Genomic DNA, 121,896 nt, shown 5'->3' on the forward strand with positions numbered 1-121,896 from the left:
CTCAAAATGACCCAGACAGTGGAATTATCACACAAAGACATTAAAGCAGCTGCTATAATTATAGTCCATAAAGTAAGAAAGGCTGATCTTGATAGGAATGGAAAGACACAAACTCTCAGGAAAGAAAGAAAAGTTTTTTTTAAAAAAATGAAAGGATAAAAAAAAATGAAAGGATAATTTTATAACTGAAAATTCAGTAACCAAAATTTAAAAATTCTTTCATAGGCTCATTAGCAAAATGGAAACAACAGAGGAAAGTAAGTGAACTTGAAAATGAATCAAAAGAAATGAATGATCTAATCTCAACAACAGAAAATATATTTTAAAAAGAATAGAGTTTCAGGGACTTATAAGACAATGCCAAAAATTCTAACATTTATGTCAGAGAGGAGAAGATTTGGGTGCATAGAAAATATTTAAAGAAATCATAGCTGAGACCATCCAATTTTGGTGAAAAGACACACACATACAGTGTGTCCGTAAAGTCATGGTGCACTTTTGACTGGTCACAGGAAAGCAACAAAAGATGATAGAAATGTGAAATCCACACCAAATGAAGGGAAAACCCTCCCAGTTTCTGTAGGATGATGTGGCAGCATGTGCACATGCGCAGATGATGACGTAACAACGTGTATACAGCAGAGCAGCCCATGGCCATGCTAGTCGAGATGTGGATGGTACAGAGGAAAGTTCAGTATGTTCTGTGGCTTGCTAAATTCAAATCCATGACGAAAGTGCAATGTGAATATCGGCATGTTTATAACGAAGCGCCACTACATAGGAATAACATTACTCAGTGGGATAAGCAGTTGAAGGAAACTGGCAGTTTGGTGGAGAAACCCCGTTCTGGTAGGCCATTAGTCAGTGATGAGTCTGTAGAGACTACACGGGGTAGCTACCTAAGGAGCCCTAAAAAATCTATGCATGAGCCCACATCGAACTGCACTGAATAGGTATGAAACTGGAAGAGTTTTCCTTTTATTTGGTGCAGATTTCACATTTCTATTGTATTTTGTTGCTTTCCTGTGATTGGTCAGAAGTGCACCATGACTTTACGGACACACTGTATGTGTATAAGCCAAGAAGCTCAGTAACCCCCCCCCTTAAAAAAAGATAAATTCAAAGAAAACTTGACTGAAATATAGCTTAATCAAAATCTTGCTGAACACCAAAGATAAAGAAGAATTTTTGTTTCAAAAACAGCCAGAGAAAAACAATACATTACATATAAGGGAAAAACAACTAAATGACTGCAGATTTCTCACCAGAAACCATGGAGGACAGGAGACAGTGGAACAGCATATCTGACATTCTGAAATAAAAGATTGCCAACTCAAAATTCTCTGTTTTGTGAAAAAAAATATTTTGGAGCCAAAGAAAAGCACATTTAGATAGAGGAAAACTCTAAACATAACCTATGGCCAGTATGCCCACTCCAAAAGAAATGCGAGAGGAAGTTCTTGAAAAAGAGAAGCAATACCAGGAGGAAACTTGGACTTGAGGAACAAAAGAAGAGAAACAAAAATGATAAATAGAAGACTATTTTCAGACTTTTGAGTACTTTAAGATGTATGTGACTATTGAAAGTAAAAATGATAACATTTCCTGATGGAGATTTCAATGCATGTAGCATACAATCTATAAGAAGCACAACATGAAGGGAGGAGGGGAAAGAGACCTATATGATTGTAGTGTTTCTACATTTCACTGGAAGTGGTAAATTTCAACTCCAAGTAGTCCATGAAGAGTTAGGTATGTGTGTCGTAATCTCCAGACCAACCATTTAAAAACTATATAAAAAAGATATAGTCAAAAAGTCAACAAATAAAAATGGAATACTAAAACAATATTCAAATAACCCTAAAGATGGCTGAAAATGAGGAAAAGAATAAAAAAAAGAGGGAACAAACTGAAACCAAAAAATAAAATGGTAGACCTAAATCCAACCACATCAATAAAGATATTAAATGTAAATGATTTAAACATACCAATGAAAAGACTTGTCAGACTAGATTTTAAAAGGCAAGACCCAAATACATGCTGTCTATAAAAATTTTATTTTAACTATAATGATATAGATAAGTTAAAAGAATGTAAGAAATATTCCATAAAATTTTAAAAATAAAAAAGAAAGGCCTTGACTGGTTTGCTCAGTGGTAGAGCATTGGCCTGGCGTGCAGGAGTCCCAGGTTCAATTCCTGGCCAGGGCACACAGGAGAAGTGCCCATCTGCTTCTCTACCCCTCCCTCTCTCCTTCCTCTCTGTCTCTCTCTTCCCCTCCCGCAGCCAAGGCTCCATTGGAACAAAGTTGGCCTGGGCACTGAGGGTGGCTCCATGGCCTCTGCCTCAGGTGCTAGAATGGCCCTGGTTGCAACAGAGCAACGCCCCAGATGGGCAGAGAATCGCCCCATGGTGAGCATGCCGGTGGATCTCGGTTGGGCACATGCGGGAGTCTGTCTGACTGCCTCCCTGTTTCCAACTTCAGAAAAAAAAAAGCCTGATAGGAGTGCTGGCTGGTTTTCTCAGTGGGTAGAGCACCAGCGCTTTGTATAGATATTCCCAGGTTTGATTCCCAGTCAGAGCACACAGAAGAAACAACCATTTGCTTCTCTCTCCCTCACTCTGCCCCCTCTCTTCCTCTTCCCCTCTTGCAGCCAGTGGCTTGATTGGTTTGAGTATCACCCCAGGTGCTGAGGATAGCTTGGTTGGTCTGAGCATCAGCCTCAGGCACTAAAAATAGTTCAGTTGATTCAAGAATCATCCCCAGACAAGAGTTGCCGGTGGATACCAGTCAGGTCAAATGCGGAGTCTGTCTCACTATCTCCCCTCCTCTTGCTAAAAAAAAAAAAAAAAAAAGCTGGATAGCCTATATTAATATCAATCAAAGTAGACTACTGAGGACAAAAACTTATCAGGCATAGAGAGGAATATTCTAGAATCAGAAATACATCAATTCACCTAGAAGATATAACAATACTAAATGTGTATGCACCAAAAATTAGTACTTCAAAATGCATGAAGCAAACCCCCCCCAAAGACAAAAAACAAAACCCTCATAGAACTAAAAAGTGAATAAACAAATCCAGTTATACCTGTATACTTTAATGCTCATATCCCATTACTTGATAGAACAGTAGAGAGAAGAATCAGCAAGGATATAGAGGACCTGAAAGACACTTTCAATCCACTTAATCTGACATTTTCAGAACATTCCATCATCAGGAGCAGAATGCACATTCTTTCCAAGTTGTGCATGAATCATTAATTACAGACCATGTTCTGGGTCATAAACCAAGCCTTAACACATGGAAAATAATTGAAACAATGTAAAGTCTCAAGAAGAGAAAATGGCGACAGACATAACAACTCCCACCTCCCTGAAGCAAAGTGGATTACAACTTAACTTAGGAACAATCATCTTGAAAAACCAACTTTGGACTAAACTAAGAGGAATCTATGACCAAGCAAGACTGAAGAAACCAGACTGAGACTGGTAGGAAGGGCGGAGATACAAAAAGGGCTGCCCCACACCCAGGAGAGAAAGGCAACCCAGAGCATCTCTCATGGTGGAGTGGGTTGCCCAGAGAGTTGTGGGTCCTCAGTCCCAGGACTGGAACTCCAGCCTGGAGCCCCAGAGACTAGAGGAAGCATATGGACAGTATTTAGCTGAAAGGAGAGCCAGGTTACTGTTTGCGAGAGGGAGACAGAGCTCTCAGACCCAGGCTCCATATTAAAGGGACCATTCAGAAAACCTCACTCACAGCTACTTACCCTGGGCTCCGGGAGTGGGGAACACCGAGAGGACTGCAGTTGTGAGAAGAGAGTGTAGTCTCGGGGACAAAAGGAGAGACTGTGGGGGACAGCCACCCTGACCCCTGTACTGGGTCACTCCCCAAACCTAAAGGGCCATTTTTCCTGGGAGAACCAATGCCAGTAAAAGGAAGCAATTACCCCACCCACCAGAGGCTCTCCTGCTTCAGTCAGTGCAAAGAATCGCTTAGAAGCAGGGGATGCATCAGGGACACAGGTTTTGAGTGCTGAGGTCTGGGCTACATCGCTCCCACAAAATGCCAAAGGGCAGGAGAGCCTGTTTGTGGTGGTGGCCATGGCGCATGGCACCTGCAGCTGTGGTGGCCAGAGTCTGGTGTGGTGGCAGCAGGGGGGCAAAGTTCAGCAGCCTGCACAGTGATGGCAGGGGGGTGGAGCCCAGTGGGGTGAGGAGTCCCCTGTGCTCACAGGGGGCAGGGCCCAGTGAGGCCCCCCATGCACCCACTGGGGGCAGAGCCTAGTGAGGCAGCCCACGTGCTCATGGGGCAGCCTGAGCTGCAGCCCACAAGTCCATGCACCTGGCAGTGCTGGTGCCCAAGTACTTAGGAGGTGGCGGCGGTGGTGCTAGGCTGGCAGAAAGACCACGCCTTGGGAATAGAGAGGCCATACACACTGGCCAAGAGTAGATAAAAGTCAGCCTAGGAGTGCAACGGATATTTACAATGGCATCAGGACCCAGAAGAGGCAGCCACAAATTCTGGATCACCTATAGCTCCAAAAAGGTTGCTAAGGGTCAGTCATAAGCAGTGACCTCCACTGGTCTGAGCCAGATTCTGGCCAGGGTGGTCCAGGGCTGGTACATCCAGTGGCCAGATATGGATAACATCAGCTCAGGACCTAATAACCTTAGTTAGAGTGGTATCTTAAGGAAGGGCTCCTCACACCTGACCCAGCTAAGTCATAGAAAACACTGACACAAATAGCAAAAAGAGCAGTAGCAGCAGACAAGTAGCCCACAGTGGATTACAAACAACAGCTGAGGCCAACCCAAGAAGATCTAGAAACAACACAATTGAAAGCTGGAGGCAGAAAACATCAACCCTATTATCAGCTAGCTACACAAACAATACATCCAAAAGAGCAGTCTACAGAGACAAAATGGGAAGACAGAGAAATGCAATTCAAATGAATCAACAAGAGAAATCCCCAGAAAAAGAACTGAATGAGATGGAAATAACCAAGATACCAGATGCAGAGTTTAGAATAATGATTGTTAGGATGCTTAAGGATCTTAGAGCAACAATAGATAGACATAATGAGCACCTAAACAAAGAGATAACAAGCATCAAAAAGAACATTGAAATCATAAAAAAAGAATCAGATAGAAATGACAAACACAATATCAGAAATGAAGACTACACTAGAAGGAATTAAAAGCAGGTTGGATGAAGCAGAGGATCGAATCAGCGATTTAGAGGACAAGATAAGCAAAAGCATAGAAGCAGAACAGCAAAAAGAAAAGAGGATCAAAACATCTGAGGAAAGTCTAAGAGAACTCTGTGACAACATAAAGAGAAACAACATTCACATAATAGGGGTTCCTGAAGGATAAGAGAAAGAACAAGGGGTAGAGAACCTGATTGAAGAAATCATAGCTGAAAACTTCCCTAAATTAATGAAAGAAAAAGTCACACAAATTCAAGAAGCACAGAGAATCCCATTAAAGAGGAACTCAAAAAACCTACACCAAGACACATCATAATTAAAATACCAAAGTTAAGAGATAAAGAATACTAAAAGCTGCAAGAGAAAAGCAGTCAATCACCTACAAAGGAGTCCCCATAAGGATGACATCCGACTTTTCAACAGAAACACTTGAGGCCAGAAAGGAATGGCAAGAAATATTCAAAGTAATGCAAAACAAGAGCCTACAACCAAAACTTCTTTATCCAGCAAGGATATCATTTAAAATTGAAGGAGAAATAAAAAGCTTCTCAGACAAAAACAAACAAACAAACAAAAACCCAAAACAAACACCCAAGGAATTCATTACAACCAAACCAATGCTGCAAGAAATGTCAAGGGGCCAGTTGTAAACAGAACAAAGGAGGAAAAAAGCTAATAAAAGAGGAATGTAGATTTAAAGAATAAAATGGCAATAAACAACTACATATCAATACTAACCTTAAATGTAAATGGATTAAATGCTCTAATCAAAAGACATAAAGGTAGCTATGTGGATAAGAAAACAGGACCCATACATATGCTGTCTACAAGAGACACACCTTAAAACAAAAGATGCACATAGACTGAAAGTAAAGGGATGAAAAAAATATTTCATACAAATGGAAATAAATAAAAGCTGGGGTAGCAATACTTATATCTGACAAAACAGACTTTAAAACAAAGGTTATGGTAAGTGATAAAGAAGGTCACTACATAATAATAAAGGGAGCAATCCAACAGGAAGATATAACCATTATAAATATCTATATGCCTAATATATGAGCAACTAAATATATAAAGCAGATATTGATGGACATAAAAGGCAAGATCAACAGCAATACTATAATAATAGGGGATTTCAATATCCCACTAACATAACTGGATAGATCTCAAGAAAAAAAATTAACAAAGAAACAGCAGTCTTTTTTTAAAAATAATTTTATTTTTAATGGAGCGACATCAATAAATCAGGATACATATATTCAAAGATAACAACTCCAGGTTATCTTGTCATTCACTTATGTTGCATACCCATCACCCAAAGTCAGATTGTCCTCTGTCACCTTCTATCTAGTTTTCTTTGTGCCCCTCCCCCTCCCCCTTTCTCTCTCCCTCTCCCCCCTCCCCCCGTAACCACCACACTCTTATCAATGTCTCTTAGTTTCACTTTTATGTCCCACCTGCGTATGGAATAATGCAGTTCCTGTTTTTTTCTAATTTACTTATTTCACTTCGTATAATGTTATCAAGATCCCACCATTTTGCTGTAAATGATCTGATGTCATCATTTCTTATGGCTGAGTAGTATTCTATAGTGTATATGTGCCACATCTTCTTTATCCAGTTGTCTATTGAAGGGCGTTTTGGTTGTTTCCATGTCCTGGCCACTGTGAACAATGCTGCAATGAACATGGGGCTGCATGTGTCTTTACATATCAATGTTTCTGAGTTTTGGGGTATATACCCAGTAGAGGGATTGCTGGGTCATAAGGTAGTTCTATTTTCAGTTTTTTGAGGAACCACCATACTTTCTTCCATAATGGTTGTACTACTTTACATTCCCACCTAGTGTATGAGGGTTCCTTTTTCTCCACAGCCTCTCCAACATTTGTTATTACCTGTCTTGTTAATAATAGCTAATCTAACAGGTGTGAGGTGGTATCTCATTGCAGTTTTGATTTGCATTTCTCTAATAACTAAAGAAGATGAGCATCTTTTCATATATCTGTTGGCCATTTGTACTTCCTCCTGGGAGAAGTGTCTGTTCATGTCCTCTTCCCATTTTTTTATTGGATTGTTTGTTTGTTTGTTGTTGAGTTTTATGAGTTCTTTGTATATTTTGGATATTAGGCCCTTATCTGAGCTGTTGTTTGAAAATATCATTTCCCATTTAGTTGGCTTTCTGTTTATTTTGTTATCAGTTTCCCTTGCTGAGCAAAAACTTCTTAGTCTGATGTAGTCCCATTCATTAATTTTTGCCTTCACTTCTCTTGCCATTGGAGTCAAATTCATAAAATGCTCTTTAAAACCCAGGTCCATGAGTTGAGTACCTATGTCTTCTTCTATGTACTTAATTGTTTCAGGTCTTATGTTTAGATCTTTGATCCATTTTGAGTTAATTCTTGTACAGGGGGAGAGACTGTAGTCGAGTTTCATTCTTTTGCATGTGGCTTTCCAGTTTTCCCAGCACCATTTATTGAAGAGGCTTTCTTTTCTCCATTGTGTGTTGTTGGCCCCTTTATCAAAAATTATTTAACTATATATATGTGGTTTTATTTCTGGGTTTTCTATTCTGTTCCATTGGTCTGAGTGTCTATTTTTCTGCCAATACCATGCTGTTTTGATTATCGTGGCCCTATAATATAGTTTGAAGTTAGGTATTGTAATGCCCCCAGCTTCATTCTTTTTCTTTAGGATTGCTTTGGCTATTCGGGGTTTTTTATAGTTCCATATAAATCTGATGATTTTTTGCTCTATTTCTTTAAAAAATGTCATTGGAATTTTGATGGGAATTGCATTAAATTTGTATATTGCTTTGGGTGATATGGCCATCTTGATTATATTTATTCTTCCTAACCAAGAACAAGGTATATTCTTCCAATCTCATTATATCTTTTTCAGTTTCCCTTAACAACGGTTTATAGTTTTCATTATATAAGTCCTTTACATTTTTTGTTATGTTTATTCCTAAGTATTTTATTTTTTTTGTTGCAATCGTGAAGGGGATTATTCTTTTGAGTTCGTTCTCAATTGTTTCATTGTTGGCATATAGAAAGGCTATTGACTTCTGTATGTTAATTTTGTATCCTGCGACCTTACTGTATTGGCTTATTGTTTCTAGTAGTCTTTTTGTGGATTCTTTGGGGTTTTTGATGTATAGGATCATATCATCTGCAAAAAGTGATACCTTTACTTCTTCTTTTCTGATATGGATGCCTTTTATTTCTTTGTCTTGTCTGATTGCTCTGGCTAGAACCTCTAGTACCACATTAAATAAGAGTGGAGAGAGTGGACAACCCTGTCTTGTTCCTGATTTAAGGGGGAAAGCCTTCAGTTTAGTGCCATTTAATATGATGTTAGCTGATCGTTTATTATATATGGCCTTTATCATGTTGAAATATTTTTCTTCTATACCCATTTTGTTGAGAGTCTTAAACATAAAATTGTGTTTATATTATCGAAAGCCTTTTCTGCATCTATTGATAAGATCATGTGATTTTTGTTCTTTTTTTTTGTTGATATGGTGTATTACGTTAACTGTTTTACGTATGTTGAACCATCCTTGAGATTCTGGGATGAATCCCACTTGATCATGATGTATTATTTTTTTAATATGTTGTTGTATTCGATTTGCTAGTATTTTGTTTAGTATTTTAGCATCTATATTCATTAGAGATATTGGTCTGTAGTTTTCTTTTTTTGTGCCATCCTTGCCTAGTTTTGGTATGAGGGTTATGTTGGCCTCATAAAGTGTGTTTGGAAGTATTTCTTCTTCTTCAATTTTTTGGAAGACTTTCAGTAGAATGAGAACCAAGTCTTCTTTGAATGTTTGATAAAATTCGCTGGTATAGCCGTCTGAGCCTGGACTTTTATTTTGGGGGAGGTTTTTAATGGTTTTTTCTATTTCTTCTCTACTAATAGGCCTGTTTAGGCTTTCTGCTTCTTCTTAACTCAGTCTAGGAAGGTTGTATTGTTCTAGGAATTTATCCATTTCTTCTAGGTTGTTGAATTTAGTGGCATAAAGTTTTTCATAGTATTCTACAATAATTCTTTGTATATCTACGGTGTCCGTGGTGATTTCTCCTCTTTCATTTTGGATTTTGTTTATATGAGTTCTTTCTCTTTTTTCCTTGGTAAGTCTTGCCAAGGGTTTGTCAATTTTGTTGATCTTTTCAAAGAACCAGCTCTTTGTTCTATTAATTTTTTCTATAGTTTTTCTGTTCTCTATTTCATTTATTTCTGCTCTGATTTTTATTATCTCCTTTCTTCTGCTGGTTTTGGGTTATCTTTGTTCTTCTTTTTCTAGTTCCTTAAGGTGTGAAGTTAAGTGGTTCACTTGGGCTCTCTCTTGTTTGTTCATATATGCCTGAAGTGATATGAACTTCCCTCTTATCACTGCTTTTGCTGCATCCCATAGATTCTGATATGTCGTATTGTCATTTTCATTTGAAACAGCAGTCTTAAAGGACACATTAGATCAACTGGATTTAATAGATATCTTCAGAACCTTTCACCCTAAAGCAGCAGAATATACATTCTTTTCAAGTGCTCATGGTACATTCTCTAGGATAGAACACATGTTAGGACACAAAACGAGTCTCAATAAATTTAAGAAGACTGAAATCATATCAAGCATCTTCTCTGATCACAATGGCATGAAACTAGAAATCAACTACAATAGAAAAACTGAAAAACATTCAAACACTTGGAAACTAAATAGCATGTTATTAAATAAGGAATAGGTTAACAATGAGATCAAGAAAGAAATGAAAAATGTTCTTGAAACAAATAAAAATGAACATACAACAACTCAAAATTTATGGGACACAGCAAAAGCAGTCCTGACAGAGAAGTTCATAGCATTACAGGAATACCTTAAGAAGCAAGATAAAGCTCAAATAAACAACTTAACCTTGCATCTAAAAGAACTAAAAAAAGAACAGCAAGTAAAGCCCAGAGGAAGTAGAAGGAAGGAAATAATAAAGATCAGAGCAGAAACAAATGACACAGAGGCTAAAAAACAATACAGAGGATCAATGAAACCAAGAGCTGGTTCTTTGAAAAAGTAAACCAGATTGTTGAACCTTTAACCAGACTCACCAAGAAAAAAAGAGAACTCAAATAAATAAAATTAGAAATGAGAGTGGATAAGTAACAACTGACACAGCAGAAATACAAAGGATTGTAAGAAAATACTATGAAGAACTGTATGCCAAAAAATTAGACAACCTAGGTGAAATGGACAAATTCCTTGAAAAATATAATCTTTCAAAAATCAATCTGGAAGAATCAGAAAACCTAAATAGACCAATTTCAACAAATGAGATTGAAGCAGTTATCAAAAAACTCCCAACAAACAAAAGCCCTGGGCCAGATGGCTTCACAGGCAAATTCTACCAAATATTCAAAGAAGAACTAACTCCTATTCTTCTCAAGCTATTTCAAAAAATTCAAGAGGAGGGAAGACTTCCAAGTTCCTTTTATGAGGTAAGCATAATTCTGATTCCAAAACCAGGATAGGACAACACAAAGAAAGAAAACTGTAGGCCAATATCCCTGATGAATTTAGATGCTAAAATTCTCAACAAAATATTAGCAAACTGAATCTAGCAATACATAAAAAAAAATCATACATCATGATCAAGTGAGATTTATTCTGGGGAGGCAAGGGTTGTACAATATTTGGAAATCAATCAATGTGATTCATCACATAAACAAAAGGAAGGAGAAAAATCACATGATAATATCAATAGATGCAGAAAAAGCATATGATATAATCCAGCACCCATTTATGATCAAAACGCTCAGCAAAATGGGAATACAGGGAACATACCTCAACATGATAAAGGCCAGGTCATCTATAACAAACCCACAGCCAACATCATAATCAATGGGCAAAAATTAAAAGCAATCCCCTTAAGATCAGGAACAAGGCAGGGGTGCCTCCTTTCACCACTCTTATTCAACATAGTTCTGGAAGTCCTAGCCACAGCAATCAGACAAAAAGAAGAAATAAGAGGCATCCAAATTGGAAAAGAAGAAGTAAAACTATCATTATTTGCTGATATGATACTGTACATAGAAAACGCTAAAGTTGCAGTCAAAAAATGACTGGACCTGATAAATGAATTCAGCAAGGTGGCAGGATATAAAATTAATATTCAGAAATCAGAGGCATTTTTATACACCAACAATGAACTGTCTGAAAGAGAAATTTTAAAAAAATCCCCTTCACTACTGCAACTAAAAAAATAAAGTACCTAGGAGTAAATTTAACCAAGGAGATTAAAGACTTGTACTTGGAAAATTATAAAACATTGATAAAAGAAATGAAGGAAGATACAAACAAGTGGAAGCATATACCATGTTCATGGATAGGAAGAATAAACATCATTAAAATGTCTCTATTACCTAAAGCAATTTATAAATTCAATGCAATTTCTATTAAAATACCAATGGCATAGTTTAAAGAGATAGAACAAATATTCCAGAAATTTATATGGAACCAAAAAAGAACGAAAATAGCCTCAGCAATCTTGAAAAAGATAAATCAAGTGGGTGGTATCACACTTCCAGACATCAGGTTATACTACAAGGCCATTGTACTAAAAACAGGTTGGTACTGGCATAAGAACAGGCACATAGATCAATGGAACAGAACAGAGAACCCAGAAATAAACCCACACCTTTATGGACAATTGATATTTGACAAAGGATGTAAGAGCATACAATGGAGTAAAGACAGTCTCTTTAACAAATGATGTTGGGAAAATTGAACAGTTACCTGCAAAAAAATGAAACTAGACCACCAACTTACACTATTCACAAAAATAAACTCAAAATGGATAAAAGACTTAAATGTAAGTCATGAAACCATAATCATCTTGGAAGAAAACATAGGCAGTAAGCTCTCTGACATCTCTCACAGCAATATATGTACCGATTTATCTCCATGGGCAAATGAAATGGACAGGATGAACAAATGGGACTATATCAAACTAAAATGCTTTAGCACAGCTAAAGACAATATGAACAGAATAAAAAGACAAACTACACAATGGGGGAACATATTCAACAATACGTCTGATAAGGGGTTAATAACCAAAATCTACAAAGAACTTGTAAAACTCAACATCAGGAAGATAAGCAATCCAATCAAAAAATGGGCAAAAGAAATGAACAGATACTTCTCCAAAGGGGACATACAGATGTCCAATAGGAAGATGAAAAAATGTTCAACATCACTAATCATTAGAGAAATGCAAATTAAAACCACAATGAGATATCGCCTCACACCTGTCAAAATGGCATTCATTAACAAAACAACACATAATAAGTGCTGGTGAAGATGTGGAGAAAAGGGAACCCTCCTGCACTGCTGGTGGGAATGCAGACTGGTGCAGCCACCATGGAAAACAGTATGGAGATTCCTCAAAAAATTAAAAATAGAACTGCCTTTTGACCCAGCCATCCCACTTTTAGGAATATATCCTAAGAATACCAAACCACTGATTCAAAAGAAGAAATGCACCCCCATGTTTATCGCAGCATTGTTTACAATAGCCAAGATCTGGAAACAGTCCAAGCGTCCATCAGTAGATAAGTGGATTAAAAAGCTGTGATACATATATACAATGGAATACTATGTGGCCATGAAAAAGAAAGAAATCTTACCTTTTGCGACAACATGGATGGACCTTGAAACTATTATGCTAAGTGAAATAAGCCAGACAGAAAAAGAAAAATATCATATGACCTCACTCATTTGAAGAATCTCATAAACAGTGTGAACTGAGGAGTGGAAAAGAGACAGAGGCGGGATCAAAGGGATCAGAGAGAAAGCGGACAGAGGGAAAGGGGATGAGAGGATGGGATCAGAGAAGGGAAAGAGATTGGTGAAATTATATCTACATAACACAACATTATAGAGAGCAGAAAAGCAAATTCTGGAGGGAAGGGGGAAGGCATTGGGGGGATGTGGCAAGGGGGATGTTGAGGGGGAACATGGGGGTGGGGGGAGATATATTCTGCGGGACACTTGAATCTATGTAAACACAATAAATAAAAATTGATAAAAATTAAAAATAAAAAGAAACAATGCAAAGTCTCATCTCTGATCATCATGTAAGTGAACTAGAAATGAATAACAAAGACATACCCAGAAAACTTGCCACTTACTGGAAACTAAGCAACCTACTTCTAAATGACCCATGTGTCAAAGAGCTAGGAGGTTGAGGGGCTGACAGGCTAGCCCAGAAAGTTTGGGCCAGGAGCCCACACTCCTAACCACAGGCCACGGGGCCTCTATGGTTTCTCAGGGCCTTGAATCCCAGGCTGAGAAACTTGGATTTGCATCGTGTTTAGTGACTAAGCATTTAAGGATTGTCAGACATGAGGCACATATTTGCAGATAAATGGAATTGGGTGTGGTTTGGGCGTTTCACCACCACCTCTGTGGAGAAATGAAAAATTTTGGGATGCCCCAGATGTCTGAATTGAGATGCTTCAGAAGCAAGGCTCATCTCTCCATTTTTGTAGAGGTTATTGTCAGTCTTTCAGGGGTCTGCACACACTAGGTGAACTAGCAGCTGCAGAGGGAGGCTCATCCTCCAGCCTGTCATAACGGACAAGGCCGTGTACGCCCATAAGAATGGGTCTTCCCTGGGGGTTAACTAACCTGTGGCTCTGGACAGTTTCTCATCTGTAGCATGGGGATATAGTAGCTATTAGTCCCCACAGACCAGGGCATGACCTTGGACTGAGCTGCCCAGAAAAAAGGCTGGTGGGGAATTGGAAGTGCTGGCTCCTGTTAGTTGCCGTGGGACCCTGCTGCTGGTGGGGGTCAGGGGGTGGGCAATGTTCTCTAATATACAGTGAGTCTTGGAGGAAGGCCTCTGCATGACAAGTGGGGGTACTCCTGTCTTCCTGGGGCCGGGAGAAGGGGCAACGTAGGGCACATAAAACATCCTCCGCAGAGACTTTGATCAACAGCCATGACAGGACGGCTTCTGTTCCCCTTTGAAGCAGCAGAGATCAACCCTCCTTCTTATCGCAGCCCTCTATGCCATGGGGTCATGTGCTGCTGCTGCTCTGAGAAGACCTGCCTGCTCCCCCCTCTTCCTGTTCCCCCCAGGATGAGGGTGATGAGCAGAGCTTCCCCCCCACACACACACACTTTCTGCCCTTCACCTGGCCAGACCCCAGAAGAGGGGAGAAGGGAAAAAGAATACCTATGCCCCAGAGAGAATGAACTTCCATGACTCACTTCTGTCAGGGCTCCCCCTCCCTGGGCATATCCCCTCTTCTTTTCAAAGCCTGGCTTTGAAACAATGCCCTATGCTGAGATTTAATGCTCCTGGGCCCAGAGGCAGGAGACTGGATTCTAGCTCCAGGTCTGCCTGATGTGCTGTGTGACCTGGAGCAAGTCCCTGCCCCTCTCTTGAGTTTAATTCCTCTATCAAGGAAGTACCGTTGCTGTGCATGTTTTTTAGGGCTCAATTCAAAACTCTGCAACCAAGGCCAGCCTGTGGCCAGGGTCAGGGTTCAGTGGAGGTTCAGGTAGTAGAACGGTTTTTTTCTCAGGCAGGTCCTGTCACAGAAGAAATGCCCTGTAACCCCCAATGGCTTCGCGTTCTTGGTCAGGTGGGTTTCTGCACAATCCCGTTAGAGGCAAGAGCTGCTCTGTCAATGAGGCAGTGTCATGAGTTTGTGAGCAGTGCATGTGAGGGACAGGAAGGGTCCTGTGACAGAGCTGTCTCCAGTTTGCTCAAGGGTGGCAGAAAGCAGAGGAGCTTGCAGGATTGCTCTGCTCCCAGAAGGCTGGAGGAAGTGGAGGACAGGGTATAGGCAGGTTGGGGAGGGTCAGTGGCTGGAGTAGGGGTCAGGGAGGAGTGTCCTGGACCTTCTTTCAGGGTGTTGTGTGCTGATGCCAACAGCAGGGTGGAAGGTTCAGGTAGGTGAGGGTCAGCAAGCCTCTTCTGCCCTTAATGCAGGGGCAGCCTCTTCCCAGTTGGCCAAGGGAAAGAGTTGCAGACACAGAGGTAAGGTCCTGCTCTCATGCCCTGTTCCCCGAACAGGTCCCAAAGATGTGGGTGGAGGCTGCCAAAGTCCTGTTCCTCCAAGCAGACCCATGAGCTAACGCTGATTCCAGGCATTGGCCTGCTGCCTCTTTTCGAGAATCCCAGTGATAAGCTTCTGGAACAATCATGGACTGCAGTCAGCACTCCCAAGGTCTCCTGGGGTCTGGAGGATAGAGTAGTTCCAGAAAAGAAAAAAAACAGGAAGTGAGGTGAGAGAGAAATATTTCTGGTCTCCCTGCTTCTATGTGTCAGGCCGGATCTGGAACCTTCTCTCTGCTCCCCAAACTACAGAGTATCAGTGCTGATCTTCAGCCTCCTCCTTCAGCCCCCAAGCTCTGGCTCAGTGTGTCCCCTTCTGTCCCTCCAGGCACATGAGGTCCTTCGGCTCTGCCCTGGCCTCGGGAAGTCCCTGAGGTCAGCCTCCTACCCCTTGGAGTCAAGATCCAAGACTCCTGTGAGGAAGTGGGGGTGAGGAGGTGGGCAGAGGAAAATGATGGTGTCCTCCCAGGGGACACCCTGGAGTTCTTGAGGCTGAGGTGTGTAAGGTCCCATGACTTGCTCTGTGGCTCCATGGGAGGCCTGCTTTGTGGGCACCCTAGAGAAAAGGATGCAGGACAGCGACTCAGGTGACATGGGCAGAGGTGGCCCTGGACATATGGCTGCGCCCGCTATGCCGAGAGACTGCCCGGTCCGTCCTTCCTCAATGTAAGCAGCAGGAAAAACGTGTTATTTTTTCATTAGAAATTCCTTTTGCGGCCCTGGCTGGTTGGCTCAGTGGTAGAGCGTCGGCCTGGCGTGCAGTAGTCCTGGGTTCAATTCCCGGCCAGGGCACACCGGAGAAGCGCCTATCTGCTTCTCTACTCCTCCCCCTTTCCTTCCTCTCTGTCTCTCTCTTCCCCTCCCGCAGCCAAGGCTTCATTGGAGCAAAGTTGGCCCGGGCGCTGAGGATGGCTCTGTGGCCTCTGCCTCAGGCACTAGAATGGCTCTGGTTGCAACAGAGCAACACCCCAGATGGGCAGAACATCACCCCCTGGTGGGCATGCCGGGTGGATCCCAGTCGGGCGCATGCGGGAGTCTGTCTGACTGCCTCCCCATTTCCAACTTCAGAAAAATAAAAAAAAAAAAAAAAAAAAAAAAAAAAGAAATTCCTTTTGCAACAGCCAGCCTTCAGAGAGGTAATTACCACATTATTTCTCTCCATTAATGTCCCTGGAGTTTGCTGAAATTTCTTGTTCCTTTCCCCTCTCCATTTCACTCTTTCAGTCCTCGTCATCAGATTGGTTGTAACACTTCCCCTGTCCCTTGCCCAGCCATCACTATCACCGTGTTCTGTTCGGGAACCAAAAACTATTTTAAAATCTGGAGAAAGCATGACAGCAAACTTCCTCCTCCCTGCTGAGCTGTGGGATCACAGTCCCCTGAGCCAGCAAGGGGTTTGAAGATGCCCATTTCTGCCAGGACTCCAGAGGCTTCACGTGACAGAGACAGCCTGGCTAGTAGCAAAGCTTGACAGAGCGGGGGTGGGGGGACGGTTCCTGGCTCCTGCATTTAATGGCTGAGTGGTCTCAAAGGAATGTAATCTCTGTGACCTTCTGTACCCCTTCCAGGGAGCTCAAGGTTTGCCTTTATGTATGTCGAGCACTTCATATGAGCAATACAGCAAGTGCCCCATAAAAAGGTAGCTGTGGCTGAGATGTCCCGGGACAAGAGGGTGCTCCTGTGGGCCAAAAGGGCAGCAGTGAAGACAAACCTGGATGTGGTGACAGCCAGAGCTATGCACCTGGTGGCTCCCCAAGAGCCTGGACTGAGGGGCAGGGGCTGGAGAACCATGATGAGAGCCCTGGGGAGTGAGATCCTTTCAGGGCAGGAGAGCCTCAGCTGTCCTGTGAGAGGGCTGGGTGCCACCCTTTGGCCGACTACGGTGGCTTCTGCTCCAAGTTGTGCCTCTGGGTTATCTTTGGTGTCCATGACAGCTGGATGGTGGGAGGTGACAGAGGTGTCATCTTCAATCGACTGAGCAGAACAGTGTGGTGCAAGTGAGAGCTCCCCAAGATAAAGAGGGTCCTAAATGCAGCCACTAACCCAGTGGCACTCCAACTCGCTCAGGGAGGGGGTTTCTGGGTGGCCTGGCTGGCAATTCCTCTGGGGAAGCCCAACGACCTCATGCTCAGAAGAAAGCTGTCTCCAGCCTGGGTCTCTGCGCCTCTCACTCCAGTGACACACGATGGGATGCTGTTTCCAGCATCGTAGGAAACACCATGCTCCATGGGGGCAAGGGCAGAATACTAGCCACCACATCTGAACAGATCCCAGCTCTCCACCACAGAGCCTAAGACGAAAGAAAGCACAGCATTAGCACAAAAGCTCACTGGCACTCTGAAATGAAATAAAAATCAGAATGTGTGGCATTCAGACCTAGAACCAGAGTGCCTCAGACTTGGCCAGTCCTGGGGTAGGTGTCCTTTGAAGGGGCTCACTGATGACTGTCACAGGGACACAGAATCATGTCATATTGTGTTGACATGAAGGGGATGGAAGTGAACTCGGTTTCTAATAGTGGCCTCATCCTGCTTCTGCAGGGATGCCGGCCCTAGGCTCCTGGGGACAAGAGAGAAACGAAGCTTATTGGTCCATGGAGCTTTGAACTGCTTAACTGAGGTTGCAACGAGCCTCATAGAGGCAGGCAGAATCCTGCCTCAGGTCTAGTTCATGGGAGATGTTATGGATGAGTCCTGAGCGTTAGTGATGCTAATGGTGATATTGAGGTTAATAGTTTCTCCCACACATTGGGTGCGCCCAGCGTCCAGGTCCCTGCCAGGCTCTTCACGCACGCTACCTCCCTCACTGTTCAATTCCATGAGCTGTTATTGATGGCCCCCCAGGGCACATATGAAGGTGCTGAGACTCAGAAAGATAAGAGATGGTGTCAAGTAAATGACACCTGCTGCCACTCCTCGAGAGAGCAGCCCCACTGCATGGTGAAAGCAAACAGCACAGCAATGCCTGCTACCAGGCAGCATCCCAGAGTGTCAACCCACTGCATGGCTGCAGGTGTCATAGTCACCATGAAAGACAGGACTCACCCAGACACTTGTGGAAGCAACATTTCACCACAGAGAAGAGACAGAGCAGGATCAGATTCAATAGTGGGGATCGGTCCCCCACAGCTAGTGGTCTCATCTTGCAGTTGACACACACTCCACATGTGCGCATGGGATGGGAGGGGAAGGACCCCATTTTCTCCTGCCAGGAGCAGACACAGCAGCGGGATTGGCCAGGCACCTGTGACACACACACACGCACGCACGCACGCACGCACACACACACACGCGCGCGCGCGTGCGGAACAAGGAGCACACGTTGAATCTGAAACAAGAGGGACCTTCTTCCCACAAGAGGCGATACATCCAGAACTGCTGTGGAGGCTCCTGTCTCTCAGTAAGAACGTGTTCCTGGCCCAAGGCTTACTCTTCAGCAGCTGAGCAGGGCTGAAAAGACTGCATGCCCTTCCCAATGGGGGAGACCAAGGTCACATGGTTGGTAGATGACCAGATCAGGATATTAACCTTTCTCACTGCATGAAAACTGCATTTCTGAGGATGAGAGAGTCCCTCCACACCAAGCGCCTTCCAAGTCAGTCCTCCGGCCTCGCCACCACCGCCATCAGTCAATGCACAGCCAGGCTGGGTGGACTTCTTTAATGGAGATTCTAGATCTCTCCAACCTGGGCCCACACTCTAAACCAGGACTTCAGTTTTGAAACCTGTGATTCTTGTGCCCTGAAAAAACCCCTGCATATAGAAATTTAAAGCAGAAAACTGAGCTCCAATCAGGGAGGGGGAAATGCATACAAGGAAAGCAATACCGGGGTGTTAAAAAATTAGGGCAATTTTGTCAGTACAGGGACCTGTTAAAAACTATTCAGCCCTGAGGAAAATGAGAAGGACATGTGCAAACCCCTCATAAGAATCAGAAACAGGGCCCTGGCTGGTTGGCTTAGTGGTAGAGTGTCATCCCAGCATGTGGATGTCCCAGATATGATTCCCAGTCAAGGCACACAGAAGAAGCACCCATCTACTTCTCCACCCCTCTCCCCTCTCCCCTCTCACTTTTCTCTCTCTCTCTCTCTCTCTTCCCCTCCTGCAGCTATGGCTCAATTGGAGTGAGTTGGCCCTAGTTGCTGAGGATGGTTCCATGGCCTCTTCCTCAGGCACTAAGAAGAGCTTGGTTGCTGATCAATGGAGCAACTCCTCAGAGGGACAGAGCATCAAAACCTAGTGGGCTTGCTGGATAAATCTCAGTCAGGGTGCATGTGGGAGTCTGTCTCTGTCTCCCCTCCTCTCACTGGATAAAAAAAATCAGAAATGGGATTGGAGACCCTCTTTCTTCAGCACAGTGTCTGCTGTCCTATTTGACTATTAAGTCCCCATGTGATTCTATGAGGTTTTTGTAACATGACCAACCTGTACCAACCTGTACCTGGGGCAGAGTTTTTACCTAAAATTTGCAAAGGAAGGTCCAAAGGCAAAGGGGAACCTTGGAATAAAGGTGTCCTATATGGGAGGTGGTCCTGTCCTTACCTCACTTCTTGCCTACTCAAAGCTACCCCACCTCCTGCTCCATGAAGACCCAGGGGCAGCAGATTAAGGAGAAAAAGCTATCATGCCTTTCTGGGTTGGGGTAGAGTTTTGGAGGGAGGCCCGGAACACGGCCTTTTGATTTAAAAGGCCTCCTGCAGTGCCACAAACCTGAAGACAGTAAACAGGACAATGAGTTGTGTCCACCAAAGACTTCCACATGGATGCTGATTCCGTTTGTTGGTAAGAATGGGGAAGCCAGAGGTGGACTGCACTCTGATTCCATGGCTGGCGGGCCCGTGGCTCAGGAATGGGGAAACATCCACATTTGAGGTCAGAGTCCAGATTCCAACTCTGACCTCCAGATTCCAATTTGGCTGGTCTAATCACTATCATCTCTTAATGACTAAGGAGGCTTTCGAGCCAGATGGCTTTCACGGCTGGAACCTGAGAAGAAACACAAGTGATGCTTAAGATGGGAAACAGGTGATGTTGGAACCAAGAGGATCTCTGGGGTAATGCAATAAATACAGCACCTCGCAAGTGCCAGGCATCAGGGAAAGTATGAAAGACTCAGACACTGACCCTGGTCTGAAGGTAACTCAGGGTAGGAGGGGCGGTGGGGCAGGTGTAGAAATCTGTAATACACACAGAAAGGAAAATGAGGTGAGACTGAAATCTTCATTTATTTTTTCCATCCAGTCATTCAGGTACTCTCGTAAGTAAGTGCTCTGGACAGAAAGAGAAATGAAACTGGTCTCTACTCCTTGAAGCCACCATTAAAATACTGAATTGGCATCACCCAGGAAGCTTTTCAAAATACAGGTCTCCAGCCCAGACATACTGATTCTGAAGGTCTGGAAGTGGCACCAAAAAACCCTGAAGCTCCAGTTCTAGGTGTTTGTTCTCCAGATTCAGGTCCTGGCCTTGTGGGATAACAAGGGAAGGGAGCCCAGAGGAAGAAGAGCCAAAGATAGGGAGAAAGGCTTCCTGGCCCACTTCTGCCAGGAAGCCCTCCCTGACCACCCCAGCCCACTGGTCTGCATGTCCTGACCTCAACCTCCTGTATGTACTGCAGTTCTCCTAAATGACTGCTAGTGTAGTCCTCTTGGCTCCTGGGTGTGTTTTACCTTGGAAGCTGAGTACGTCCATGTTCTGAGGTCATTGTGACCAGGGTTCCAGGGGCCTTGTGACACACAACGGGCTGGCTCTGTTCAAGTATGGGAGGTCAGGAGAGGCCCAGTTCCCCCTGGGAATGCAACTCATCCCCCACTAGGAAGATTATTTTCCTGCCGATTAAGCATCCTTTAGGAAGCTCCAAGTATGCTCTAGCCAGAGGCTGCTTGGAAGGCAACCAGCAGGAATCATGACCACCCTCTCTCCTGAAAATAGCCTGTCTGCCAGGCTGTCGGCCTCCTTCATTCTGGTGCGTGCTCTCCATCAGCTCCAAGCCCCTCCCTTCCTACCACTTCTCTGGTTTGTATTAGCCCATTTTCCCCTGCTGGGTGGGAAAGACTGGAACAGTGAGCTAGCCTAGGTTGTCCCTTGGTCTCAACATCAGCGCCAACAACAGGACTGAGAAACACAGATCCCCTTTCACCCTTCTCTCTAAGCCAGTGTTACCTTTTCCCCTACATGTGACATTCTCACTCATGAGTTTTAGATTTGCAAGTTCATTGGCGAAGATGCTGGTTAACTTTCCCTGGGGCTTTTGCCAACAATTTTGATATGCTGCCGCTAGGTGGCAGTCATGCTTTGGTGAGGGGTGTCTCCCAAGCCTAGCTGGTAAGATTTATCCATGAGAAGTCAGCCTCAGCCATAAAAATTTTCCACACAGCATATATTTTCCAAAATTATAGGAACTAATCATAATTTCAGGTCTTGTTAATAGTAGTGGTTAAGACAGCTAGACATAAAGCAGAAATCCAAAATGGATACCTATCTCCCTAAATTTTTAGATGTTGTCACTTTTTTGCAGATTTTGACCAGTGCTAGGTTTGAATTTTCTTTCTTTCATTTCTATGCACTTAGAGAAAGATAATAACAAAGCCACAAACTTTCACATGTAATTTATGATGTACAAGGATGACCCTAAATACTTTAAGTGTAGCTACTTACCCTCATCATAACCTTATGGATGGATGAAAAAAGTTGAGGCAGAGATTAAATAACTTGCCTGTAGTCACACAGTTACTAAGCAGCAAGGCTGGTGTTTAGACCCAGACAGGTGGGCCACGGAGTTCGTCTTCCCTTTTTTTTTTTTTTTTTTGAGACTGAGAGGCAGGGAGAGAGAGACAGTAACATCAAGCTGCTCCTGTATGTGCCCTAACTAAGGAATCAAACTGGCAACCTTTCCACTCCATAATGATGCTCCATCCAACAGAGCTATCTAGCCAGGGCTTAATTTTTATTGATAAAACAAAACAAAACAAAACAAAAAAACAACAACACAGAGAGAGGATGAGAGAGAAAGGGGAAGGAGAAAGGAAGCATTCATTTGCTGTTCCACTCAGTCATGCATTCATTGGTTGCTTCCCCATATGTGCCCTGATAGGGGATCAAACCTTCAACCTTGTCATTTTGGGATGACACTCTTAACTGACTGAGCTAACCAGCCAGGGCCGAGTCTGTCTTCCAATATAGTGACTCTCAACGTGTGGGGCCCAAACCTGCAGCATCAACATCCATTGGGAACTTATGAGAAATGCGGGTTCTTGGGCCCTGGATCTTTGGAACCAGAAACTCTGGGGGCAGAGCCTGGGGATCTGTTTTAACAAATGCATGGTACATCCTATGGATGATTCTGACGTGCAGCCAACCTTGAGAAGCATGGCTTTAGACCCTATTTCCATCCACATGCTACACTGATGGTACACTCATAGTGCATTAGGGTCCTCCCTCCTAAGCCATAGTTTCATTAAGGGTCCTCCCTCCTAAGCCATAGTTGCTGTTGGACTTGTGTCTTGTCCCTCAGGTGAACTGGAATGAAAAAGAGGTTGAGAACCTTAAGCAGAATCAGAGGCCTCCCCCAGGCTTTCTTGGGAGCTCTATCACTGTGAGCATTCAGGGAAACATGGCATCAAAGCTTTCATAGAAAGTTTTTCTTATCCTCCAGTGAATTCTCTACTTTACTAAATATATGACTGGAAATCCTGAACTTAGTGGTGCAGAAGGTGGGGAGATGTGTACTGCAGCCAAGGCCTCTGGCAGACGAAGCGATTAGAAGGACAGACCCACTGAGGATTCCCACTGTAGGCCTCTTTCTGCAGGTTTGCTGGTGGAGAGCTTAACCTGTTCATGCACGCGGTGAGGGTAGGAGATGCCACAGTGGCTCTGCCCAGCAGAGCTTGTCCCAGGAGATGAGAAAAGCAGCTCCTGCATTGCTGAAGGATATCCAACATCCTGTGTGCTACACATTTTCATCCCTGGTTACCAGGCCATTGCAATCATGTGGTGGTGCAGGGCAGCATAATAAGGAAGGGGAATGTGGGAGACTGGAGGTGGATTTGAGAGGATATGCAGCAGACAGTCCCCATCACTTAGAAGGACCCCAGATACAGGTTCTGTGATTCCTGGCACAGACAGGTGCTATGGATGTATAAGGAGAAGGGAGGGAGGAGGATTTCATGAGGAAATTCTCACCGTTAGCCCTCTGCAAGTCAGCAAGCCTCTGGTGTTTGTCCTTGGCTTGCTAGCAGATGTCTAGATGCTTGTGGGTAGCCTATTGCTAGCTTAGGTTTGGGGAGATACAGGGAAGTAGAGGAAGTAGAGGGTATACGGAAAAGAGTTTCCTAGAAAGATAAGGCAATGACTTTTTTTCTTTAGTGAGAAAGAGACAGACAGACAGACAGACAGGAAGGGAGAGAGATGAGAAGCATCAACTCATAGTTGTGGCTCCTTAGTTGTTCATTGATTGTTTTCTCATATGTGCCTTGACGGGGGGGGGGGGGGCTACAGCAGCGTGAGTGACCCCTTGCTGAAGCCTGAGACTGGGTCATGTCTGTGATCTCACACTCAAGCCAGTGACAGAGCACTCAAGCTGGTGAGCCCACGCTCAAGCTGGAGACCTTGGGATTTTGAACCTAAGTTTTCAGAGTCCCAGGTTGACGCTCTATCCACTGTGCCACCACCTGGTCAGGTTGGGCAATTACTTTTTATAAAGAAATGCAGGCCCTGGATGGTTGGCTCAGTGGTAGAGCTTTGGCCTGGCGTGCAGGAGCCCCAGGTTCAATTCCTGGCCAGGGCACACAGGAGAAGCACCCATCTGCTTCTCCACCCCTCCCCCTCTCCTTCCTCTCTGTCTCTCTCTTCCCCTCTCGCAGCCAAGGCTCCATTGAAGCAAAGTTGGCCCAGGTGCTGAAGATGGCTCTGTGGCCTCTGCCTCAGGCGCTAGAATGGCTCTGGTTGCAACAGAGCGACGCCCCAGATGGGCAGAGCATCACCCCCTGGTTGGCGTGCTGGGTGTGCTACACATTTTCATCCCTGGTTACCAGGCCATTGCAATCACGTGGTGGTGCAGGGCAGCATAACAACTTCAGAAAAAATACAAAAAAAAAATACAAAAAAAAGAAATGCAGCCCTGGCAAAGTAGGCAGAGGGTGCATTACTGCAGGTAGAGGTTCAGTGTGCAAATTCTTGGAGCTTTGCAGCAGATGGCTCATTTTGACATTTCTGATGATCTCTCCTTATTGGGTTGACACCTTACTCTTATTGTGGCATGCTACGCATATCACTTTGATAACTTGACCACTCTGTTATTGTGTTTGACTCCTTTTTCATATATTTGTTCCTCTTTTTTATTCATCTTTCTAAGGCATTTCACTTTATCATATACCTTTTGCTAACAATTTGTGTGGATGTGTATGTTTTATTCAAACTGAAAATCCTTGCCTTTTGTCCTTCCCAATGGCATGACTTTGGGGTTTACCTCCTGGACTTTTGTACCATAGAGGTCTGGGTTTGAGTCTCAGCTCTGATACTTGCTATGTGACTTCCGATACACTAGTTAACTCCCCTATAGTCTCCTAACTATAAAACAGTGTGATCACTATGCCTACCTCATAGATGGCTATGAAGATGAGATGAGATGAGCTGACATATTTAAAGTGCCTAGAACAGTGCCTGCCACATCAGCGATGCTTTTAAGGTTTACAAGTAAGAAGAGAATTTCATGGATTTATTTTCAAAATTGATTTCTTTGGATCTCTATTACTGTTGTGCTTTGGGGTTTTTATCAATTTCTTGGGTTGTTTTTTTTTTGTTTTCTTCTTATTTTTTAAAGATTTTTAAAAATTTATTGATTTTACAGAGAGAGGAGAGAGAGTAGGAATAGAAGTACTAACTCATAGTTGCTTCACTTTAGTTGTTCATTGATTGTTGTATGTGCCTTGACCAGGCAAGCCCAAGGTTTTGAAACAGCACCTTCAGCATTCCAGGTCAACACTCTATCCACTGTACACCACAGGTCAGGCTATTGTTTCCTTTTTTGTTTGTTTGTTTGTTTGTTTCTTTTTTCTGAAGCTGGAAACAGGGAGAGACAGTCAAACAGACTCCCGCATGCGCCCGACCGGGATTCACCCGGCACGCCCACCATGGGGCGACGCTCTGCCCACCAGGGGGCGATGCTCTGCCCATCCTGGGCGTCGCCATGTTGCGACCAGAGCCACTCTTGTGCCTGGGGCAGAGGCCACAGAGCCATCCCAAGCGCCCGGGCCATCTTTGCTCCAATGGAGCCTTGGCTGTGGGAGGGGAAGAGAGAGACAGAGAGGAAAGCGCGGTGGAGGGGTGGAGAAGCAAATAGGCGCTTCTCCTGTGTGCCCTGGCCGGGATTCAAACCCGGGTCCTCCGCACGCTAGGCTGACGCTCTACCGCTGAGCCAACCAGCCAGGGCTTCCTTTTATTTTTAAAGTGAGTTAAAAGAAAAATGTCTGGTTCCTATAAATCTCTAATTTTTTAAAGTCAAAAGTAAAATAATTTCTCATGACTCCATCTTCAAATCTAATAAAGAAGTTGAATTTGTAGTTAAAAGAAAATCTTCCCACAAAGAAAACTCCAGGACTAGATGGCTTCATTGGTGAGTTGTATCAAACACCAAGGAACGCAACATTATTATGTCTACAAAAACTCCAAACAATTGAAAAGCATAATGCATTCCTACTCATTCTATGAGGTCAACATTATACCCTAACACTAAAATCAAAGGCATTACAAGAAAATTATAGACTGATACCTTTCATAAACACAGATGCAAAATTTTTAAGTAAAAATTCAGCAAATAGTACCCAATGATCTATAAGAAAGATGATATATGATCACCAAATTAAATTTATCCCATTTCTATAGAGGCAGAACATTATTTCAAAATAATAAACATTCATTCCTGATTAAAAAAACAAAAAACTCTCAGCAAACTAGAAACAGAAGGGAACTTTCTCAATCCAGGAAGGAGTAGCTACTGAGAGTCTGCAGTTGACATCATGCCATATCATGAAGCCGAATGCTTTTTTGTTCCACTGGGAACAAAGCACAGACACCTGCTCTCACCACTTATATTCAGGGTTGCACTGAAGTTTCTAACTGGTGCTTAAGACAAGGATAGAAAATAAAAGACATCCAACCTAGAAAGGAAAAAATGAAACTGTCTTTATTCACAGACACATGATCATCGATGTCAGGACTGGCAAACGTCTACAAAGTCGAGTAGTAAGTGGCTTAGTTTTTGTGTGTTGTTTCTGTTGCAACTACATAACATTGCTATTGTAGTGTGGAAGCAGCCACAGATAATGCATGAATTAGTGGACATGGCTGTGTGCCAATAAAACTTTATCTAAAAAACAAGTTGGAGGCAGAGCTGACTCACAGATCATAGTTGCTGATCCTTGGCCTGAATAATAAGCCCCATAGAATCCACCAAAACAAAACAAAACAACAAAAACCTAGTAGAATTAATAAGTGAGGTTAGTGAGGTTTCAGGATACAAGATCAATATACAAAAATCTATTGTGGGCCCTGGCCGGTTGGCTCAGCGGTAGAGCGTCGGCCTGGCGTGTGGGGGGACCCGGGTTCGATTCCCGGCCAGGGCACATAGGAGAAGCGCCCATTTGCTTCTCCACCCCCCCTTCCTCTCTGTCTCTCTCTTCCCCTCCCGCAGCCAAGGCTCCATTGGAGCAAAGATGGCCCGGGCACTGGGGATGGCTCCTTGGCCTCTGCCCCAGGCACTAGAGTGGCTTTGGTGGCGGCAGAGCGACGCTCCGGAGGGGCAGAGCGTCGCCCCTGGTGGGCATGCCGGGTGGATCCCGGTCGGGCGCATGCGGGAGTCTGTCTGACTGTCTCTCCCTGTTTCCAGCTTCAGAAAAATACAAAAAAAAAAATCTATTGTGGCTGGCCAACTGGCTCAGTGGGTAGAGCATCAGCCCAGCATATGAATGTGCTGGGTTCAATTTCCAGTCAGGGCACACATGAGAAGTGCCCATCTGCTTCTCCACCCCTCTCTCTCTGCCTTCTTTACCTCTTCTCTTGTAGCCAATGGCTTGATTGGTTCAAGCATTGGTCCCAGGCACTGTGAATAGCTTGTTTTTTCTGAGCGGGTCAGCCTCAGGCATTAAAAATAGCTTGGTTGATTCAAGCATTGGCTCCAGGTGGTTCTTGCTAGGTGGATTGTGGTCAGAGTTCATGGAGGAGTTTGTCTCACTCTCTCTTCTCCTCTCACTTAAAAAAACAAAACAAAACAAAAAAACTACTGTATCTCTATATAGTAGCAATGAACAATTGTTAAGTTGAAATTTAAAAAAGAACATCTTTTACAATAACACCCCCAAAAAGGAATATTTAAGGATAACTCTGGCAGAATATATGAATAACCTATACATTTAAAACTGTAAAACATTGCTGAGAGAAGAAATTAAAGAAGACCTTTATAAGAATTATACAATGTTCATGGGTCAGAAGACTCAACAATAGTGTTATCAATTCTCCCTGAATTGATCTGTAGATTTGATATAATCCCCATCAAAATTTCAGCTGTCTTTATTACAGAAATTGATCAACTGACTAAAATTTGTCTGGAAATGTCTTCCTAAAGTTCATGCATTTCCTTTTATGACAAGGAATCCAGGACACAGCCCAGCTTTGTCTATCGCCTCCTATGCCTAGTCTTGCCACTGTGCAGGCTGAGTTGCAGCCTGTGACTAAGTAAAGGTTATGAGAGCATAACAGCTGTCAGAGGGACAGACACCTGGCTGAGATGACAGTGTCTTTGCAAGAGAGGCGTGGCATCTGGGCAGACCTGGCTTCCCAAGGTTAAGCCAACACTGAGATTTTTTTGTAACTTCTTGGGCATGTATGTCCTATTTTGGTTTAGAAGATAAAGAATGCATTGAGAAGCTAGAGTGGGTCCCCAGGGGATCTGATCTCCAAAGGGAAAGTTTCCAAAGAATGGGAAATACAGCAAATAGACCATGGCCATGGTGGTCCCTGGTCTGGCTCTAAAGGGCACAGGGCACCAGAGCTGGGTGCTGCAGGCACAAGGGCTGAGAACTGCTTTGTGGCCAAGCATGCTTGGTAGCGGAAACAAGTTTCAGACCGACCTCTCAGTGCACCATCTTCCGAGCACTGCCAACCCTCAAAGCAGATGGCAGACTGAAGGGAAGGCTTGGGGCGCAGGGCCAGGTGACAACAGGAGGGAGGTATCCATCAGTGGAGCACTCAGGAAGAGCCAATTCAGGAAACTTGGGAGAATGTCTTGCTTGGTGAGTTTTCTTTCCTTCCTTTCTTTCTTTTCTCCCTCCCTCTCTTTACCTTCCTTCCTTCCTTCCTTCCTTCCTTCCTTCCTTCCTTCCTTCCTTCCTTCCTTCCCTTTTTTTTTTTGTTACTACTCTGAAGGGTCCCTGAGTCTGTAGTTTACCCCCAGTGTTGCTTTGAGATGATGGCATTAGGAACGTAAAAGGAAAGCTGGCCCGGTGTTGCAAAATGAAAGGTGAAACTGTTTTCTTAAACGATGAAAGGGTTTAGAAAATACATTATTATTTAAAATATACTGCTCAATCCATCCCTACCAAGCAAGATCTTGGTGGAAATTATCCCAGAGCTGAGCCTGCGGGCTTCTGTTTCTCCAGTTCTGCGTTACCGTCAATACCTTGCTCCTCACATGGTCCACAGATGCAGTGTCAGCAACCCAACCCCTAGGGGAGTTTGTTGGAAAATGCATGAGTCTGGCCCACTCCAGACATTCTGACTCATAATCTGCATTTTAAGCAGATCATCAGGTGACACATTTGGAATTTTAAGTTTGAGTCACCTGTGTGCATATTCAGGAACATATTAATGGGAGGTCATTTCAATAAGAACTCTAACTCCTTGTTATTGTTTTATGAGCACTTTTAATTGCTTGGTATGCAGTGGTACTCCCCCCCAAACACACACACACACACACACACACGCACACACGCACACGCACACACGCACACACGCACACACGCACACACGCACACACGCACACACGCACACACCCCTTATGTAAACCAGAAACCATCCCAGGCAAGGGAAATGAAGCGCAGGAATGTGTGTAATTAGTACTTATTTTATATATATTTTTATGATCAAAGCAACATATATCACTATAGAAAAGTTTTAAAATATAATAAAAAAGGGGAAAATTACTTATAATCCTATCCAAAAATAATCACTGTTGTTTTTAGGTAGGATTTTTGTTTATTTGTTTTTTGGTATTTTTTTAGTATTCTTTCTAACTGAATTTTTATAGTGGTTTATTCACTATGTAGTTGAGTATATAAGGTGCAGTTTAATAACACATAACAGACATTTATGGCTGTTAATACACAGAGAGGATAGATACTAAATGTGCAATTTTGCATCCTGCTTTTTCCTGTTACTTTTCCAGCTTATTATTCATTCCTTGTAAGCACTGTTTTATATGCCTCATAATATTCTGCTGAGCATGTAAACCAGTTTACTATTCTCTGTTGCTTAACATTTAGAACACTTGTATTTTTCATTTCGGTAAGTGTTGTACCATAAAAATTATTGTGCATATGGCATTTTTTTCTATATATGTGCTCATTTTCTCAGGATAAATTTCCAGAAGTGAGTCAGCATACACTGAGCTTAGATGCACATTGCAAAACCCAGAATGTGTCATTTAAAAACCCACACTTAAATGAAGAGTCAAAGGCCCCTGACCAAGGGCTGAGTGGTTGTCCTTACCAGGTGAAGAGAAAGCCACCCATTGACAAGACAGAATGGGATGGCTTCTTTGACGAGAACGGTCAGTTGGCCAAATCACGGGACTTCATTTGTGTTAACATCTTGGAAAGGGTACGGTCCTCAAGCTACCATTGGCCTTCCCCTGGAACTAGGGGCATGGGTGGGCAAGGGGGGAGGTGGCATTGGTAGGGGCCCTTTTGATAGGCATCAGAGAACCTATGACCTCTCAACCCCCACCCCAGGGCCTACACCCCATCGTGAGGACAGAAGCCTGGAAGTTCCTCACGGGCTACTACTTGTGGCAGAGTTCCCAAGACGAGCGGCTCGCGGTAGACAGCACAAGGAGGTAGCACATTCCAGACCCTGACTGTGGAGGATGGGTAGCTGGGCAGGGGGGAGAGGGTGCCCACCCCAACCTGGCAGTTTCAGTCAGACTTCAGACAGGCTTCTCATTCTGAGTGGCAAAGTCACCAGGGCACTCCTGACTCAGGGCCCACACACAGGAGGGGTCTTTACCACCAACCCCCACCCTGACTGCTGACACGGGCTCTTACTCCTCCCTCAGCCTTTCACACTCTTCCCCACAGCCTGTGCACCTACTGGAGGTGCAGAAGGTGGACCCACTGGGCGAACCAGAGACAAGTCCAGGGCAGTAGGGCATCCAAGGGCTAGCTGGGGCTTCCAGAGAGTCCAACAAGAGCCCACTGTGTCAGTGTCCCAAGGCTGCAGCAACAGAACCACAGACCAGGTGTCTTCCCACAAGAGGGACCCTCTCAGTCCTGGAGGCCAGGGCCCAAAAGCAAGGCGCTGGCAGGGCTGACTCCCCACTCCCCACACACATACACACAAGTGCTCCGTGCGAGAGTACCGAACGCGCCTCCCGGAGTTCTGGTAGCTCTGGGCATCCCCTGGCGTGTGGCTGCACCACTGCAGTCTCTGCCTCCTGGTCATATGACCATCTCCGCTCTCTGCAGGTCCTTCTGTGTAACTCTCAGAAGGACGCTTGTCATTGGATTTAGGGCCCAACTAGTTAATCAAGAAGGATCTCATCTTGAGACCCTTAACTTGATTATATCTGCAAAGACCCTTTTTCCCCAGTAAGGTCACACTCCCAGATTCTAGGGGTTAGAGCATAGACATCTCTTTTTTGGGGGTCATCATTCAGCCTTCTATACCACCAGCTCACTGTAATGATGGGCACAAAGCACCCTCTCATCCAATCCTTATCATTCTGATGCATACATGTTTGTGTTATCTCACTGTATAGATGAGGAAACTGAGGCTTAGAGAGGAACAGCGAGGTCGCCACGGCTCAACCTTCTCTGTAGACACCTGGTTATTAAGTTGTGAAGACAGGATTCAGGTGCGGTCATCAGACTGCAGAACCAGGAGGTCAATCTCATTCCTGCCTGCACTCTGGGCAGGTGGTGCACGGTGGAGGATGGTTGGGGGCCAGCACAGACAAAGGGATGCGGAGCATCCCAGACTGTGGGCACAGCTCAGGGTCCCTAGATGGGCTGGGAGGAGAGGCTGCCTCACCTAGCTCCCACCCTGTCCTCACAGGAAGAACTACGAAGCCTTATGCCAGATGTATGAGAGGATCCAGCCCCTCCTGGAAAACTTGCACCAGAACTTCATCGAGACTCGGAACAGCATCAGTGAGCAGGCGAGGGCGGGCAGGGCCACGCCACCCCTGGGAACCATCCCTGACCTCTCCGCAGTCTTGTGGGGTTGGTTCCTTGGTTCCCGAGAGCTGCCCTGACACATGCCTGGAATGGTCTGGCCACACCATTATTCGTCCATCCACCTGTCTCTGCTGGCTGCCCCTAGATGCCAGCATGGTGTTTGCAGAGGTGCACGCTGTTCCTGCTGTTTGGTTTTCATCTCTTCCTCCCTTGGTCTTGGACTAGGCTGGGTTAGAATTGAACAAAGGGGGAGCATTCCTGGCAGTGGGTATAGTCTGGTCCAAGACTTGGCAGTGGGCCGGAACCTGGGCAGCTCAGGGTGTGGTGAGAGACGGAGCCTGGGGCCCAATGCTCCTTTCATAGCCCCCTCCCTCGGTATGTTGAGAAAAATAAACTCATGGACCTTCTGCACGAGGTGATCTGGTGCTACCCACCTGTCCCTTGCTCCCAACCTAGCTTGTGACATACAGAAACTCTATGACAAAGACCCCCTGGGAAACGTCCTTATTGACAAGAAGAGTCTAGAGAAGATACTGCTCCTGAGTTATGTCTGCAACACACAGGCAGGTGTGTGAAGCCCCCACGGCCCCTTGCCTCAGCTCCTTCTTGGAATGCCTTCCCTGCCCTGGCCTAGGCCTCCCACCGCCCCCCCCCCAGCACCTCCTCACAGGGCACTCTCCACCCAGAGTACCAGAAGGGCTTCCACGAGATGGTGATGCTGTTCCAGTTGATGGTGGAACATGACCATGAGACCTTCTGGCTTTTCCAGTTCTTCCTGCAGAAAATGGTGAGGACTGGGTCTGAGCTCAGCACCCCCCCCCCCCCGAATTCTCTGAAGAACCTCTCAAGGTGAAGAAGGCATTGGCCCTCCAGACACTTACTATAGCTGCAGAACAGCTCTTGGGTCCCAGAGAAGCCAGGAAGAGCAAGGCCAACCCCAGTGCAGTGTGTTCTGGGTGGGTGGGGTAGCATGGGAGTTGAGGAGTGGGCTGGAGCGATGCTCTGAGTCCAGCTCTCTCCAAACCTAGAAAGAGGGAGACTGACCAGACCCAGAGATGGCATCCACTTCTGGCATTCCTCTCCCAGCATGCTCTGCTCCCACAAACACTCCATGGCTCAGGATAAAATCCAGTAACATTAGGCAGGCACACACATCCTGCATTGTTGGTCCACAGTCCCACTGCTCCTTTCACATGAGATGCACCTCAGGCACCCTAGGAACTTGGTGTTCAGATTGCTGTTCAGATTGCTGCTCCCTGGAACACTGTCCCTGGACAGATATTCCTAATGCTCTGGGAGAGGCTTCCCAGAACCCACCTCCCTTCCCTCCACCCAGGTGGCAGCGAACTCACTGCTTACATTATCCTGGTTCTGACCCACGGTGTGGGTAAGAAGGAAGCCCTGGGCTCACTGCTTTGTAAGCCACACATGGAATATCTCTGCATCACACACACACACATACACGACACACACACGGGAACACATACATACAAATGGATACCCTTGTGCACACAGATTGCACAGACACAGACATGATGTGCGCACACACACGTCCACAGAACCCAGACTCGTACAGACACACGCACCTAACCTGGGTCTCCAGAACTGGGGAGGTGGTGGAGCGGGGTGGGCTGATGGACACTCTCAAGCCCAGCACACTGTTTCCCTCCCGCCCACTATCTTTGCAGGAGCACAGCTGTGTCATCAACATCGGGGTAGGCAAGAACCTGGACATGCTCAACAACCTGATCACCTTTCTGGACCCTGTGTTTGCCGAGCACCTCAGTGAGTAAGCCCTTGGGCCACTGCACAGGGTCATGTAGCCATCTCCCCAGGCCCTCGGAGGAGGGTTCATCATGATGGGGTTGGAATCTGGACCATTAAAAATCACCCACAAGGCTCTGGCCGGTTGGCTCAGCGGTAGAGCGTCAGCTTGGCGTGTGGGGGACCAGGGTTCGATTCCCAGCCAGGGCACATAGGAGAAGCGCCCATTTGCTTCTCCCCCCCCCTCTTTCCTCTCTGTCTCTCTCTTCCCCTCCTGCAGCCAAGGCTCCATTGGAGCAAGGATGGTCCGGGCGCTGGGGATGGCTCCTTGGCCTCTGCCCCAGGCGCTAGAGTGGCTCTGGTCACGGCAGAGCAATGCCCCGGAGGGGCAGAGCATCGCCCCCTGGTGGGCAGAGCATCGCCCCTGGTGGGCGTGCCGGGTGGATCCCGGTTGGGCGCATGCGGGAGTCTGTCTGACTGTCTCTCCCCGTTTCCAGCTTCAGAAAAATACAACAACAAAAAAATCACCCACAAATACTCCCCAAAGGCGGTGAGAAGGGTGGTGGCCAAGGGTCTGTATTTCCAGAATGCGTTGTGTGCTCTGTTGCTGGCCAGTCGTGTCTGCTCTGATCCCAGTCTCCTGACCGGTGCCTCTCCCCATGTTTCCCCCACAGAAGGAACGGGTGCGGGGGCCGTGCAGTCTCTCTTCCCTTGGTTCTGCCTCTGTTTCCAGCGCGCTTTCAAGTCCTTTGATGATGTCTGGAGGCTCTGGGAGGTGAGGTGCTCTGCTGGGGTCAGGCCCGCCCTCGAATGACAGTAGGACAGCCCTTTGGCTTGCCCCCCCCATTGCTGGCTTTGGATGGATGCCAGGCATTCAGGGTTTACTGGCCAGTGACCCTGCGCCTGCCTTGTTGGAGGAGACTGGACGTCAGTTCACCCATCTGCTTGTGCACTACCTCCGTCCTCACCTTCTCAGGGCAGGAGAGGGGGCCTGGGCCCATGCTGTGAACCCCAGCCTGTAGCTCAGCTTCCTTGACTCCTGCGTGGGTGGTGTAAGGCCAGAGGCCACCACCGTGGCTAGGCAGGTTCCCACTGGATTCAGGCAGATGGTAAGAAACTGTGGAGCCGGAAAATGATGGCCACTCCATTTATTAAAGTCTAGTAATGGCAGATGAGCAAAAAGGCAGGGAAGACCGCTTCCCTTTTCATTGCTGGACTCTCCCAGACTCACAGCGCAAAACAGGCCCCCACCAGCCTCAGCACTCCCCAGCCAAACAGACCTGCCAAAATCTCAGGCCTCCCAAGCCCCTCAGCTCTCTCCTCCTTTCTCTCTCCCTGCACCCCCCAGCAAAACAGGCTGGGGAAAAAATCCTTCTCCAGCAAACAATAGCAAACAATCCCCATGGAGGCAGGCAATCTGCAATTTGCAATCTGCCACCCTGAGGGCAAGAACCCACAACCTTCCACAGACTATACACACTGGCACTGCCCCAATACAAGCAAGCAAACCTAGAAAACAATTGTTCACCCAACAGGCGGCCTCACCCTGTTCCCAACCCGTCAGCTCCCCCTCCTCAGCCTTCCCTTCCACCTGGGTATTAGCTCCCTGTTGAGCCCTCACTCCAGGAGAGGATGGGGCCCCCACAGACAGGTCACACCTGCAGTCCTTTGGTCCTAGTCCCCCATAACCATCAGCAGATTACCCTCCCCAGGACATACCCACCACTCATCACTGCTCTGTCCAGTGGCCTCCACTGCCCACAGGACCCAAGCCAACATTCAGCCTGGACTGGTCAACCTTATGAGTCCCCCATGCCTCACTCTTTCCCCCGACTTCCTGGTCTCCATGCCCAAATCCATGACCACTGGCAGGACTTTGGCGACACCCCTGGATTGTTGACATCAGCCACTGCTTTGCTGAAACTCCCCTCAGATTATCACAGAGAGTTACCCAGTTATTCTCTACCCTCTTCCATCCCTCCCTCCCTTCCTCTCCCCACAGTCTTTCTTCCTTCTTCCCTCCCCTCTCTCATTCTCACTCTTCCTCCTCTTTCCATCTAATGAATTCTCTGAAGGCTTTTTCTCTGGTTCCCCCAGTAGCCAGCACAATGCCTAGAACTCCAGAGGGTAGCTGTGAACGCTGGCCTGCGTGAGTGTGTGTGTGTGAGTGTGTGAGCATGTAAGTCAATGGATAAGTGAATGAGTGATTCAGCAAGTCAGCACCAAGACCCAGGAATGTCTGACCCTGGACATGTGGCTGGTGGGCACCTCACCATCTTAAGTGCAATGCAGACTCAGGCCGCAGGCCAAGACTCGCCCGTCCATGCAGGTTCTGCTCACCGGGAAGCCCTGCAGAAACTTCCAGGTACCGGTGGCCTACAGCCTGCTGCACATGGTGCGTGAGCAAGTACTGCAGGAGAAAATGGCTGGTGATGACATCCTCCTGGTGAGAGCACCCTCCAGCGAAGCCAAGCCCCATGGCTGCTGGGGACTCTGACACCCCATGCCATCCTGGCTGAAGGCCCCAGTCTCGTGGGGTGCTGGGCCTCGGTGGCCTCTTTGCCCTTGGACAGGAATCACAGGAGAGCTAACATGTGCTGAGCTCATCCTGAGTGCTTTATAGAGGAGTTCATTCAAGCTTCACAAGAAATCTGACCCAGAGGGTCAAAGACCATCATCATCTTCACCCCTCCAGAGCATATGAAGAAACTGAGGCCTTGAATGGCACTTAACCACTAGGTTTGACTGCTTCACAGTCAGTCCCTTGGTCCTAGTGTCATCCTCTGGCAAAAGACCTAAAGTCTTCCTAAATTTCTAAACAGCAGCTGAAGTCCCTATTCACAAACCTCTTAGGTGGCTCCCTAATTATAAAACAAGTCATCCTTGGGAGCCCATAAGACCCTCAGTGGAACCCCCGAAACTGCCTAGAGCTTAGTAGGAAAACTGCATTTACCACCTCCCCAAAATATACGATTCCAGCATTGAAATCCCAGGCACTGTGCCAGGCAGACTGGGAAGAGATCAGGTGGCCCCGGGGACAGCCGTGAGCAGCGGTCTGTCCCCTCAGCCTGTGCCCTGCTTCCCCGCCACGTCTCGGCACAGGCCTGCAACAACCTGATTGACCTCGACGCCGATGAGCTGATCTCTGCCGCCTGCTTGGTCTACGCAGAGCTCATCCAGAAGGATGTAAGTGGTCCCAACTGTTTGTCCTTCTCCTCCTCCTCTTTCAGGAAGCCTTCCCTGAACTCCCAGGCCCAGCCTGCAGAAGGCATATGCAGCTGCAAAGACAGTGTGTGCCACGTGCTCTGCCACCAGCACACTGGGGTTCTCTGCGAGCTCTCCTCACTGCCTGCATGTGTCACTCATGCCTCTGTGAGCAGAGTGCAAGTCCCAAAAACAGGGCCCCCAACTGTGGTTCCCTGTGTCTTCCCAGGGGACCCGGGCACAGGGCTGAGTACCCAGGGACCCAGGAGAATATCACTGGTTGGGTAAACAGAGGAATGAGAGAAAGGGGCCAATGTCTGTTCCCTTCAACCTGCTGGACCTTCTTCTCCCCAGGTTCCTCAGCCATTGAAGGATTTCTTTCTCTGAGGACACATGCAATGAACAGATGCCCTCAGTGGACAAGACAGAGATGGTGCTTCAGCTGTGAGGCTAGGATCAAGTCCACTGGGGTATTAGGGTAAAGGCATAGTTAATACAGCTGCAGGACAAACCGCCTTCTGGAGTCACCATGTGTGCTGAGTGGGCCAATGTGTCCCAGGGCACAGAGGGCAGAGACAGGATTGTCCCATGAAAAGAGGCCCTGGCCGGGGAGAAGAGCGATTGCGAGGGCTAGAGGTGTACGTGTTGGGGAGAGATTATGCAGGTTGGGTGGCAGCTCTTCTGTGGCCAAAGGGTGTCCCAACACTGTGGTGGTTTGGCACCAGGAAGGAAACGGTGAAGGGTGTGACCAACTGTGAGCACCTTCCCATCTCCCGTGGGAGACAGGGCTGAATGGTCTAATAGGCTCACTCAACCCACTGGACTCCGTCTGGAGAGAGGGTCTGACCCCAGGAGTTGGCACCCCTTTCCTCCCCTTTCTCCCAACATGCCACTCACTAAGTGGTTTCTCCAGAGCCCCCTGCCCCCCCCCCCCCAGCAATCTATGGAAGGACACAGCTCAAATCTTCTGGCAGCCCTTCTCCAACACAGTCTTTCCCGGAAGCCCAGTGGTCGGCATTGGGGTGGGAGCCCAGAGCCCTCCTCTCAGGGACCCCCATCAAACCCCATCTCAAACCTCTAGTCACTCCCTATGGGAGCTCTGAGGAACCTCTACTTTATAGGGAGCACATCTGCAAACTTTTATTGGTCTTAAAATTGAACTGGATTAAGGCTTGACACCGAGTTGATCCAGGTGCAGGTAAATTCTTGGTGATGCAGCCCCTCTCAGACCTTCTGCAGCACTCCCGGCCATGGGAAGGAGACGCCTTCTTCTCACACATGGCAGAGCACCAGCCTCTCCTCACCTGCTCATCACTTATGTCACCCATAAGTGCTATTTTCCTAGGTCCAGTCAGGAGCTAGAACTTTGGGAAGCGGTGAAATTCTAGAGCCAAAGTTTCCTTTCATGTAGAGGCTGGTCTAATGTTATTTATGTAGTCCTTACATCTATTGAGTCCTTCCTGTGAGCTTCCCACTGTCTAGGTTCTCAGCATTCAATAGTGGAGAAAAGAGAGACACACAGTGTTAGTTCTGGGGAAGCTCCTATGTTCACCTCTGCTGCCCACAGCCTGGCTCAGGGTCGGTCACCAGCCCCATCACACACAGCCCAATCACCTGTCCAGTCCTCTTAGGGACAAGCCATCTCAAGATCCCTGTCCTTGGCAACTGAGCTCCCATGGGTGAACCGAGATGTTGCAGGGCTGGTCTCCTGGGAGGTGAGGCTTCGTCCACTTCCCTTGTCCTGCCTCTGTGCCTGTTATGACCTTAGTGCGCCTTATAGCCGAGTTAACTACATCTTGTTTTGCAACAATCTTTAGGCTGCTCTGGACATTCCTCCTCCAGGATGGGGGCTAGGCTGGCACTCTGGGGTTACAAGGAAGTCAGGGTGTGGAGCTAAGAGTAAGGAGTCAAGGTAGGGGGCTGCCCAGGCCTCCCTGCCAGGCATGGGAAGGGCAGCAGCAAAGCCAGGAGGCTGGAAACAGTGAAGAGGGGGGAAGATGGCTGTGTAGGAGCAGACCCCTCCCACCCCTGCCCCATAGACCCTCTTTGGGCTAGCCCCAGACAGGGAGATGCAGCAGGGCAGACCAAGGCAGATACAGGAAAGCTCCCTATCTGTGCCCAGTGCTGTCCTGCTACACGTGGGCCATCAGCACATGGCCCAGAAGGGGAAGGACTTGCTTCTGAGCCTTCACCAGAAGCACTAGCCCCCACACCATTCTGCTAGCCCCTGAATCTGGGGAAAGCCCCAGGGCTATAGCTGTGAAGATGGCACAGGGTGGGAGGGTGGAGCCACTGCAGTAGCTTCCTCATCTCAGCTACACATTAGACTTACCAGGAGATTTTTAAAGCCAACCCAGGCCCAGGCCCATCAGTGAAATCAGAATCTCTGAGAGGGGTGTGCAGGGCACTGGTGCTTTCAGAGGCTTCCCCAGGGGATTCTAATGTGCAGTCAGGGCTGGAGACCCCTGCACTCGGAGCAGGCAGGCATCCGGTGGGGGGGGGGGGGTCAGCGCTCTAATACCCTCCACCTGCATGCGGAAAAGGGGCCATGGCCTGGAGAGGACAGAAGTGACCATGCAGGGCACTGTTCTGAACTGATCCTGAGGACAAGAGCTCACTACTGCAGCCAACCCCCCACCATTGGTTGCACCCTGGACCACCCCAAAGCTTTGGGTTGCACTCTCCCCACTGGCTCCTAACTGGCTCCCCATCTCCCCGACTGAGCCTTCACCTGAATGGCTCTAGAATTAAGCATCTTTTCTGAGCCTGCACATAAAAAGAATCTCTTTAGGGAATTAATAAGTGCCCAAGTCTCAAAGGTCTCACCTGCAAATATCACCTGAATACCCACAGTGCAGCAGTCAGAAGCTGGGAGCAAATAGGATGAAAATGTATGCAATCATTTTGCAAACAAGGGCAGCCCTGGATTGTATTCATGGCCTCCATCTTCCTCAGATAGCAGCTATCTCTCTGTGGCTGGCGGGGTGGGCTGAGCTGCTTCCTGTCAAAAGCATGCTGAGGAAGAGTCAAGAGGGCTGTTCTGATGCCTGGGGGCTGATGGTCTCCTCTGAGCAGCCCAGGAGGGGTGTCTTTCAGGCCAGAGAGTGTTCTCTGACCAGGGTCCTTGCCCAAGTCCCAGGTGCGATGCCAGGCACTGAGCTCTGGGGAATAGGAGGTGGTGGCCAGGGATGGTGGAGGTGATAGAAGACATGACGTGGAAGTGACAGGGTTGGAAATGGCTGAGGAGATGGCAGAGGTGGAGGTGAGAATGTCCCTGGTAACTGTGGTGATGACAAGACTGAAAATGGGCTAGAAGGAGACACTGGCATGGCAGAGAAGAAGGTAAGTACAACGGCAGTGATGGTCAGGGAGGCAGTGGTGGCGGTCATGGCAGAGGCGACATCAGATATGATGCTAGGGGTGAAGCGGAGATGACAGAGGTGATGCCAATGATAGTCATGGTGGGAAGGGTGGCAATGAGGAGGTAAGGGTGGCGGGAGTGAGAGGGAGGGGAGGGCGTAGGGAGTGAGGGGGAAGGGGGAGGGGAGGGCGTAGGGAGAGAGGGGGAAGGGGGAGGGGAGGGCGTAGGGAGAGAGGGGGAAGGGGGAGGGGAGGGCGTAGGGAGTGAGGGGGAAGGGGAGGGGAGGGCGTAGGGAGTGAGGGGGAAGGGGAGGGGAGGGCGGCGGGAGTGAGGGGGAAGGGGAGGGGAGGGCAGCGGGAGTGAGGGGGAAGGGGAGGGGAGGGCGTAGGGAGTGAGGGGGAAGGGGAGGGGAGGGCGGCGGGAGTGAGGGGGAAGGGAAGGTTGTGGGAATTGGGGAGGTGAGCACCAGGTGGAGCAGGCGGGGAGTGAACTGGCTGTAAGGATGGTGATTCAGGAGAAGGAAGAGAAGAGGCAATGACAGAGAGGAGGTATGTAGGTCACTGCGGTGACCAATAAAAGGGTGATGGATAAGTGACAAGGTAAAGATGATGAGGGGAGTTGGTAAGGATGGGTTCTAAAATCCCTTCAGCTCATTAGGAGAGGGTGCTAGAGGACCATCACAACAAAAGCAGGGAGATAGGGGGAAGGGCTCTGCAGAGGAGATAGGAGTTCTGCTGTGATGAGGAGAAGGAGGGTGCTGAGACTACTACTGGCTTTTCTTCAGCAATGTCTCAGTGAGGGTGGCAGACTTGAGGTCTGCAAGTGACCACTGGGTGACTTGAGTTTGGAGAAGTCATAGCCACTGGGCCTGTTTCCCCCTCTGTGAAATGGGAAGAAGCATGAAAACAAAGTGAGCTTGTTCTCTCCTTCTGGAGCAGCAGAGCCCTTACCCACAGAGGCCCCTGCGGCTGACCAGCTGCCCATATGCAGTGTCATGAAGCGGCCGGTGGGTGGCAGAAAAGAAAGGGGTGAGTATCAGAAACCAGAGAGTACATGATAACCAGAGGCACGGAAGACATTGACAAATGTCTTCTCAAGAGAACTTGGCAACAGCCTGCTGTCACTCCTCCATGGCCAAGATCCTCTCCACTTTACTGTTACTGTCACCTCATCTTTGTCACTACAGTGAAGGTCACCAGAACGGTCTTCCTGTCACTCTCCTCACAACTAAAATTCCTTCCTGGGAGGCCACACCTTAAGCAGGCTACAGAGCAAATTGGTTTAGTCCAAAGTCGCTGGAGTCAGACTCTAGATAACAGCTGTATGACCCTGGACAATATGCTTAACCTCCTTGAGGCTCTTTCTTCTCCCTATAAATGAGGAATAAAAATATCTCCCCTACACGTTGTAGTGTGGATATCTATAATGTATTTAGCGCAGCAAACTTCAACTGAAAGAACTGATAGCTGTAGGCAGATATTGCAGGGAGTCAGGTGCACCAACCTCATTTATCCTTTTAACCTAAGAAGCAGTAGCCACAGGAGAGAGGGCCTCTCCAACACCTGTGCTTTCCCTGGGTGGCTGCAAGGCACAACCTCTGGAACCAGCCACTTACTTCTTTCTGTAGGACCTGCACTTCCACATCATGTCCTGCAGAGGGCGCAACTCCTCCACAAGCCTGGACTCCAGGAAGGCCAGGCTGCCCCAGGGAGGTGGCACCCTGCCCAGGTTGTGAGAGCCACTCTGCAATCTCTTTGCTCTGGCCAGGATGGAGAAGGGAGAGGGGAGAAAGCCTAGACTCCTGACCAGAGCCGCTTTGGGGGGCTGGAAGAGGGGCAGGGAGACAGAATCTGCTGTTTATGTCTCCCAGGGGTCCTAAGCCTTCTGCAAAGCCAACGTAGTCCCAGCCCACTGCAGAACTATGTGGGTCTTTTGAGAATATTTTAAAAGGCTGTTTGTCCTTCTGCAAAGACACAGCCCCTTGGCCGATGGTGCCTTGTGCCAAAAAATGCCTGGCATGGGCAGGAGTTCATCCCTTCCTCTCCCATGGGTGAGACCCAGCACATACACCGGGTGACTAGATACAGCAGTCCAGCTCGAGTTCCAGCAACAAGGGAAGCTGTGCTAAGGGGGCAAGTCACACTTGAAAAGCACAATGAGACCTTCCCCCAACCCCCAACCCCAGATCAGGGGCTCAGACCTAGGAGGGAACTAGGTGGTGGGGAGGCACAGGTGGGGCATACATGCTGGGCCCCAGGAATCAGCAGCAGTGTGGCAGGCCCGGATATGGGGACTGCAACTACTTGTCTCCTTGGAGCCAAGTGAACTCAACTCTGGGAGAGAAGCAGGACAGAGAGTAGAGTCCCAGTAAAAAGAAGAAGAAAACAGTTCAAGTGACCTCAAGATGGCACAGCGAATAAAACAGTGGGTGAGGAGAAGCTGAGTCACAGTGCAGTGGAGAGGCACCAGGCAGACTGAGGGAGCATGACCTGGGTGCTTGTCTTACCTTTCTGAGTATCCGTTTGCTTGTCTGTGAAATGCAGAGAACTAGGGCTCTTCCTAGGATTAACTGTTACATCCCAAGAGACAGACCACAGCAAACCCAAAGGGAATTTTATAAGTTTTATTGCAAACCTGCGCAGGGACTGCAAGCAACCCACGCAAGGGAACACTGCAGTCCCGAGCCTCTAAAATGGCTCCTTTTTATAGGGTGGCTATCTAGGCTGAGCAAGCAAGCAGCGTTTACAAGGGTGGGAGAGGTGCGATTAGCTGACCTTATTCTTGGCCAAGTCTCTAGGGTAGGGCTTCCTTGCTGTTGGGTACACAGAGTTCAGTGGAAAATATTGCTACATCTCTAATGGTTGTTTATCTTTTGCCTCCAGTCATGTACTGGATGTACTCAGTTTTCATGGCTGGTGGCCTGCACCACTTGTCCTAAGATGTCACATTCCCCCCTTTTCTTCTTACTAGTTCAAACCATTGAACTTCGGTATTGCTCATCCGAACTGGGTATAATCTGGTAGGGCTGAGCTAAAACCATAAGTCTTACAGTATCTATTCTTTCTCCAACAAATGCTACTAAACGATTGACAATGATTGGTCCACAGGTGAGGATGAGTAGCAGTATTAAAACTGGCCCAGCTAATGCAGTAAGTAAGGTTGTTAACCAAGGGGACCAATTAAAAAGATTTTGATACCAGTTATTGTCTTGTTATAATTCCTTTTCCCTATCTTGGAGCCTTTTTCTTAAAACTTGGATACTTTCTCTAATTATTCCTGAATGGTTAGCATAAAAGCAACAAGCTTCTCCTAGAGCAGCACACAATCCTCCTTGTGTTAAGAAGAGTAAATTTAGCCCTCTCCTGTTTTGAAGAGCTACCTCTGCTAAAGAATCTACAGCATGTTCAAGGAATGACATCTGAGTTTGTAAAATAGATATATCCTTTGAAAAGGTTGAAGATAATTGTTTAATTCTAGTTTCTAGGGTGATGTGAACAGATGCTCCTGTAGCTATGGCTCCAGTGATCCCTAAGGTTGCTATGATAGGTAAAAGTAGGAGTACAGCTCTTTTAGCTCTGTACCTGATGTTGGGTTGGAGAAGAAATTCAGAGTTTCCCCCGTATAGGTAAACCTGAGATACAATATAGGTAGATATACAAAAATCATCAGAGGTGCTAGGTAAGATACATTTGCTGACTCGAGATAAACAAGAAACCTAAGTTCCTTCTGGTGCTTTTAGTACCCACGGTCTTCCAGCTGCTGGTGGACTGATGTGAGTCATGGAGAGACAAGAGTTCTGATATCCAATGGTGGTGGGGTCCGTCAGTTCTCCTAAGGTGAAGCAATGTTCTTTTCCTTGGAATCCGGCCAGAGAGATGTGTCCTTCCTGTTTGCACTCAACAAGGGAGTCTGAATCATTTACAGTGACATTCTGAAAAGAAACATTAGCTCCTAATCCAATATAGTAGGGAGGTTGAGAATCCAGGCAGAGCCAACAACTCTTAGTAGCTTCGGGTTGGAAGCTATTTACAACTGGAAAAACAGAGTCTAGAAGTGTGAAGATTGAAGAACTCTGTTCTAATGTGGGGTCAGGAGGTGGTAAAGTGTTAGCTATAGGGGTAGCTTTAGTGGGTGATACAGTTTCCGGACTATGCGAAGCAGTAAAATCGGGATTTAATTCTACTTTAGGTGAGTCGGCCTTAGGGGGCTTAAAGGCTTTAGGTAAGGTATGAATTAATCCCCTCAAGAGAGCTTGCAAGCCTGGGGGGGGGGGTAACTTCTTGATGGTGAAGAAGGTTCCTGGATCTAAGCCCGTGACATATAATCTTAGGCCCCACGTTTTCCCTGTATTCCAACTTGGGTCTTGGGGTTTCTTAATAGTAATGATGGTGGGGTTACAGTTATCTTTAGCACAATTATTATCCCATCTATCACTTGATCTTTTTCCCCCTGGTCTCGTTCCTAGTCTGAGAAGGTTTATGTCTGGGTCTTGTTTAGGAGGACTCCACTAGAATTCACTAACAAGAGTCTCACAACCCTACTTTTTATAATAATAATCAGTGATAGGCCCACAAATACAGCGCTGCCCAGAAGGGGGTTCAGGACAAGCATAATGAGGAGTATACTGCAAGGCTCTATTTTTAACGTGGGGAGAGCATTTGCTACCTATGGTATATGAACTAGGCCAGTCATCTAGGAGGGGGCTCCTTGCTGAATCAGAGTGCCTCCAAGCCACCGGTGAGTCACAAAATTTCTCATCAAAGAGTTTAGAAAAATCTACTGACAAGGTGACAGCTGAAGTAACCCAAGTTTGATTCCTGGCAGTTACAGACCCATCTTGAGTTCTAATGAGGACCCATTCACTGCGGCTAGGGGTTCCTGCTTGAATGAAAGTCAGTGTAGATAGGATTACCCCGGTGATGATGTAAACCGGAGCTTTAAGGGGTCTATAGGGTCCTTTTGTACCTTCCATTGTTTGTCCTTAGTGGGTATGTGGTCAGGATGTGCTCACTTTACTTGGCTGTGATGAATCCAATGTTTGTGGTTCGCTATCTTAACTGCTGTTGGAGTAGCCAGGATAACAAGGTGAGGTCCCTCCTAAGTGGACTGAAGGTTCTCACGATGGAGCCACTTGACCCAAACCCACTGTCCAGGCTCGATGGGAGGCTCGCTGGAATGCGGGTGCTGGTTAGGTATTCTTTGGGTGTGGGAGTTGGCTTCTGCTCTCACTGCCTCGATGGCCTGTAAGGACTTAAGGAACTGTGAGTTATCAAAGGGGGCTAACATGCTTGAACTTAACTTGGGCAGGATAGGAGGAGGTCTTCCGAAAAGAATTTCAAAAGGAGTTAAGCCTTTATAGTAAGAACACCTAGTACAGAGAAGGGCAAAGGGCAGGAGGCCTACCTAATCATCACTTATTTCCTCTCTTAATTTAGTTAAAGTTTCTTTTAGGGTTCTATTTATTCTCTCTACTTGTCCTGAACTCTGTGGCCTGTATATGCAATGAAGTTTCCAGTTAATACCTAGAGCTTTGGCTAAATTTTGAGAAATTGAGGCTATGAAAGCCGGACCATTGTCTGACCCCAGAGCCAAATCGAGGGATAATCTCAGAGGTGAGGTACTTGAGCACAGTGGTAGCAGTTTCATGCTTTGTAGGGAAGGCTTCAACCCATCCTGAATAAGTATCAATAAAGACTTAGTATGTACTTGTATCTATATCTTCCTTTCTTTATTTCAGTAAAGTCTACTTCCCAAATTTCACCTGGAGAGTGTTCCCATTGTCTTTCCTTAGGTATATATTCTTCCATTGGTGTGGGTTTACTTTTGCACATGCAAGGCATCTGGATACTTCTGATTCTACAAGACTACTTAAGTCAGGTATGTAATAGTGCCTTCGTAGCAAGGAAGTGAGCTTGTTAATACCCAGGTGGGTTCCTTGATGTATTTCCTGAATTAAAGTTGTTCCTATAGCCTTAGGTATAAACAGTCTCTGATCGGGTAGCTGCTTCCATCCACTAGGTAAGTCTCTGCAGTGTAATTTATTTCCTAATTGAATTTCTTTTTCTAAATAGGCTTCTCAGGTAAAAGTCTTTCTGGAAGTAAGGGAAGGATAGTAACTGGTTCCCCGGGTTTTAAAGCAACTGCTTTTGCTGTATCATCCACTAGGTTATTTCCTTTTGCTATTGGATCTGACCCCTTTTGATGTCCTTTACAATGTATAATAGCTACTTTAGCCGGTAGCCAAATGGCTTCTAGGAGTGCTAAAATTTCTTCTTTATTTTTAATTTCTTTCCCTCCAGAAGTAAGAAGGCCTCTCTCCTTATATAAAGCCCCATGTATATGTGCAGTAGCAAAAGCATACCTGCTGTCTGTGTAGATGTTGACAGTTTTCCCTTTTGTCCATCTTAAGGCTTGAGTGAGAGCAGTAAGTTCAGCCCTCTGGGCAGAAGTTCCTTGTAGAAGAAACTAGGCCCATATTACCTTGTCCTCTGTTATAGCTGCTCCAGCTCTTCGGACCCCCTGGTCGAGGAAGCTACTCCCATCGGTGAAGAGAGTAGTTTCTGCATTCAACAATGGGAAGTCCTGAAGATCTGGGCGGAGACATCGGAACATTTACAGCAAAATGGTGGGATCTTGATAACATGATACGAAGCGAAATAAGTAAATCAGAAAAAAACAGGAACTGTATTATTCCATACGTAGGTGGGACATAATAGTGAAACTAAGAGACATTGATAAGAGTGTGGTGGTTACGGGGGGGGGGGGGGGAGGGGGGAATGGGAGAGGGATAGGGGGTGGGAGGGGCACAAAGAAAACAAGATAGAAGGTGACAGAGGACAATCTGACTTTGGGTGGTGGGTATGCAACATAATTGAACGACAAGATAACCTGGACTTGTTATCTTTGAATATATGTATCCTGATTTATTGATGTCACCCCATTAAAAAAATAAAATTATAAAATTTAAAAAAAAAAAAAAAAAAAAGAAGTTCAAGGCAATCATGATCAGGGTCGGGCTGTTCCTCTGTCTTGGGCAGCAGGGTTGCTGGGTTGAGGGCTACTAACTTGGAGAACGTTACATGAAGAGGGTTCAAAAGGAGTACTTGGTATTGAGTTAACCTAGTGTTAGAAATCCATCAATCCGGGCCCTGGCCGGTTGGCTCAGCGTTAGAGCGTCGGCCTGGCGTGCGGGGGACCCGGGTTCGATTCCCAGCCAGGGCACACAGGAGAGGCGCCCATTTGCTTCTCCACCTCCCCCCCCCTTCCTCTCTGTCTCTCTCTTCCCCTCCTGCAGCCAAGGCTCCATTGGAGCAAGGATGGCCCGGGCGCTGGGGATGGCTCCTTGGCCTCTGCCCCAGGCACTAGAGTGGCTCTGGTCGCAACAGAGCGACGCCCCGGAGGGGCAGAGCATCGCCCCCTGGTGGGCAGAGCGTAGCCCCTGGTGGTCGTGCTGGGTGGATCCTGGTCGGGCGCATGCAGCAGTCTGTCTGGCTGTCTCTCCCCGTTTCCAGCTTCAGAAAAAAAAAAAAAAAAGAAATCCATCGATCCAGTGGGGACCTTAGAAGGGCTTCAGTGGTATGACCTTCATGTATTTGGAGGTCCTGCCAGAGAGTCAACTTCTGAGTTTCTTTGACTAGCGCCGCCATGGCAGCTATGGCTCTCATGCATGTGGGCCATCCTGTGGCTACAAGGTCTAGGCACTTGGATAGGTAAGCAACGGGCCGCTTCCAAGGTCTAAGAGTCTGTGTGAGTACTCCTTTTGCTACCCCATGTTTTTCAGCTACAAATAACTGGAATGGCTTATTCAAATCAGGAAGTGCCAGAGCAGGGGCTGAGACCAAAGCTTCCTTCAGGGCTTGGAAAGCAGCTTCCTCAGTTGTTGTCCATATAAGGTCTGCACTTTTACCCCCAGTTGCTGTATATAGGGGTTTTGCTAATTCAGCAAACCCTAATATCCACAGTCTGCAATATCTGATAGCCCCTAGAAATTCTCGAACTTGTCTTTTCGTGGACGGGGTTGGGATATCAAGAATTGCCTGGCCCTAGCCAGTTGGCTCAGCGGTAGAGCGTCGGCCTGGCGTGCAGGAGTCCCGGGTTCGATTCCCGGCCAGGGCACACAGGAGAGGCGCCCATTTGCTTCTCCACCCCTCCCCCTCTCCTTCCTCTCTGTCTTCCTCTTCCCCTCCTGCAGCGAGGCTCCATTGGAGCAAAGATGGCCCGGGCGCTGGGGATGGCTCTGTGGCCTCTGCCTCAGGTGCTAGAATGGCTCTGGATGCAACAGAGCGACGCCCCAGAGGGGCAAAGCATCACCCCCTGGTTGGCATGCCGGGTAGATCCCAGTTGGGTGCATGCGGGAGTCTGTCTGACTGCCTCCTCATTTCCAGCTTTGGAAAAATGAAAAAAAAAAAAAGAATTGCCTGAATTCTTTTAGATGATAAAGTCCTCTTACCTTCTCTGAGGTCATACCCGAGATACGTGGCTGTCCAAACGTTTACTTGGGCCTTCTTGCAGGAGACATGATACCTGAGCTGGTCGAGGGTGTGGAGCAAGTCTCTGGTGGCTTCTTTGCAGGTTTCCTCAGAGTCTGCTGCAGGAGAAGGTCATCTACATATTGGAGTAGTGTGACCTGTGGATGTGATTCTCGAAAAGGTTGTAAATCCTTGCTTAAGCCTCATCAAATAATGTTGGGGAGTTTTTAAACCCCTGAGGCAATCTTGTCTATGTTAGCTGTCCAGAAAATCCCCCTTCTGGATCAATCCACTCAAAAGCAAAAATAGGCTGACTCCTTTCAGCTAAAGGGATGGAGAAAAAAGCATCTTTTAAGTCAAGGACCGTATAGTAAGTGCGGCCTGGAGGTAGAAGACTCAGAAGAATGTAGGGGTTCGGAACCGTCGGGTGAATTGTTTCAACCCGGAGATTGACTTCTCGGAGGTCCTGGACCGGTATATAGGCTTCTGTCCCTGGCTTTTTGACAGGGAGTAATGAAGTATTCCAAGGAAAGTGACACGGCCTTAGAATGTCTGCTTTTAAGAGTCTATTTATATGCTTTGAAATCCCTTTTTTAGCTTTCTGCAGGATTGGGTATTGCCAGACTCGTATGGGCAGTGCCTTGCTTGCTAGCTGAACGTGGACAGGGGGCTGATGACTAGCTAGTCCAGGTGAATTTGTTTCTGCCCAAACGCCCGGTACTTCGAGTAATTCCTGTAAAAAGCTGGAGGGAACTGCTTGGGCGGTTCCTCTATTAACAAGTATTCCTCTGACAAGGGTACTGTTACTAATATGGATGGGGTTGAAGCTGGATCTAAAGTTAATGTAGTTGCCTCCCCATGGAAGGAGATGGTAGCATGTAGTTTGTGTAGGAGGTCTCTTCCAAGGAGAGGATAAGGACACTCTGGCATTACTAGGAACGAATGAGAGATAGTTCCCTTCCCAAGGTCAGTGATCCTTACCTTCGTCCATGGGTATGACTTAGCTTTTCCCGTTGCTCCGACAATGGCGGTCTTCTTTGAAGAGAGTGGTCCTGTAGCTTCTTGTAGTACCGAATAAGTGGCCACCATGTCCACAAGGAATTTGGAGGGCTTCCCATCAATGGACAGTGTTTCCATGGGTTCCTGGGGGCCTAACGGTATGGAATCCCGGCCCCCTCAGTCTTGATCCTTGAAGAGGACCTCAGCTTTCTGTCCCTTCTTCTCCTTTAGCTTAGGACACTTATTTTTCTAATGCCCGGTCTCCTGGCAATAAGCACATTGATTCTTGTCTAGAGGCGGTCTACTATTCTGCCCTTTCCTTTGTGACTTTCCTTTAGCGGGTTTCTTTTGTTGGGCTGCGATTAGTATTTTTGCCACCTTTTCCGCACCTAGTATCTCTGGATCCTCCCTGTTCATATAAACTTTCTGACTAACTTCTAAAAGCTTGCTTCTATTTTCTCCTTCAAACCCTTCTAACTTTTGTAACTTCTTTCTAATGTCTGGGGCTGCTTGGGAGACAAAGGCTATGTTTATGAGCCTCCTATTCTCTGGGGCATCCGGGTCTAATGGAGTATATGTTCTATAGCAGGGGTCCCCAAACTACGGCCCCGCAGGCCGCATGCGGCCCCCTGAGGCCATTTATTCAGCCCCCGCCGCACTTCTGGAAGGGACACCTCTTTCATTGGTGGTCAGTGAGAGGAGCATAGTTCCCATTGAAATACTGGTCAGTTTGTTGATTTAAATTTACTTGTTCTTTATTTTAAATATTGTATTTGTTCCCGTTTTATTTTTTTACTTTAAAATAAGATATGTGCAGTGTGCATAAGGATTTGTTCATAGTTTTTTTATAGTTGGGCCCTCCAACGGTCTGAGGGACAGTGAACTGGCCCCCTGTGTAAAAAGTTTGGGGACCCCTGTTCTATAGGCTTCTAAAAGCCTTTCAAGGAAAGTGGAAGGAGATTCATCCTTTCCCTGGATGATTTCACTGACTTTACTAAAATTAGTTGGCTTTCTTGCTGCTGCCCGGAGACCCCTGAGCAGGAAATCATGATACTTGCGTAAAGCCTCCTGTTCCCTAGAAGTGTTGGGGTCCCAGTCAGGGGGGGGGGGTCGAAGGGAGAACTTCCTCTAATTCTTGCCTTCGACTAAGGCTATGTAGATCTCCATCCCCTAATGCTGCTTTAGCAGCCTCTTGGTAGATTCTTTCCCTTTCCTCAGAAGTGAAGAGAGTATAAAGAACCTGTTGACAACCATCCCAAGTAGGACGATGGGCATGGAAAATGGTTTCAAGGAGAGAAATTAGACTCTGGGGTTTCTCTGAAAATGGGGGGTTCTGATGTTTCCAGTTATATAAATCACTAGTAGAGAAGGGGACATAAATTAATCTAGCCAGGCCCCTAGGATCCCCCCCTGCAGCTTCTCGGAGGGGAAGCAAAGGTGCCGGCTTTGGAGCTAGTAGCATACTAGGATGACTATAATTGGCCCCTGTACAGGTATGGGGTGGGCTTTTTCCCAAGAGGGGGCCAGTCCCGGTTGTGGGTTTGCTGCGGGGGGTAGCCCCGTGGCTTTAGGCAGGTCCTCAGCTTGCTCTGGATACGGAGGAGGAATGGGATCTAGTAAGGACTCAGCGGCCCCTGGATTTTCTTGTATTATTGGATAAAGTCTGTGGGCAGGCTGTGGCTGTTCTCTCAAAGTTTCTTGTTTTGGGGAGGGAAGCCTCCCTTTGCCTTCGTTTGGGGTTGGCAATAGGACAGCTTTTCCTCCTGCCCGGACTTTATCTCCCTTAATATAGTTCTTAAAAAATTTCTTAACATAACCTGGTCTTCCCGTGATTGCTATGTCAATCCACACATCTATATATGGCATCTGGTCAGGGTGCGGGACCCGATAGACATTTGCCCTGACAGCAAAGAGTGTGGGTAGATTGAAAGTGCCCTCCGAGGGCCACCCTACACCAAAGGTTGGCCATTCTAGTTCACAAAGAGTCCGCAATGTGGCGGAATCAACAGGAGTCCCATAGTCTCGTGCCCTGCAAGAGAAATCAGAAAAGTTATCAAGCAAGCACTGAAGAGGTGTTAGGGCAGTAGATTGCCCCTGACCCATGGCCCTTGACTCTCAAAGGAATCCTGTGAGGAAGCAATGGGCGAAGCAGACAAATAAACCAAATATGCACACGAAACAAACAAAACTTCTAAACTGAAACCAAAAGGGGGAAGGCAGCATTCTGCATTCCCTGACCGGGTGGGGAGAAATCAGGTGGCATCCCACCTGCTCCACTACACCCTTTTCTCTAGCCAGAGCTCTGTTTCTAGATATTCAAAGAGGAAGCTGCCTTACCAGACAGTCTTGAGACCCCCGACCCAAATTCAGTTTCCAAACGGCAACTGCCGGAGGCTGGCCAGCTACCAACATCTGCTGCAGCCCACTCCGTGAGGAGGGGTCTTAAACAGCCTGTCTTGCTGGGGCCTCCATATGTTACATCCCAGGAGACAGACCACAGCAAACCCAAAGGGAATTTTATAAGTTTTATTGCAAACCTGTGCAGGGACTGCAGGCAACTCATGCAAGGGAACACTGCAGCCCCGAGCCTCTAAAATGGCTCCTTTTTATAGGGTGGCTATCTAGGTTGAGCAAGCAAGCAGCGTTTACAAGGGTGGGAGAGGTGCGATTAGCTGACCTTATTCTTGGCCAAGGGTCTAGGGTAGGTACACAGAGTTCAGTGGAAAATATTGCTACATCTCTAATGGTTGTTTATCTTTTGCCTCCCGCCATGTACTGGATGTACTCAGTTTTCATGGCTGGTGGCCTGCACCGCTTGTCCTAAGATGTCACATTAACAACAGGGTTGCACATAAAGCACTCCATGATGTCATAGGAACTGGAACTAAGACCCCAATTTCTCTCTCTGGGGAGAGGGGTGGATACATCATAAATGTCCATGACAGACGAGGAAGTAGAGGATGTTAGAGAGTCGTTCAAAGGCCAGGCCTGCAGACCAGAATAGGAAGGCTCAGAAGGTGCCCCCTCCACAGCTGAGGGAGAGGCTGCACTGTGCCCCAGCCCCTTCAGGACTGGGGTGAGCATGGCCTTCAAGTCCACAGCCCTAGCCTAGGGTAGCCCCATCTAATGACTCAGTGTGGGCTATGGGCCCAGTTCTGCTACCTCGCTTGGGGCAGCTCAGCAGGGCCACACGGAATCACGTGGGCCTCCTCCGCCATGCAGCTGCCCTCTGCCTGCCTCTGCTTCCTTCACTGCCCGGAGGTGAGGGGCAGTGCCCACGCAAATCCCTGTGTGTGGACCTTCATCGCCAAACTCTTCCCAGATATATTTGTTTCCCAGGCCACTCTGAAAGATCAGCAGACTTCCTGGCTTAAAACCACACTCCAGTTCTGCCTCATCTTCCAAGCACCCTCTTTGTGACACTCCCCATCTAGGGCCGTCTGAGTCCAACAAAGGACAGCAGGTGGGTCAGGCTGGGAAGGACTACCTCCGGAGGCAGTGAGTCCTGGGCTGTATGCCATCCAGTTACCAGGAAGGCTTGGGCAGGCCAGGAAGTTGTTGAAATCTGGGAATGCCTGCCCCTCTTCTTTCTACCCCTAAATGTCCCTCATGTTTGAAGGTTTGCCTGCCCCCACTTATCCAGAATGGATGCTGGCTCTCTGGCCTCCGTGCCCCCTGGTGCCTATGCTGATGCCCATCTGGCACTGCCCGCCTCTGTTTGCAACTTCCTTAGACGATGAGGACATGGTTTCCTTATCCTCTTTCCATGTCCATATGGGGTCTGGGCCCCTGGAGAGCAGAGGCCTTATCTGCTTCCAGTCAATCAAATCAATGCTTGCAGGACTGGGTCACGCTGAGCCTGGACTCCTGTGGTGCCAGCCCAGCGCTCTGGCGATTCAGTCTGAACAGGCGTCTGCTGGGATGCCCCAGGGGCTTTACCTACACTCCCATCCATGGGTGTCTGGCAGCTGGGGGAGGCCATGCTGCTGCTCTGGCGGGCCCCCCAATGGCCCTCCCTGACTCTGAGCAGCTCCCGCCGCTGTGGCCCGAGGCACCTGCCAGCAGCTGTCCCAGGCTGCATACCTCTCAGAGAAGCCGGCACTCTCTGTATGATCGCTGGTTCTCCCATCAGTCAGTCCTCCTTGGCTGCTGCTCCTTTCTCCCACAACACTGTTCTCCCCACAGTCACCCACGACCTCGGTGCTGCTCGAGGCAAAGGCTTCGACCACAGCCCTTTCTGCTGGTCCCCATTCTCCCCAAACCCTCAGCCTCTTGGTCTCCCTTCAGAAGGCCATTCTGGGACTCTGGACTGAACTTGGCCCCACGTAGGTCAGACTGCAATGCTAGGGGCATAGACTTCCTGGGAGCCACTCACAGCCAACCAGGGATGAAAAATGGTGGATAAGTACTCCTGCTCCCTCACTGATTCATGGGACGGTTTTGAGGTATGTTTGTACATCGGGGGGTCCCCACGGGACTGGGCCTGCCCATGAACACACCTTCTATCAACTTGTTTTTCCAATCCACTTCACTTCCCTGATCCCTCACCTGCTGCCTGGACTCATCTCTCAAACTAGTGACTTCACCCCAATCCTTGTCAAAACTAAACTGGGGCAACAGATCATGTTGTTCTCGTCACTGCTGACCAGAAGGGGCCAGGCTCCTGCGCTCAGTCTTTGAGGCCCTCAGTGGCTATGACCCTCTCCAGCCAAGTGGTCACCAGCGCCACCCACAGCAGTTGTGTCCCCCACACACCCTGGCTTCTGCCCTGTGCCTGGAACGTCCTACCACCCCCTGTACCTGGGCCTTTCTGCTTCATGCTCAAAAAGGCACCCTGTCCTGTAACCCTCCTGTGGCCACCAGGGAGGGCCATCCTTGGGCCTCCTGCCCCACCTGGAGTGAGCACACTGTGAAGTCAGCGACGAGAAACAGTAGCCAGGATGGAGTGGGCTGTTGGCCCAAAGTCAAGCCCCGTTAAGCTTGTGAGACCTTGCCCCAGGGCAGCTGCTGTGGCCGCTCTGTGGCAGCCCTGCTGGCATCCCCTAGCCCTGCAAGGCCCTGTGCATGGGAGGGAAGCCCCTCCCCTTGCTCTGCGATCAGCTTGTAGTTTGTTAACCTAAAACATAAAAATGGCCTTTCAGAGTGAGAGGCAAACAAGTGTTTATTTGAGATCAATAAAAATAGCTATTCCAGCCCTGGCTGGTTGGTTCTGTGGGCCTGGCGTGCGGACATCTCAGGTTCGATATCTGGTCCAGGTACACAGGAGGAGAAGCCATCATCTGCGTCTCTCCCTCTCCCTCTCCCCTTTCTCTCTCTCTCTTCCCCTCTTGCAGCCAGTGGCTAGGTTGGTCTGAGCGTCGGCCCTGGGCACTGAAGATAGCTCAGTTGGTCTGCGAGTTGGCCCCAGATTGGGGTTGCCAGGTAGATCCTGGTCAGGGTGCATGTAGAAGTCTGTCTCTTTATCTCCCCTCTTCTCACTTAAAAAAGAAAAAAGAGAAGAAAAGGCTATTCTGAGATGCATTGAGTTGGTGGAATCCGAGACAGTGCTCTGATTGGGAGATGGGCGTTTGTGAGAGAGGAAGGGTAACAATTGCATCAGTAGAAGGAAGACATTTCTTTTGGTGCAGATAACACAGAGTGATGTCAATATTAAACAATAGCGTTAATATTTAGTCCAGTGATCGTCAGTCAGATAGTCATAATACCTGTTTGTGGGGTTTTTGCCAAGGTTTTTTTTTTTTTTTTTGGACATAATACTGCCCTAGGCCCAGCTGAAAGGTTATTTTTCCCCATTTTCATGTTCCAAATTTTGCGGTATCCAGTTCCATTTTAAAGTGGCTCCATTTACATTGTTCACAGCTGGCTGGAAAGAATGAAACTTGGCATCTCTTCCGAATTCTGCATTCACTGACTTCACAGTTGGTAGCTTGAAATCAGCCCTGGTGAGATTATTTACACCATGGAAATTGGCAAGTGCTACAAATCAAGAATTTGGTTTTTTTCAGAGAGCCACTGCTGCCTCTGTCCCCACACCTCTCTCCTCCCCACAGTCTGTGGCTCTGGGTGTGATGAAGTCCACTCTGTGTTTGTGGATTTATAGCACAGGTCCCAGCTCTAAGCTTCCCCCGCACACACACACACACCAAAATCAGGGCAGAATCAGCATGGGGGAGGGTATCAGTAGGGAAGCATGGTGCCAAGATGATGTGGACAGGACACAGGGAGTGGATATGGAAGACCAGGGCTGTGAGTATGAGGGTGTGTGTGTGTGTGCGTGTGTGTGTGTGTGTGTGTGTGTGTGTGTGTGTAGAAAAGAGAAACAGCAAGGGAGAAACAAGGAGAGGAGAAAAAAAACATGAAGAAATAAAGCAAACAGACAAAACAAAAATACAGAGGGAGGAAGAAGACAGAATGAGACAAGGCAGAGAAACAGAGGCAGAAACCAAGGGCAAAGCCAAGTGTAAAAAGAGGAGAAACTTCAGTGACAAAAGTGAAAATTGAAAATTAGGGAGGGCCAGACCTGTGGTGGCGCAGTGGATAAAGCATCGACCTGTAAATGCTGAGGTCGCCGGTTCGAAACCCTGGGCTTGCCTGGTCAAGGCACATATGGACATATGGGAGTTGATGCTTCCAGTTCCTCCCCCCTGTCTCTCTCTCCTCTCTCTCTCTCTCTCTCTCTCTCTCTGTCTGCCTCTCTCTCTCCTCTCTAAAATGAATAAATAAAATAAAAATTAAAGAAAAGAAAAAAGGAACAAAAGCAGATATATTGGCTATTAACTTTTAGGGAAAAAAAAAAAGAAAATTAGGGAGGGACGATCAAAGACAATTAGCTGCATAAGTGAGCTTGGGAGGGGCCCGCACCCAGACCTAGCTGACAGTGACACCTGCTTCTACAGCGTTTGGGCTCCTGCACATGGGCAGCTTGCAAGAGAGGCCTGAGAACCAGGTCTCTCTGACCACCCCAGCCGCCAGCCACGGTGTGAGTACCTCCTTAGGTATCAATCGTGCACCAGATTCAAAGATGCAGATGTTTGATTGCTTCTTCAACATAGGCAGTAAATTCCTTAGTTATTCAATAATGCTTTGCTCAATTACTCACATGATCAGTGACTTTAAATTAGGTTAAAAAATATATTTAGGTAATTAAATTGCTAAGTGATTTGATTGTTTCAAATGAAAGAAATTCCCTCCTAAGGCTTCCTGGAGTCTTATTGTCCCTTCTTAATGAAGGGTGGAAGGGACTAGAGTTAGTCCACTGGGGGATCACCTGGCTGAATTCAGCACTTGGAGGTTAGGCTCCGGGGTTCGTGCCCTTCCCTGCACCTGGGGAGCTACTGAAGTCAGCTGGTATGGGTGCAGAAAAAACAAACAAAGAAACTTGTGTGCCTTTTCCCAATTCTGCATTCATTGACATCATGTTGGTAGCTTGAAATTGGTTACAGGAGTAGAATTTACATCCTGGAGATTGGCAACTGCTATAAATCTGGACTTTTTTCCCTTTAGGTGAATGAAGGCACTTACCTCCTTCACCCCCACCCATCTGTGGCTCCCTGGGCATGTTTGTGGGTTTACAGCATTTGCTCCAGGTCCCGGATGTGAGCTTCCCTCAGGGGTCAGAGCAGAATCCATCTGGGGGGTAGTCGAGTGGGCAGCATGGTGCCTGAATGAATGTGTTACAGCCTGTCCTTGGCCTTTGTCCCAAGAGTCCTTATGCCTTTCCTCTAGGCAGTGTGGTCCAGAGGGGAGGGAAGGGCACTGGCCTGAACATCAACAAGGAAACCCAGGCGCAGCAAGGGAAGTGGGTGGATGGGCTAGGCCAGGCAGGTGTCCAGCTTAGTGGCCTGTCTGCTAGCCTTGGCTGCTCAGTCAGACTCAAGACCCTGAGAAGTCTGTGGTGCCATGTTCATATATAGGAAGGCTTTGTTGTTATTTCTAACTTTCCACTGCCCTATCCAGAGTCTGACTCCTCGTGCCTGGTGAACCCCTTGTGCTGCTTGCTGTGAAGGGTTGGGTAGGCAAAATGGGGGACAGGGAGGTAAAAGATCTAAGTGTGGAGAAGGCAGAGACAGGCTGGAGAGAAATGTGGAAAAAGCATCTGAAGGATTGCTGTGGACAGGCAGGGGTGAAACCCTGAGGGGAAGGCAGGCGCTCACTCCTCTGACCCTCCAGAGAAGGGTTACTGGGGCAGACCAAGCCCCAGGTAATCCAGAGTAAATGTTTCGACTTCCCCTTACAAGGACAAGGAGGGGTGTCCTGCCCCACAAAGACCGGCGGGTGACAGAGGTCAAGTAAATCAAAGGGACAGAGTCTCTGACCCATTCCAGGATATGTCTGCTGAGAGATGACCCTTTGGATCTGAGCTGTGCCAATTGCTGGTCTGTAAATCCCTAGCACCCCCTAAGCTGCAGTGGCTTAGGAACCAATATCATGCGTGTGGAAGGGATGCCCTCAGGCTTGGATGATTCTACTCTGCAAGTCTGTTCTCTGTCCCACCAGCCTGGCAATATGGTCAGACCATCCCTTATATCCCATCCAGCCATGGTTCCATGCAAAGCAGGTGACAGAGACCCAGCTCTGAGGGCAGGGACCCTGGCAGCCAGCTGGGCACCCCATTTGCTCTCTTCCCAAAATTGAGGCCCTCACTCCCTATCAACCAACTAGCCCACAGTGAACAGCTAAACATAATCCCTTACTCCTCGGCACCCACCAACCAGCCAGACTGTCGCTCCACTCCACTCTCAGCGTGTCGGTTCAGCTGTGAGCCTGCTGCTGCTCCTGGAACCTCCCTGCAGCGTATTTCTGTTGGGGCTTGCCCTGAGAGAAAGCACAGTTTGAGAGGACCAATTTAGAAGATATAAAACCTGCGTGAACATTGGAATCAGAGAGACTAGGGTTCAAATCCTAGCTTCACCCCTTCATAGCTGTGTGACCTCAGGCAAGTTACTTAATCTCCCTGAGCCTTCTCACAGTGCATGACTCACAGAAGGCTGGGTTGGCCAACCAGGATCATAGGTGTGAGCTTCCAGCCAAGACCCAGCATAGAGGGAGAGCTGAGTACCATTCATGCCCTCCTGTCGTGCGGTTGTTCTTTGCTTGTCTTACAGTAGAGCAGACGTTATAATGCCGGCCCAGAAAACAGTTTTACGGAGATCTGTAAAATCAGTGGTTTCTTGGTGGACAGAGTATCTGTCCCTATGCCCCCGACCCTGACCTTCCTCCATGACACTGTGGGGCTGTCAGATGTGCTTTGTGGGAAACCACACACACACACACACTCTCTCTCTCTCTTTCTCTCTCTCTCTCTCTCTGTCTCTCTCAGTGCAGGCGCACAGGCCACAGGCTGACTGGGGCAGGAGGAATGTGCAAGGAGCACGCAGTCCCCACTCCCACTCCGGCCCCAGTCCCCAACCCCCAGCCGGTCTCTCTGCTCTGCCCTACAGTGGCCTGGGCTATGGGCATGTGAAGAGGCTCTGGCTCCCTCTGCTGACAACAGCTGCCACTGACGGCCCAAGTTCCCGGCCCAAGTTCCCCTCGCATGAGCCTGTGCAGCAGGCCCTGGAGGCCTGGGGGGGCTCCCCCTTCCTTCTAGTGTGGGAAGAAAGAAAACCAGAGGAAGAATAGAAGGGAGATGGGGTGGTTAAAGAGCCCCTTCTGAGTTCCAAACCACAAGGATGGAAGACCCAGCTGTGCATCCACTCCGAGCACAGCACTTGCCAACAGTGGAGCTCCCTCCTCAGATGCTCATAATGACCCTCATGGTGACGCAGCCAGGCCCCAGGGGGTCCCAGGCTTTGGCTGTGGTGCCCATGAGTCCACACAACAGAACTATACTTTGGGCCAGAAAAATGTTTCTACCTTCTCTGGAAATGCCAAGGCCCAAAGGTGGCAGCCGGAGAATTTTGATGGTAAAACCCGTGCACTTGGGAAGCAGACAGACCTGAGCAAAGTGCCAGTACTGCCCCTCAGAAACCATGTGACCTTGGGATCCTAACCTCTCAAAACCCCTGTACCCTCATTCTCAGTATGGATGGAAATAATACAATTGCTGTCAGGATTAAATAAAAATGTGCACAGAGCACACAGCCCAGGGCCTGGCCCACAGCAGTTGCACAATCAGTGCAGCTTATTGTTAGTAGTGCTATCGTCTCCCTTGCTTTGTGCTTCAGGGATGAAGGGCACAGTGTGATCAGAACCATGCAGCAAGCCTGGCACTGTAGGAGGTGGAAGAATGGTGGGGTCATCAGAGCCCCATCTTTGCAGAAGGCCACCGGCTCAGTCAGTCAGATTCCTGCCTGCCAGAAAAGAGAGTCGAGACTGCCTGACAGCCAATGACCCTATTCTCCTAGGGCCATGGTCGGCACCCCACGGCTTGTGAGTCGCATGCAGCTCATTGGCCCCTGAATGTGGCTCTTCCACAAAATACCACGTGTGGGCGCTACCTCGATAAGGAACATACCTACCTATATAGTTTAAGTTTAAAAAATTTGGCTCTCAAAAGAAATTTCAATCGTTGTACTGTTGATATTTGGCTCTGTTGACTAATGAGTTTGCCGACCACTGTCCTAGGGTGATTCTTCCCTGCTCCCCAATGGAGCCACCCTCTCCTCATCCAAGGACCAGGCTGCTGTACAGAGTGCATATCTGCCCTGACGTGGCCCGTGAGACTCTTCTCTACAGTGCTGAGGCTGAGAGCCACTGGAAACTAGTTCTGTCTCATGGCAAGGACTCCATGTTACAACACCTGGAAGCTATCAGTGGCCATATTTTCTGTCTTGTGGACCAAACGAGTCTGTGGTGAGAGGAAGGAGTGAAACTGACCTACAGCAAGGAATGGAAAATGAGGGCTTGAAGAAGTGTTCATGGTTCACAGACCCCAGTTCCAGTTGTCACTCATGCCCACCTGCATCACCGCCCCTGCTGACCTACTGAACTCCCACTTAGATTCTGTGAGTTGCTCCAGGACCCTTCGGTAAGTAAAGATCACTTCTGCTGATGGTCATGTGAGCTGGGCTTCTGTACTTGCAAGCAAAAGAACAAAGACATGCTCCTCAACTCCTTGGTCCCCTATCTCCTCTCCTGGTCTTAACTCACAGGCTTTCCCATCCCACACTTTCGTACATTCTCTACACCTAAAAAGTTCCAAAGCTGTTTCTTTTTTCCTTTTGCTTTTAAAAAATGTTTTCTCAACCGTAACGTTTATTGTGTGGTCTCATTGTGTTGGGGTACGAAGGTGAAATAGTTTTCTACCAATTACCCCTCTTGCCCAACTGGATGGCAGGACTCTTCATGACATCATGGCCATGCTGTCCCGGGTCCTGTCCCCTGGTCCCCTGCCATTCCCATCTGTTAGAATAGCTCCCATCAGTAATCCAGTCAGCCTCACCTCTGCTCAGAGCTGGGGCTGGCCTTCCCCTCTCATTTCAATGGTTCTCTGGGACTGGGGGCCAGGAGAGGGACAGGAGTCTCTCAAGACTGTCCTCTCCTGGGTAGATCCTCATTGCTCTCTGGCTACTCTGACTGTCCTTTGTTCAAAAGCTGAGTCCCACTGGAGGGCCTGTGCCTTCTCTGAAGCTCCGGAGTGAGTGCCTCTCCCTCCGGCAGGCAGCACTGCAGCTGACCCGGGCTCTCTCCTGCAGTGTTCTCTCTTCCTGCAGCTGTCTCCTATTCCCCCTCCGCTATGCAGGCAGCTCAAGGCATACCCCAAAGTCCACAGGGGAAGCACACACTCACCACACTTGTCTTGCCTTATAAGAAATTCTCCGTGACTTCAGGGAGGAAAAGCACCCCCTTCTCACCACAAAGAGAAGAGAAAGCAGCTTCTGCCACAAACAGTGCACCCCTTCCCATATCCCTACTGCTCTTACACTCACTATGGGGTATGGTGGCTGAGGGCAGAGAGCCAGGGCAGCTCCCCTTCAAGCCCTACAGAAGGGACATTTACGACTCTCTGAATGTAGGGACATGTGCTTAGGTTTGGACCTCAGCCACACAGCAGAACAGGAGGGAAAGGCTGTGCTTGGGGCAGGGCTCGCCTCCCTCCCAGATCCCTGAGCTATCAAACAGCAGGGGAGGCTCATTCCCATGCTGGGGTACTGGGGTCTGTGGGAAATGCGCCAGGTCCAGACCCAGGGCTGACTCACAGCTCCAGTTTCTAAGAAAGAAAGCCCAATACCAGGAGAGCAAGCAGATGAGACGCTGGCAGTCCTTGCCTACGGCCTCCCTGGCTTTGGAGGGCAAAGGGTTGGACATGAGCTTGCAGAGAATGCTGCCCAGCCCTGGCAATGCTGTGGACCAACAGCATATGGGAAGGAGCTGATGGGCAGCACATGGTCAGTAGGCCAAGCAGATAACTGGGGGAGCGCTCCCCAAGTTAGCTTCTCCCTGCTTCCTCATTTCTCCTGTCCTGATAGGATGGGTGCAATTCTTGCCATGGTGACATCAGTTACCAAGAGAATCAGCCTGGCATAGAGCTGGTCCAGTGCAGCGGCAAGGGTCCCCACTGGTCCTAGCTAGATCCCCCAACTAGATCCTTGAGAAAGAAGAGCAGCACACACACATGCACAAACATTACCACACGTGCACGCACATGTATGCACACATTCACATGCATGCACATGTGCACAGATATTACATGTTCGCACACATGCACGCACACCCTGCAGCCAGCTAGACCCATGAGTCAGCTCTGTAGATGGTGGGGGGGGGGATACATGTCACAGGAAATTTGTGTCCACCACCAACAGGTGATGTGAATTTGCATTAACCAGTCCTTCAGCCTAATATATGACAAGACAACTGGGGAAACATCCAGATGGAGGGTGAGCTAAAGAGAATCCACTTGGGGGGCAAGAATAAGAGTTTACACACCGCACCCACCCACATGCACACATGTACAACATACTTGCAAACACATGAAAGGGGGTGTCACTGAAAAGACTGCATCATGGAGGGAGAAGGACGTGCCTCCAAAAGGGCAGAGAAAAAGAATCCCTTTGAAAAAGATTGATCTCAGTCACACAACTCCCAGGCCACATCTGCTTTGTCCTTGCTTCATTTCATTAAAACGGGGACTCTGAAAAAGGAGAGTTGAGGAAATCAGATGGAAAGAGTGCAATGAGAAGGCTGCTGGCTACAGGGCCGGCAGACATGGCCAGCAAGCCATGCAAGAGAAAGTCTGGAGGAAACTAGAAATCCCGCCACACCTTCCACACAGCCTTTGACAGTGAAGCCCAGGAAACCACCGGAAACTGACCTGGGAATGTGAAGGGCAGCTGGGGGCTCTCTGAGGACACCCAGGGGAAGCCCAAAGAAGAAAACTCTGGGGAGAGAGCGTCATAGACCACAGGGCCCAGTGAGGAAACCAAACAAATGAAGCAAAGCAATAATCAGGAAGAAGGGAGGAGACAACACTTCCAAGCTGATGAAAACACTGAGCCTGTCAAGTTCCAAGGTTCCTTGGTGTCTACATCAAATTAATACAAAGCAACAAATATTGAGAAATAGCAGGCAGGCCTTTTGTCCGTTTTTAGGGTAAAGAAATAATTCTATAAGCACCCATACATAAGGAAAAAATCTACATTTCTGAAAAGGTATAATTGGAAGAGACATTCCAGGGAATGTTGGGAAGTGCTTATGATAGAAGGAGGAAAGTTTCTGTCATAAAATGAACTTGGGAAATGTTGAATGAAGAAAAAAAGACAAAATCTTATCCTGAGGCTTTTCTGGGGCTTTTAAAGTGTTCGTGTATATTGTTAAATCAGTGATATCGGCAAGCATAGGTTTCCATCTTTATTTGACAATGAACCCCTTTCCCATCTGTGCACTCTGCTCAAAGCTCTCCATGGAATGCACTGGGGACCACTTTTCCACAGAAGTTTCAGAGGTCACAGTGTCACCTAAAATGTCAACAATCTGCAGGGGCATCTGGGCATGAAGATAACAGAAAGACTTCCCTAAAGCCAGAACATGGGGCACATGCCATGTGTGGCTCCACCTTTCATGGGGGACATGCTTAGGAACGTACTCTTCAGCAAGCAGGAGAGCGTCAAATAAGCAAAATCATAATCAACAGAAAACCAGTCCAGGAGGAGGAGGTTGTAATAAAAGACCTGAGAGTGACTGGTAAAACCCTGTTAGACATGACACCACACATGGCACCCTTCCCTGCCTAGCCCCGGCCCCAGGAGCGGGTCCAACAGACCACACTCATCCCTCAGGTTCCCTGGTGGAGTTCTGGGCTAGAGATTGGAGGCTGGGCAGAAAGAAAAGCTAGGTTCCCCTCCTGCTCCCTCCCTGCCATCATGCCCTCTTTCTGGCTCTCACCTGTACCTACTCTCCAAGTTCCAGCTCTCTCTGGTTCCCGTCACAGCTCCTGTCCGTACAGCTTGGGGGGGATGGGAACGGTTTCTCATTATTGCCCATCCCATGCCTTACCATCACCCCTCACATTAGCCACAATTCTGTGAGAAGACATTAATGTCTCGTCTCTTTATCTAAACCATCTCAGGTGAAGTTTCCTTCCAGGAGCCTGACTCACACACATCTCAACTCATTTTGTAAAGTTAGAATAACCCTGAAAAGTGGCACAAAGACAGACAGAAAGAATGGGTGATTCATACGTTGGTTTCATTTGTACAGATGTAAAGCCCTAACACAAATTTAATCAGATCAAGTCCAGAGTGAGTCTGACAGTATACTAAAGGAACGCTCCGGAGCAAGCATTCCTGGAAGGCATGGATGACACTACTTCACAACTGTAGTAAACTGATTCACCACAGCAACAGGTCAAATGAGAAAAAGAGCATTTTACAGGCTGAATCAGTGTTTGGGAAATGCCAACAACCATGTGTGGTTTTCTTTTAAAGAGCTCTAGTGACCTTTAAATGGAAGTATACTTATTTCACATGATAAAAAAAAAAAAAAATTAACTCTCAAAGCCATATCCAACACCAAAAGCACCCCACTGACTATGGGAACAAGACAAAGATTTCTTCTGTCTTCTTAGTCAACATTGTCCTAAAGATCCTAGCTAATAAAATTAGACAGAAAAAATATATATAAAAGGAGAACAAACTATAATTATTTGGGATATAATTATCTTCTTACAAAAACTAGGAAAAGATCCTTTTCAGCAGGAACCACCATTTTCCATTAATTTGCCAAAGTGACTAACACAAGTAGAAGGAGGAAAGGCGCCCACTATCTGTTCTCTGAGCCTTTTAGAAAACATGGAGTTGTCCTTTTGGCCACACACATGCAAATCTACAAGAAAGATGATGGTGCCTGACCAGATGGTGGTGCAGTGGATAGAGCATTGGCCTAGGACACTGAAGACCCAGGCTCAAAACCCTGAGGTCACTGGCTTAAGTGCAGGCTCATCTGGCTTGAGCATGGGCTCACCGGCTTGAGTATAGGGTCATTGGCTTGAGTGTGGGATCATAGACAATTCTCTGGCTCGAGCCCAAAGTTGGTAGCTTGAGCAAGGGGTTGCTGGCTTGGCTAGAGCCCCCCAACCCCCAGTCAAGGCACATAGGAGAAGCAATCAATTAACAACTAAAAGTGCCACAACTACAAGTTGATGCTTCTCATCTCTCTCCCTGTCTGTCTCTCTCATACACACACACACACACACACACACACACACACACACACACACACATACACACGCACAGAGTCAAAGAATATAAACAGGAAGTTTATCATTCCTTTACTTATTTATTTACCGAATGCCTCTTGGTACTTGGGACATAGTGGTGAACAAGACAAGAGAGTGCCTTGGAGCTTACACTCTAGCGAGGAGAGACAGACGTTAACGAATAAGTAAACTATGGCATATTTCAGAAGGTGATACATGCTACTGGTAAAAAGAAAAAGAAGAGTAAGATCAGGAATGGAGGGGGAATCTCATTGAAAAGGTGACATTTGAGCAAAGCCTTGAACAAGTTCAAGGAGCTGTCCACAGCAGGTTGTGGTGGTGGTGGTGGAGGTGCAGGTGGTGGAGGTGCAGGTGGTGGTGGTAGAGGTGCAGGTGGTGGAGGTACAGGTGGTGGTGGTGGTGGAGGTGTTAGTGGTGGTGGTGGTGGTGCAGGTGGTAGAGGTGCAGGTGGTGGTGGTAGAGGTGCAGGTGGTGGTGGTGGTAGAGGTGTTAGTGGTGGTGGTGGTGGTGCAGGTGGTGGTGGTGGAGGTGGTGGTGGTGGTGGTGGTAGAGGTGCAGGTGGAGGTGGTGGTGGTGCAGGTGGTGGTGGTGGAGGTGGTGGTAGAGGTGCAGGTGGAGGTGGTGGTGGTGGTGGTAGAGGTGCAGGTGGTGGTGGTGGTGGTGGTGGAGGTGTTAGTGGTGGAGGTGGTGGTAGTGGAGGTGATGGTGCAGGTGGTGGTGGAGGTGTTAGTGGTGGAGGTGGTGGTGGTGGTAGAGGTGCAGGTGGTGGTGGTGGTGCAGGTGGTAGTGGTGGTGGTGGTGGTAGAGGTGCAGGTGAAGGTGGTGGTAGAGGTGCAGGTGGAGGTGGTGGTGGTGGTGGTGGTGGTGGTAGAGGTGCAGGTGGAGGTGGTGGTGGTGGTGGTGGTGGTGGTAGAGGTGCAGGTGGAGGTGGTGGTGGTGCAGGTGGTGGTGGTGGAGGTGGTGGTAGAGGTGCAGGTGGAGGTGATGATAGAGGTGTAGGTGGAGGTGGTGGTGGTGGTGGTAGAGGTGCAGGTGGTGGTGGTGGTGCAGGTGGTAGTGGTGGTGGTGGTGGTGCAGGTGGTGGTGGTGGTGTAGGTAGTAAAGGTGTAGGTAGTGGTGGTGGTAGAGGTGCAGGTGGTGGTGGTGGAGGTGCAGGTGGTGGTGGTGGTGGTAGAGGTGCAGGTGGTGGAGGTGCAGGTAGTGGTGGTGGGGGTGCAGGTGGTGGAGGTGCAGGTAGTGGTGGTGGAGGTGCAGGTGCAGGTGGTGGAGGTCCAGGTAGTGGTGGTGGTGGAGGTGCAGGTGGTAGAGGTGCAGGTGGTAGTGGTGGAGGTACAGGTGGTGGTGGTGGAGGTGCAGGTGCAGGTGGTGGTGTTAGAGGTGCAGGTGCAGGTGGTGGCGGAGGTGCATGTGGTGGTGGTGGAGGTGCAGGTAGTGGTGGTGGAGGTGCAGGTGGTGAAGGTGCAGGTGGTGGAGGTGCAGGTGGTGGAGGTGCAGGTGGTGAAGGTGCCGGTGGTGGAGGTGCAGGTAGTGGTGGTGGAGGTGCAGGTAGTGGTGGTGGAGGTGCAGGTGGTGGAGGTGCAGGTAGTAGTGGTGGAGGTGCAGGTGGTGGAGGTGCAGGTAGTGGTGGTGGAGGTGCAGGTAGTGGTGGTGGAGGTGCAGGTGGTGGAGGTGCAGGTAGTGGTGGTGGAGGTGCAGGTAGTGGTGGTGGAGGTGCAGGTGGTGGAGGTGCAGGTGGTGAAGGTGCAGGTGGTGGAGGTGCAGGTAGTGGTGGTGGAGGTGCAGGTGGTGGAGGTGCAGGTGGTGAAGGTGCAGGTGGTGGAGGTGCAGGTAGTGGTGGTGGAGGTGCAGGTGGTGGTGGAGGTGCAGGTGGTGGAGGTGCAGGTAGTAGTGGTGGAGGTGCAGGTGGTAGAGGTGCAGGTGGTAGTGGTGGAGGTACAGGTGGTGGTGCTGGAGGTGCAGGTAGTGGTGGTGGAGGTGCAGGTGGTAGAGGTGCAGGTGGTGGAGGTGCAGGTAGTGATGGTGGAGGTGCAGGTGGTAGAGGTACAGGTGGTGGAGGTGCAGGTGGTGGTGGTGGTGGTGGAGGTGCAGGTGGTGGTGGTGGAGGTGCAGGTAGTGGTGGTGGAGGTGCAGGTGGTAGAGGTGCAGGTGGTGGAGGTGCAGGTAGTGATGGTGGAGGTGCAGGTGGTGGAGGTGCAGGTAGTGGTGGTGGAGGTGCAGGTGGTAGAGGTGCAGGTGGTGGAGGTGCAAGTAGTGGTGGTGGAGGTGCAGGTGGTGGAGGTGCAGGTAGTGGTGGTGGAGGTGCAGGTAGTGGTGGTGGAGGTGCAGGTGGTGGAGGTGCAGGTGGTGAAGGTGCAGGTGGTGGAGGTGCAGGTAGTAGTGGTGGAGGTGCAGGTGGTAGAGGTGCAGGTGGTAGTGGTGGAGGTACAGGTGGTGGTGCTGGAGGTGCAGGTAGTGGTGGTGGAGGTGCAGGTGGTAGAGGTGCAGGTGGTGGAGGTGCAGGTAGTGATGGTGGAGGTGCAGGTGGTAGAGGTACAGGTGGTGGAGGTGCAGGTGGTGGTGGTGGTGGTGGAGGTGCAGGTGGTGGTGGTGGAGGTGCAGGTAGTGGTGGTGGAGGTGCAGGTGGTAGAGGTGCAGGTGGTGGAGGTGCAGGTAGTGATGGTGGAGGTGCAGGTGGTAGAGGTACAGGTGGTGGAGGTGCAGGTGGTGGTGGTGGTGGTGGAGGTGCAGGTGGTGGTGGTGGAGGTGCAGGTGCAGGTGGTGGTGGTAGTGGTGGTGGTGCAGGTGGTAGAGGTGTAGGTGGTGGTGGTGGTGGAAGTACAGGTACAGGTGGTGGTGGTGGTAGAGGTGCAGATGATAGAGGTGCAGGTGGTGGTGGTGGAGGTGTAGGTGGTGGTGGTGGTAGAGGTGCAGATGATAGAGGTGCAGGTGGTGGTAGAGGTGCAGGTGATAGAGGTGCAGGTGGTGGTAGAGGTGCAGGTGGTAGAGGTGCAGGTGGTGGTAGAGGTGCAGATGATAGAGGTGCAGGTGGTGGTGGTAGAGGTGCAGGTGGTGGTAGAGGTGCAGATGATAGAGGTGCAGGTGGTGGTAGAGGTGCAGGTGGTGGTAGAGGTGCAGATGATAGAGGTGCAGGTGGTGGTGGTAGAGGTGCAGATGATAGAGGTGCAGGTGGTGGTAGAGGTGCAGGTGGTGGTAGAGGTGCAGATGATAGAGGTGCAGGTGGTGGTGGTAGAGGTGCAGATGATAGAGGTGCAGGTGGTGGTAGAGGTGCAGATGATAGAGGTGCAGGTGGTGGTAGAGGTGCAGGTGATAGAGGTGCAGGTGGTGGTGGTAGAGGTGCAGGTGGTGGTAGAGGTGCAGATGATAGAGGTGCAGGTGGTGGTGGTAGAGGTGCAGATGATAGAGGTGCAGGTGGTGGTAGAGGCGCAGGTGGTGGTAGAGGCGCAGGTGGTGGTAGAGGTGCAGGTGATAGAGGTGCAGGTGGTGGTAGAGGTGCAGGTGGTGGTAGAGGTGCAGGTGGTGGTGGTGGTGGAGGTGCAGGTGGTGGTGGTGGAGGTGCAGGTGCAGGTGGTTGTGGTGGTAGAGGTGCAGATGATAGAGGTGCAGGTGGTGGTGGTAGTAGAGGTGCAGGTGATAGAGGTGCAGGTGGTGGTGGTGATAGAGGTGCAGGTGGTGGTGGTGATAGCGGTGCAGGTGGTGGTAGAGGTGCAGGTGGTGGTGGTGGTGGAGGTGCAGGTGGTGGTGGTGGTAGAGGTGCAGATGATAGAGGTGCAGGTGGTGGTAGAGGTGCAGGTGGTGGTGGTGGTAGAGGTGCAGATGATAGAGGTGCAGGTGGTGGTGGTAGTAGAGGTGCAGGTGATAGAGGTGCAGGTGGTGGTGGTAGAGGTGCAGGTGATAGAGGTGCAGGTGGTGGTAGAGGTGCAGGTGATAGAGGTGCAGGTGGTTGTGGTGATAGAGGTGGAGGTGGTGGTAGAGGTGCAGGTGGTGGTAGAGGTGCAGGTGGTGGTGGCGGAGGTGCAGGTGGTGTTGGTGGAGGTGCAGGTGCAGGTGGTTGTGGTGGTAGAGGTGCAGGTGATAGAGGTGCAAGTGGTGGTGGTGGTGGTGGAGGTGCAGGTGGAAGTAGAGGTGGTGGTGGTGATGCAGGTGCAGGTGTTGGAAGTGGAGATGGGAGGTGGGAGGTGTTGCAACAGCTCTGGTGTGCTGAAGTGATAGAGGGAAGCCAGTGTGGCTGGAGCAGAGAGAGTAAGAGGTGAGTTGGTAAGGACCCTGCAGGCCACTAGAAGGGCTTGGGCTTTTATTCCCAGCAAAATGGGGAACCACTGCTGTGTTTTGAGCAGAAGAATGAAATTGCAACTTGTGTCTTAAAAGGATCGTTGTGGCCTGACCTGTGGTGGCGCAGTGGATAAAGTGTCGACCTGGAAATGCTGAGGTCGCCAGTTCAAAACCCTGGGCTTGCCTGGTCAAGGCACATATGGGAGTTGATGCTTCCTGCTCCTCCCCCCTTCTCTCTCTCTCTCTCTCTCTCTCTCTCTCTTCTCTCTCTCTCTCCTTTCTAAAAATGAATAAATAAAATTAAAAAAATTTAAAAAAAACCCAATACATTAAAATAAAAAAAGTTAAAAAAAAAAAAAGGATCATTGTGGCCACTTTCTTAAAAATAGACTTCATATGTACAAACCTAGAAGCAGGAAAACATTTGGGAGGTCAATGGACACAAGATGAAGTGATACTTAAACCTGACATACTAAAGGGTTCTGGTCAAGATGGCAGCATAGATAAACATGGTACACAAACCCTCCCATACCACTCAAATTACAACTCAACTAATGAACAGGCATCATCCAGAACTGCCTAAAATCAAGCTAAAGGGAAATCCTACAACTACGGATTTAAAGAAGCCAGCCACATCGAGATTGGTACGAGGGGCAGAGACACAGAATGGGGTGGCCTCGCACACACCTGTGGTAGGTAAATATCATGAGGGATATCTCAGCTGCAGAGGACCCACACAGGACCCCCATAAGAAGCAAGGAGTCCCAGTCCCACTCCAGAATCCCGAGCCCAGGGTTCCAGTGCCAGGAAGAGAAGCCAGTGGGAATTGTGACTGAGTGAGACAGAAAGCTGCTGGAGTCCCAGGCAGTTGCTCTTAAAGGGCCCACACATGAATTTACTTGGATGCACTACCTCTGAACTCCAGAGTGGGGGCAAAAGTTTGAAAGGAACCATGGATATACAAGGAGGAACTGAATTTTCTGGCATCAATTGAGAGCTGGGGGGGGGGCAGCTTTCTGCCAGGCAGAAGTGCTGGCAGAGGCTACTGTTCCTTTTCTGAGCCCTCCCCCCAACAAATGAGTCTCCATCAACCTGACTCACACTGTTCACCCCACCCTGGTGATTCCCTGAGACCTTGCTCCACACAACTGTGGGCATATCGAATCCATTTCCAGTGGCTTTTCCATACAACTGGCCTCTCTTGACTCATGCTTTGGACTTTCCTAAAATCTCTCAAACAGCAGCATCTGGCATTTGTGCACCCCATACCTCTTGCTAAGTGGGCTCAGGCCCAGCACTAGTGGCGGCTGGACTTGGTTCACAGCTTGGACTCTCCTGTGCACCTTCAAGCCCAGTATAGGTAGCAGTCATCTGCACATAGCTCTGTGTCTCATGCTGGGTGGCCCCAGGCATGGTGCAGGCAGTGGCTGACCTTGAACCTTCTGGGAAGCCCCAACGCCAGTGCATTCAATAGACAGCTTCAGACCACACCAGAATACAACCAGCTCTACCAGTGACACACTCAAGGGGCAGACTCAGTAAGCACCAAAGCCTCAATGACACAAGTCCTGCTCCGTAGGGTCAATTGCTTCACGGCAGCTCCTCTGCTGTAGTAGCAGTTGGTCCTTACAGCTGATTGGCTTGGGGGTTAATCCCTCCCAGAGATGACAAGAGCAATCAAGACTCAACTACAACAGGACAGTGCACACAGTCTACATAGGGCCACACTTGGAGTGCCAGCTTGAGTGACTGGGGAGGCTGTGCCACTGGGCCCTCCAGGATGCCTACTACACAAGGCCACTGTGTCAAGTCAGGGAGGCATAGCAGCTCTACCTTATACATAGAAACAAACATAGAGAAGCAGCCAAAATGCAAAGATAAAGAAACATGTCACAAATGAAAGAAAAGGAGAAATCTCCAGAAAGAGAACTAAATGAAATGGAGACAAGCAAACTACCAGATACAGAGTTCAAAATGACAGTTATAAGGATGCCCAAGGAACTTAGAACTTCAACAGCATGAAAAAGGATATAGAAACCATAAAAAAGAACTATTCAGAAATGAAGGATACACTAACTGAAATGAGGAATAATTTCCAGGGAATCAACAGTAGAGTAGATGATGCCAAGAATCAAATCAGCAATTTGGAATATATGGAAACAAAAAAATCATCCAATCAGAATAGCAAAACAATATGACAAGGTTTCAGGTTTGATCCCTGGTTAGGGCACCCATTAAAAAAGAAAGAAAAATAAAAAGTGAACCCAAAGAGGCCCACACCAAGACACATCCTAATTATTTTTTTTTTCTTTTTTTCTGAAGCTGGAAATGGGGAGAGACAGTCAGACAGACTCCCGCATGCGCCCGACCGGGATCCACCCGGCACGCCCACCAGGGGCGACGCTCTGCCCACCAGGGGGCGATAATCTGCCCATCCTGGGCATCGCCATGTTGCGACCAGAGCCACTCTAGCGCCTGGGGCAGAGGCCACAGAGCCATCCCCAGCGCCCGGGCCATCTTTGCTCCAATGGAGCCTTGGCTGCGGGAGGGGAAGAGAGAGACAGAGAGGAAAGCGCGGCGGAGGGGTGGAGAAGCAAATGGGCGCTTCTCCTGTGTGCCCTGGCCGGGAATCGAACCCGGGTCCTCCGCACGCTAGGCCGACGCTCTACCGCTGAGCCAACCGGCCAGGGCCAAGACACATCCTAATTAAAATGCAAAAGGTTAAAGACAAAGAGAGAATCTTAAAAGCACTAAGAGAAAAGCAGTTAGTTACCTACGAGGAAGCTCCCATAAGACTGTCAGCTGATTTCTCAACAGAAACTTTGGAGGCCAGAAAGAAGTGGCAGGAAATATTCAAAGTGACAAAAAAAGCAAAGACCTACAACCAAGATTAATCTACCCAGCAAAGCTATCATTTAGAATCAAAGGACAGATAAAGAGCTTCCCAGACAAGAAAAAGATAAAGAGTTCATCACCACCAAACCAGTATTACATGAAATGTTAAAGGGTCTCCTTTACAAAGGAAAAAAAAAAGATTAAAAATATGAACTATAAAACAGCAATAAATATATCTCTATCAACAATTGAGTCTAAAAATCAAAATAAGCAGAACAGAAACAGACTCGTAGACACAGAGAACATTTTGACAGTTTCTAGAGAATTAAAAGTACAAATTGGTTGTTACACAATAGTCGCAGTTATGTCAAGTACAACACAGGGAACATAGTCAATAATATTCCAATAACTATGTTTGGTGTCAGATGGGAGTGGGATTTATTGGGATGATCACTTAGTAGGTTAGGTGATGTCTGATCACTGGGGTGTACACCTGAAACTCATATGTCAATTGAAAAATAAAAAATTACTTAAAACAAAACTTAACATGCTGAGAATATCACACTTTCTGTGACTGCTTTGCTGGAGCAACTTGGAATCTATGGTTTTAGTAAATGACATATCTATGTAAAATAAAACCATTAGATTTTCAGAAAAACTAAGTGCTCCTTCTCACAGGTAATCAAAGATATGCAACTAAGAAAAGTATTAACTTATTTTTAACTATTCAATGTTTAGTTTCCTTTTAAGAAGAGAGCACCCAGTGTTGACAAGGGCAAGGGCACTTCAGGTGGATAAATAGAGACCATTTTTTTTGGCAACCGATACCAAAAACTCAGAAATATTCAAACCCTTTCACCAGAAATCCAGCTTACAACAAATTAACATAAGGGACTAATGATGACTGGTGTTTATTGAGTGTTTGTATGCACCAGACTCTGTACTAAATACACCCCTAATGTCACTTCATTTATTTATTTATTTTTAATTAAGTGAGAGGCAGGGAGGCAAAGAGACAGACTCCCACATGCACCCTGACCAGGATCCACCTGGCAACCCCTGTCTGGGGTTGATGCTCTACTCGTCTGGGGCCGCTGCTCAATTGCTTGGCAACCAAGCTATTTTAGCACCTGAGGCGAGGCCATAGAGCCATCTTCAGTGCCCAGGGACACTTGCTAGAACCATTCAAGCCATGGCTGCAGGAGGGGAAGAGAGAGAGAGTAAGAGAGAGAGAAGGGGAAAGGGTGGAGAAGCAGATGGTTGCTTCTCCTGTGTGCCCTGACCAGGAATTGAACCTGGGACTTCCACACGCTGGGCTGATGCTCTACTGCTGAGCCAAACGGCCAGGGCTCACCCATTTAAATCCTTGTCATTGTTCCCATTCTACAGAAAGAAAATTGGCACAATTTGCAGAGCTCACAGATAAGGGCCAGAACCATACCCAGGCCCTCTGGGGCAGCCACATAACAGAGGTAGACACGAAGACCTGTATCCAGGAGGATTTATTCCAGTACCATTTATAAGAGCAAAGAAAGTAAAACCAAAGGGAGGTTTTGATTAAATTATGACTATCCACATAACTCAGTCATTTAAAGTCTTGTTGAAGAAAAAACAGTTTTCAATACAGAACAGCGAGGAACTCCCGTTAGAAGGTGCAAGCGGCTGGGAAGTTGCACTTTGTCCTTCAGGCCGCCATTCCACAGGTTGTGTTCACTGTGAAATCACTCACGGAGCGTACACATTGTGTACATTTCTGCGTGTGTGTCACTATATGTTTTGTAAGTTGCCAGATTCTTTTCCTCCCAGGGGGACACAAAGAAATTCTGTACAGCAGATTTTTCTCTTCTCGGGTCAGAGAAGCTCCCAGAGTCCCTCTTGGTCCTGTAGACAGAGGCCGCAGCCAGCGACTGCTCCATGGCGGGCGTGGGGGTTGGGGGTTGGGTGTGCTACCAAGCTTTTGTGGTCAGAGAAAGTGTGGTCCTTCCAACACCACAGGAAGGAAGTGGCTGGCCTCCTGGACAGATGGAAATATGCAGCCCCATTCCGGTACCTTCCCCTCTCAACCACTAGGGGGAGAGGCCTTGACTTAGATCTGGGTTCTCCCCATCAGGGTGAAACTGAAGATCTGACTGTTGGCTCAGGACCCAGGTCCAGATCTGGAGAACCTGGAGAATGGGAGGTCTCACTGGGGAAGGGGCTGAGGCAGGAACCCTGTCTGTGCTGGCACCCACTGCCCAGACAGAGGGCATGGAGCGGAACAAAGCCTGGGCATCTCCGTACCTGGGGAGGCAGCTCCTGGGATCAAGATGAGTAACAGAAAGAGAAGTAGGTCATAACAGTTACACTTCCTATCCCATATTCTACATTTCTTATCATTCACATATTTCATTTGTCATCTGAAATGAAAAGTTATAAAAAAAATTATATGGAAGAGATAGCTAATATCTTGCCTCCACTCCTCTTTCATCATTCCGTGGTCCCTTCTCCTGCCAGCCCCCAGGTGGGCAAAACTGAGCTCCCGGACGATTCCTGGGGGTGGGCGTCACTTACACTAAAGCAGAGGAAGGGACCTTACTTTGTTTAGTACTGTGGCACACAGTAGGAACTTAATCCACACCCGTGACCCTCATCTCGTCTCACCTAGAACTGCCTTCAAAGAAACACCCTTCAACCTGACCAGGCAGTGGCGCAGTGGATAGAGCGTCAGACTGGGATGCAGAGGACCCGGGTTCAAGACGCCGAGATCGCCAGCTTGAGTGAGGGCTCATCTGGTTTGAGGAAAAAGCCCACCAGCTTGAACCCAAGGTTGCTGGCTCCAGCAAGGGGTTACTCGGTCTGCTGAAAGCCCGTGGTCAAGGCACGTATGAGAAAGCAATCAATGAACAACTAAGGTTTTGCAACGTGCAATGAAAAACTAATGATTGATGCTTCTCATCTCTCTCCGTTCCTGTCTGTCTGTCCCTGTCTATCCCTCTCTCTGACTCACTCTCTGTCTCTATAAAAAATAAATAAAAATTAAAAAAAACAAACTTTTTTTTTTTAAAAAAAGAAACACCCTTCAAATAGAACATCAGTGTCAGATGCAGGGCCTCAGAGGTTCACTGGAGCACAGGGTCCTGGGGCAGAGCTGTGTGCTGGTGGAGACAGCCTGGGCCCCAGCCCTTGGCAGGCTCAGCTGTCAACACTGGCCCTGAGGGCCACACTCCTTCCACTGCCCATTTCTACCCTCACTCAGACCACTCACCGCCCCCCACCAGAGGGACAGAAGCAAAACTGAATGTGTCCCACAGAAAGGGGAGAAAGCAAGCCACATCACAAAGGTGACACCAGCAAAGTCACAGATGGTCAGGGACAGGTGGACTGACAGACACAGAAGAATACAGAAATACCTCTCAAAGGTCACAGAGAGGCAGTACCAGGTCTCTGCTTCCACTCAGGACTCACCCGTCAACTCCTTCTGTTCCCCTGTGTCCCCCTCACCAGCCTGCGAGCTCTCTGGGAACCAGACAGGTCTGCTTCTCCTTGTGAATCCTGCCGCCAACCAGGTGCCCTGGGGACTCATTGACAGAGGAGGTGAGTGGACAGGTAAAGGGATAACTGGGAGAAACACCAACAAAAAGATGGGATGAGAAAGATGTGGAAGAACAGAAATTGTGATACCCGGAAAGGGAGACAGACGGAGAAAATGAATGGATGAATGGAAAGATGCAGGAGTGTCCTGAAAACAAAATTAGAGAGACCCAAAAAGAAAGTTAAATACAGGCCCTGGCCAGTTGGCTCAGTGGTAGAGCGTCAGCCTGGGGTGCAGAAGTCCCGGGTTCGATTCCTGGCCAGGGCACACAGGAGAAGTGCCCATCTGCTTCTCCACCCTACCCCCCTTCCTTCCTCTCTGTCTTTCTCTTCCCCTCCCGCAGCCGAGGCTCCATTGGAGCAAAGATGGCCCGGGCGCTGGGGATGGCTCCTTGGCCTCTGCCCCAGGTGCTAGAGTGGCTCTGGTTGCAACAGAGCGAGCAACGCAACGCCCGGAGGGGCAGAGCATCGCCCCCTGGTGGGCAGAGCGTCGCCCCTGGTGGGTGTGCCGGGTGGATCCCAGTCGGGCACATGCGGGAGTCTGTCTGACTGTCTCTCCCCGTTTCCAGCTTCAGAAAAATACAGAAGAAAAAAAAAAGAAAGAAAGTTAAATACAGAAGCAGAGGGAGGGGGGAGCATGGAGAGAACAGCCTTTCCTTAGAGTCAGAGGGCTCCTGCCTCGGTTTCCCTGCTAGCTCTCCAGGGTTAGCCCGGCTATACCCTCAGGGACTGAGCATCCTGCTCGGTCTTGCCAGCGCTCTCCTTTGGGCAGAGGACTGCTACCTCCTCCTCCCCCCTGAACATCGGCAGAGGTCCACTCCACTTCTTGGACATAAAGGGCTCTCCCACTCAGAAGGCCCAGCCAACACCTTTAGCCAAATGCCTCTCACAAGGAGGGGCCCAGAATGAGATGCCCTCCTCTCCATCCTGCAATGATGACCCTCTCCTGCCTCTGCCAGCCCCCAGGGGCTGGAAGGGGTAGGGATGGGAAAAAGGAATGTACCACTCAGCAGGCCCCAATGCCATGGCTGCCTCTTGGGAGGGGAAGAAACTCAGGAAGGGAAGAAGCTGGCTGCACCGGGTTTGAGGGGCAGAAGGGGCTTCCTGGAGGCAGGAAGCCCTGCCTTGGCGCCAAGACTGTTTTGTCAGCACTGGTATTTCCAAAGCACCAAAAACCATGGGGAAGGGCCCAGAGAGGCCCCTGCTGGGAGGAAAAACTGAGTAGGAGGTGGTCAGAGCCACCAAACTCCCCTGGGTCCTAGAGAGGGGTGGGTTCCTTCACTTCCCCCCTCACCCCATCTGTCTCTGACCTAACCTCCCCCACCTCTGGCTTCTCTGAAGTTCCAACCCTGAGGAGGGACACTTCCAAGCCAAAGGGCCCCAGCCCCCACCATGGGCCCCTCCAGGCTGCCTGGGATTGGGGGACTGAAGTCCCCCTGCCTCCCCCACCATTGTACCAGATGTGGCTGCAGGGGAGGGGTGGGCACAGGGCCCAGCTGGCAGTGGTCACTTGGTGGTCCTCTCCCTGCCGAGTCAGTGGATTCTGTGCCAGTTGCCAGGCCTCCTCACTCAGCACTTCCTCCAGCTGGCTTTCCAGAGCGGCTGGGGCTTCCATCCCAGTTCAGCACAAACACTGTCCATGGCCTTTCCTGCACCTCCTACCCAGGTGCCAGGGCCTGGGCTCAACAGTCAGGGATTACAGGAGAAATGGAATGCCCAGCCACACCCAGTGTGACAAACAGTAGGGCAGGGGTCCCTTCCCAACCACAGAAACATTCCAACCCACAGAGAATCTCCTGTTCCTTTCCTCTGAGGAGCAGTGGCTCCCACCCCTTCTCAGCCCCCCACATGCTCTGCTGCTCAGGCCTAATGCCTCCCTGCTCCTCCACAGATTTTCCAGAGCCTGGACGTACTTCTATCACAGGGCAAGAGACACAGACCACTCCATCGGAGCCACAGCATCAGAACAGCACAGCCCAGAGCTGTGCGCACAGCCTAGCAGAGTCATGCGCAATCAACAAGCTCTTAAAGCACTGTGTCACTGGCCCTCCTAGGTCCCTTGAGACTGGTTCCTAGTGCCAAAGACTGGCAGCAAGCCTCAACCACATGGCTGGGTCTTAAAAATGCTGGTGTGAACCCTGGACTACAGGGACAAGGCCTCCAGAGGAGCTGCCTGTCCGCTTCACCCCCAGACAGCTCAGGCCCTGCCCAGCCTAGGGACTTAAAGCCCTCATTTGACCCAGGGTCTATGCCCTCTGCAGCTTGCCTGGGTCTCTCTCAGTCCCCCACTCTGCAGGCCCCTATAGAATGGTGCCAGGATGACTCCAGCTACTGACCCCCCCCCCTCCACACACACACACACCCAGCTCACAGAGCTGCTGGGCCCAGTCAGCCACTGCTTGAGACCCAAACTGAAGGAAGAAGGAAGTCAGAGGGAGGGAATGGAGAGAAAGAAAGAGGACAGGCCCCTGGGGAGGTGCTGGCCTTGCATGAAGACAGGTAAGAACAGAAAAGGGACAAAGAAAATAGGAGGGGGGGGCACAACCTGGGGAGATAAACCCCTCTCTTCTCTTATAATCCAGAGAAAAGAAACAAGACAGTGGCCCCAGCCCGGCACCATACTGGGTACTTGTCACAATCCTCTCATTTATTCTCCTCAATATGCCATGAGAAAGGTATTATGTCCAGGTTGTAAATGAAGACTCTGAAACTCTGACATCTGCACTGGTTTCCCAGGGCAGAGGCCTGGCCAGGCCAGGACCCTAGCTCAGTTATCCTGGGGACCCCAGGTCTCCAGTCTCAGCAGGGGGGCTGGCAAAGCCATAGCCCTGGCCCTAGGAGCCTGTGCAGAGGCCCAAGCTATGTTCAGAGCAGTTTATTCAAACAGAGCCTAACAGGAAACTTGGCTTCTCTGACTCACTCGGATTCGACCTTACTAAGAAAAAAGAAAGAGGAGCAGGAGCCAGCATAGAGTAGGGTTTCATGCCAAGAGCTGGCTCAGAGTTAGAAGCCTTCTGAGCACAATGGCCCATGTCCTGGTCTCCCCATGGCTGGAAAGCCCTGAGGCAGTCCCTGCCTCCTGCCTGGCTTGAGAAGAGGGGTTCTGCCTTCTCCACTCTAAGCCAGGGAGGCTCTCCTACCTCTGTATTCCCTCCATTTCTCCCCTTCCCTTCCCCTCCTGCCTGGGAGTACCCTGAGGCCTGTTTCCACTTCACCTCCTTCTTTCCTGGCGCTGCTGCCCATCTGGCTGTCGGGAGGGCCCTACAGGACCCTGGGGATTCCAAGCAGCTGAGGACAACACTGCAGGGGGCAGGCAGGAGGAAGGAAGCTTAACCCTCCAGGTCCTGGTGGTCCTATGTAAGCTGGCTCTGCATCTGGCTCTTGATGTCCTGAGCCAGACCAGTTGCTCCTTGCATGAGTCCTATATGGAGTCTGAAACCAAACCCCATACCAGGGAGCTGAGAGACCAGTGTTTAATGGTTGCTGGCTAGGTTATGATAGAGGATAGGTTATGATATGATAGGTCTGTTTAAAGGATAGACAGGTGCCCTGAGTCACCTGAACCAGACCTCGTCCTAAAGCACAGTATGTCGGGTGAACAAATGCTGGCCACAGGGGCAAGGGTTCAGAGTGTCTGAAGAATGTCCATTCTGACAGACTCCTCCCAAGGCAGATGGACTCCAGGAGTTCCCAAAGCAGAAGGGCAATCTTCAGGAACCAGGTTAAAGGCAGGGTCTTCCTACCTAGTCTATAAGCACTGGAGGGGATTTCTGCTCTCCTGTTCCCGGAAGCAAGGGGAGGCATTCTGAGTGTGAGTTCTTAGATAACCAAGTGTTCAAACAGGACTAGGCCTACTCTCCTGAATCCCCCATTCTGCTGTTCTAAGTTATAGCACCCAACACTCTGAATGACCCCCATCCCATAGCAAACAGTTTCATGGTACCCACTCAGGATATTTCTAGGCTATGTTGACTCAAGAGATATGGAAGAGAAACCACACGTTATGAGTAGGAAGTTGGTCTCTCTTAGGATTTCACAAGTTCTACTCAGAAAAGGAGCGCATACCCATTATACAGTCCAGAAGGGTAAGGCCCAGAGGTATGCTAGCAGAGAAAAAGCTGAAGCTCCAGCCCCTTTGTATTCAGGCCCAAGGAACTAAGTGGTCGATGGGGTCCAGAATTAGAGGGTGGTTCAGCTGGGGCACATCTCCCCAAAAAGGTCCATCAGCAAGGAAGGTGTCTCTCAGCACTGGCTTTGGGGAATGGGAGCCCAGGGATCCTGGTGAGAGACTGGAGTGGACAGGATCACTCAAGCCCACACAAGAAGCAGCAAATAAGGTGGAGACCAGGGAGCCTGGGTCCAAAGCAGAGAGAAATGGCCAAAGGGCCTGCAGACCCTCCAGCCCAGTTCTGCCTGCCTGAGTTCCCAGAGGCCCCAATCTACTCCAGGTTTCATTTCCTTCCTCAGAGGCAAGTCTGCGGCTTGGCCGCTTGGCCAGGAGCTCCAGGGACTGAGGGAGCAGGGCAGCTGTGGGACAGGCCACATAGCTAAAACCCGGCGGGCCATAGGGCCCTGCGGAGGAGACCCCAGCAGGCGGACCAGGCTGCCCAAAACCTCCTAACACTCGGAGCCTGTTGCTTATTCATTCAGAGTTGGGAAGCGCCAGCCAGCCAGCCCTCGAAGCCAGCCAGTGCAAGGCTGCCCGTGTAAGGTCCCCAGGCGGTCCTGCCCGGTGCCCTGCAGAGAGCCTAGCGCAGCCCTGGGTACCGCCTCTGCTCTGCCCTGACCCCTTGGCCTCGAAATGCTGTCATCCGAGGAGCCCTCCCGCTTGGACCTAGGCCAGGATGGACAAAGCTAGAGCTGAGGCAGGCAAGGAGCCATCCTGTCCTCGAGGCCGTGGGAAGAGAAGCACGCACACGGGGTCACTCCTGAGAGCCTCTCGGTCCACCAGGCCTCTGCAGAGGGGCCACCATGGCTCTGGCCCCAGTCGGCTGGCAGGTGGGGACCCTGGTGTGGGGCGCTTGCTTCTGCGTCCTGGTGCGCGGGCAACAGGCCCAGCCAGGGCAGGGCCCGGACCCGGCACGCTGGCAGCAGCTGATCCAATGGGAGAACAACGGGCAGGTGTACAGCCTGCTCAACTCGGGCTCCGAGTACCTGCCCGCCGGGGCTCCGCACGCCGAGAGTAGCTCCCGGGTGCTACTGGCGGGCGCCCCCCAGACCCCGCAGCGGCGCAGCCAAGGGGGACCCCGGCGGAGGCAGGCCCCGTCCCTACCCGGGCGCGTGGGCTCGGACACGGTGCGCGGCCAAGCGCGGCACCCGTTCGGCTTCGGCCAGGTGCCGGAGAACTGGCGCGAGGTGGCCGTTGGGGACAGCAGCGGCATGGCTCGGGCCCGCACCTCGGTCACCCAGCACGGGGGCTCGTCCTCTTCAGTCTCGGCCTCGGCCTTCGCCACCACCTACCGTCAGCCGCCCTCTTACCCGCAGCAGTTCCCCTACCCGCAGGCGCCTTTCGTCAGCCAGTATGAGCACTACGAGCCGGCGGCGCGGACCTACGACCAGGGATACGTGTACTACCGCAGCGGGGGCGCTGGGGCGGCGGCCGTGGCCGCGGCCGGGGTCGTGTACCCGTTCCAGCCGCGCGCGCGCTACGAGGAGTACGGCGGCGGCGAGGAGCAGCCCGAGTACCCGGCGCAGGGCTTCTATCCGGCCCCGGAGAGGCCCTACGCGCCGCCCCCGCCGCCGCCGCCGCCGCCGCCCGCCGACGGCCTGGACCGCCGCTACTCGCACAGCCTGTACCACGAGGGCGCCGCGGGCGCCGAGCAGGCGCAGGCCCAGCCCGATCTCGGCCCCGGCCCCGACGCGGTGCCGGCCGCCGGCACTGCCTACGGGGGCGACGCCCGCCTTGGCTGGTACCCGCCCTATGCCAACGTTCCTCCCGAGGCCTACGTCCCGCCCAGGGCTGTGGAGCCACAGCCCCCGTTCCGCGTGCTGGAGCCGCCCTACCTGCCTGTCCGCAGCTCCGACGCGCCCCCGCCGGTGGCCGAGCGCGGCGGCACGCAGCACGGCCGCCTCAGCGTGGGCAGCGTGTACCGGCCCACCCAGAACGGCCGCGGTGAGTTCGGCTCCCATTCCCCCACGTCCCGCGCTTTGTCCTCCGGGTCCCTGGCGAACCGCTCCGTATGCCCAGACCCTCCGTCCTTTACCAAAGGCCTTCCCGGAGCAGCTCTGGAAGCCCCCCTCCCCCAGGTCAACAACCCGGGTGCATACCACTTTCCAGCTACGAATGCATACATCATCAGTGCCAGGCCTGGGCTCTGGCCCTGGCTTGAGAGGCACGAGGTGGAGGGACTGGCCAGGCTTGGGGAGGAGGCACCTCCCAGACCAGGTTAGGGTCATTTGGGGACAAAGGGAAGGAAGCCCTTCTCCCTGGTTCTTCCTCATTCCGATCGGTGCATGTCCTCCACCCTTGGAGATGCCCCTGGGCCAGCCTCACGGGGTGAAGCAGGGAACGAAAGGGTCAGAAATGCCTTAAGGGATGCTTCCAGTGGTGTGGCATGTTCCCAGTCACTGGGCAATGTGTGAGCCTGGCCTCAGTGAGCAGGCAGGAATCCAGACTAGACGACCCGAGTTCCCTCCGGATGTGAGAGGGATGCAGAATTTAAGGGCCCACCAAAACCCGAGTCATTGAGATAAATAATAATTTAATGCGTTTTTAGATCAAAATAATGCAAAATAAATAAATAAATAAAAGTCCGTGCTGAACAAGATGTCCCAGGTTTTTTGTTGTTGTTGTTGTTGTTTTTGTTCCTTTTTTTTTTTTGTATTTTTCTGAAGCTGTAAACGGGGAGAGACAGTCAGACAGACTCCCGCATGCGCCCGACCGGGATCCACCGGGCACGCCCACCAGGGGGCGATGCTCTGCCCCTCCGGGCGTTGCGTTGCTCGCTCTGTCGCGACCAGAGCAGAGAGCCACTCTAGCACCTGGGGCAGAGGCCAAGGAGCCATCCCCAGCGCCCGGGCCATCTTTGCTCCAATGGAGCCTCTGCTGCAGGAGGGGAAGAGAAAGACAGAGAGGAAGGAGAGGGGGAGGGGTGGAGGAGCAGATGGGCACTTCACCTGTGTGCCCTGGCCGGGAATCGAACCCGGGACTTCTGCACGCCAGGCCGATGCTCTACCATTGAGCCAACCGGCCAGGGCAAGATGTCCCAGTTTTAAGTAGACTCAGTAGCAGTGCCGTGCAAAGACATGTTGGAGCCAAACCAAACGGAAAATTAATCCTGGTGCTGTCTTTGTTTGAAATGCTGATATTTTGTTCATCGCAGATTTTTTTGCATTGATTTTAATTTAAAAAAAATATTGTATCGAATATTAATTATCTTGGTTACTGGGTTTTTTGGTGCCCTATTAAATTTTGCACTTCAGGCTGGTGCCCCCCTCACTTCACTAGCCAGCGCACCCTATTCCTGGCTATGGTGGGGGAGTCTCAGGAGGCTGCTGTGCATGGGTCTCCCTCTTGCGTTTTTGGGGTTGGTGGTAGTGGAGATATAACCTGGGAAGGCTCAAGCCATCTGCACACAAGGACGTAGTGCAGTGGGCAGCCTTCCTTCCTCAGGTGGGCAACTCCACACGTGCTATGAGTAGGTGGGCTACTGCGTCAGGTTCTGCTAGTGGTCTGGCCAAGGCTGGCTGGCTGTTGGCCCATCCTCTACTGTCTTAGCATGCCTCTTCCTGCTTCTGTTTCTGTAAGTTTAAAATTGGCTTTGGTCAAGGTTTTCCGTTCAGTCCTCAAGGCATATGTGGTACACTCCTGCCCTTCCTCCTCCAGGTCGCAATCAGCGCCCTGATTCTCTGCTCCACACTGAGGCTGGTGTGCCAGGCCCACCAGGTGAAAGCTATGGCCTTCAGGGCCCAGGCACTCAGTGGCTGCAACCTCATCCTTTGCTCTGTGGCGTCTGTCAGCTTGGGCACTGCTACCTTGTCTTCAGCCACACTGACTGGTGAAAAGCCGCTGCTGAGGCAGGGGTGAGAGGAGGGTGAGTCTCCGGTCTCCCTAGGGACTACTGAACCGAAGGCTAAAGGAGAGGAGTGTTTCCACAGGTAGCACTCACTCCCTAACATCCAAGGCATAGCGCTCAAGTTGGGTGCCAATTCCCAGTTGAGAACCTGCAGGAGCTAAGACAGGACCAAGGTGGGGGATTCCCTGTGATGCGAAGAAGGACGGGACCTGTTGGTCCTCACTAGGATTTGTAGCACCTGGGCGTCAGTCAGCTGCTGCTAGAGCTCCTTGGAGGAGATGACGTTTCTGCCTAGAAGATGCTAAGCTTTTGTGGTGGCTTTTCATAGAATGCAAGACCACAGAGGAGGGCTCAGCCAAAAGCACCCCACCTCTGGGCAGAGGAGAAAACCGAGACCTCAAATTCCTTAAGCATTTCTGGCAGAGCCAGGCCAGGGACTGGACGTCTGTGCTCCAAGCCAGTGGATTTCCTAGGGCCCCTTTTTGGCCTGTCAGTTCTTAAGGTTCAGAAGGGGACCTTTCAGGGCAAGGCCATGACTGCAGTGGAGGTCCTCTATGCTTACCAGGGCCCTGGCCATTGTCCATCAGTCCCACAGATCATTTGGATTAAAGACACTTCTCCCCAGAAGGTAGTATGCTAGGGGCCAGGCAGAGTGCTCTGGAGTGTACCAAATTTAGGCTCTGCCCTGGGAAGCACAACAAAGAGGCACCTCAGTGCCAGGATTAGGCTGGCACTGGGGGATGGGCTCGAGGAAGTCAGAAGAGGAGTCTCCCCATTCAGGTGAGGGACTCAAGGAGGACTTCCCAGAGGAGGAGGTGCCCAAGCATTGCTGCAAGGGATAGCCATCTGCAGCCCCCCTCACTGCACCCCCACCCGGTCATGGAAGGGAGGGTGTGGGACTGTGCAAAGTGCAAGCTAGTTTGGCACTCAGAGAGAGAGAATTACCTTCTCTCCCATTGCTGGTTCCTCCCCTATACCCCGCTAGGCCAGGACCATGGAAAATCCCGGTTCAGGAAAGGCCAAGTCTTGTTCTTTAGCTTAGACCCCCAGGCGTGGTGTGGGAGTCCAGAGTAGATTCTCTGAAGCTGACCTCATTCCTCCTGGCCGCACACTCAGGGGTCTGAGGCTGGGTGCTGGCAGCCTGCATGCGTGGGCGTGGATGTATCCTCACAACACTAAACACATGTGCACACCGCCCTGGTTCCCCTGTGTCTGGGTGGCTTCCAAGTGCCTGTCTGGAACCCAGTTTCTTCCTGGGCACTCTGACCCTCTCTATCCCACCCTGGGCAGGGGTTCCCCAAGGGCCTCAGGCTCTGAACCTTGTGACTGGAGAGGCAACTAGGAGACAGAGGCTTGAGGAGGGTGACATGCAGAAACTTGCAGGGTGGCCCCTGCTTCCCAGGCCTCGCTGTGTCCCCTCCGCTGTGTCGCTCACTGTCCCCCAGCCAGGCCTCCTCTCCTGGCCTCCTTGCCCCTGCTCCTGCCTCCCCAAAGCCTCTGCATCCCTGAGCTGCTGGTGTGAGCGCTGGCCCCAGAAGACCACTGCTCTCTCCCAGGGCCTCCCCCTCCCACCCCTGGCCTGGTTCATTAGCCCTAGCAACCCTGCAGAAGGAACATGGAGCAGACTGCCCTGGCAACCCTTCCAGGACATCTCTCATGGCTTCACCAGCCTAGCCTGACATGGGTCCTCCAGCCCTGTCCTCATACAGCCCATCAGTGGTTAGGAGGGAGCTGTGGCTGCCTCCTCCCTGACCCCCAACCTCTGCCTCTCCCTCACCAGTCCACTCTACACAGGGGCAGATAAACCCTTGCAGTGCTTATCATGTTGCTCTCCTGCTCAAGAAAGTCCTGTGGCTCCAGAACCTTGAGGTACTGCCTTCCTCTCCCTTCCCTCTCGAAGGCCCCTGCAGCCCCATGGGGACTGTGCTGCATGCACCTAGGCCTAGGTTCCTCTCCTGCACACCCAGGGGTTTCTGGAGTACTCACCCCTCTATCCAGTGCCCTACACCCCAGAGTCCAAATGGGATCCCTTAGTCCCTGAGAGCAGCCCTGGCTCTCTGCCCGCATTCCTACTGCCTGCCCCTACTACCTACCCACCTCCTCAGGACTTGGAGTGGAGGCAGGGAAGGACAGAATCAGTGTCCCCTGACAAGTGTCCAGAGTTAGAGTCTCAAGGTGGAGATGATGGTAACAACTTGGCCATTTGCTAAAAGATATCTGCTGAGCTGAGTGGTATAAACATGTAATTTTGTTCACACTCACAGCCTCGCAGAGAGGGGGGATTCTGGTCCTCTGATACAGATGAGAAAGCCTGAACTTAGGGAGGCCTCGCAGCTCGATGGAGCTGAGCTGGAGCTCATACTGAGCCTGTCATCTTTGCATCACACAGAGAGGACCCCGGAGGACCAGCGCCCTCCAGCAGACCAGGCAGGCAGTGCCAGAGCCTAGGTGTGGGTCTCAGTTTCCCCAGCTACATCAGGGGAGAGGATAGTTATACTAGCATCTTTTGGACACTTGTCATATCACCCCTCTTAATTCCTATGCAACCCAGTGAATTGGGTGTGCTGTTATTCGTCCTGTGTCATAGATAAGGTGACAGGCTCACTCACTGATTGTCACGTGGCCTCTTCATCATGAACCCAGGAGTTGGGTCTGTCTGACTTCCCCATCCTGAGTTCTTAATATCATACATTCTTATGTGTTTTAAAAACATCTATGTAGTTTTGCTTACCCTGCACACTTCATTTAGTCTTCTCATATATTTGGTTACTCAACAGAGACGTGGTTGTCAGCCCTGTGCCAGGCGCTGGTGGTGACAGGATGAGATGGGACAGTGAGTGTGCAAGGCAGCAGTGGGGTGTGAGAACCTTGCCATCCTCACTCCAGACCCCCAACCTTTATTTAACAAACACTTGCCTGGTGCTTTCTTAGTGCCCGACTCTGTTCTGGGAGCTTTACGATTAGAGTTACTCTATCGTCATAACGACTTCAGGTATTATTATTATTATCCCCATTTTGTAGAATGAGGAAACTGAGGCCCTCAGAGATTGACTTGCCTCCAAAGTGTCATGTAACTGGCTACTGGTATGGAGAAGCCAGGCCCTCAGCTCAGCAGGCCTCCCTCCTTCCCTGAAACTGTCTCCGAGCTCCTTCGGAAAGTAAAGGGGGTCTTCAGGCTGAGTAAGCAGGCACGAGGGGTCAGATGAACGGTGGAAACAGGGACCTGGGTCCTCTTCCTACTTCCCTATTTGGCAGTCAAATGCCACTAGTGTGGGAACAAACAAGTGTCCCGGCAGCCTTCTCTTGGACAGACTTCCTGTCTCCTCTCTTCTCATCCGGTGGCAACGTCACAACATCTGTCCCGTGGTCTCAAACCGGACCACCCCTGCAAGAGGAGACAGCTCCTATTTCAAGTAATAATAATAGCAGCGGACAATTATTGAATTTTTTTTTGTTTTGTTTTGCATTTTTCTGAAGTTGGAAACAGGGAGGCAGTCAGACAGACTCCCGCATGCGCCCAACCGGGATCCACCCGGCCCGCCCACCAGGGAGCAATGCTCTGCCCATCCAGGGCATCGCTCTGCCACAATCAGAGCCATTCTAGCGCCTGAGGCAGAGGCCACAGAGCCATCCTCAGTTCCCCGGGCCAACTTTGCTCCCATGGAGCCTTGGCTGCGGGAGGGGAAGAGAGAGACAGAGAGGAAGGAGAGGGGGAGGGGTGGAGGAGCAGATGGGCGCTTCTCCTGTGTGCCCTGGCCGGGAATCGAACCTGGGACTCCTGCACGCCAGGCCAATGCTCTGCCACTGAGCTAACCAGCCAGGGCCCGATTATTGAACATTTACCACGCACCAGGCTCTGTGCCAAGTATTTTCATCTTTATTTTCTCATGTAATTCCCCTGGCCACCTTGTGAGATAGATACAGACCATTTTACAGACCAGAAAACTGAGGCTAGAGAAGTCCAGTAAGTCCTCTATGGTCTCAGAGCTTATCAGTAGCCAAGTTGGGACCCAGGCTGAGTCCCTGTGCTGCTGAATTGCCCTTCAGGGAAGGGTATGTCTCCATGTTCATTGTTTCTCTCAGGTCTAGACAGACACTGCCCCCACCCCCTCCTGGAAAACCAACATTTGGATTTTTGCCTTGAATCCATAGGCACCACAGAACTATTTTGGGGTGGTAGCCAAGCAGGGTGGAGAGACATTGGGGCCTACTGCTTGCAGCACTTGACCTGGGAGTTCTGGCCTTTTGTTCCCTTCCTTCCCTTTCTCCTACCTTAATGCCTTCTTCGCTCTGAAGGGGCACCCCTCCCCATTGTCTCAGCTTGAGTCTACCCTACTCCTGTCCCAGCCAAAACCACAAGGAAAGCTCTGAGGGCAGTGGCTGGAATGGCAGGAGAGGAAGAGGGGGGAGGGCTGGAGACGGTGGTCTGGTCGCCGGGCAGCCCATACCTGCTTCCAATTCTGGTGCAGGCATTCCCACTGAGCAGTCAGCTAGAAGGGGAGGCTGGTCTTATACCTCCTAATGACCTCCTCATCATAGGCAGCTGGACCTAGGGGGCCCCTTTTGCTGGATTCAGAATTATAGGGTCAGGGTTTCCAGGGCCAGGGTCCCTCGCCCTGTTACTGATGGGCACTCAGAAATCAGGCATTTCATTGTTACCTGGGAATGGTGTTGCTGGTGTCAGAACGCCAGAGCAGGACAGGACTCAGGTGGGGAAGGCACGGCTTGAGGGGCCTGTGTCCTCCAAGCCTCAAGAGACAGCCCACCCTTCTTCCTGCTCATGAGCCAGCTGGTATCATGTCCTCTTCCAAAAGGAAGGACTTTCAGAGTCAGTCCCAGGCTGCACTTGATAATGAAGTCTATGCTCATGCAGGCAGATGCCACCAGACCTTTGTGGAGTGCAGGTGTCTGTGCACGGGCTTGCCCAGGCCCTGAGCTGAGTACTGGGAATTCAGGGGTGACCCACACCCATCCCTGTCCTCCCCCGAAGTCTCAGCCCAGCAGCAGGAAGCCAGGCACACAGGACACAGTGGCCTCCATCCTGCCTGTCCCTCTAGGCCCCAGACCAGCTGTGCATGAAGACCTAGGGCCTGCAGCTGGGCAGCAGACAAAGCAGAGCCCTCCCCCCCCCCCCCCCCCCCCGCCCAGGAGTTTGTGTTCGGTGGAGCATTTCCTAAGGACACTCAGCCATCCAGCAGTATTATTGAGTACTTTGCCGTGTTCTGGGTGGTGCACTGAAGCTGGGTATTCATTGGAGAAAAGAAAGAGACAAAAGTTCTGCCCTTGTAGATCTTATATTTTTGTGTATAAACATAAGCAGGTAAATAATAGGAGATGGTAAGTACTGTGGAAAATGTGGATAAATAAGGGAGGTCTGGAGCATTGTGGACAGGGGACAGGTTGCAAAGGTGGTCAGAGTAGGTCTCCTGAAGATGACATTTGAGCAGAGACATAGAGAGGAAGGAGTAAGCAAGCTCTGAAGCTCTCTGTGGGAAGAGCACTGCATATAGAGGAAATAGCTCAGTGCAAAGGCCCTGAGGCAGGAGTTCCCTTGGGTTTTCAAATGTGTGCCATTGTGGTTCCAGCAGATTGGAATGAAAGCAGGGGGCATAACAGGAGACAGATCAGAGAGGTAGCAGGCCCAGACTACAGAGGGACTTGCAGAGGCCCTTGTTAGAACTTTGGCTTTTATTATCTATGGGTCAGGAAGTATTTGCAGGGCTCAAGCTGAGCAGTGAAACTCAAGCAGAGGCCCTGACTGCTATGTGGGGAGTGGGCATGGGAAGGTGGGCAGGAGGTGGAGAGGAGGCTGGTGCAGAGATCTGGGCAGAGGTGATGGCAGCCAGGCAGGCTGACAGCTACAGAGGTGGTAGGTAGCACTTCGGAGTCGAGATGTCTTTCCGGGAGAGAGTTGGTGGGATTTCCTAGCAGACTGGATGGATGCGATGCATGGTGTAAGAGAAAGAGAGGGGTCAGAAGGCACAGCAAACTTATGATCTGTGCCACAGGAAGGATGAAGTTGTAAGAAGCTGAGACAGGAAGGCTGTGGACTGCTCAGGTTTTCTAAGAAAGGTGAAAAGTTCAGGTCACTGTGAAGGGTCTCGGGGCAGGGAGGAAACTTAGGGGACTGAAGCGTCCTGGAAGACTTTTGGAGGTGGGGCTGGGCACTGACCAGAGCCTGCAAAGGTGGGAGGCAAGGAGGAGGCAGAAGGCCTGGCCACAGGGGTAGGTAGGTAGCAGACCTCTCCAAAGGTTCACCCCCCCCAGCTCATCCCTTGTCTGCTTCCTGCGCAGTGGGCTCAGTGGGACAAACGCTGATCCCCTTCCTGAGTTCAGCCCTGCCACATGGAGGAATGAGGTTGTCTCCTGCTACCAGACTGTATCTCCTAGTCGGGCGGGGGCAGCAGACATGTGCTGGAAGAGGGGCCCGGGTGGTAGCAGCCAGGTGGTCAAGACTGACAAGGAAGGCTTTGGCCTAAAGACTGTGTACCCTGAGAAAGGCAGAGCTGGCCTGTGTGTGTTTGTGAGTGTGTGTGAGTGTGAGTGTGATAGTAGTACAAGGCAAGGGCGCCATGCATCTGAGGCCTAGGCAAACAAGGCAGGTGTGCTGAGGAGCTGTTCACTACCCTTAGGGTTAAGAGTTCAGGTGAAGGCCAGACTGTACCTTAGCTGCTGCCCTGAGGAGTCTGGTCTTGAGTCCGTGGGCAATGGGGAGCCACTGAAGGTTCTGGGCCTGGCTTTATGGCTATCACATCTCCTTTGCCTGGGCTGCGATTGCTCCTTCCTGGTGGGGACACAGTGGACCCTGTGGCCACCTCATCTGGTGTGGCACTGTCAGGCCAAGGCCTACAAATTTCATGTTCTGATGATTAGGTGATCATTTCATAGGGTACAGAGCCACCAGCTCCCGCCCTGGAGGCCCTCTGGCTCATCTTTATTCATGGTTGTGCTCTGAGTGATCTTTGGTCTGCTTCTCAACCCAGGGGCTTCTCCGGAATCTGACTGCGTGGGCTGAGCTGCCAGTCCTGCTGCACACAGATTTCACAACCGGCTGCAGCTCCGGCTGCACGTTGTTTATCCTCTGGCCCCAGCCAACGGGGCTTGGGAGATTAGAGCTATTTTGCATTCCATGGGCCTTCATCTGCGTCTTGTGTGTGGGAGGACTGGGGAGGAAAGATATTCAAGGAGACAGGGTTTATTGAACCCACAGAAAAGGGTGAGCCAGTGGGGGAAACAGGTGAGGCATGGGCAAGTGGCAGGAACAGGAGGCCATGCTGGGCGGATTCCAGGAACCACTGAGCAGGAGGGAACAAGATCCCTCGTGGGGCAGGAAGGATTTAGGTCAGACATGGGAGAATTTCCTGGCTGAAGGATGTCTGTAGAGGTTGTGAGAGGCCTTCGGCTCTTGCCCAAGGCTGGGGAGTCAACTGAATAGCTCCTGAAAAGTATTTTAATCTCCAAGTGTTTATGGAGCCATCAAATTACACTCAAGGACCAGTTGGTCCAGTCTTCCCACTGTCCATGTGGGGAAACTGAACCTCTGAAAAGGGGCAAGATCAGGACAGTGGGGGGATTGGGATAGGCTGGTCCTGGGCACATTGTGAAGGAGTCTTGGGTTCCCCACAGAGGAGGCTCCAGGGCAGAGCCAGAATGCAGAAGCCAGTCCTATCCTTGGCTCTGTGTCCTTATTGCCTTGGAAGGCCTGACGGGGCCTTCCTGGCCAAAGCACTTCCCAGACTAGCTGCTGCCTGTGGAATGGCCTGGGTACCCGATTCCTAGCAGCCTGGCTCTCCCAGGGGCCTTTGCTGCCCTTTGACTCAATGTTCCCCACCCTGGCCCAGGCTCTAAGCAGCCTGAATCCCTATGTGCATGGTTGAACCTGGAAGAGTGCCCACAGGGGGCTGGCTCAGGGCACCAGGTCATGAGTGGAATAGAGGACAATTAGCTCTGGAGAAATGGAGGCAGTCTGATCTGGAGAGGGGCCAGGCCTGAACAGGGTCACACAAACAGAAGGGCCATGACAGGAGAGGATGAGAAGCCAGGCAGTCTTGTCTGCCTCCTGAGAGCAGAAGGCCAGATGCTGGCAGTGACCACAGCCTCCCTGGGTCTATCCCAGGAGACCATCTGCATTGGCCATGGTGAGGCAGGGCAGGTACCCCTTTTGGAGTCCTGTTTAGTGATGACAAGCAATAGACTAGATAGATCTTAGATATTTGCACTGACTGAGAACTCAAGAATCGGAATGAGATGATAGGATGACATCATTTGTATACTTGAACAACACATACGCACAACAGATTGTCAATAAAGACAACAAATGTCTAAAGACACAGCTGAGGGTCAGGGGTGAGGACAAAGGTTTGAAATTTTTATTACAAGAGAGGGGCCTCATCTAGACCAGGGATAATGGTTAGTCTGCTTGGAAACAAATATTATGATTAATTCTACACTCTGCATTTGTAAAAATGGGAGTCTCTGGGGAAATTTCTCATTGGAAACCCAATTAATAGTCCCCAGAGCCACGTCCAAGGGCTGGATGGATGATCCATACATTCTGAATAAGAGATCCCAGCCCCTCCTCAAAATTACATCCCTATGACTAATGCTTCTCTCTGCCTTCTGACTAAGCATTACCTTCTTGTAGAGCCAGAGGCTGCCGCTGTCATGGCCGTTCATATGCAGGTTCTCACTGGATTCGGACAGACGGTAAAAAAACAATGGAGCCAAAAACTGGTGGCCCATTCCTTTATTAAAGTCTTGCACCGGCCAACGAGCAAACACACAGGGCATTCAGGGCTCACAAAACCTTGATGCATTCTCCAGTTCTACAACTTGGAGAATCTTCTCTGATTCCTCCTAGAATCCAAGGCCCCCACAAGCCTTCGTAGGGCTCCCAAAGCCCCTCTGCATTCTGTATCTGCACATCTTCTTCTCCCTCAGCCAACATGGCTTCTTCTTCAGCCCTCTGCATTCTCTCTGCTCTCTCTGCAAAACATGGCTTCTTTCTGCCTCTTCTCTGTGAAACAGGCTGGGGCAATCAAAATCCCTCCTCCAACACACAGCAAACCAATGGCCCTTCCCAAGCAGGAAGGTAATTTGTAATTTCACAGACCACATATACCTGGTGCTGCCCAGCCCCCAATGCAAACTATAAGCGAGCAAACATAAAAATCATATTTTATGAACTTATTTGACCAACACCTCTCTAAGGCCTTTCTCTAAAATACACACTTCTTGGGATAAGGTGGGGGTTTGGTACACAGTGTGGTTGTAACTGGACTTCACCCAACATTGGCCACCCTGCCTAAAGGGCTTGGGTATATCCCAGAAGCCAGAGACAGCAGACCTGTCCATTCACAAGCCCCCTGATACCTCACAGCCTGCCCCCTTGCCCAGGCCCCTGTGAAGGGATTGAGAGCCAGAACCTGCAGGTGTGGTGTCTGATGGCAGTGCCTCCTGGGAGAGCAGGCCAGAGCAGGAGGCATTGTTACTTCCTGAAAAAACATACCAGCAGAGGGAGAGGCCTGCTGTTTCCAGAGACCTCTGCAGAGGACCCTGGGGAAGGGGAAGGGATACTTAGCCTAAAGGCTGCTCTTTTTTCCTGCCAGCTTTCCCCTGAGCAGTGGAGGTGTGATGGTAGTATAGCAGTTAAGCTAGTTAGAGGAGTCACAGATACTATACAGAAACAAGATAAGGTAAAGGTGGTTGATTCCATTTAAGTTCTAAAAAAGGTATAGATAAACTGATGAACAAGCAGGTCAACGATTACCTGGAGGGCGTTGCAGGGCAGGGGGATTCACTAGGAAGGGGCAGGAGGGAGCTTTCCTGGGCGGAGGGAACAAGCTGTAGCTTGATGTGGCGATAGTTACATACGGATACCATTTGTCAAAACCTATCAAATTGTACACCTCCCATCTGTGCATTAGATTGTGTGTGGATTTAATTTCAAAACTGTCAATTTTTATGAAAAGAAGAATGACAAGAGGGTTTCAGGACCCGGATCTCCTCCAGGAGCTGCCCCAACCCGCTGTGTGACCGGGTAGAGTCATTGCCCTCTCTGAGCCTCAGTTCCCTCTAGCATCTCCATGTGCCCTAGTGTCTTGTGGGGGACAGGCTGAGGAGCATGCTTGGGGGTAAAGGCACAGTCAAGTACAGTTGGCCCTCCAGACCCAGAGATGGGGAACCCACAGATACAGAGGGCCTACCAAGGGACTTGAGCATCTGCAGCTGTTGGTGTCCTTGGGGGTGTGGCCCTGGACCAGTCCTCCTTGGATACTGAGGGATGACTGGATTAAGCTGCTAATCCTAGAGAAGTTTACCTGGCAGAAGCTATTGGCATGGGTGGTCCATCAAGCTCTGCGACATCAGGGTGAGGGGTGCCAGGTGGGGGTGGGTCTTCCCTGCCCATGGAAGACTTCTTGGAGCGGGAGATACCCGCCCAACCCTGAGATTTCTCAGTAAGAGGAAGATCATCTCTGGCCAGGGTCAAGGCTCACGGTGAGACCAGCTGCTCAGAGGGGTCTCTTCTGTGTCTTTCTCCTGAATGCCCACATATAATACTCTATACAGGTAAATCCAACCCTCACCCCCATGACTCTGAGAGTTTTTTTTTTTTTTTTTTTTCATTTTTCTGAAGCTGGAAACAGGGAGAGACAGTCAGACAGACTCCCGCATGCGCCCGACCGGGATCCACCCGGCACGCCCACCAGGGGCGACGCTCTGCCCACCAGGGGGCGATGCTCTGCCCATCCTGGGCGTCGCCATGTTGCGACCAGAGCCACTCTAGCGCCTGGGGCAGAGGCCACAGAGCCATCCCCAGCGCCCGGGCCATCTTTGCTCCAATGGAGCCTTGGCTGCGGGAGGGGATGAGAGAGACAGAGAGGAAAGCGTGGCGGAGGGGTGGAGAAGCAAATGGGCGCTTCTCCTGTGTGCCCTGGCCGGGAATCGAACCCGGGTCCTCCAGACGCTAGGCCGACGCTCTACCGCTGAGCCAACCGGCCAGGGCAAGAGAGTTATTTTTTAAAAAAACAACCTCACTGTGTTATAATCAAAAAGGATGGGTGATGTCAAGCAACTTTTTTTTTTATTTCATATATTTAATATAAATAAGAATAAAAGAGCCCTGGCCGGTTGGCTCAGCGGTAGAGCGTCCCTCTGGCATGCGGGGGACCCGGGTTCGATTCCCGGCCAGGGCACATAGGAGAAGCGCCCATTTGCTTCTCCACCCCCACCCCCTCCTTCCTCTCTGTCTCTCTCTTCCCCTCCCGCAGCCAAGGCTCCATTGGAGCAAAAGATGGCCCGGGCCCTGGGGATGGCTCCTTGGCCTCTGCCCCAGGCGCTAGAGTGGCTCTGGTCGCGGCAGAGCGACGCTCCGGAGGGGCAGAGCATCGCCCCCTGGTGGGCACAGCTTCGCCCCTAGTGGGCATGCCGGGTGGATCCCGGTCGGGCGCATGCGGGAGTCTGTCTGACTGTCTCTCCCCGTTTCCAGCTTCAGAAAAAAAAAAAAAAAAAAAAAAGAATAAAAGAGGTACACAAAATTAGATTATGTATTAAGAGTTTTAAAATATTAATGAAAAAATATTAAATACCTGACCAAAAAACAATAAAACAGTTATGTAAGATATTTCCATATTGCTTCTTGATTGGTGTCCTCACTTGCAATTTTTTTCACTTATGGACAGAATGAACATTACTATAGGTGCTTAGAATACACTGTTGCTCAGGTGAAGGTTAAAAAAGAGCAAAGAATGTCAATTTGTGATTTCCACATTGGGTGGCTGCCCAGGCATTCATCTTAGAGAGAACCCTGATTACAAGTGCCATTTTAACAACTGGTTTACCAAACTCAACAAAAAATTAGAACTGGTACGAACCAACTGAATCCTACCACTGTACATAGCACTTTCTATAGGAGCAAACCAAATCATTAAAGCTATTATACTAATGCATGCAACATGGCAAGTGTCATTACCTCCACATGATGAAGCAGTGAAGGTATCAGAGGAACCAAAAAAAAAAAAAAAAAAAAAGCCAATTTAAGTTCTCCCAAGTTCTTCCCCCAGACTCACATGGTTCGTAGGGAGTTTCTGGGCCTTGAGAGAAGTCCTCCAGCATTCTGATGAAGTAATTTCTGAGTTTCATATGATAAAAAATTCTTTTCTAAAATTGTTTGAAGGCTCTGATTCTTTTTTTTATTGATTTTAATTTGTTGTGTTTACATAGTTACAAGTGTACCCCCAAATATATCTCCCTCCCTCCCCCCTTGTTCTCCTTGATACCCCCTTTGCCCCCTCCTCCCACCGCCTTCCCTCCTTTCCTCCATGATTTACTATCCTGCCCTCTATCTCTCTGTGTTATGTGTATATACTTTCACTAATGTCTTTCCTTTCTTTGATCCCCTCCTCTCTTCCCCTTTCCCTCTGGACTCTTTGACCCCTTCTCTGACTCTCTTCCATTCCTCAGTTCACATTGTTCGTTAGATTCTTCATATGAGTGAGGTCATATGATATTTTACTTTCACTGCCTGGCTTATTTCGCTTAGCATAATCATTTCCAGGTCCATCCATGTTGCCGCAAAGGGTAAGATTTCCTTCTTTTTCATGACCATGTAGTATTCCACTGGTGTATATATACCACAGCTTTTTGATCCACTCATCTACTAATCAACACTTGGACATTTCCAGATCTTGGCTATTGTAAACAATGCTGCAGTAAACATGGGGGTGCATTTTTTCTTTTGAATCAGTGATTTGATGTTCTTAGGATATATTCCTAGAAGTGGGATAGCTGGGTCAAAAGGCAGTTCTATTTTTAAATTTTTGAGGAATCTCCATATTGTTTTCTACAGTGGCTGCACCAGTCTGCATTCCCACCAGCAGTGCAGGAAGGTTCCCTTTTCTCCACATCCTCACTAGCACTTATTATGTGTTGTTTTGTTAATAAGCGCCATTCTGACAGGTGTGAGGTGATATCTCATTGTGGTTTTAATTTGCATTTCTCTAATCATTAGTGATGTTGAACATTTTTTCATATGCCCACTGGTCGTCTGTATATCCTCTTTGGAGAAGTGTCTATTCATTTCTTTTGCCCAATTTTTGATTGGATTGTTTACTTTCCTGGTGTTGAGTTTTACAAGTTCTTTGTAGATTTTGGTTATTAACTCCTTATCGGACGTGTTGGCGAATATGTTCTTTCATTGTGTGGGTTGTCTTTTTAATTTGCTCATATTGTCTTTAGCTGTGCAAAAGCTTTTAGTTTGATATAGTCCCATTTGTTCATCCTGTCCTTTATTTCACTTGCCTGTGAAGTTAAATCAGTAAATATATTGCTGCAAGAGATGTTAGAGAGTTTACTGCCTATGTTTTCTTCCAAGATGCTTATGGTTTCACGACTTACACTTAAGTCTTTTATCCATTTTGAGTTTATTTTTGTGAGTGGTGTAAGTTGGTGGTCTAGTTTCATTTTTTTGCATGTATTTGTTCAATTTTCCCAGCACCATTAGTTAAAGAGGCTGTCTTTACTCTATTGTATGCTCTTACCTCCTCTGTCAAATATCAGTTGTCCATAAAAGTGTGGGTTTATTTCTGGGTTCTCTGTTCTGTTCCATTGATCTGTATGTCTGTTCTTATGCCAGTACCAATTGTTTTCAGTACAATGGCCTTGTAGTATCACTTGATATCAGGCAGTGTGATACCTCCCACTTTATTCTTCTTTTTCAGGATTGCTGAGGCTCTTCGTGTTGTTGTTTTTTTTAAAATTTTTTTTAAGATTTTTTTTATTTATTCATTAAAGAGAGGGGAGAGAGAGAAAGAGAGAGAGAAGGGGGAGGAGCAAGAAGCATCAACTCCCATATGTGCCTTGACCAGGCAAGCCCAGGGTTTTGAACCGGCAACCTCAGCGTTTCCAGGTTGACGCTTTATCCACTGCGCCACCACAGGTCAGGCTCTTCGTGTTGTTTTTGTTTTTTGGGTTTTTTTGGTTCCATATAAATTTTTGGAATATTTGTTCTATATCTTCAAAGTATGACATTGGTATTTTAATAGGAATTGCATTGAATTTATAAATTGCTTTGGGTAGTATAGACATTTTAATGATGTTTATTCTTCCTATCCATGAATACAGTATATGCTTCCACTTGTTTGTAACTTCCTTGATTTCTTTTTTTTTTAATTTTATTTATTTATTTTATTTTATTTATTTATTTTAGAAAGGAGAGAGAGAGGGAGGGAGAGAGAGAGAAACAGAGAGAGAGAAGTGGGAGGAGCAGGAAGCATCAACTCCCATATGTGCCTTGACCAGGCAAGCCCAAGGTTTTGAACCGGTGACCTCAGCATTTCCAGGTCGACACTTTATCCACTGCGCCACCACAGGTCAGGCCCCTTGATTTCTTTTATCAATGTTTTATAATTTTCTGAGTACAAGTCTTTAAACCTCCTTGGTTAAATTTACTCCTAGGTACTTTATTTTTTGTTGTTGCAATAGTGAAGGGGATTGTTTCCTTAATTTCTCTTTCAGACAGTTCATTGTTGGTGTATATAAATGCCACTGATTTCTGAATATTTTATAACTGCCACCTTGCTGAATTCATTTATCAGTTCCAGTAGTTTTTTGACTGTGACTTTAGAGTTTTCTATGTACAATATCAAGTCATCACCAAATAATGAAAGTTTTACTTCTTTTCCAATTTGGATGCCTTTTATTTCTTCTTCTTGTCTGATTGCTGTGGCTAGGACTTCCAGAACTATGTTGAATAAGAGTGGTGAAAAGGGGCACCCCTGCCTTGTCCCTGTTCTTAAGGGGATTGTCAAGCAACTTTTTTAAAGTGTTTGCCCCCAAGGACCATGCTTTAGTCTATAATCCTGAGAAACACAGCAACGAGTCTGAGGTTCAGAATTGTTGAAGGGTATCAGACCTCAGTGTGTGGCTAGAACTGGGCTCAGCACTGGACCAAGGTCAGGGCTCCATCAGAGGTCAGGAGTGGCACTAACCCTACTGGCCTTGAACGTCCTAGCCGTGTACTCAGCTGTCTCTGCTGACGCCCCGATACTACACAGCTCACTCATGCAGTGGCCCAGGGGGAGAAGGGTCGGGCCAGAACAGCTTTGTACAGCCATCTGTGCAATGTTTATTGGAGCCGGGCCTGAGATGGGGGAGCCAGTGTCCTGTGCCAAATACTGGGTCTCATGAGGCTTCAAGCCCAGCTGACCTACCTCACCATGTTGCTGAGGGAAAGGCACTTTGATATTGGGGAAGAGGCCAACTCCTGTCTTCCTTGCCTCCCCCCACTCCATCCCACCCTACCCCCCAAGGCTTTTCCATACCAGTGGGTGAGAATGAGCAGGGCAGCAAGGTGGCCCCTTTAAAGGCCTGAGGATCTCTTGGAAAATGACGGCAGGCATTCCTGGGGGCTGGAGTAATGGGACCCAGGCTGGCCAAGACGGCCCCCATTAGCCAGGAGCCACCTCATCCTCACCCACCCTTGTGCTTCAAGCTTTCTCTTCATTCCAAGTAGGTGAGGTCACACTGGCTGCCTGGACCAAGACCAAGTCCCCACATGAGCCTGGGGCCCCAGGGTGAGCAGGGCGACGGTCTGGGAGCCCAAGGGCTGTGTGCATGAGGGTGGTCCACAGGCAGATACCTGTGTGATGGGCTTGGAAGCCAGAGTCCTCTCCTCTGCTGCATCTTCTGAACCTAAAAGCTGATGAGAGGGTTTTGGCAGCAAGAAGGATCTGGAAGCCTGTACGTATGACTCAAGTACCCAACCATGCTTGTCCCCTAAGAGCAGAGGGCTTAAAGGGAGCTAAGAGGAACTTACAGCCTCATTCATCATTTATCGGCCAGAATCCCTAAAGCCTGAGAGGGGAGGGGACATAGAGGCCACGGGCTCACTTCCCTTTAAGTCAGTGCACCCTGGGTTCCCCTCACTCCCTCACCCCCAAGATGGGGTCTGGATACCTGAGTTTGATTTCTGCTCATTCCTAATAAGGCTCAGTTAGAATAACTTACGCATGGGGAGGTGTGAGGAGGAAGAAAAGTAGGATGGGGAGCCCTGCTCTGACACATCCTGGGAACAGGTGGTCACAGGGGCTGGAGCAAACTCCAGACTTCCCCTGGGCACTGCAAGTTAGAGGCTAGAGCAGACAGAGTAGGGCGTGGTCCTGTCTCCGGGAAAATGGCAGGAAGAAAGGGGTCGGGCTGGGTGCCCAGGCTGAGAATGGTGCCCCATCAGCAACCTGTTCTGGGGACATGTTTCCTTCTAACCCATCCCTTCCTGCCATCCCCACTCCTGCCATGAGCATTCACCTGGCTCTTCCCACAGCCTGCTGGGACCTGCTGGTGACCAGAAGCCCAGGGCTATCTTGGTGTTTTGTTTTGTTTTGTTTTGTTAATTTTTTAAATTTTTTATTTATTCATTTTTAAAGAGGAGAGAGAGACAGAGAAGGAGAGAGAGGCGAGAGAGACAGAGAGAGAGAAGGGGGAGGAGCTGGAAGCATCAACTCCCATGTGTGCCTTGACCAGGCAAGCCCAGGGTTTCAAACCAGCGACCTCAGCATTTCCAGGTCGACACTTTATCCACTGCGCCACCACAGGTCAGGCCTATCTTGGTGTTTTATGCAGAATGTGGGAAAGAGGAGCTGAGAGTGTTTGGAGGCTGGTGCAGAAGCCTGGTAATAAGGACGTGGAGGGAAGTGTCCTTGTCAGGAAATTACCTGGTTCATTCAGTCTTGTCTCCCGGCCCTTGTCCATGCTCTTCCCATTACCAAGAACACCCTTCCCTCTTCTCTGGCTCTCCACAATCTCCCGTCTCCCAGCTTTGCTCATGTCTCAGCTCTGCCAAGAGGTCTCAGTGGTCCCACAGCACAGAGCTCCAGAGGTGAGCTCCTGCTCCCTGACCTCCCTAACCCCACACCTGCACCCTTGGGAGAAGAGTTCACACCCCACACATAGCTCAGACTGGGGGCTTCCTCGAGGAGGTGGCAGCCTATGTAGAGAAAGGAGAATGACAATGTGTTTTGGGCAGGGGAGTTCTCTGGGCATGAACCATGGCCAGCCTGACTCTCCTCAATGTCATGTTCTTCCTCCCTCCTCCCTTTCTCCCTCTGACCATTCCCAGGTCTTCCTGACTTGGTCCCGGACCCCAACTATGTGCAAGCATCCACTTATGTCCAGAGAGCCCACCTGTACTCCCTGCGCTGTGCAGCGGAGGAGAAGTGCCTGGCCAGGTAAGGACCTGAGGATGAAGTTTGAGCACTAGGACAGTCCCTAGGAGTCACCCAGGACCCACCTACCTGCCAACCAGGCTGCCCAGCTGCATGCGAACCACATGGCCCTTGCCAAGTATCTGAGCCTCTCAGGACCTGATCCTTGTCATCTATGAGCCTTGCCTGCCCTAAGGGAGCCAGGAGGGGGAGGGAACAGGTTGTCAGCCAGCATTTCTGCATACCTCACTGTGCAAGGAGCCTAACATTCTCTGTGGCTTTTTATCTTCACATCAGCAACAGTGTGTGTGTCCCCCGCTCAGGAAACAGGTGCGATAACAGGAACTAAACCTGCCCCTTGCCACCTTCTGAGAAGGTTCCACACTAGGGCCCAGGTTCTCGGGGCTCCTGTGAGGGCCAGGGAAAGTCCTCAGGGAGACATCAGGACAGGGAGCCAGAGCACAGGGCCACCTCCACAGAGAACAGATACTGCTGTGGCTGACCCACGCTGCCTGCTTTGGTCACAGCAGGGACAGTGGGCATGGGTGGCAGAGAGGCCTCAGTTATGTGTGACACCACCAGAGAGAAGAAAGAAACCCATTTATAGGATGCAAGGGTGAGCACAGTCATCCTCCATGATCCCTGGGAGATTCTGCTTCCTGCAGAGTGGGCTCTAACTTTATTAACAGGGAATATTCAGCTCAGCTACATAAGGTTTGGTTGGGGACAGCTCCCTGTGCTGAAGAGCCATTAAAGAATAGTACACTGACCTCCATCCTTTGTGGACAATTCTCTATTCTGGAAGCACCTAGTTTTCTTAATTACAGGTATTGATCGACTTATGACCTATGCAAATTACGACCATTCGACTTTACGACCACAATTGCTAGCCACGACTGCTCCGCGTCTGGCAGCGCAAGCGTTGCCCAGCTGGGTGTACAACAGTGCGGACCAGCTTCCAGCAGCACTACCATCACCGCGTGCACCATTTCAACTATTATCCCAGACTCGGTACAGCAATTTGTGTTTTGTGTCTTGGATATTTTTCATCAAACCCCTCCCAAGATGTCTACCAAGAGGAAATTGTCTTTGCAAATATTAAACCAGTTGTGCTGGTAATGCAGTGTTTTACTTAAACCTGACAAATGTAAAAATAAGAAACAAAATGGTGTAGAGATGATACAAATGGCATAAAACGAACAAAGAAAATTATTATATATAACAATAATGAAAGAAAATTATGATAAAATATGACTTAAAGATTTTTATGACATCATTTCACAGTACTGTACATATAGCCTACTCAACTTACGACCAAATCGTGTTACGACTGGTCTGTCGAACCAATCGTGGTCATAAGTCGAGCACTAGCTGTATTCGTTCTTTTTTTTTTTTTGGACATTTGAACTCTTTATTTACTTTTATTTTTAGTATCTGGGAAGCCCTTCGGAATCCAAACATTTTCTCTCTTACGGGACTTCTAGCCCACTGCCAAAGTAGATGACCACAGTTTCCTCTGTGTAACGAAGTAAGGGGCTTACACCAGGAAGTCGCTGGACTAGCTCCTTCAGCAAGAGAAGCCTGGCTTCAGGAAGGGAAGTGTCAGCTGAACTGAGCAGTGGGGTTCGTGCTGTAGCTGGTTTACTGCTGCTGCACGTCCTGGTCTCATTGCAGACTGGTGGTGGCGGCAGCATGTGGCCGCAGTGCTGGGCGCAGGCCCACCCACAGGTCTCGTCTCGTCTCAGTGGTCCATGGGAAGGGAACACAGCAATAGTGATCCTGCTGTGACCCCTCCAGCAGGCAGCGAGGAGCTCACAGCCTGCCTCCGTGGCTATCCATTCAGGCTTGCTTCTGAGGAGTTTGAGTCAAAACCAAACCATCACACTGTCTTTATGAAGCAGCCATGTGTGTGTAGACTGGAGCTCCTGGATGGGCTGGGGAAGGGGGGGTCCTGATCTAGCTGGAGAGACTTGCCCCAGGGATAGAACCCAGCCACAGGGAATGGGAGGAAAGCTGGCAGGAGCTGTGGCGTGCAGGCTGGAGCTGTGTGAGGACAGAGAGGGCGTGGTTGGCAAGGGCAGAGGCCTTGGCGGGGGCCAGCACAGAGCACAGACCTAGAAAACCTGACAGCACCCAGGCCCTGGACAATGGGCCCTCAGAGATCGTCAGAAGTGTGGGCCACAGACTGGTGCCAGAGCACAAATGGCCAGCAGTACCTAGACAAGGGAAGGGACCTGCTCCAAATCTCACCACGAGTTTGTGGCCAAGCTGGGCCTAGAACCTGGACCTTGATGGTTTCCCACAGTGTGCTGAGCCGAACAGAAGGGCAACATTGCACTCAACAGGGGACGGAGGGTGTTTGTTCCAAACCAGAAGCAGATGGGTTCCCAGCCTCACCCAGACAAGGCCAGAGCCTTGTGTCCTGGCAGAGAGAAGCCTGCACTGCCTGTTGTCCAGACAGCCTCTCAGAGAGAGCTGATTCCCACAGGTAGCCACCTTCTGCCGAGACCATAGTGAGTGCCAGGGAAGTGCTCCTGAGGCCAGTCAGGACAGTCTATCTTAGCTGGGAATAGGGGTCAGTAAGTGAATTGTGAGCCAGCTGTCTGCACCAGACCCCAAATTCCTGAACAGGAAAGGGCAGGTCGCTGGCCCCGGAGACACACGATCAGGGAGAGGTGACCTGGTGACAATGGATCTAGCTTGGGAAATATTTGGTATCACTATCAGAGCTCACAAGCAGCCAAGGTTTCTTTAAGCCTGACTAGTGTGTGGCGCAGTGGATGGAGCGTCAACCCGGAACTCTGAGATCCCTGATTCAAAACCCGAGGTCACCAGCTTGAGCATGGGGTTGGGTCGCTGGCTTGAGCCCAGGATCATCAACATGATCCCAAGGTCACTGGCTGGAGCCCAAGGTCGCTGGCCTGAAGTTCAGGGTCGTTGCTGGCCTGAAGTCCAAGGTCGCTGGCTTGAGTCACTGGCTCGGCTGGAGATCTGATCAAGGCACATATGAGAGCAATCAAAGAACAACTAAAGTGCCACATCTACAAATGAGTTGATGCTTTCCCATCTTTCTTCCTTCCAGTCTCCCTCTCCCTCTCTCTCTCACAATCTGTCTTCCTTAAAACGAACAAACAAACAAACAAAAACAACTTTCTTTAAGTAGGGCAATCAGAGACTTCCTTCAGGAGGGTAACTGAGTTGGCCTAGGAGGCTGAGTGAGTTCTGAGTCAAGCATGTTGCATGGGCAACATACGGAATAGCAAGAGAATTAAGTTCCCTTTGAAAAACAGTGCTTGAAGCTGGAACTTGGTGTGTGGGGAGCGAAAGACAAGCAAGCAGGGCCAGGGAAGGGGCTTTGACACTCAAGAGCCCCAGCTTGTTTCTTAGGCCCACACCCAAGACATGCTGACTTCAGTCAATAATTAGGGCTCTGTTTAAAGAAGGGAGGACATCAGAATCTCCTAGATAGGCCCTTTTTTTTTAAAGACCTCTAAAGGTTTTCCCTTGGCAGGATAGCACAGTTGGTTAGAGCATTGTCCCGAAGCTCAGAGGTTGCTGGTTCAATCCCCAGTTAGGCCCCATACAGCAGGGGTCGGGAACCTTTTTGGCTGAGAGAGCCATGAACGCCACATATTTTAAAATGTAATTCCGTGAGAGCCATACAATATGTTTAACACTAAATACAAGCAAATGTGTGCATTTTATGTAAGACCAACACTTTAAAAGTACAATAAGTCTCTGAATTCTTTTTAATAACGTTGTTATGCTGTTGCTAACCAATGATGAATAGAGTACTTCTTACCATTAATGCAACTTCTGGTGCTACATGGTTTTGTTGATGGCTTTGTAGTCTGGTTGATACATGGTGAAGTTAAGCTTTATGCAGGCGTTGAGACTTCCATCCATTAAACGTGATCGTAGATTCGTCTTAACGTTCTTTAGATGTGAGAAAGACTGCTCACATGCATACATAGAGCCAAACATTGTCAGTGCAGCAATACTCACATGCTGCAGTGTGTGGTATGTGACGGGAAGCCCATTCCAAGTTTTGACAATCAGCTGGTCCCCAGGTTGAAGTTTTTTCATTTCTCCCCACTTGTGTTTGCTCGCCAACTCTGCTTGCTGTCATGCAAGTCTTTCCAAATCTTCATTCAGTGACTTGAACTTATTCACCCACATGTCTGAGGCCTTCAGGTCATCAGCTTGTAGCTCAAAATCTCTGATGGAGACACCGGGGATGTAACTCAGGTCAGCGCTGTCCACTGCACACTTGTGTGGATGGGTTATGAACTTAAAAAGATGAGTGCACTCACGAAATTCTCCAAAGTGTGCTTTGAATGACTGCAGATTAGATGTGAAACCTGCTAGCTGCTGGAGATCAAGATGTTGAGCAGGGTCACTTGCTGTGCATGCATCTTTAAACTCTCCCAGTTTTTCAAAGTGTAGTAAACGACCTGTTTCAATGTCGGCAATGAAGAGTTCCAGCTTGTTTTCAAATGCAAACACTGCTTGTTGAAGAGATAAGACTGTATTTCCAACGCCTTGCATTTTCACACTGAGCTGGTTCAGATGTTCAGTCATGTCCACGAGATAGTAGAACTTCAGGAGCCACTCAGTGTTAGCTAACTCAGGATGCTCGACGTTTTTCATTTCAAGGAAAGTCCAGATTTCGCTCAGACAAGCTGCAAAATGACTGAGCACCTTCCCTCTTGACAACCAACGCACACTGCTGTGCAGAAGCAGACCAGGATAATTATTCCCAACTTCATCTAGCAGTGTTTTAAACTGGCGATCATTTAAAGCTTGGGCAACAATAAAGTTGACCACCTGAATGACCAGTAACATCACCTCACCAAGCTGCTCGCCACACATCTGAGCACAAAGCACTTCCTGATGTAGGATGCAGTGAAAATTTAGGATGGGTCTCTTTTTATGTTCACGAGGAAGCGCTATGAATCCTCTGTTTTTCCCCACCATGCACAGAGCACCATCAGTACACACCATAAATAAGTTTATCCATCGGTAGATATTTTTCCTTAGCAAACTCAGTGAAAGACTTGAATAAATCCTCCCCTCTTGTTGTCTCTTTCATAGGCAAAACAGCAAGACTTTCCTCACATAGTGTGTCACCGACAGCATACCTTGCAATCACACTGAACTGGGATAAATGGCTTACGTATGTTGACTCATCCAAAGCGGGAGAAAAGAATGGTGCTGCATTTATGTCCTTTATTTGTGTTGCCTCAATTTGATTTGCCATCATGATGGTACGATCGTGAACAGTTCTTGCCAGTAGAGGCATGTCTTTTATTCATTTGATTATCTTGTCTTTATCCGAAAAGTTGTCAAAAAGTTCATTGGCAACATCGCTTTCCGTTTCTCACAATTGCTAAAGCACCAGCAAAGCTAGCTGAATTCCAGTCCCTTTGTTGGGTCTAAACATGGAGTTGCTGCTGACTAGCTTGCACTCTGCACAGTAGCTCTTGACATGCTTTCTTCCTGCTGTCCCCCACTGGATATTTCAATGCAAATGTAGTATGGCGTGTGTCGAAGTGCCGCTTTATATTTGACCATTTCATCGATGCAATTTTATCATTGAATATTAGACACACTGCAGAACCTGTTCTCTCCACAAAGGCGAATTCCTCTGTTCATTCCTGCTGAAAAGTACGATACTCCTCACCTTTTTTTCTTTTAGCCATCTTCTTTGTCAAAAGGGTTTCTGCAATTAACTAGCTGCTACTTGATTAAAAGGAGGGAAGTTTACTTCCTGACCTCACAATGACCCATATACATTATGCATTATCCAATAAAAATTTGGTGTTGTCCCGGAGGATAGCTGTGATTGGCTCCAGCTACCCACAACCATGAACATGAGCAGTAGGAAATGAATGGATTGTAATACATGAGAATGTTTTATATTTTTAACATTGTTATTTTTTTTATTAAAGATTTGTCTGCGAGCCAGATGCAGCCATCAAAAGAGCCACGTCTGGCCCGCGAGCCATAGGTTCCCGACCCCTGCCATACAGGAACAGATATTCCTGTCTCTCTCCCACTCTCTCCTTAGCTCTCTCTAAAATCAATTAAAAAAATACTAAAAAAAAAAAAAAGATTTTATATGCCCCACTCCCAGGGGCTGTCCCCAACTGAGTGAGGGTCACCTGCAGGCATCAGAGACCTTCAGAGGGTCAACATCAGGCCAGATACCGACACCCTGTGGAGAGAGGAGGGGGAGGCCTGAGCCTCAGGGCAGGGGTCAGATGTCAGGGTCTTCAAGGACAAGTTGGCCCGTTCTGGGTTTCAGTGTCACAGTTCCCAGCGCCACTCTTGTCTTCCTGCTTGTCTCTGCAGCACAGCTTATGCCCCCGAGGCCACCGACTACGACGTGCGGGTGCTGTTGCGCTTCCCCCAGCGTGTGAAGAACCAGGGCTCAGCGGACTTCCTCCCAAACCGGCCACGGCACACCTGGGAATGGCACAGCTGCCACCAGTGAGTGGGGGACCCTGGGCCGAGGACTCATGTCCCAGCCTCCCACTTCCGGTAATGCTCCTGGGGTGCATAGGTGCTGGTAGGAGCCTTGGCAAAAAGGCTGGGAGAGGGGACATGGAGGGCGCTGTCTTGACAAAGGAAAGGTCTAGAATAAAGGGCATTGGTAATACAGGTACCTGTCCAAAAGGGAATGAGGAGTCCTAATGGGCTTTCCTCCTAGGGTGATCTGGCTGGGTGGGGACAAAAGAGATGCTGCCTGTGGGACCCAGATTGGTCACAAGGCTGTGTCACAGCGGGGTCACCTGGGTCCATCTTGGGGAGGAGGGGAAGCCCCAGGATGATGAAGCCTTCTTCTCTCCCCTTCCGTCCTCTGCCCCCAGACATTACCACAGCATGGACGAGTTCAGCCACTATGACCTGCTGGATGCAGCCACGGGCAAGAAGGTCGCCGAGGGCCACAAGGCCAGCTTCTGCCTAGAGGACAGCACCTGCGACTTCGGCAACCTCAAGCGCTATGCATGCACCTCACACACACAGGTTGGGCTAGAGAGGCCGGGCAGGCATGTGGGAGGCGGCGGCAGCCCCAGCCTGGGGGCCAGAGGGGCGGACAGCAGTGCAGCCTGGGCTACACTGAGAGGAGGCCCCTGGCCACTCAGCTCTACTTGCCAGGCATCAGGCCGTTACAGGGCCCCGCGGGCACTTCCCCCTCCGCCAGTTCCCTTCCTGCATCATTCCCAGGTTGTCTGCTCATGGAAGGAAGGAATATTCCAACAGAATCTGGACAGCATGATATTCCATTTGCCTATTTGTCTACCCAGACTCATCTTTGTCTGTCCAGGCATCCCAGAGGAGCCATCTGTCCTCCACCCATTTCTCCTAGGCATGCCTCTTCTTCATTTGCTCCTCTGAGTAGTCAGTTGTGTCTCTCTATCATCTCTGTCCACCGACCCTGTGGGCCTAGGAGAGGACAGACCCTCCCTGAGTGGCTGCCCTCAACCAAGGTCAGGGCAAATCGCAGAGGAAGAAAGGCCTGGCTGCTAGAGTGAAGGGCTCTGTGGAGGACATAGCACCCCTTGCTAACCCTCGTCTCTGTCCCCAGGGCCTGAGCCCAGGCTGCTATGACACATACAACGCGGACATTGACTGTCAGTGGATAGACATAACGGACGTGCAGCCCGGGAACTATATCCTCAAGGTGAGTCTCGCGGTCTGGGCGCCCCCCACCCCACCCCAGCCTGATGCTCACATTGGAGCGCCCACTCCAAGACGTGCCTCAGCGTCCAGGCGTGTCTCCTGCTTCCCAGCAGCAGAGCGGGGGCAGCAGCGTGTTGGGGCATCTTGGAGAGGCCTGCACTTCCCACCTGAAGAGAAGATCTTAGCTTCAGGTGGGACAGTCTCTCTCCATAAAGACACCAAGGTGCCCTGGGGCCAGGTGTGGTGGTGTTAGAAGAGGTAGTGACTGTCTTCTCTAAGTGATAGAGGACTTGGAAAGCCATGTGGTCAATCCCCATGTCTGCAGGTAGGGCAGACCATCAGGGAGAAGACAACACCGTCAGAGAGAGACCTTCAGCTCCGCACGGTGACCCCTGAAAAGTCAGGAGCTCCTGTGAACAAAAGTCCCTTCCAGCCTGAGCCCCCTCCAATGCACGCTTGCTCCAATACCCCTTCCCTCGGGGAGGGGGACACGTAGAAAAGCGCATTAAGGACACTACCCACTATGGAATGTCCCTGCTCAGGCTGTGCAGAGGCCCAGTTGTCATGACCTCACCTGGGGAGGCCAGTCTCAGCCTCCTCCACACAGGCACAAAAAGCGGTCCAGGGTCATTGTGCCAGGTGCCCCGAAAGGAGGAGCAGTGAAGACAGGCTTGGAAGTCAGCCTTGACTACGTGAAGATGGCTCTTGGGGTGGCTGCATGCAGGACACAGCCATCCGTCCTGACCGCCTCTTAGCAGGCTTCGTGGGCCTCTCTCCACCTCACCTAAGAGTCAGGGTCATTGTCAAGGACATTGAGTTCTTCCGTCCTTCACCCACTCACCAAAACTATGCAAAGGCCCCTCTGAATTCTGGGCACTGGGGCTCAGGCTGCAGTGCTGGGGATTGAAGCCATATAAGCAGTATGTGGGTTACAAGTAACATCCTTCCATTTGATCTTAAGTGTTCTGCTTTAGTTGCTGGGTCTGGCCTACCCCAGTGAAACTGCCTCCCGACCAATAATCCAACATTTGAAAGGCTTCCTTGTGTCTGGACAGCTGTCCTTCAGAAACAAAAGGACAGATTATGCTGGGCCATCCCCTTAGTGAGTGTCAGGCACCTTGGGCTCCTGAGCAGGCTATGCCACCTGTCATCAGACAAGCCTTCAGTGGGTCATACAGACGGGCTTCTGTGGTGAAGGAATGTGAGCCTCAGAGTCAGAAGCCAGGCATGGGATACCTGCTTGGCCCTCGCTCCTTTCTGTGCTTCCCAGGGGGAACCCAACCCCTCTGACCTCAGTGCCCCTAACTGAGCTGTGGGGCCCTCCTGGCCCTGGGTTCTGGCTGTGAGCAAGCTTCCTGTCTTCTGACAAAGGGGGATCTAATGTGTTCTTCAACTGTAACTGTCCTGTCTCTCCTCCCTCTATCGATTTGCATCTCCCCGTGTCTCTCCATCAGTCACCTCTGTCTCCATGTCTCTTTGTCTCATGTGGTCTTTCTGTACCTCCCTGTCTCCCTCTCTCTGTCTCCTCCATGTCTGTCTGTCTGTCTCTCTGTCCCCTGGTGATGAAGTGAAGCTCAGTCCCCCAACCAGACCCCGTTATCTTCTGTCCCCTGTGCAGGTGCACGTGAACCCTAAGTACATCGTTCTGGAGTCCGACTTCACTAACAATGTGGTGAGGTGCAACATCCACTATACAGGTCGCTACGTTTCTACAACAAACTGCAAAATTGTCCAGTAAGTGCTCACCTGCCCTCCTCACCCAGCCCCAGCCGCTTTCCTGTCTGGGGAGCAGGCTGGCCACATACAATACACATGATACTTACACTTGGGGTCACCTCAACTGCCCAGTACGGTTGCAGTTGGGCCCAGCCCACGGACTGTGCGAGCCTCAGGCTGAGTGCTTGTGGTGGGGCTCAGGCTGCAGTGCTGGTCTGGGCTGCGGCTCCCGAAAATGTCTCTAGAGGGAGCTGGCAGGATACGGCACTATTGGGTGGAAGTGCCCAGAACCTGTAATCCTAGTCCTGTGACTCCCTGGCTCTGTGGCACTCAACAGTTCGCTTTATGTCTCTGAGTTCCTTTTCTCAATGGGGACATACAAAATAGGCATCTTTTTTTTTGTTTGTTTTTGTATTTTTCTGAAGCTGGAAACGGGGAGAGATAGTCAGACAGACTCCCGCATGCGTCCGACCGAAATCCACCCGGTACGCCCACCAGGGGCGAGGCTCTGCCCCTCCGGGGCGACGCTCTGCTGAGACCAGAGCCACTCTAGCGCCTGGGGCAGAGGCCAAGGAAGCCATCCCCAGTGCCCAGGCCATATTTGCTCCAATGGAGCCTTGGCTGTGGGAGGGGAAGAGAGAGACAGAGAGGAAGGAGGGGTGGGGGTGGAGAAGCAAATGGGCGCTTCTCCTATGTGCCCTGGCCGGGAATCGAACCCGGGTCCCCCCCGCACGCCAGGCTGATGCTCTACCGCTGAGCCAACCGGCCAGGGCCAAAATAGTCATCTTTTACATAGCACATGGCCTTGTGAAGAGGGTTTGAAAGGCCTGTGCATGGTCAAACATGAATGGTGCACTCGACAAATGGTGTCTGTGACCACTGGTGTACCTTATCAAGTAGAATGAATTCAACAGCCCCAGATTAGAGGTGATTCAGGTTGGAATGAACTGTCACCCATCCCTGGGCCCCACTGTTGAATTGATAAACTCTGGGCCTAGGACTTTGGCACACAACTTCTGGGCAGTGTCCTCAGCTGCTGCAGCCCCAGGTTGATTGTCCTTGGTCTCTCTCCTGCTTCCCCACATGAAGTACTTTGCAGAGGAGATCCTTGCTTACAAGTTCATAAAGAAACTGCACCCTACTCCAAGTGGATTTAAAATGTCTGTTCAGATCAAAGCAACTCTCTTCCAAGGCCCAGGGAGGCCTCTCTACCCAAAGTGTATGCTTATTAATGCTTGACAGGTAAGAGAGGTGGAACCTGTAACCAGGGTCAGGGCTTGGCGTGTGACAAGGTCGGGGTTCAGTGTGAGCGGGACTGGGGTTTGGCGTGAGCTGGCCAGGGCTCATTTAGAGAAAGCTCTTTCATCCTTGGCTGCTACCACTGACCTAACTGTTCACAGACCTCCTCCACACACACGCGTAGTCACACCATGTATATGAAAAACGAGACTAGCAGCCTCTGGCGCTGTGCAGAGATCAGGTTTCTCATAAGCAGCATTAGATCAGAATTACTCAGGGCACGAAGTGTGTTGGGAACGACTGAGTCCTGCCCCATCCCTGGCAGAAGGCTCTTTTGCAGACCTGGGTTTCCAGCACTTTCTCACCCCTCCGTGTCTCCTTCACTCAGATTCAGGGACCAGTCAAATGGCAGAGGTTTTTCGGGAGGCAATTATATAAAAGGAGAAGGAAGGAAAGAAGAAAGGAAGGAGGGAGGGAGGGTGGGCGGGCGAGTGTGCAGTGGGACAGGGAGCCTACACCCCCATTTTGTCCTGCCTGCTGCTGGGGAAATTGGGTTCAACCAGTCTCCCCTTCCCAGGGAGCACCATTGGAACTGCCCCTCGACAGGGCAGATGAAGAAATAGCCCCCACTCCCACCCCTGCTCCCCCGGGGAGCTGTGGATCCTTCCTTCGGAGTCCTTGACGTAAGTGCTTGGGAAGGCTCAGGTCTTATTACAGCATCTCTGGGACCCTGACCGCAGTCAGGCGGCTGGCCCAGTGCACAGGAAGCTGGAAGGAGCCTTCACAACCAGGCCACAGGACTGACGCCTGTGGGTTTCAATCTTGTTTTTGAAAAGGAAAAAGAGGCTTAAAAAATATACTAAGTTAGAAAGTATTTCCAAACAGTAGCAGCTCTGCCTAGGAGACCCTCAGGGGCAGGGGGTGGGGGTGCTGAGACTATGCCCTGGGTGGGGGTTCGTCAGCCTCCTCTTCTTGGGCCTGGACTGAGGGGCCCCTATCCCCCAGCCAGATTTCTGTGCCTGCCCTCCCACGTGGGGTCTGGGCTGGGGTGCAGGGAGTGGGGTCCTTGTGGAGAGCAACAGGGGAAGCCCTACCCAGAAGCCTATCTCTCTTTCTCTCCTTAGATCCTGATCTTGGAGAAGTTGGACAGACAGCCAAACTCGCCGCTTCCCAAGGCAGGTCCCACTTCCCAAGCAGCCTCCCACCAGGACAAACCTGGTCCGAGGGGTGCCACCCCCCACCCACAGGCAGGGGCAGCAGGACACAGGGGCATCCCTCCCTGCCGGCCTCAGGGAGCGAACCTGGACCGAAACCACAGGGATTCCAGATGCCAGCCCCGATTTCATACTTAAGTTTTCTCTACCACATTATTTTGTCGGTTGTTGGTTTTTTATTTTTTATATTTTGACCATACCACAGAGCAAGATTGCCCAGACGTGGGCTGAATAAAACAAAGTTTTTCTAACTCTGTGGTTCTGCATGTGGCCTCTCCGCTGAGCTGGGCTGGCCAGGGCTCAGCTGGGCTCAGGGGACAACCTGGGGCTTCCTCCTTCTCCTGGCGGAACTTGGAAAGAGCAGCCACTACCCCTTCAGGACTACAGCTTGACCAGAAGGGCGACAAGTCCACGGTGGAAATCTGAGGGATTTTTCCCCAAGGCCACGTCCTGGGTGTGGGAAGAGGATGCCCCTCCCCTGGGGGGGAGGTCCCAGTTCAGTCTCTCACCCCTGCAGCCTCACTCCCCCACCCTCCTCTCTCTCACATGCAGCCACGTATTCACACACGGAGCACCTGTGAGTGCTAGGCTGCGCTGGGGCTGAGCACGCACAGCAGTCAGACGTGGTTCCTGCTGTCATCTCACGGGACAGAATCATGTGTGCGCCACACCGAGTGAGACAACCGCTGGGGGAACGGTGGCGCCCTCATGTGGAGGCGGCCTCTTCCCTGGAAGTGGAGGACCAGGGGCATTCCTGGCAGGGGCTGGTGGGGCTGGGAGTCAGAGGTGGAGGGAGGCTCTTGGCTGCTGCAGCCCTCCCTCTCCCCGGGGTACTGGATGCTGGATCACAGCAGGAAGAAGCAAAGTGTGTATCTCCTCTCTTCCTCCCCCTCCCACGAGCCCTCAGGATACCTCTGCACCCACCTGCCCCCTGCCAGCTCCCTGCCTTCCTGGGGGAGTAACAATCATGAAAAGGGGCAAGAAACAGTCAACAAACAGCACTGGGTCCCCAGGGCTAATTTTCACGCTCACTGGCTGTGTGACCTTGGGCAGGGCAGGTGACACCTCAGGGCTTCGGTTTCCCCAGCATCTCCTGCCCACATGCTGCAATGGCTGGCAGTGAGCTCCTACTACAGGGACAGCCCTGGGTGAGCTGCAGGGGCTGCACCAATGTCTCCAGATTCCTGTGGACACCTCCCCCCACCTGCACTCGAGTCCACAGAAAGGAGACCCTTTCATTCAATTCATGCCTCAGGGTCCCTGGCAGCAACTAGGTCTTTTAAGAGGGTGGAGAGGGAGGGTTTCCTGGGGCCATGCTGTGCTTCCAGAGGGCCCTGGGCCCAGCCTCCTGAGTCCTTGGCCACTCCCAGCCAGGCAGCAGGATGAAGTGCAGGGGCCATTGCCACAACCCCTCCACCTTCCCTTGTTGGGACTTGCTAGGGTTCAGCTGTTTCCTGGCACCAGTAGGGTGCTTCAGCCCTGCCATTCTCCATCCAGGGCTGGCCAGAGGCCTGGAGAAAGTGGGCACAAGCCTGTCATCTGAGGCCATTGTCCTGTGGCTCCCCTCACCCCTGTGTGCCTCAGAGATGCTGTCTTGATTTAAACACCCCCAAGTGTGAGCAAGTTGGGCTCAGACAAGGTCACCATACTCCAGACTGTTAGAGGATCTTCGAGGTGGGATCCAAGGTCTTCAACTCCCAGGTCAGAGAGGAAGCCCAGAATGGCAGCCTGTGTGAGGCCACAAGCTCAGCAGATGCCTGAGGGGTGGCCTGCCTGGCGTTGGACAGCCTGGAGGGCCGGGAGGGAGATGAGGAGGGGGAGGAGCAACACAACCTTCTCCAGTTACATGGAGAAGGGCTATTTCTTGAAAGGGGACTTCTAAGAGACTTGGCTGGTTGGCGAGGGCCTTGGCACCAACCAGGGTCTCTCTTGGTCCCTGGCCATGCCCAGGCATCCACCTGAGCTTGGCACTCAGCACCTCACAGGGCTTCCCAGGAAAAGAAGGGAGGCATGGCAGGCAAGTCCTCTCTACTCCTGGCCCAGCACCTCCACCTGGGGCTCACAACCCCCCAGCCCCTCTGCATACTGATGTGCTGGAACCGCCTGAGCTGCACAGGGCCTCACTGTCACCTGCTCAGAGCCCCTCGTCCTTACCACCTCCCAGACACTGCTGTTAGAGGGGAGACAGCCTTCCTCTCTGTTAAGTACTAATAGTTGCAGTGGGTGTAGCCGTAAAGCAGTAGGGACAAAGAGAGGCTGTAGGAGAGGCTGGGGGCCTGACTGGGGTCCTAACTCTGTCCTCCATGGGCCACATTGTGCCTTGAGGGGTGAGGCTCCTTGAGCTCCTGTGCTGCTCAGGCAGAGAAGATGGGGAGGTGGCAGGTGGGGGACTAGCCTGCTGGATGCAGAATCGGGCAGCCAGTGGAGAGACTACAGCCTGGAATGGGCTGGGCACTACTGCCGACCAAGGCAGAAGTGGGGGGCATTAGACACCAGCCAGAATAGACCTTCAGAAAGGCTTCCCAGTAGAAGGAGGGTGCTGGGAGGTGTGTGTGGCTGGGCGGGTGGGGACTCGAGTGAAAACCAGTTTTAGGGGCAGCTGGGACCCAGACCCCACTGCTGTCCCATCCACAGACGGCCTTCTCCCCGCCACCCGCCGCCACCTCAGCCTCTGACGCTCATAGCTGCCAGCAACCCAGAGCAGCAGGCCCTCAATGTAGGACCCAGGCTGAAATATTTCTCCTTCCCTCATTGCCTGCTTGTTTTGTGAAGCCACTCAGGCCTGTGTCATGGTATTGCAGGAATCAAAAGAGGACAAAAATGCCCAGACAACTTGCTGAAGGAAGTAGGATTTATTACAGCCGGTGGAGCACGTGAGATTTATAACTCCAAAACACGGGCCCCCCGAAGTTGACTTTCTTACAGGTTATATACCTTTACAGTATCTAAGCAATGGGCGAGTGATTTCTTTGTTTAAGGTTTCCCAGGACTCAAGGAGAGGGGAGGGGGAGTTTCAGTGGGGTAAACAGGGGGAAGGGTTTCCAGATCACTGGCTATAATTACATACAGATCCTGCTGTTCTTGTTTTGCAACTATGGGATATAGATAATTTATCACTGGCTGACTTGGTTACCCCAGCTGGCTCCTTTCCCTTGTATTCTTTTCATTTTTTCCTTCTCAGGGAAGAGGGGGCCTACCCATCCTTCCTCATTCCCCACTTTGAGACTTCAGAATTTCTTTTATACTGGAGTCTCACATTCTTCATCTGATCCCAGGGGAAGGCCTGATAGTGGTGGGTAAAGTATACATGGGCCGTGGTTCATTGCTGTACTGTGGCCTCTATCATGTTCCTTATGCTGTTCATCAATAGTGGCAACAAACATGGACCATGGACCTATTAAGCAAATCCCTATGAGTAGTAAGACTGCTCCTATTAGGGTTTTAAACCTACTAAAGGCTGAGAACTATCCCCTAAAAAGGCTACTGGGGTTTCCTTTAATTTTGCTCTGGGCTATTGTTGGTCCTTCTACCCATTTCCCCCATCCTCCTGCTGCTATTTTTATTTCAAGTATTGATAAAGTAGGAGGATCTGTAAGATCATAACAGACATAGGGCTGGTTATCCCCTGGGTCACACACTGAATATTGAGTCTGATTATAGGTGCAGTTCCCTCACACTCATAGAAGCGATAGAAAAACAATGTGGTCAAGGCCTTTTGGCCTTCCTTGATGACATGGATACATAGTTCACAGTCCTCTGCCCTAGTTCCCCTCCCCCCAGAGTCCAATTATAATGAGCTCCATGGTGAGGTTCCTTAGGCTTCTGACGTACATGGACCAGCTAGCTCCCAGTTTGTGGCTGGAGCAGGGCATGTTGTCCTTCTCAGGGTCAACTTACAAGGTCAGTCTCTGCTGTCCACAAAGGTGTCTCTGCTGGGGCCGCAGGCTTAAGCCGGCTGTGGTGAATCTGGGTGGATATGCCTTCTATCTTGGCAGCAGTGGGAGTGATCAGGATCTTGGTGTAGAGTCCCTTCCACATGGGCAGGAGGGGAGCTGGATTCTAATCCTCAACCCACACCTGGTTTTCCAGGGAAAAAGAATGGACAGGAGCTAACAAATTGATCAGAGCCCTATCGAGCACCCACTTGGATAGGATACTGGCCACCTTGCCAGAAGCTCTTAATTGCCTATGTAGTTGTTTCTCCTAATTCTTGGGGAGTCCCTGGCAAGCTATGTAATATTGGGGGAGGCCTATTGTATAATACCTCATAAGGTGAATACCGGTGTTCTTGGAGGGGGTGCACCAAACCTAAGCAATATTAGAGGCAAAGCTTGTACCTGTTTAAGACCTGTTTCCTGACATAATTTGCTAAGCCCTAATTTCAGAGTCCTACTCATGTGTTCCACCTTCCCCCCACCCTGTGAGGTCTGTATGCTGCGTGAAGCTTCCAGGTGGTGTCTAATGCTTGAGCTGTTTCTTGTACTACCTTAGCCACAAAGGCCAGGCTGTTGTCAGAGCCTATCCAAAGTGGAAGTCCAAACCTTGGAATTACTTCTCTGAGCAATGCCCTTAGTACTTCTCTGGCCTTTCCAGTACGGATGGGTTAGGCTTCTACCTATCCTGCCTTCTGGTGTCCTTGGCAGTGGATTATTGCTATCTGTTTGGCTTCTAGGCTGCTTCCAGCAGCTGAAGAATTTCTCCTGGATATCTAAGTTCTTTGCCACCAGCAGTTAAGAGTCCTCTCTCTTTGTAAGTTGCCTCATATACTTGGGGAATGTGAAAGGCAAAACAGAATCTGTATAGATATTCACTCTTCCTTTCACTGAGCTCTAGGGCTCAAGTCGGGACAATCAGTTCTGTGTGCTGAGCAGAAGAGCCTTGGGGTAGAGATCGCATCTCTATAGTATCTGTTAGAGTCACTCCTGCACACACCCCACCCCCTGCCTTTCTCCCTTTGAGTTGATGGAGCTGCTTTCATTTACATACAGCTCCCATTCAGGCTCCCTTAGGGGCTGATCCAGTAAGTCCTGCCCGCTGGAGTACACTGAGTCAAGGTCTTCCAAGCAACTGTGCTGTAGCTTTCCCTCATTCACTGGGAGCAGCGTTGCTGGATTTAAAGTGGTACATACCTCTATTACTAGTCTTGGGTTTTTTATATAATAAGCTCTGGTACTTAGTGAGGCAAGCTTTAGTGAGCCAGTGATGCCCTTTGGCATTCATCAGTCACTACTGTATGTGGCACCCGCACTCTCAGGTCTTGTCCTAAAGTTAGTTTGTCTGCCTCTTGCACCAGCATGGCAGTGGCTGCTAGGGCTCTTAAGCATAGTGGTCAGCCCTTTGCAACTTTGTCTAGTTGCTTGGAGAGGTAGGCTTCCAGTCTAGGCAATGACCCAAAATCCTGGGTTAATATACCTACTGCTGTCTTGCTCCTCTCTGAGACGTACAGCACAAAAGATTTTCCTAGGTTAGAAAGACCTAGCGCTGGGGCAACTTGTAACTCCTTTTTATGAGTCTGAAAGATAGTCCTGTCTGGCCCCCAATCCATGGACTCTTTTTCTCTCCACTTTGTGACTTTATAGAGGGGTTTGGCCAGTACTGCAAAGCTGAGGATCCACAAACGGCAGAATCTACTGCACCCAGGAACTCTCTAACTTGTCTCCTCGTGGTGGGGTTGGAATGTTCTGAATGACCTGTTTCCATTCTACCCCTAGCCTCCTCTCCCCCTGCTGGAGAATGAATCCCAAGTACGTTACTTGCCTTTGGAAGATCTGGGTCTTCTTCTTCTCTAAATGACGTAGAAGCTCATCTATTCCTCAAGCACATCCTTGGAGCGTCTCATGACCTAGCAAAAGGTCATCCACATACTGAAGGAGGACACACCTGATGTCCTGTGCCGGAAACCTCTGGAGGTCCCAAGCGAGGGCCTACCCAAGGATGGTAGGGGAGTTCTTGAAGCCTTATGGGAACCTAGTCCAGGTGTACTGCACCTTAGCCCCTGTAGCCGGGTCCTCCCACTGGAAGGCAAACAGCTCCCGGCTTTCAGGAGCCAGCTTTATACTAAAGAAGGCATCTTTTAAGTCCAAGCAAGTGAACCAGGAGACTTGAGCAGGGAGGAGGCTTAGGAGTGTGTACGGGTTTGGTACTGTTGGGTTCAGAGTAACTTCTGCCTCCTTTACGACCCTCAAATCCTGTACTGGCTGATAATCATTGGTCCCCAGTTTTCTGACAGAAGGCAAGGGAGTATTCTAGGGTGACTGGCACGGCTCCTTGAGCCTTTGTAAATGCACCTGGATTCCTTCCCAGGCCTCCTAGGAATCGGTATTATTTCTGGCTGACAGGCAGTGCCCTAGGCTTTAACTCTATCCACACTGTCACTTGGTTTATTACCAGCCAAGGGGGATTTTCTTCAGCCCAGACTCCAGGGTATTTTTTACTTAGTTTTTGGCTTGGAGGCTTCCCAGGAGGCAGCAAAAATCCTCCAATCCTCCTCTCTGGGAATGATTAGAGTTAGAACAAGCCTAGGCTTAGGCACCGTTGTAACCTCCCAGCCAGGGGAAGAGAGCCTGGGCCTGATTCTGGAGATGCAGTGGAAGTCACCTCAGGTTCGGGCTCGGCCGAGCTTATGCTGGGACCTGATAAATCTGACGATGACGGGCCTGAGTCAGTGCAGTATCTGGGGTGGACAGAGAATCAGGTATGGATGGGTACAGCCTCACTGGCACGAAAGGTGGAGGAGCCAAAATTTCTGCTTCTTCTGGTTCAGTAGGGGTTAAAATTTCTGGCTTTGGCTGCTGCAGTGGCTTGCTGGGTCTGGTGGAAGGCTTCTCTGCCTTAGCTACCAATACTGTAGAAGTCTGACCTCTAAGCTAAGTGTTTATGTAGGGAAACTGGTCGGGGTGGTCTGGATCTCTTGTGGCTACCTGCTACACCTTCTGTACAACAGACTTATCTAAGCTTCCTTCTGATGGCCACCCTGCCCCGGAAGTGGGCTATTCTAATCTATACAAGGTCCTCAATTTCCCTGGGGACACGGTAACCATGTAAACCCCTGAGAACCCTTTCTTAACATTCTTGACCATCATGGCTAAAGGAGTGGGTTTTTCCTGTGAACCTTCCATACCCCCCATGACAGACAACAGTCACCCCACAAGAAGAAATGGGGGAAGGGAGGGGAAACTTGGAAGGGAACCCACTCGCTTCAGACTGTCACCGGCTGCTCCCCTCACGGGAATGGCAGGCCCTCTTGGCTTATGACAGGCTGCTATAAACTGTCAGCACGCTATTCTGCCTCTTAGCCCTATGAGGCACCCTGCAGGACTGCAGTTCGGGACCCAACACACACTTCGGCCCTGTGGGAGAGAGTCGGAATTCCTCCCCGGTGTCCATCTCATTCACGCCACACTCACTCTTTCACACAGTCTCCCACACCTGTGGAGAGTGATGAGTCACCACTCCTGTGGGGACCACTCCCCACACCTGTGAAGAGTGCATAGTCACCTCTTCTAACCTATGGAGGGCAATTAGTGACTCCTCCTCTGGAGGGTGATCAGGCCTCCCTTTTGCCCAGTAGGGCAGGACCTCAGCCAGCTTCCCTTGCCCGGTTTTCCTGACCGTGGCTCTGATGCACCCTCATTTTCCTGATCCTCTGTGTTTGATCATTGCTGGGACCAGTGAATGGGATCCCCCCCCTCCATCCTACAGAGGCGTCCACATAGGAAAATCCCCGGCATATGCTCATGAGGTGCGTCTGCAGGGTGGCTTGGGGGCTCCCCAACAGGTGCCTGAAGTTTGTCAATTGTGGGCATCCTTCCTCTTTGGGTCCTGGCCAATGCACCATATATTGCATGAATCAAAGGAGGACCAAAACGCCCAGACAACTTGCTGAAGGAAGTAGGATTTATTACAGCCGGCGGAGCATGTGGGATTTGTAACTCCAAAACACAGGGCCCCCGAAGTTGACTTTCTTACAGGATATATACCTGTACAGTATCTAAGCAATGGGCATGTGATTCCTTTGCTTAAGGTTTCCCAGGACTCAAGGAGAGGGGAGGGGGAGTTTCAGTGGGGTAAACAGGGGGAGGGGTTTCCAGATCACTGGCCATAGTTACATACAGATCCTGCTGTTCTTGCTTTGTATTGTAACTACGGAATATAGATAATTTATCACTGGCTGACTCGGTTACTCCAGCTGGCTCCTTTCCCTTGTATTTTCATTTCTTTCTTCTCAGGGAAGAGGAGGCCTGCCCCTCATACTTCAGTGGAAGATCTGAGATCTGGCCCAATGTCCTTCCTGACTTTTATTTTATTTTTTTGTGACAGAGACAGAGAGAGTCAGAGAGAGGGACAGATAGGGACAGACAGGAACGGAGAAAGATGAGAAGCATCAATTCTTCATTGTGACACCTTTGGGGTTTCGAAGGAAAAGGTCTTCAGCCTCGGTCCTCTGCATCCCAGTCGGACGCTCTATCCACTGTGCCACTGCCTGGTCAGGCCTTCCTGACTTTTAGGCAAGGAGCTTCTTAATCTATTGGAATGACTTCTACCAAGGGTGGTGGGGTGGTTTGTGAGGATGTTTACAGAGTTCATGAAAACAAAGCCTCTGACCTCTGACCCTAAGAGGGGGCCAAGGGCCCAGCACCCACCCCGCTGCATCAGAGGTCTCCTGCCCAGTCCTGTGGCACCCACACTGGCCCTGCTGATCCTAGAGGGACCAGACCAACATGACAACACTTGCCCCTCTAGCTGGGGTGGGGGACTACTTCTCAGCTCCCACCAGGCATCTCCTCCCCTTTGTGGGCAAGACAAGAGGCCTCTGAGGCAGCTGATCATGCATGGAACCTGCCCCTCGCCCTAGCTGCATCCACGCACATGCCGCAGGCACGGCGTCCTCTGGAAATAGCCACACAGCTCTCCAGAGCCCCCCTAGC

At 49.9% G+C, this 121,896-nt stretch overlaps 2 protein-coding genes, 1 long non-coding RNA gene and 1 other non-coding gene across 8 annotated transcripts; 3 read left to right on the top strand and 1 right to left on the bottom strand.

Annotated features, from left to right (window-relative positions):
• Nucleotides 1–21,236: 21,236 nt before the first annotated feature.
• TBC1D21 (TBC1 domain family member 21) lies at nucleotides 21,237–37,131 on the top strand. 2 transcript variants are annotated; one of them, XM_066277171.1, is made up of 11 exons: nucleotides 21,237–21,296; nucleotides 30,095–30,202; nucleotides 30,334–30,437; nucleotides 31,655–31,749; nucleotides 32,233–32,343; nucleotides 32,463–32,563; nucleotides 33,465–33,561; nucleotides 34,215–34,315; nucleotides 35,870–35,986; nucleotides 36,643–36,726; nucleotides 37,099–37,131. In XM_066277171.1, exons 1-11 carry the CDS (start codon nucleotides 21,237–21,239, stop codon nucleotides 37,129–37,131), a joined length of 1,011 nt encoding a protein of 336 aa, XP_066133268.1. The 2 variants fall into 2 exon arrangements, with proteins under 2 accessions (XP_066133268.1, XP_066133269.1); XM_066277172.1 differs by lacking the exon at nucleotides 30,095–30,202.
• A 17,210-nt stretch (nucleotides 37,132–54,341) lies between these two features.
• On the bottom strand, nucleotides 54,342–82,240 carry LOC136336442 (uncharacterized). 4 transcript variants are annotated; one of them, XR_010731448.1, is made up of 3 exons: nucleotides 82,169–82,240; nucleotides 58,266–58,386; nucleotides 54,342–55,049 (listed from the first exon to the last, which is right to left on the bottom strand). It is a non-coding gene; the product is annotated as an uncharacterized lncRNA (long non-coding RNA). The 4 variants fall into 4 exon arrangements; XR_010731447.1 differs by lacking the exon at nucleotides 82,169–82,240 and adding an exon at nucleotides 81,905–81,961; XR_010731449.1 differs by lacking the exon at nucleotides 82,169–82,240 and adding an exon at nucleotides 81,174–81,295.
• On the top strand, nucleotides 76,094–76,169 carry TRNAP-GGG (transfer RNA proline (anticodon GGG)). Its single transcript has one exon. It is a non-coding gene; the product is annotated as a tRNA-Pro (tRNA).
• LOXL1 (lysyl oxidase like 1) lies at nucleotides 80,102–113,220 on the top strand. Its single transcript, XM_066278118.1, has 7 exons — nucleotides 80,102–82,013; nucleotides 101,030–101,138; nucleotides 107,469–107,606; nucleotides 107,987–108,143; nucleotides 108,706–108,801; nucleotides 110,419–110,534; nucleotides 112,880–113,220. Exons 1-7 carry the CDS (start codon nucleotides 80,873–80,875, stop codon nucleotides 112,884–112,886), a joined length of 1,764 nt encoding a protein of 587 aa, XP_066134215.1. The 5' UTR covers nucleotides 80,102–80,872; the 3' UTR covers nucleotides 112,887–113,220.
• Nucleotides 113,221–121,896: the final 8,676 nt, after the last annotated feature.

This window comes from Saccopteryx bilineata, chromosome 4, assembly GCF_036850765.1.
Source record: "Saccopteryx bilineata isolate mSacBil1 chromosome 4, mSacBil1_pri_phased_curated, whole genome shotgun sequence".
NCBI classification, from domain to species: Eukaryota; Metazoa; Chordata; class Mammalia; order Chiroptera; family Emballonuridae; genus Saccopteryx; species Saccopteryx bilineata.

Bases quoted from the DNA above. Each gene is read 5' to 3' on its own strand.
- LOXL1 (XM_066278118.1), top strand. From the start codon at position 80,873: ATGGCTCTGGCCCCAGTCGGCTGGCAGGTGGGGACCCTGGTGTGGGGC. The intron at 108,144-108,705 runs GTTGGGCTAGAG...CTCTGTCCCCAG, and splicing joins CATGCACCTCACACACACAG to GGCCTGAGCCCAGGCTGCTA. The intron at 108,802-110,418 runs GTGAGTCTCGCG...TCCCCTGTGCAG, and splicing joins CCGGGAACTATATCCTCAAG to GTGCACGTGAACCCTAAGTA.
- TBC1D21 (XM_066277171.1), top strand. From the start codon at position 21,237: ATGACCACCCTCTCTCCTGAAAATAGCCTGTCTGCCAGGCTGTCGGCC. The intron at 30,203-30,333 runs GTACGGTCCTCA...CCCCCACCCCAG, and splicing joins GTGTTAACATCTTGGAAAGG to GGCCTACACCCCATCGTGAG. The intron at 32,344-32,462 runs GTGTGTGAAGCC...CTCTCCACCCAG, and splicing joins TGTCTGCAACACACAGGCAG to AGTACCAGAAGGGCTTCCAC.